The sequence below is a fragment of the Talpa occidentalis genome, unplaced genomic scaffold (assembly GCF_014898055.3).
Source record: "Talpa occidentalis isolate TD23 unplaced genomic scaffold, MPIMG_talOcc4v2.1 talOcc4.8, whole genome shotgun sequence".
Taxonomy (NCBI): domain Eukaryota; kingdom Metazoa; phylum Chordata; class Mammalia; order Eulipotyphla; family Talpidae; genus Talpa; species Talpa occidentalis.
Window position 1 is genome coordinate 102,789,679 of NW_023605194.1, and position 121,896 is coordinate 102,911,574.

General features: G+C 35.5%; 2 protein-coding genes and 2 long non-coding RNA genes across 6 annotated transcripts in view; 2 read left to right on the plus strand and 2 right to left on the minus strand.

Annotated features, from left to right (window-relative positions):
* Positions 1 to 20,939, minus strand: part of GRIA2 (glutamate ionotropic receptor AMPA type subunit 2) — a 99,644-nt gene extending 78,705 nt beyond the window's left edge. Inside the window, exons 1-2 of the mRNA XM_054690185.1 lie at positions 20,843 to 20,939; positions 20,169 to 20,309 (exon numbers count right to left, since the gene is read on the minus strand). Coding sequence (XP_054546160.1) covers positions 20,169 to 20,309; positions 20,843 to 20,930 — 229 coding nt within the window. The 5' untranslated portion in view covers positions 20,931 to 20,939. The remainder of the gene's footprint in view (positions 1 to 20,168; positions 20,310 to 20,842) is intronic.
* Positions 20,940 to 37,757: 16,818 nt separating this feature from the next.
* On the minus strand, positions 37,758 to 103,538 carry GLRB (glycine receptor beta). Of its 3 annotated transcripts, XM_054690187.1 has the most exons (11): positions 103,420 to 103,452; positions 101,707 to 101,857; positions 74,805 to 74,911; positions 73,128 to 73,195; positions 61,190 to 61,419; positions 61,002 to 61,084; positions 59,371 to 59,511; positions 55,211 to 55,363; positions 45,221 to 45,513; positions 41,342 to 41,365; positions 37,758 to 37,912 (listed from the first exon to the last, which is right to left on the minus strand). In XM_054690187.1, exons 2-11 carry the CDS (start codon positions 101,826 to 101,828, stop codon positions 37,865 to 37,867), a joined length of 1,269 nt encoding a protein of 422 aa, XP_054546162.1. In that variant the 5' UTR covers positions 101,829 to 101,857; positions 103,420 to 103,452; the 3' UTR covers positions 37,758 to 37,864. The 3 variants fall into 3 exon arrangements, with proteins under 3 accessions (XP_054546162.1, XP_037352664.1, XP_054546161.1); XM_037496767.2 differs by lacking the exon at positions 37,758 to 37,912 and having other exon boundaries at positions 40,102 to 41,365; positions 103,420 to 103,538; XM_054690186.1 differs by lacking the exons at positions 37,758 to 37,912; positions 55,211 to 55,363 and having other exon boundaries at positions 40,396 to 41,365; positions 103,420 to 103,439.
* On the plus strand, positions 45,681 to 87,192 carry LOC129144972 (uncharacterized). The gene is made up of 5 exons (XR_008549895.1): positions 45,681 to 45,859; positions 78,013 to 78,159; positions 78,955 to 79,111; positions 85,580 to 85,678; positions 87,117 to 87,192. It is a non-coding gene; the product is annotated as an uncharacterized LOC129144972 (long non-coding RNA).
* LOC119234015 (uncharacterized) lies at positions 92,229 to 109,853 on the plus strand. Its single transcript, XR_005122518.2, has 4 exons — positions 92,229 to 92,344; positions 97,789 to 97,947; positions 104,175 to 104,280; positions 109,483 to 109,853. It is a non-coding gene; the product is annotated as an uncharacterized LOC119234015 (long non-coding RNA).
* Positions 109,854 to 121,896: the final 12,043 nt, after the last annotated feature.

Genomic DNA, 121,896 nt, shown 5'->3' on the forward strand with positions numbered 1-121,896 from the left:
GGGATAAAATGACTCCTAAGGCAAAGTTTTACACTGACTATAAGCCAAAGAAAAAGCTTTTTTCTATAAGTGAAGAAATGAGTAAATGAATTAATTGAAAGAAAGGTTCTAAAAAAAGAAAACAAACCAAACACTAGGTATGAGTCCATATTGTTTTTAGTTTCTTTTGCTATGCTCAGAACACTAGTATGATAGCACTTCTCTTAAAATAGTACTTCTCTTATGATAGTACTTCTCTTATAATAAGCCACTCTGTCAGAAAATTTTTAAAGGCTATAAGTACCTTTTGGGATATTGTCGCTGGCTTGGAACTTTTCTCTCATTCTCCATCTCTAGATACCTGCCTTGAACTTGACAGACTCTCCAACTTGTCATGGTATTCTTAGTGGGGGTTTTGGTGGTGGGTGTAGAATAAGGACATGTACCTGAGGAGGTGTGAACCCTATGCCTCTGAATCACATGCAGTGGTGGTAATGGAACTCAATCTAGAAAATTACATTTTAACTATAAAACTTAAAGGTATATCAGATGTTTTGATAGATGCCATAATGCATCAAATCCAGGTAATGGAGGAAATTAAATTTGTATTTCTCTTTGCAAAATTCTACTCAATCACATTCCTCAACAAAAGCAAAAGGAAGAAAGTGAAGAGAGTGGACAAAAAAAAAAAAGCCAACATCACTGGAGGGTGGGAAGCATTTTCCCTTTTGCCTTTTTGGCAACTGCTAATGTCCTAGATTTCCCTAGGATCTTAGTTTTGAAATAAGAAGATTGTGTTATTTTATAGAAGAATATGGAAAGGCATTATCATGATACCTCACAATGATCCTACCCTTTTCACTGTTGTTACTTTTGCTGGGGAATAAGGAGCCCTTCTCAGTTTAATGGTAGGTTTTAATTTGGGAGTGGAGGTGCCCACAGGCACTTGATATTCTTATCTTCTTAGCCTTTGATATAGATCTGGATCTTGTAGACATTCGAAGGCACTGGGCTCCTTGAAATCTTCAAAAGGGGATTTGGTACCATTTTAGTACAGATAAGAGGGTTTCTAGATAGGTATTTAACATAATCATTACCAAGTGAGAAAGACTCCACCTTTTATACTCCAGACCTTGCTTCAGGTCTCACCCCAAGCTGCAGTTATTAACCACCCTGTGCCTCATGAAGGGATAGAGCACACCTTGGGTTCTCTCTCCAAAGTCATTAGTTTCTTGAAATACAATAATTTGCTTTAAATTCAGATGCATATCAACTCAGTACGATTCCTCAGCAAGTAAAACATTGTTAACAAAGGGTTTCATGCTTTTAATTATACTTTCTGTGGAACAATAGCTTTCCTCAAGGAATATAGTTCTGAAGCGGATATAACTGTGTTTTTAACATAAAACTGGAAGCTTTAAATATTAATAAAATGGAGCCATTTTCCTTTGATTTGTGGAATGCAGTGATCCTTGACACTCCCATTAATGTGCGATCACTAATTCCAGTTTAAAGGGGACTGCATCATAGTAGCTAGAAAAATATTTGCAGATCAAAGCAGTCAGTTCTTTGCAACATGAACAATCAGGGCCCAGCTCATGCCCTGGGCTCTACTGCAAGGTGCAGAAACCATAAAAAATACAACATATAAATAAGTATTTACAGTGAAAACAGGTTCTCTTATAAGATTTCTTCTTCCTCCATATGAAGACAATGGGGAAGAGGTTTGTATTAACAATTCATCAGTTAATAGATGCTCAGCTCTCTAGTGCTGTGCCAGGATAATGCAATGCAAGTGTAATGCGATGTGCATGCTAATCTTAAAAGAATTACATCTAGTGCAGAACAAGACTGGTATCTGGTAAATTACAGCCCCATTCATTGAGTATCTTCCGTATCTCAGACACGTGGCAGGCACCTGACTAACTTAACAGTAATTCTTAGGTACAAATCTTGGCTCTTTCTTGTAAGTAGTTATTACCTTTTAATTAAATCACCTCTTTTTCCTGGGATCAATTTTTCCTTATGTTAAAATAATGAAATATAATATATGAAATGTCATCTAGTTCTGATGAGTCTATAATTTAACACAATTTCAAAAATAGTTTAGAAGTTCCAAAAACATTGGGGATGATTAGAATGTTCCAGAAAGCTTTCACAGCACAGGACAACTTCAAGTTTGTGTTGAAGGTTGAATCTAAGCTATTTTTAAAGATAACGTAAAAGAGAAAGAGCATTATCTCCCAGCTTTATTGGGGCATGGTTGAGAAATAAAAAAATACTTTATAGAATTAGGTTCAACTAAGCTTTAAATTTGTCAGAGGAGAATTTGAAGGATTTTCCATTTAGGAAGTGCACAGGGAATTTAAAAGGGCTTTGGAGGTTCATAAATTCCCTCCCTAGATTGTAGTCTCCTGAGGTTGGCTTATTATCCTTTGGCACAGCATCTAGCTTATAGAAGGTACTAGAAATATTTGTGGAAGAAAAGAGGAGAAAGAATACTGACTGGGGAAGTGAGTTTGTTATCCCACAAATACATGAAGTAAAAGGATGACTACAATCTAGGCAGAGTTTATATTTTATAAAATAATAGCAAATGGTTTGCCCATAAGTATGATAGAACAAAGCTCAGGCATCTCTGTATTGTAATGTAGTCAGTCCTAACAGCTTCTTCCAGATCAGAGGTAAGATTACCTGCACAATGTCACCAACACTGCCTGTGCCCGCTTTGCTAACTCTGCTTCAAAACCACCTCCTGTGCAGACCCCTGCCTGTGACACCTTTTTGGTTTGAAACCAAGAATTCCCTTTAAATCAGAACTGTCCTGTGTTTCCGCTTTGATTGGATAGCTCTGATCTCAGCTTCCCCCTCAGTGCTCATAAGAACCACAAATGCTCAGTCAATTGGCCCCACAGCCCACAGTGGAGCCTGGATGTGCTCATCTTCCTGGCCCAGGCCCCAGTGCCAACATCATGTAACAAGTCCTGCTGTGTGGGTATACACGGGCCCATGTGGTCAAAAGTCACCATTCCTTGGACCGTGTCTATACCCTTCACTGAGAACCTTCTGCTCAGGATGTCTTGGGCATCTTACTAATTCAGAGCCACAAATATAGTTTGTTTCTTCTACTCTCACATTTACTCAAAATACAACAATCTTTCCTAGTTTCATCAATCACAATGATCTCTGCATTTTGTAAATCCATGTATTACCTATATTTAGGGACATACAGCTGCATCTCTAAGTCTTTAGTGCGCTCCTAGTATATTTATAATGTGCTGGGAACAGATGACTCTGGGTTTGTTTCCTCAGAGAACTTGGAACAAAGCCACAGGAAATGCACCTGGAAAGTGCTTGCTGACTATGGACAAACACAGTGCACTCAGTTAATGTAATAAAAACTTGCCTGATAAATCCCAAGTAGCAAAGACCTTTAGTTTTACCTAGATGAGGCAGAATAAATGGAAGTGCCAAGAAAATAAATCAAAGTATAATTAATATAATTACAAATTATCATTATAAAATTAATTTCCATGTTTTTCATTAACTATATAATAAGAATACAGAAATCCAAGTCCAAAGTAAAAAATAGAAATTAAAATTTAAACTTTCTATATTTCATATGAGAGTATGAGAATTTTTTCCTAAAACTTTAAAGGAAATTTAAAACTTTAGAGAAGACTAAAATTAAAACTTTAGAGAAGACTAAAAACAATAACTAAAAAATATTTAAAAAAAAAAATCAGCCCCTAGGCTAGGAGTAATATCTTCCACAAAATTAGAAAAAGATAACATATCAACTACAGATAATAAGCCCACATTTCTTTGCCCCTACCCTCTTTCAGCCAATGAAATTTAACTCCTTTTTTCAACCCTGGTCCCCAAAACTTATAGAACCTCATTCCCTTTCTTACTAGAAGAGATACATTTGAGCTTATCTCCTGCTTCCTTGCTATGCAATGTGCAAATACACCTGATGTCTCACCTCAAACACGTGAAGTAATCATCTGATTTAGCACATCAGGTAGGGACCCCCACTACTTGGTAATAAAATGAGGTCATATACGACAAAAACAATAAACCAGAGAAAAGTGCGTGTGTTATGACAAGTCTTATAGTTGAGATCCTTACATAGAAAAAAAATTGGTTTATTTACTTCCTTAAGATATATGAAATATGATCATGATATGGAAACAGATTTTTTTTTTTGTCTCAGGGAATTTGAAGAAAGGATGTTTAAACAGTGTTATAAAATTCAGACAAACTAAGACAAAACTTATTGACAAGAGTTATTTCATAATTGATTTGGCTATCTGGAGCAGTCTTAAAATCTTTCTCCCTACAAAGCATCTTCAAAAGATTGACAATTTTACCTTTGCTATTTAGCATGACATCCATCTTGGGGTCTAAGGTCCAGGTATTTTATCATTGCATTGCATTTTACTCACCTTATCTCTGCTCAAATAATAAAGCTCCTTAAACTTTTAATTTTAGAAAGTTTTTGAGTTTTAACAGTTTCTCCCGAGGAGTCCTTATTCCCAGTACAGTCAGAAAGCACATGTGGGGCCTCCCTGGTGGCACAAGGGATTAAGATGCAACCTATGAAGCTATCCACAGCTGTTGCAGCACCAGTTCGATCCCCGGCCAGGAAGCTACCCACATGGCACAGGAGACCTCTCCTGACTCGCTCACTGCCTCCCTCAGCAGTGTATTTCAGTAAATCTTCCTATTCTGCTCCCCACTATGTCTCTGTTGAATCCTCTCACTTCCCCCACCCACACCCCTCTGGCCTGTACCCCAGTTCTTGCATGCATAAATAAATAAATCTTAAAAAAAAAAAAGCACATGTGACTTAGTGAGACAGACTGAAGGCTAGTCAAGGACCCATTCTTAGGCTGAGCGCGCTTCCTTTGAATGGCATGTAACTCCAAGTGTTATGATTCAGATAAGGAGAAAGGGAAAGCTGGTAGGTTTTCCACAAGGGAAGCACTGTTCATTCCACAGACATAGATTGAATCTGGCACCCTAAATAAACCCTGAATTATATGATGCCACCTTAATTCTTATCTAGGAAAAAAAAAGTTGAACTTGGAGATTACAGGAAGAATCACAGCTTTGCTGAAGGCCCTGGTGTAATCAAGCAGTCACTTAACTCTCTATGCTACCTTTTGTGTATGAAAGTCTCATCTCATTCACAGTGAAGATTAGATGCCTGTTTTGGCCATCAGAGAAATGAGCAGCACAAAATATAAACTTTCAGAAAGCGATAATCCCTCTGGTATTATGTATTATGTTTAAGTAAATATTTTTTTTCAACAAAAGAGATCATGTTTTGGCCACGGCATTGGAACAGTCCAGAAATGGGAAAACTAATTTCACATTTCCCTCCTTGGGGAAATAGCAACTACACCCTCTCTACAGGCACCACACCTCCACTACTAGGGCAGAACAGCCATGATCTCAAGCTCAAAACAAAGGTGTTTTGATGTCAAAGATGAATTGTTCAGAAAATAATTTAAGTACCAAGTAAGGGATAAAGTTTGGAGGTCCCAAATTACAACTTAACTGTAGTATCAGCAGTCTCATTTATATAGGGCAATTCATAACACAATAGATGTCAACTCCCTGCAAGCATTATGAAACAGTTGCCTGAAATTTGTTGCTGGAATTTCGTTCACACTGAACAAGTCTCTACAAGCCCTCTCCCCTCAAAAAGACAAATCCAAATCCATGCAAAGATATTTTGTCATTCTAAAATGATGTCGTATACATGTAAACAGTATTTGTTTCTTCCCATTGAATATTTTCACTGACATTCACTCTGATGAAGCTAAGTAGTTAGAGGAGTAAGATCTTTTTATTGCTTTATTATTTACCTTTCGGTCTGAGGTTGATGTGAACTGTGAATAGGTGTACCTTTAAACATGGGCAGCTTACTATGGCTTAAGAAGAAGTGCCTGCTTTGCCTCCTGCTGATCTCTCTAGCTTCTGTCTCCTCCTCCCTCACTATGCAGCAACCACCCTAATATCCTTCCTGAGAACAATCACACCAAGGCTTTTCTCCCTGAGGTGCTTTGTACTTCCTGTTCTCTCTCTGAGGTGCTCAGATCTTGTCTCCTCCAAGAGCGCACCTAACACAGTGTCAACAACAGTTCCTCCATCACACGTCTCTACTGATTTTCTGTTAGCGCATATCCCAGTCCATATGCTCACTTTCCTGATTGTTGATTAATTATCACTCTCCCTATTCTAATATTGGCTCCACGAGCACATACACCTTTCAAGTGTTCCTCACCAGTCTGCCCTCATGCTTGGAACAATCCTTGACAAAAGACGAAACAATACCTAAATACCGTTAAGCTCCATAAAGTTCATTTCTACCCCAACAGCCAATTGAGGCCCACATGAGGCCCAGGTCCACACAGGGACCAGCTGCACAGCTCGTCTTTCTCTTCTTTGACACTTTGTCCTTCCCACATAGCAACAACATGTGGAAAAAGTCTACAACACAACTCCCAAACATGAAGACTTAAGACACCTCAAAATTGCTTAATAAGCTCCTGGGCTTTCAAACTTTCTAATTTAGAGGCTGTTCATCAAAGAAAGAAACATAAAATAAAATGTTTTGCCCTTCAGTTGTGCCATCATGAACTTGAATTTGTGGGAATAAGCCTTTTCATTTCCTTCCATTCCTTCCTCAGAAGTTTAAAATAATGTCAGTAATGTATCCTTTCATGAAAACCCAAGGCACTTTGTCAGCATAGGTAAGTACAAACATTTCAGAGACAAGGGAAATTCTTTCCATTCTATCAGGTGACAAAAGTAAATAGAAAGCTATTTGAATTGCCAAACTAGTTCAAATCAAATACAGTCAGTTCTCATTATTTGTGAGTTTTGTTTTTGCAAATTTACCTACTCACTTAAATTTACTTTTAACCATGAAATCAATGCTTGCTTCACTTGACAGTCATTCACGAATGCGCAGAACAGTTGCCAGTTACTCACTTTCTCAGCTGAGGTCTAGCAAGACAACACTACCTGCCGGAGTCACCTCTCAACTGTAAGTAAATGCCCTTTGCATTTATTCTGTGCCAAATTTTTTGCATTGTTGTCTTTCTGTTGCTAATTATGTTGCTTAAAATGGTGGTCTCAAGCATAATGCTGAAGGTCTAAGTGCCAGAAGGTTAGAATGTGTTTTGCAGAGAAAATGCATGTTAGATAAACTTGTCAGGCATGAGTACCAGTGCTGTTGATCGTGAGTCCAATGTTAGTATCAGCATTATACATTAACACAGAAAACAAGGTTATGTATTGAAAGTTGATGAAAATGTCAGACTCCAAGGTTCACAAGAACCTAACTATTTTCCCCAGGAGAAGTGATTCAACATTTACTAATTCAGTACTCACAGCAAGTTTATAGGGGATAACTACTATGAATAATGAGAATGAGCTATAGATACTTTCAGGGAAGAAGTATTAAACTCTTCCAAAGAGTTATATGAGACTAGCAATCCCACAACTACCTCTATACTCAGAATGCATATCATAAATAGATACTTGGCTTAAATTTGGCTTTAGAGAGGACTCATAGCTAGTTTTTAAGACAAACTGAGGATGAAACTATATATTAGTTAATAAAACCATGCATATCTATCTAAATTAATTTACCATTATTGCATATGAATTGTAGTTGTTAGTTTTAATATACTATTTGTGAACACATATGGATTGCTACACTAAATTAACTTCAAATTGGAGTCACAGTCATAACCCACTACTTAAACTTTGATACAGGTTAAGAAATGTACAAAGCTAGAAGTCCATTTAAGGGATATTAGTGCTTGACGCAAGCCAAGAAACATGACAAAATCCTTTATTTATCCCTCTGGGCTCAGTTAATGTTCAAAATCTGACATCCTCTTTTATTGACCTGAGACCCAGTGACACAAATGCACAATTTGTAAGAACAGCACTGTTCAGGAAGCAAGTGTCTTGCCTAACTTTACATTCCTTTGCCTATTATAGAAACTTAATTTTGTTTAGTTCATTTTCTGGTAAATCTCCTTGTTTTTAACTCCCTAAGGGATCGTTTACTCAAAAAGAGAATTTAACAGCATTTCAAATCAATGATGAAGAAAATGAATTTTTAAATATATTTTGGATATACTGGATAACCTTACAAAGAAAAATGTAAAACTGGATCCCCTACTTCAGTATTTATACCAAATAAATCCAGATGAATCAAGGATTTACTCAGGTTTCTTTTAGTTGAGATAATTTTGGTATGTAAGACTGTATAGGAGCATAAAGACTCATTCTGAATCCTGAATCAAAAAAAAATATGATGGATATTAGGGGAAAGAACAGGAAAAATTCTCAAATCTTCAAGATCTTTCCAACAGAATAGGAATTGGCAGTGTCTCCCTTATTTATCCTGAGGAAGACACTTGTAAGGAAGATGACAATGGGCCAGCTAACCAGCATAAGATGCAGAGAGCTGAGCCACAGGCAAGACCACACAGCCTTGAACCATGTTTAATGTCACCTGTTCATAGGAAGTATCTACCATCATTTTTATTTTCTGAAGTATATTAATGGTGAAATGGTAAATGGAAAGTGTCAGATATCCACATGTAAAGTTAACCAGAATCTACATTTTTTTAAACTTAGGAATAACATCCACTGTTTACTGTTTATGCATTGAGTTTGGGGAAGCAGATTTGTGAATGAGACAAAAATTACAGTCCCATTTTGAAATTCCTGTAATTGAGCATATCCACCAGTTTTCTGAAACTGATTTAAAAAATCCTACTCTCTGGTATTTAGCTTGAATGCTTGCATTAAAGAAGCTTATTAATTTGAAAATTACATAGAGTTATGTTAGCCCTCCTTAACTACATTTTCTTCCATCCTTCTGAATGCATGGAGCTAAGTATAAGTGACTAATAAGCTCGCAGGGGAATTGAAATCACTGATATTTGCAACATTAATCACTATTATCATTTAAATCTGGCAATTACCTTATGAAGTAGGTATTATAATGACCCCCATTTACAGAGGAAGAAACAAGATTAGTGAGTTGAACTGATTCAGACAAAGTCACATGACTAGTAAATGCTGGAGCCATAATTTCAGACTCTGTTATTGTACTATAGCAGCTCCAAAGCCAACAGACTGGGAAAAGCTCTGGTCAGAGGGCAGCAGACTGGTTTTCTCAAGGAGAGTTCCTCCACAAACTATAGCAGCTTAGAACAACTCACTTAAGCAACTCTCATAAACTAACATATGCATTTATTTTCACATTTAAACTCTCACTTGTACTAGCAGGCGTGATGAGGTAACAGCTTCTTCCTCCAAACAGTATGAAACACGTTTTGTGTCATAAAATGACTTGAGACAATACAACGCTTTGTCTAACTGTGCACTTTATAGAATGCAAATGTTACAGTTAACCTTATTAAATTTTATTTATTTAAATTAAAAACAGTCAAGAGAACACAGGTTTGGAAATCAAGCGAGCAGGGATAAAAGAGCTCCAAATTGTTTGGCATCCTAAATGTAAGACAAGATAAAGGGAAAAATGTAGTAGCACTTGAATTTCAGCATATCAGCTTTCAAGAATCATTCACTAAACATATCTTTAAGTGGCTGGTGTGATTTACTTTGTTGGTCTCTTCTTAGTCACCAAATAGCATGTGTCCTGGTCTATAAATGGTAGAAAGAAATTTCAAGAAACCAGAAGTGCATTTTTCTTTGTGTTCTGCCTCTTTCGTAGCAAGTACTTGTCAAGAGTCTCTAAGATCCTAATACAGGAAATAATAAAAGGCAACTAATTTGTATTCACATAAATGTGTCCACCACAATATAGTGTTGTGTGCTTACTGTGTATCTCCAAAACAATCCTATCATGTACGATTCCTTTTATAAAGGTGGGGAGTGAAATTTAAATACAACAAACAATTTTTCCAATTTAACACGTCTACTAGTAGGACTAGAATTTGGTTCTAACTTCAGACTCTTAACCAATTCTATTTTGTCTCCCAACATATCAGGGCTACAAACTGCCAAGAATCAGTTTTGTTTGTTTTTATTAATTTTCATAGACCAAGACTAGTTTATCATTGAAATGACAACCCTTGATTTTTCTGTGTTCTGGGATATAAAGATAAGGATTTATGGTAATTCCCATCAAAGAACTAAAACTATAAAGCTCCTAGTAAAAACTGGGGGGAAAAGCTATATATTGTGAAATTACTTGGGAATTATAAATCTCAATGTTTTGACTCCATACATAAAGTAAAAACAAGACTAAAGATTTTCAATAACTCACAAACATAAACTAAAACAAGAATAAGAAATCAAAACATAAAATGATACGTATCTTTCAAGAAAAGCAAAACACATATCTTTCTTACAACCCCTAGAAATTTACACTTTCAGAACATTCTTTACCAATGGCATGCAATGTGGAAAGATGCTTTTTTGCTTAAAGCTTTAGGAAGTCCTCTATTCTAGATTGTAGGAGTTTATTTTCATAACAGCTGGACCACTGAAAACAGACAAGTTCCTTAAATACCTGTAATTGAAAATAAGTAACATATAAAGCCCTTGAGGAATATTTTTAAAATGTTCCAAATTAACATCACTGAAATGTATATGAAAATATTTTCAAACATATTAACCAAACTAATTACCATGAACCTTATAATCTTTATTCTTCAGATTAAAAGTACTCATTGAGCTTTGCACTTCAAATAGTCTCTTAATAATTTTGAACAATAAATGACAAAAAAAACTATATATTGCTTAAGACTTATCATGAATTTTGCTAGTCTTCAAAAACAGGCTTATTTCAAATATATCTCAGGTTGTCTAAATATTATATGTGTGTGTGTGTGCATGTGTTAAAGAAATAGACTAGACTATACTACCATGGAATAACATAAACTAAAAGAAAATTTTGTCTGTGTTCTACTGGTGAACCCCATCAGTATTTATCAAGCTACGACATCATGGACCCAAGCAGCAAAGTTTACTATAAATTGCATGCCCCTGGTGAAATTCAAAGTCTAGTAATATAATCCACATTATACATTGTCATCTATAATGTTTTCTAAAACTTTTCAGTCAATATTACCTAGGTTGAATTTTCTTTACCAACCCAGAATGATAAAATCATGACCTTGTTAGTTTTGCCTAAGATGCAAAATTCTCTTTTTTTCTTCTTATCTCCTGGAAGCAATTAGTAGTTCACATTGACAAAAGTAATACAAAAATCCACTGTTATAGCCAATGCTTCCGTAGAATTGTCATAGATGTGCAAACTAAACAAACACCAACTCAAAAAGAAGATCAGACAAAAAGTAAAAGAACAGAATCAGAAAAAAGAAAAAGAAAAAATTATCCCTATTCCAAATGCCTCCTGTCGAGTATAGAACACCAATTATAAGGCCTGTCAGAGTTTTCCCTGCTTCCCCTGGACCCCTTCCCACAGTTCAAAACATCTGGCAATTCCACTATGCAATAAAGGGATATAAATATCCTTTTGGCCCAAAAATATTTATTTCAAAACACCCATTCTATTCTTCTATTCATGCATAAGAAATAAAAATATGCAGTCAAATGCTGACATAGTGTTACTGCAATGGACTGAACACTAATGCTAGAGAAATTGTAAAATAAATGACAACTCTGAAACAGCATAGTAGTGCAAACCTGGATATCAGCTGGAAAAGGTTTATGGATGTAGAAAACCCTCTCTTATGTTAAATTATGAAACCTGAGTTTGAATTAAATGTATGTTGAAGTTAGAAATGATTGACTGAGGCCATAATCTATTATAGGAATGAAGAATGGGGTAATACTTCACTATATCATAATAATAAGCATAGATTATACTCCACTTAAATAAACACATTTCTATCTTTCCATCAGTATGATTGAATATATAGAAAGATTAGATGAAAAATCTTTGCATTTAAGGGGTGGTTCAATGAGATTTTATCCAATGGAAGGTTTCAGAGGACTGTAAAACAAGTGAATACCATAGTATTTTAGTTTGAAATTAATTTTACATAAAGGGTAAATAAGCTTTATAGAAATATGTCCTCTTCAAAGCATTTTAGATAAACTAAATTGTAGACATTTTTAATTCAATCCAATTTATGTGCATAATTTAAGTGCTGAAAAATCAGGAAACAATGTAGGTATTAACATAATATGCCCATAAATAAACTCTATTAAAAAGATAAAGAACATTCTGAGAACAATCCCAAGAATAAACCCATGAAGGGGGTATATATCATTTGCTTGGGAAATGCTAACAGATATGAAAATAAATATGATCTAAGATACATAGTTTATTCATAAATTACCTTCCAATAATGGACTTCAGGTCACCCAAACCTTTATTTTCTGGTGAGGACACTTAAAAATGGTATGAATAAATTTTAAGTCTTTAACCTTAAGGAACAAACTAGTAACACATATTTTGAACGACTGTGTTAACAGTAAGTTAACTAATATATAAAAAGCAGTACACTTTAACAATTTATTTTTGTTTCACTTTTGCTGAAGTTAATTATCAATAGACTGAAAATAGGAGAAATATAAAATTATTGGAAAAGAAATCATATAGATAAGACTACCAGTGTAAAAGACAAAAAAAGCATGCATACAAAAAATCACACACACACACACACACATTAGTACAAATATTATAATAATTGATCCACAAGAAGAAAATACGTTTATAAATTCCTCATTCACAGATATCCCTAAGGAAAATATTTTTTTTTATGATTTGATATTTTAAAAATTTTTTTCACTAAAAGAATTAACACACAGTTATTGTATGTAATATACTGGGTGGGAGGAGGGGCGACTAAGATAAATCTCTGGCCATTCTAAGGATATGCTTAGTCACATTTTGTTACTAAAATCCAAAACTAAAATGGAAGCTGAGCACACCCATAACTGTCAGGGCCCTTATAATGGAATCTTATTTCCTAACCACTTGCAATATGGTTTTTGCATTATCCTCACAGTCAGTTGGCATTTATAAATCTTTAAAATGTGTCTTGTACATGGCCTCCCCTGGTGGCGCAGGCGGTTGAGTGCCATGCTGTGAAGCTGTCTGCAGCCTCTGCAGTGCTGATTCGATACCGGCCAGCCAGGGAGATACCCACATGGCGCAGCAGACCTCTCCTGTTTCGCCCGCTGCTCCCCTCAGCAGTGTATTTCGTCAGTCTGCCTGTTCTGTTCCCAGCTCTATCTCTGGTGAATCCTCTCACCCTCTTGCACATTTGGCCTGTATTTCGGTTGTTGAATAAATAAATCTTTTAAAAAAATGTGTCTTGTACATACCATTATCAAATCATTTTAATATAGTTCAGGGTAGCACTAGGGATAAAGATAATCATGTTGAACGTATCTAATTTTTAGATGAAAATGAAAACATATCACACCACTAATTTAGATATGAGACACATATGTGTGTTTTGAAATCCAAACAGACAGCAAAATCAACAATCTGACTATGAAAAGTATCTTTCAATGACAAGAAGTCTGCTATAAAAGTAAATGCTTTCAATAGATTAAAAATCATTAAGTGCCTCAACATACTGGGGCCAGAACTAAACTTTTATAATTTAAAATGATAAAAATGTTAAAATAGCCTAAACTGAATAGTACTCTCCTAATCAACACCACTCTAAGAACTACATTCTTTTTTTTCAAATTATCAAAATCTGCTTTGAAAAACATTTTGCTGTTTGGAAATTTTTAAATCATGATGATTTTGAAAAAAATTTCTTTAAAGATTTATTTATTTATGCAAGCACTGGGTACAGTCAGAAGAACGGGAGGGTGAGAGAATTCACCAGAGCCAGAGCGGGGAGCAGAACAGGCGGAAGGACCGAAGAACACTGCTGAGGGGAGCAGCGGGCGGCAGGAGAGGTCTGCGATTCATGTGGGACCCTCGCCCTGGGGCCGGGGATTGAACCGGCGCTGCAGAGGCTGCGGGCAGCTTCGCAACCCAGCGCTCAAGTGCTGCGCCACGGGGGAGGCCCTGATTTTGAAATTTTAACTTTGAATTCAACAACTAATTTTCCTATTGAATATTTAAGTCATGTAAGAGATTGGTCAATTTGTTATTGCTATCATGAGAGAAAACCTCAAAAATTTTGACAGAAAATTGCCATAATAAGATTAATATTTTAATAGTATATGGGGAAGCTTCAATGGAATCCAGCTTAAAAAAGGAAAGAAATATAATTTACATTAACAACCTAATTAATGTCTACAGCTATTAATAATATAAGATTTTAGTTCTGTGTAATGTATCTTCTACTCTCTTAAAAGAAAAGATAATTCTCTATTTCAATTTAGATTTTATCTCCTGTAATAGCATTTGTTCCTCAGATTATTGACTTATTTTAAAAGCGCAGAGGAGGAAGGAGAAAGGAAATGGCATCTTTGAAAACTCAATTATACCGCAAAACATGCCAGAATAATTAAGAAATAACTGATCTATTCAAGTCTTTTAAAAAAAAATTTCCAACTCTAGGAAGTTTGTAAAGTGTTGTTGGAAGTGATAATGAGAGATCTGAGATTTGGCGTGAATCAGCATTCTACTGCTGTGATGTCACCATGAAATGACCCTACCACTTTAAAGCCTGGGGAATGAAAGGAAAATACCCTACACCTATTGAGTCAGCCGAATGAAGCTTGCGAAATCCCCAAAATGAAGAGTATGAGACAAAATTCCTATTAATATGAAGCTTCTACACTTTCAAAGTGTAATTTTTATTTAAATACTTAATTTCTCTAGCCCTAAAATGGAGTATTTCAGCCAAAGTCATGCTGTGAGTTCTGTTTAGTACAATAAACCATTTTCTTAAGATTCTCTTGTGTAAGATGAAAGATAGAAGTTTAATTAGAAATAATTTCAATGACAATTTAGTTATTTTTATATATAAAGAGCATTTTCTTCCTTTGTAACCTTTGGCTGAGTGTAACTGAATAAATACACCACAAGGTTGTAGGGATTGTGTTCTAGTACTTGCATTCATGATTTTCTTTATGCCACAAATACTTATCATCAATTAATAGCATCCAAGTTGATAAGGGTTTTATGAAATATTTGCATATATTAAAGTTGGTAACTCCAGATTTTAGTAATTACTTCAAAGAAAGGCAAAACATGATTATCCATCTATAATTATTTAAAATCTATAATTATAAATGTAAATATATATACACACATATACATGTACTGAGAGCTGCATTAATGCAAAGTGTAAGGAAGGTTTAGCAAACATCAAGTAATTTGATGAACACAGATCTACAGTCTCAATAATTCATGACAAAAATTCAATAGGAAATCTGGAGAATCAAGTTAAAAAATGAAAAAAATGTAATTTTAGAATTTCTCTTTTCAAGAGCATTTATAAGCAATCTTTATGGTTCAAATTTACCAGGATACTTAAGATAATCTATTTTTAAAAAATCAAATTTGCTTTTCTTAAAAATCATTGGGAATCACTTTTCAAACACTGCATTTTAAGAGAATTTTTAAAAAGGTGACAATAATGTATTTTTTCAATTTCTCTAAATAAATTTGTTTACCATGTTTCAAAAGGTATTCAGTGTGCGCAACAGTTTTACATAGAACAATATTTTCTCCAACATCTCCATCTGCTGGCTTAGAGAAAAAGTAGATTTTTATCTGCTGTCTCTTTAAATTTAATTTTTATAATTTTATGGAATTGAAATATAAACTATTTTTAAATAGAATAATAACTATTTTTCAAAGTCATTCATGAAAAGAAATTGGAAGATTATGAAGAATAAATTTAATATTTAATATTTTATATTCCAAACCTTATAGGATCAAATACCCTTGTTTATATCCTTTTTCAGACAGGCTTTTTAAAAAAAAAAGTTTTAGTAATGAACAAATTAAAGTATATTAAGTTTTTAGAATGTAAAGTATTTAGTATTGACTAAAAATCTGTCATTGATTTTGTTAACCTCTATACAAACCTATATATATATATATATATATATATATATATAGGTCAATGATAAGTTTTATTATTTTGACAATAATTTTGAGTAATTGCAATAAATTGTTTTTGCATAAGAATCCTGGAATACCTTCAAATCATCATACTGAAGTCCATGGACAAGACCACAAGGATCAGAGCACACTGAAGGCATCAAAGCCCATAAGGTTTTGAAAATTATTGGGAAGGGCATGGAGGAGGCAGGTTAGGATAAAAGTAGTTGCTATGAGAAAAGCATTCATTTATTCTCTGACAACTAGAAGGCACTTAAATGAAGGAGGAAGGAAAAGAGAGGTGTAGGGAGAGAGGGCTGGTTCAAGAAAGGAAGGAAGAAATTCTTGAAGCCCATTACTGGTTTCAACTGTTGAACGCATCAGAGGCTAGCCTTTTTAATTTTTCTGGCGTATGCTTTGTGCCTTCTCATAATGAAGGCTTATAGCTATATATCTTTAGGGGGAACAAAAAAACCCCTTAGTGCTATATCTAAGAAAGGGAAAAGCGGAAAAGAAAGGGTGGAAAAAAAAGAGGAACGCAGAGAAAGAAAGGAATTGGAAGTCTGTCTTTTATTTCCTCAGGTACCCATGGAAACAAATGGGAACAAATAGGTACTTTCATTACCCCACTGTGGCTGTGAAAGAGGAGGATGTGGGAGTTCTGCTAAGCACAGTCCTTTTTTACCTGGTACAGAATATAATGACTTCATTTCATTTGCATAACCTTAACCCTTTCAGTGGATCTCCTTGGAGTCTTAAATCAATGTCAGTGGCAGCATTTCAAATTAAATTCCATCTTAGGGGAGGTGGAAGTTAAATTAGTAAACTAATATCTTTTCTATCAAAATTACATCGTTAAGATATATAATTCAACTTTTTAATATACAAATTTAACCCTTTGGGATTTTTTTAATGGCTTAAGTATGAGGGAGAGCAGCGCAGTTTATGAAGTCTGATGATACATATTTTAATAAGGGAGGTAAGGAGTAGAAGTCTTTAAATTTCTGGAAGAAAGGAAAGGAAGTTGTTTGGGTTGAGCTATCAACATAATTGATACAGCTGCTTCCACTTCATATCGGAAAGAACACTGGACTCCCCTGATGGAAAAATCAGAAAACAAAGACTAAGCATTGGAGCAAACCTTGAGCAGGATTTAAATGATCAAGGCTCAACTTGAAGAATTTGGTCTTAGAAATTTCCATTCATTTTTTGACTGTTGACTTTGTGATAACAGTTTACATAAGCAACTCTCTCTCTGAAAAGAGTTAAACTAATTTTACATTTTCTGTTGTCCTTGGCAAAAAGAGAGAGAGAGAGAGAGAGAGAGAGAGAGAGAGAGGCTGTGTCATTTACAATGCCTAGATTGTGAAATTCCTACAGAAATGAAGAAAATAAACCACAAAAATAAGTGACTGGTCCTGTCAAGGAGTCAACATGGACTCCAGAAAATTCTATCCAATAAGTCTCTCTAGTTCTCACTAGTTCTCTTGAGCAGTCAGTAAGATGACTTACAAATTGGAGTAGCAAATGATTATGAACTGCCAATGCTGGCAATGCGAAAGTATATTTAGTTCTTAGGCATAATTTGTCTTAGTGCCCTAGAATAATAATTCAAGAAGAGAAATTTTGGTATTTGGAGACATGTAAATTTTTATCTCCGCTTCATGTTCTGAGAAAAACAAACAAAAAAAAAAATCTGCAAAGTGAAGATTTGACTTTCCCAGTTTCTTAGAATGGTGGTCAAACAAATTCAATGACGGATTTTTAAAAATGAAATCTTATTACACAGATGGAGCTATATATGTGCTTATATTTACATGCATTCTATTATTACATAGAGCCATGTGTGTTTCACACATACATAAATTTTCTCCCTGGATATCTTATTTCAATAAAACTTATACTAAAAATAGATCTATTAAAATATTGAGACTAAGAACCTAAACTAGTCACCAAATCTAAATTAACCATAATCTTTGATTTCTAGAAAACCCCAACATAGTCACTCAACATTTGTTGGAATCAAGGGATATACATACTGCTCAGTGGATATATCTGTTATTTTTTTCAGTCACGCCCTCTTATTATTTTTGCCAATGACTGAACATCTCAATTAGTGACCATTTTCAAAATACAGTTGTCAATTACTTTTACCTTATTTAAAAAATCTGCATACTTACAATAATGATAGTCTTGCCTCAGGTTCAGTTTTAGAGCATTTTCACATTATACAATTATACACAATTAGATACTTAGCTCAGTTATATGTCAAACTCAAATAAAATAAAACACCCAGAAACTTGATACAGATCCAATGATGAATCTAAATCTGATAAGTAAATAGGTCAAGGATAGGAGACTTCAAAAATTAAACGACAGCAATTTATTTGTATGTATGTATTCATTCAAAGTTTCAAAGATATTCTTAAATGCTTTGAGTAGATTTTGTAAAGCTGCAAATCCACTTTCAGAATTCTCTCTCTCTCTCTCTTTCTCTCTCTCTCTCTCTCCTCTTGCTCCTCACCCCTGCCGCCTCATTTTCATTCGCATGTATTAACATTTGAAGAACACACAGACCATTGAAAACTTAAGTAGGTTCTTTATAAACAATTGGGTTCTACGTATCTGATATGACCTAATAATGCGCCTGTTCTATCCATCAAAGAAAAATAACTTCATTTCTTCATTCGTCTGACAGGAGTTACAAAATGAATCGATGACACTCCTGCTGTTATAAGCAAGCTAGATCATCGAATATATGATTAAAGCTTAATATGGCAAGTGGGATGGCAATCAGTTGTTTGTCTAATGTGGAAGGCTGCGGTTGGGCTTTTTCCGTGGTAATTTTCCAATAGTTCTTTTACAGAGTAGCCAAAGTAGGAGGTGAGCCATCTGCAAATCTCCCCCAACAGCCAAATTGTTCACTATGAAATAAAAAGTGAGCTCCATCAAGGCAGGAAAGAATCACCCCAAGCCAGTCGGCAGGAAATGATGGCAGCTGCTGGGGCGAGGGCAGGAAGGTCCAGTAGCTGCTGCTGCTGCACTGCCCACGCCGGCGCGGGGGTGGGAGCGCCTGGGCAGGGGCCTGGCAGCCTTTCCGTGGATGAACCTTTGAGATAGTTCCTTGGATTCTCTTACTTTGTTTAAAACCCTTGCTTGAGTTACCTCGTCTGCCTGGCAACACTGCGCAGAATGATGGGGCTAATATAAATCAATGCAAAGACTAAAATGGCTGATCAGTGACTTCTTCAGATTTTTAAACCCGGGTCCATCCAACCGTTTTCAGGTCTGTTCCTCTCCCACCTTTGCTGAAGCCCTGCCACCTGAGAACAGAGCGCACGGGACCCGCGAGCTGCCCACCGGCGCCCAGGGCACAACCATAGCTTTCAACTTAGGCTGGAGCTCCACTGAGCTGCAATAAATTGACAGCGCTCCCCCTTGCAACCCCAGCCTGCGCGCGGGCGCTGGGCCTGCGTCACCCCAGCTCCGAGCCGCGCTGCGCCCCTCGGGTGGGCGTTATGTAACAGCCCCGACCCAACTCCACAATAATTTTAACAACTTGTTAAACAACAACCGTTGAGGTTGAGGATATAGGGGTGGCGGGGTGCATTACAAATGAGCTCGATCTAGGGTTGCGGATCTAAATCAGGGGCCACGAGCAAAGGCTGCAGCTGCTTGGGGCAGACCGCTGGACTCCGGCAGTCCCCGGTGGGATCTGTCCAAAAGGCAGACAGCGCGCTCTAGGGAACGGCGTGTTCTGTGTGGGCAGGATGCTGTCAGGCGCGCAAGGTAGGGGGAGGAAGCAAGGAGAAGCTCTCTGCAAGCACTAAATTGAATTGCCAACCCCCTGGACCTAAGGCAGCTACCCCCTAGCTTCTACTCCTACCCCCACCTCCCTAGCGTGCACACTCTTCAATGCCTTTCGCTCCCTCTTAAGCTTCCCACAACCAGCGGGGTCCCTGAGAGAGCAACCACTTTCTTCCTACGCCGTCACACGCACGCGCGTGTGCAGTCACTCACACCCACACACTGCCACACAGAAACACAGCACAGAAATACAGCACCCCGCACACACACTCCCTGACTTTCCGCGTGCGGCACCGGAAAGGCATGAATATTTATTACTTACAAGCATTGGTGACTGCGAAGCTGTTTGCTACCTCCAAATTGTCGATGTGGGGTGTGAGTCTGAACTCCGAAGTGGAAAACTGAACCATCCCTACCCGAAATGCACTGTATTCCTGATCGGCGCCCCTGGGAAATAGCCCCCCTGCAAAGAACAAACATCAAGCAGGAGAACAGTGTCAGTGCCTGGCAGGGAAGGAAGGGTAGCCCGCTAGCTATCGCACATCCCAGGAGCCTCTTATTCACGCTAATAGGCTGAATAAACCATCAACAGATTCGGACAGCGGGGGTCGAACGTCCAAATGGTAGCCAAGGGGTCAAGGCACAGATGTGAGTCTGAGAGCAAAGTAGGTGGTCAGAAACGTTAGGCTTTCCTCCTAACACAAGCTTTACATTCGGATCCCTAGAGCATCTGAGCAAATGGGAAGAAAATGTTAAGGCAGAATTAATAAAATCTGGGGGTCAGCTAGAAGAAGACCTTCCTTCTATTGTATCAAAGGTAGAGTCCTTTTCTTTTGCTTTATCCTAAGAAATACAAGTATATTCTAGACAGTTTAAATCTGGAATGCAGTCAATGTATGACATAAGTCTACATGACAAGAATTAATTTGTCCACTGTGAACAAAGATTACCACCAAATTATGCACAATTCAAAAGCAGAGCACAAAGGGTACCTACCTATCTGTATGCTGTTAGAAGAGACACCAAAAATCAGTCCCCATAAAACAGGAGAAAGGAGGGCAGATATATGCATAATCTTTTGCATTTCCAAGAAAAGTAGAGCATCCACAAAATACCCTTTTTGGTTTTCCTTTTCCTCCTCTTCCTTCTTTGGCCGCTTTTCTCGGCAAATTAGATCCTCTGCATTTTGAGAAAGCAATTTAGCACCACGCTGCTAAAAACCTCAAGTGGAGGCAGAAGACTTCCTATTTCCCAGGTCCTGCTGGTGGCTGCTGATGCCTCGCGACCAGTCCCTTCTGAAGTCCGGAGCACAGGCTGGATGCAGTTTCAGCGGAGCTGCCGCTGTGGTCCCCGTGTCTTGGAATATTCAGCACCCTCCCATGCATTCACACACACTCACCCTCTCTCGCGCTCTCCTCTCCCTCTCTCCCCCTCACTCACACGGGCGCGCGCGCACACACACACATACACACACACAGAACACACACACGCAAGTCCCAGAGCGCGGCAGGCAGTCCTAGGCGCGCGTGCGCGACTCGCGGCAGGCGCGCGCGTCCACCCCTCCCCCACTCCGCACCCCGCACCCCGCACCCCGCACCCCGCACTGCCCTGACAGCGTCGCGTGCGCGGAGGCGCCGGGAAAGAACAGCTCGGAGCTCGGCAGCGGCTCTCGGGTGGGGAGACCTCGGGTCTCGCGAGCTGTCTCGACCCCCCAACCCTTCTGCCTTTCAGCACCGAGGACAGCGCCCCGCTCCCCGGCTGGCGCTACCTTTGTGCGGCTTTGCTGCAGCGGCCGCGATGCTCCAGCCTGAATGTACCAAATGCAGCAAAGTCGATTTCCGGCTGCTGTGCAGAAGCCGAATTGCTAATTGTTGGTGGCGGCGAGGCGTTCTCTTGCCAGGCCTTGCTGTTTGGGGTTAAAAGTAATTTTGGTTTTTAATGTCGGTAGCTGTGAAGAGCCACCCAACAGGATAGAAACGCTGGCATCCGGCTCCTCCGAACCAGTCAAGAAACAAGCATAATGTCCATCAAAGCATGCTCCAAAATTGGGAACTTTATCTAAATGTGAGGTGGCCAGGATCGAGGGGAAAAACAAAATTCTGTCTTTCATAGCTAAAGCTGTAGAGAGGATCAGGATTGAATCTTTGAAATACTTTAGTTGGAAATCTTTTTACAGTGTGTTGCATTGGACTGTGAGGTGAGCCTGCTGAGCCAGACACATGCAGATCTCTCTGGCAGGCTTCACTAAAGACTCCTTCGGAGAGACAGATTCACTTGGCTCCTTCGAAGCCGGTGCCCCTCCCCCCACATCCACCCCACCCCCACCCCTAGTGAGAAGTCTCCGGAGAAAGAAATTAGAAAATGAAAAAAGCCTCGTCTAGAAAGGGCAATGAGTTGCAAAATCTTTCCCAGAAATTCACTGCCCTTAAGAAAATAAGGTAACACCTCATCACACTTAACGCAAGAGATCAAGACTATAGGGAAAGAAACAAAGTGAGGTTGAGGATTAAAAGTTTGTGGAGAGCATGAAAGTCTGGACTTCCCTGTGAAATGTATGCATTTTACCCTACTTGCCAAACCTATACGTTGGAAATACTCTGGCAATTCCCTCTGTTGCCCCAGAAATCCCTCACTAAGTTTTATGAGTTTTGTGGTTTAAACAACAAAAAGTAATAAGAAAGATTGTGTTCAAGGTGCTGTTTCCAGAGGACAGGAGATTGGAGCTGGCAATATTGAAGGAATGACCTGTTAATCTTTCAGAATGCTATGGCACTTAGTCTAGCTTGCTGTTTTGCTGTGCAATGGTTACATTAATGCCATCCCCACAGCCTTCATTTTGACTGAGTTATCTCACACTTGTCCTTATCACTCTGGACCTCATTCCAACCATTTTAAAAGTGAGAAAGGTATAAAATTAGAAAGAGCAAAGTGACTTTTCTATCACTCTCAAATCTTGTACTTTTTCCAAGTTTTCAGCTTTCCCTGGTTTTGCTTTTCAATATGTGTTCCTAAATCAGGAAATAAAAATATCCATAAGCTATTACTAACCTTATTTGCTACAGGTAAAAGTTGCTCCTAATTTTATCACCAATACTTTATTTTAGTCTTTTAATGAACTTTCCACATTATATATAAAAGTAGATCCTGTGAATCAGGCTTTTAAAATTAAATAAGAATAAAAATGAGAGAGTGATAAATAAGTATCTGTACAAATGTTGCAAAGTAAAGAATATTAAATAAATGTATTTGATCACTATTTATGATCTAAGGCACAAAGACAATTTTAAATTGCTCCTTATTTGAAATTTTAAATTGTACATGTACCCGAATGGTAACAGTTAAGAGAAAAAACTTCTTTTCTTTAATTTTCTTTGCTTTCTATTCCATTTTTCCTATCAAAAAAGAAAAACTTCAATGTCATACAAAATGGCTTGGAGTGGAAGAAGAAAGCAAAAAGAGAGAGGAAAAAAAAGAGATACGTTTAAATATGAAGAAACCATGGTTTTAAAATGTGGGTCAATGTAAATTGAATTTTTTTTTCAAAGAACATTCAAAAAACTGTTTCTCTTTATATTTCAAAGTCAAGGGGAAAGATGAACTCAAAATGGACTGAATTACATTTTATAGAAACAAATGATAGAAAATAAGAATTTGCTGATTCATGGAGCATGTTCGTAGTAAATGTGTAAGATCTCTGGGCAAATATTATTGCCTAGTAACCAACTGTAATTCATATATAAACTGGAAATCAAAATTTTGTAGGCATCACGTGTAATTCAACAGTTATTCCATTAATGTGTGTTTCATAAGGTTATGTATGTACTTTTCACCATATAACTGCATACATTTCCTGCAATATTAGCATCATTGTATTAAAATTATCATTCATGGAACTTTTCCAAATTCATATTAATATGTGCCTCAGATTACCTTAGATCACATACTATTTTTTTAGCATTGAACACTGGCTACATATATGTAGTAAATTTTAATCAAATTAAATGCAAGTGAAAATATTGGATTTTACTTTTTGTACTTAAAAATTTCTTGGTTTGAGAATTTATCTCAAATTGATCAGCAGTCAATGTTGAAATTTTCAAAACTACTAGGATTATGTTGAAATAAAATAGTGTGTTGAAAGAGATTTTGTAATTTTCTGCCCTCTGCTGTTCAATATTGGTAATTATCTAGAACTTAAGTATTGTTTCTAAAGTGAGGCTAAGATACAGCAAAAATGGAAGAAAAGCAAATACTAGCCACTCTATCATTTGGGTTTCTATTTTGTGTTGTTGTTTGTTACTGCTGTTTTATTTATATTTAAATATAATTTTCAAGATTGACAAGAATATATGTAACATATAGAATATATGTAAAATTTCAATTCTGTCTTACTCCATCTTTGTTTCAATGTAGAAATAACTTCCTTTTTATTAAAGATTTTTTTTAAGATTTATTTATTTATTTATACAAGCACTGGGTATGGTCAGTAGCGCGGGAGGGTGAGAGAATTCACCAGAGCCAGAGCGGGGAACAGAACAGGCAGACCAATGAAATACACTGCTGAGGGGAGCAGTGGGCATAGCAGGAGAGGTCTGCACATCATGTGGGACCCTCACCCAGCAGCCGGGGATCGAACCAGCGCTGCAGAGGCTGCGGGCAGCTTCGCAGCCCAGTGCTCAACCGCTGCACCACCAGAAATAACTTCCTTAGAAATATGCTTCAAATTGCTCAAGGAGTTCATATATGCAAACCCACTCTGCACAGTTTTAATTTGTATTTCATAGTGCAAATTATTCCTGTAGTGTGGTGGTTATCACATTATAAAAAGCTTTGCATAAATGAAAAGTGTGTGTTGGATGAGGGCATTGGGGGTGAAAAATTTCAAATGACTATCAGAATAAACTTTAGATGATTTCATCATCAAACTTGAATTACAAATGTCAGTACCATATTTCCTAGTGATGGAGTCTAACCACAGCAGAGATCATTGCCTCTTTTCCTTTTGATCCTTGGGAACTGTGAAAATAATGGCTATCTGACAGAACTGGGTGCAACGCAACATTAGAAAGAAAGGAAAATCCAAGCAAAGATAGCAACTTTCCTGCAGAAAAAACTCAGATTCCAAACATGAGACCTTGTTGGCTGAGCTGAAGCAAATTAACAACTAGAAAACATGAAGTAATTAAAGTATTTAGTAACTCAACACTGAGTAACACCCTTGCCAACATTGTCATTTCTTGCTCTTTTTTTTTGAAAATAACTATTCTAATAGGGGTGAAGTATTATCTCATTGCAGTTTTGATTTGCATTTCCCTGACTATTGGTGATGCTGAGTATTTCATGTACCCACAGAGGATCTTGCCTCTGTGTTTGCTATAGTTTTGAGTCTTACGGACATAAGTCTTCTCTGCTTTCAGAACTAGATATTTTGGACTTTGTATTTTAGGTGAGAATCTGAAAAATTAGGAAATTAAATGTAAGTTCCAAACCCTTTTATGCCTCAGGGAGAAGCTAGTAGTTAGGATTTCCCCTCCCAAAAGCATGGCGCTGTGCTAAGAGTGTCTCAGCATTTCCTACCCCTATTGATGTGGAAATTTATTTCCTGATTTGTTCTATGTGTGGGAGACAGGAAACAGTTTTTTTTTTTTTATTTCTTTGAAAGGTATCTGTCCCACATATAGCTGTACATTCAATGCGTCCGTGGGAGAAAGAGTTCAGCAGCTTCTTATATTGCTATCTTGGTTGACTCCCAAAAACACTTCATTTAGATGCAACAATAGCAGTAAAGATTTAGGTGTATGCTCCAGGAATCACAAACAGTAAGGTGTTTCTAGAATGAGTAATCTGAATCAAAGAGTCTTTTAAAAGTACATTTCACTCACTCAATGAGTGACAGCAGGAAATAAGAGAATAAAGCATTCAACCGGTCTCCACTTGTGTTTTTAATATAATGCAAGGGGGGAGGGGTGGTAAAAGAGTGACAAAAAGAAATAAATATCCCAAAACATAGCCACAACACTTTCCAAATCTGCAGATGTTTATAGACTTCAATAGGTAATCACAGCTACTTTCTTCAAACAACCTCTCTTCCTTATCCATATTCCTTTTGTCATCAACTCTGCCAGACAATAATTTACTTGTTGTATGTGACCCAAACCCTCATTTCCACAGGATTTGCGTCCTTGATATTCTCCTCTTTTAAAGTTTCTATAACTTTCTATTGACCAATTACTAGACTAGAGAATAACAGGAGGCGGAGTAGTGAGTAGTGAAGCTGATTACTGGTGATGCTGAGTATTTCATGTACCCACTGAGAATCTTGCCTCTGTGTTTGCTATAGGTTTGAGTCTTATGGACATAAGTCTTCTCTGCTTTCAGATCTGTATATTTTGGACTTTGTCTTTTAGGTGAGAATCTGAAAAATTCCATTACATAGTACCTTTCCCCTCCTCCAGGCCAATATTTATAATTTTTATTTTATAATGACATGCTGCTGTGCATATACAATTTTATGGTTCAATGGACCAGATAATGCCATTTCTTCAGGATGGGACTATCAGGTGATGGGCAGATCACAGTGCCATGTGATAACTCTGGAAGGAAGCTTAGCCTACACCAAAGCCCAGTAGCAAGTGAAACATTACTTTTGAAACGGAGAAGAGTTGCCAGGAATGGAAAGCTAGTTCTTATTTCAAACTCTATACATCTAGGCTGAGAGTTCTTTAGAGGATCTTGCCATGGTCTCTATGTCAGCATCTTCGTCACCCCTCAATACCTCTAATACCATGGGGTCTACGGGGTCTAGAGACTCACATGTAACTTGGCATTGCAGTCAGAAATTGTCATTACAGTTTATTTCTCTGGGTTCAACTGGCAGCCTAATAGGTTAATGCTAATTAATGTGTCAGAGCAGCATGTCCACACGTGATACATACATTATCTCTAAAATCCATAGGATCGCTTATTTTTTGTGGTAGGTGGCAAAATATACAGCTGGACTCAAATCACTGGATGCTTAAAATTTCACTTATTAGGCAGACCTTGTAATTTTAAGGGTTTATGTTCCACATTTACCAAGAGACCTAAGAAGTTTTCTACTTCTTTCTTCCTCAAAAGCTTCCATTATCAGGAAACTGTCTATAAAATATACCAGTTTAGTTTTCTTCTACAGAAGTCATCCAGACCAGCCCCATACCTCACTTGAGAATATGGTAATATATAATTTACTTACCTAAAGAAAATGAGAGATGTTGGTGTGAGCAACAATTGTCTTCATCTCGGGGGGCAAATATGTGATCCACTGATATTAGAAATAATTTTTGCCTCTTAAGAGATGATCCCCTTGCAGACTTGAAAGGTTACCTTCTATTTGCACAGGAATTCTAAGAAATTTGAACTTTCTAGCTGTTAGCCTTGTCCAAGTCTGTAGAAATGTCTTTATTCTGTGCTTAAGACTTCCACTCCTTTTTTACTGGAACCATTGTATTAGAGATTGGTGTAGAGTGTTTAATTGGCATTGGAAAATCTGTTTATTTAAAAGAAGAACTTATGTTTCCCTAAATCATAAATTTGCTGCTACTACAGGAGAGGTGGGACTCATTCAAAATTTCAAGAATATTTTCTGATCTCTATGCGTATTCTAAATTGTATGCTCACAGGTTTGAATTTCTCATATTCCCTGTGTTTCTTCTCTGGGGTCAGAGAAAAGATAGTTCTAACATCACTACACAGACTTATGGTCAAAGTAAGAAAGACTTCCATCTCAAAGCCTCTGTCAGTTTTGAGCAGCAAAAGAGTAGATCTTGGCTTGGTTAATGTTTTATCAATTAGAGTAGTTTCGTAAGTCCTTGGATATGCAAAAGTTGATCTACAGGAAAGTAAAGGCAGAGAGAGCTTAATTATAGTTAGGTTTTAAAAGGGGAGAGAGCTGAATTTCCCAAAGACACCCAATATAAGTGTTCTAAACAGAGAAATAAAGAAATCTAGTACCAACCAGGACCCTACAAAGTAAGTGGTCAGCAATTTCTGGACATGATACTTATTTAACTATGTAGATCCATATATTATAAGTTGTATTTCTAGATGCAGCCTTCTCCTTTGCCCTAACTTTCAGTGAAATCTTGCTGTGGGAGTAAGTTTCATTGTTATATTACATTACAAGGATTTAGGATATTTAAAGGAATATATATATAACTGTTATACATTTTATATTTGTTTTATGAAGTGAGAAAAACATTATATAACAATTGGATACCAATGACTAAAGAAAAATAGAATCAATTATAATATAATGGTAATATTTTTAAGTCATTATATCTGAATGAGGCAGGAAGGAACAAAAGTTTTCCTTTCTAAAATGAGTAAATTGGTTGCTAAGTCCATGAAGTTTTATACAAATAATAACAACAAAAAATACTGATTTTGACTGCTTTAAAATTGAGGTTGTTTTATTGACACATAGAACTATCTTTCCAGAGTTATTGCAGAATTTGGTTGATGCAGTCACTGATTTTCCTTTCACCTACATTTAAAGTTGAGCTGGGGGCCTCCCCGGTGGCGCAGCGGTTGAGCGCTGGGTTGCGAAGCTGCCCGCAGCCTCTGCAGTGCCGTTTGGATCCCTGGCTGCTCCCCGGCCACCGGAGGAGGGTCCCATATGGCGTGCAGACCTCTCCTGCCGCCTGCTGCTCCCCTCAGCAGTGTACTTTGATCCTTCTGCCTGTTCTGCTTCCCGCTCTGGCTCTGGTGAATTCTCTCACCTTCCTGCGCCTCTGACTGTACCCAGAGCTTGTATAAATATATAAATCTTAAAAAAAAAAAAATAGCTACACCCATTAGAAAAAAAATAAAATAAAATAAAGTTGAGGTGGATTCTTAAGGTTAAAGCAATTGCTGTATTCTCCCGCTGGAAAGAAAGCACTTTTTGAGTGCAGCATTCCAGCAATAAGTCCTAAAGTTTATATGAACTGGCTAACTTGGGTCAAATGGCCAATTGCACATGTCCAGGGAGAAGAAAGACAGAGTTTGGATCTGAGTCCTACCACGAAGGAGCTAACTGAATGTGTGGATACTGTAAATAATTGGGAGGAAGGAAGCAGGGAGACAAGCACATCCACTAGAGTAGATATATATGGGGGGAAATAAGACTAATTCTAATAAGGGAGAAATTCTATGACTTTGTGCCCAAAAACATGTTTTCTCTAATCTTAAACTGACTTGATCGTTAGATATAATTAGCTATGAGTATCACGTCCTACTCATTTCAAAGATTGTTCATTGAACATTGTATAAACTCTGGGAACACTACAAACTCATTTGGAAAAACATGTTTTGCTACTGCATATGCAACTTACAAGAAGTACATGGCCGTGAGAGTAGTTTGAGGCCTAAATAACCCTTAACTGTACTGAACACTCCCTCTCTTGTCAGCAGTTTTATAACACCATAAATATTTTTGTGTCTGATACTGCTAATGAGTTCCATAAAGGAATTTTAGCCCCAAAACAACCTTGTTCAGCATTCTCCTTTTGGCAACAGTAATTAGGTATTTTTTTATATAACTGCACTAAAATATATCACGGTTGGGTAGCTATTTTAAAATAAACAAAATTTTATTATCACAACAAAAAAGACAAGATTTTTGTTTTCTCCTGTTGTGCTTTTTGTGTGAGGGCTTGTTTTTTCTACCTCAGTATTACTGACCTACTAGAAAAGACAGATTTTTACCATTCTATATCATATATGGGTGACTATATTAAAGTTTCAACCAAAAAATGTTTTTCACATGTTGATATTAAAGCAAAGATTCTGGTTAGAGTACACTGTATTTCACCCAGGAATCAAAGCTACTATTGAAATATGAAAAAAAAAAAAAAAAAAACTACAATAAATCTCACCAACCACCTAAAGTTTTGAAAAGTTCATTATAAATTTATACCATTTTACAATTCATTAATTTTAGAAAAATACTTCTGTCAGGTTATACACAAAAACCTAATTCAGAGGTGCCATTAACATTCCTTTCCACTGGAATGTATTTCAGAGTGTATCTTAGTGACAAGAAGTCCTGGTACCATTAGTGGCAAGATAATTTATAGTGATAAATAATTTATGGCTTTTTCTTCCTCTTATAGAAGAATCCTAAAGAATGAAAACTATTTTCTTTCTTGCACTCGCCCCTTTTGAAATGTCCTGTTGGGCTCTGAATTGTACAGACAGAAGGATTCATTTGCCTGGGGGTCAGATATAATGGGTTTTGGATTAAATTGTCAAAATGAAGCGTGTGGGTCTGAGTCAGTAGAAAATTAATACTGAAAAATGTCTGTGGGATGAAGGATAGCGCTGCTATACTTTGGTTTTCATTATTTTTCATGAGAGTTTTGGGGGTTGTGGTTGGTCTTCATATGATGTGGGGAAATTTGGAAGAACTGAGAGCTGCAGAAGTCAAACTGGGTGGCTTGTGATATGAAGAGTTAGAGAACCCTAAGAACTATGCATGATCTTGACGTTCGAGCACAGGATTCTGTATTCCATCTTGCATGAAAGAAGAGCTTTCCATGCTTGAATAATTACAGGGCTCAGAATATGATTTGATGCACTGCAGCATACAGTCCTTTCTTCTATTTTGTAGGCATTACTTTATTTTCCCCTTTGTCCTGTTACCCTGGGAAATGAAGGGTCCCTCCAGCTATGACAAAGTTGTGTTTCTCACCACCCTGGTGAAGTGAGGGCATTTAGTCTTATTCATCTAATTTAACACAACATGGATACTGAGAATCTTCCTTATGTTTTCCTTATAATTGTAAGGGAAAATCATATCCTCAACTTGTTATTATACCTTTGGTCAATCCAACTGGCACCAATTATCCAAATTACTTTCAGTTGCAATATTTCCAAATGTTCAGAAGCCTTCTTCAAATTTCAAATTGGGGACAGAAAACAAATTACTACACTAAAATGCTTTCATAAACATTAAAATTCCTTGTATTATAGAACCAAAATAAAATGATAGTAGGATTTATTATATTAGTATGGAAAGAATCACAGAATGCAATGTTTGTGAACCACTTTCTAAAGAAATCTCAGATCTTTTAGAGGAAAATATATCAAAAATTAAGGATGGTCACAAGAAACTGGCAAAATATCTGAAAGGAAATACACAAATCACATTTTTGAAGCCATTTAGTGAATTCTTTGATAAATATTAAGTGACCAGGAACCCAATATATGGGAATAAAGAAATGAGTTAAAAATGAAGTCAAGTTTCTGGACTAAGCTGTCTGAGTACATGCTGAAGCTTCCCTGCCTGAGGTTCAATGTGCAGTCACTCCATAGGAGTCACGTAGGACTCTGGGGGGGGGGGGGTGAGACAGTGCTATTAAAGCCCCAAGTTGAACCTGGGAGTGAGTCAAGATTCCAAGGAAACCAACGCAGGGATGAATCTACACTGGAAATTATGGCTGGATAGATTATTCAGTACCCTCATTGTCTCATCTACATTCATGACTAGGGTAGATATCATATGTGAGTGAGATGCAAGAATGGTCATCACAAGGGAGAAAAATTGTCTGCCTTTGACCCAATTAAAATTGGCAACAGGAAACAGGAACTTCAGAGTTGCCTGAGTTCTACTCAATAGTAAACATCAAGCAAGATAAAATCCATAGGGTAACAAGTTACCAAGGCTCTGATCAAGAAACTGGATGAAATGAGAGTTTTGAGGTAACCTGGGGATCTATTACTTGTGATTGGCATCTGCAGTACTGGGCAGTCTTGTGGGACAGCCCTTAACTCACGGGATCTGATGCTTACAGTATCTTACAGGCAGATACTGTAAGAACTGAGTTGAATTGCTTGCTGGTTTGTGAAGTCACCCACAAGCCCCCATAACACATGTTGGAACTGGGCCCAGGAACTCAACTCAATTTATGAAACTGGTATAATATTGATGCACTAATAGTATATGAAGAACAACAGAAAATTATATTACTGATGAATCTCACTTATAAATATAGATATAGCAATTTTACCTAATTCTTAAAAGACTATATTACATATAAAAGAATGTGCTAAAATCAACACAAAAGAAAACATTTATCCCAGGAAACAGATATCATTTCAAGTTAGAAAAGCTAACACAATAACAACATAGTAAGTTTATTGGAGAAAAACAATATAATCACTTCAATAGTTGCAAATTGTTAACAATGCATAGTCATCATTTTTAACTTGGAAAAAATTGGAAATGTTAATTCTGACCATATCACTTGAATGGAAATGGGAATTAAGTTCTCTAGTACAGACTTTGGAGGGAATATAAATTGAAACAATTACTATAGAAAAAAAAATTTAAATTAGTATTTTATTTCCTCAGAGGTTCTACCTCTATTTAAATACTAACCAGAATTATTCTCACATAACTTTTAGGATATACACACAAAAATATTTCTTTCAGTATTGTCTGAAATAATGAAAAATTTGCAACAACCTAATATTCTTAAATAAAATATGATTAACACATACAAGGGAATAATCTCAGTGTCTGTATGAGCAGCGCTCAAAAAAAACTAAGTCTGTAAGCCATGCATATAGTTTGATATAATTTATGAAAATTTAAAACATATATTATAAAATAATTAAAATATTTTTGAAAAATAAAAATACAAACCAACTGATAAATCAAGGTTATCTCCAGGTATAACTGCAGAGGATCAAGGTACAGAATTGGAGGAAATGATTATTTCTAGTTTATATTTAAATTTCTATTTTTTTAAATAAGACAAAGCATTCATATATTCATAATGAACAAGTGATTAAAAACAAAATTGAAATGGAATATGCCAGAAAGTTAATTGAATTCTCAGTGTTAGGATATAGCTAATTATCATATTTTCTTAATATTTTTTCCACTCCCACTCATATCTGTCTTTCACAATCTCTTTGTCTCACTTTCACACACATACATTTAAATGCATAATATAGGATGATAATTGAATCTTCAAAAGGAAAGAGTTTTTCATGGTGCATGTTGAGAATATTTTTCTTCCCCAAATTTGTATGTTGAAACCATAAACCCAACATGATAGTATTTGGAAGTGGAGTCTGTGTGACATAATATTCATAATTCTTTATGAATGGGATTAATGCTTTTATAAAGAGAGGTCAGAGAACTAACTAGCTCTTCTTTAGCCATGCAAGGGTATTGAAAGAAGATGGCCTTTTTGCGGCAGCCTCTGCCGCTGAACACCAGTGAACTTACTGGAAAGAGGGAGGCTTTCACTCAGACACATCAGAGTGAGTAAAAGGGGGTCTTACTCACTCTGATGTGTCTGAGTAAAAGCCTCCCTCTTTCCAGTAAGTTCACTGGTGTTCAGCGGCAGAGGCTGCCGCACCTTTTGCAGATTAGGAAGAGCGCACCCACCAAGAACCCAACCATGCTGGCACCCTGATCTCTGACCACCAGCTTCTAGAATTGTGAATAAATGTTGATCCAGTCTCTGGTCATTTGCTATAGCAGTTGGAACAAAGACGCATAGATAATCTGGGAGCATTATCAGGGAGCAAAGAAAATGCTAATTCAAATCTCATGTCCAATACATAGTGAGAAAAAAATAAATAGGGGCCACTAAGGGTGGATTCTCATGTGAGAGGGAGAAGGAGTAGACAAGAGGAGTCAAGATTTGGACGATGATCAAGGATGAAGGTTCTTGAACAGATACCGAGACAGGCTCTCCCAACAAGACAGGGCATTCTGCAAGTGTCAAACTCCCTGGAAATATGTATGAATACAAGAGAATTCAACCGAGAGAGGAGAGAGGCAACTGGGTGTTTCCTTCCATATTCATTTGGCCTGTAGAAAGTAGTAGTTCTTGACATACAGAATGATGGGTTGGGGGGGTGAGGTAGTTCATTTTATGAGGTGGGGCAGAATGAATCTGGGGTAGACACAAAAATGAGTGTTTTTCAATGACTAAGCATACAATTAAGTAAATGGAACAATCTGTTGATACTAATTTTTCTCTGTGGGCCATCTGGTTCATATCAATTAGCACATACTTATTTTATTTGATCTTTAAATAGGCATTCTTTCAAAGAGTTCCTAATGTAACCTTAATGTGAAACTGTTCCATATATAAATAAGTACTCTGTAGGATTTCCAAAATGGCAAAAATATAGTATGTCCTAGTTGCAAATTAAATACCAATTAATATACTATATATATGTGTGTGTGTGCATATTACATGTATAAGTATGGATGAAGATATATGTGTATATGAATATATGTATGTGTATATATATTCAGCTACATCTAAACACACAAATATTCATATATATGTGTGTATACATATTTGTATTAGTTTTATTATCTTGCCAGCATTATATTTGTGGCATGTCAAGAATTAAAAAAAAATGTTTCTTTAATAAGTGAGTAAATACAAGGGCTATCCTATATGATACATAGCCTTTTAAAGAGACTTAAATATTTTATTGCTTATTGGTTGACCTCATATATTTTTAATATGAGTTCAGAATGCAACACATTGCTATTTATACAGAATTGGATTAATTGGTACTTTGATTAATTAGGAATAAACATGTTCAGTAGTTGGGTTACTAATATTCAAAGAATTAGAATACAATAAAACACATAGCATTCCAATTCTACTAAACATAATTTAGCATTCTATGTTTCAGAAAGAATTTCAAAATCATGAAATTTTCCAAGATAATTATTATAAGCATTAATTATCTTTTAATAGTACCATAATACATGAGTTATAAGAGATTGACATCAATTTGCATAGCATGTTTAATATATCTAGATAATTCTTCTCTTTATTCTTAAAAAACTCTGTATTCTCAGTTATTCATTCTTTTTATAGGATAAATGCAGACTATAACACTGTAAATCTGTGGAGTCTGAATTTTGGCATTATATTGTATTACACATGACCTAATTTTAAAATAATGGACCTTCTAATAAATATTCCAAAGATTCATTTGCTCATTCTAATAATATTTTAATATGCAATTTCTTGCTTTATTCCCATCTTCATTTTATATTCTAAATTTATCTCTATGATTAGGGATGCTAAGATATCTGAAAAACATAAATAATAGGCATCTATTGTCAAAATAACTATCCCAATTTTAGCCTAACACCTATTATTTTAGTAAAATAATTTTGAAAAACTGAAACATTACTAGAAGTAGCTTTAGAGCAAGAAATAGTAGAGCAGTAGCAATAGGAAGAGGTAAAATGAGATAATAACCAAAATTTATTTCACCCTTGCTCTGTACCGGGAACTTTACATATAACAACACATTAAATCCTCATAACAATGTTAGGAGGCTGCCATAACCCACATTTTATAAATGAGAAAACTGAGGCTCAGTGATGCAAATTTAATTTGCCACGATTCACACTAATAAGTGGGACGCTTGTCTAAACTGTTGCCCAGTTCTTGCTTACAACCACTTGGAAAGACACTTGCATTGGAATAAGTAATTCTTAACATTATTTTTATTCTCTTTAAAAATAAGACAACTGAGAAAAAGATTATTTAACAAGGTTTGCAGGTTTATAAATGACAAACCCAGAGCCATCACCAGCTACTATTCCTTCATTTCCCATTCTTTCCACAACCTTCTCCTGCGTCCCTACATCTGATACCTCCCTATATCTGGTTTAGTTGTGACTCTAAAATTATTTTAATACAATGCATAGTCCACATATATTCATTAGGAAATTTCACATTTTATTTGTGTCTAAATTTATTCATTAAGAAATCTGCAAGTTTCAAAGATGCTGTTGGACTGATTAGAAACTAGTGATTTTTGAATGAAAGGCCTTTTGAGTACACAACTTGAATGAACCAGAAGAGTGCAGCTGTGTTTAGAAAGAGGCTTTATAATAGTCCCAGGCAGAATTTATTAGGTATTCCCTCTTAATGATTTCCATATAGTATTCTCTCAGTTAATATGTTAAAGATCATCTCTGTTGTTGACAAACCTGAGCATTCTTAGATTTATAAAAAATGCTTGTTTGTTAATAAAGCCAACATCTCTGACTCTTCCATTGTGTGCCAATCAGATCCTAAGAAGTTTCCTTAAAGCTTACAGCATGAGGTTGTAGTCCTAAGAGAAGCAAACGGGTGTTTACTGTATTAAATGCCTTTCTCCTCCTGCTACATATCCCAATCTAATAAACACTTAAAAGAACATCCCATGGGAACATACTATAAACTGAGCTGAGCTTTTCAAAAGCTAAAATCGTTTGCCTCTTCATCTTGTTTACCATTTCACAAAATGGGGTTTCTGTTATGTGTCATCCGTGGCATAGGGAGAGGCAATGTTAATTGGCTAATAAAATTCCTATTTGATGAGGTAATTGGTGAAGGACCTGTGGAGGGACTGCTTGCTATTCCCGCTTGCCCTTGGAGGCTTCTGCCTCTTTTTTGGTCCCCAAACAGTGAATTGATATTAATTGAACTGCAATTGCCTGAGGCTGCACATTGGGATTTACTGAAAATTGTTTCAAGTTCAAGGATTAAGATCAGATGGGAGTTTTTGTTAAAAAACAAACATTAGGGAAAGTGCATTACATCATCAGTTAAGAAAAATTTGCTTTATTGCTCATTATTTCCTCGGCACTGTTAACTAGGAAATAAATTCAAATAGCACTTTAACATTTTTATTGCAATGTTCTGCACTTTACAATTCACTATTTTTCTTTTAGTTAATGTTTAGCTTCAAAATTCTATGATCTCTAGTAAAATGGGCTTTAGTTAGCTGTATTAATTTATTTATTTTGAAGACATCTGTTCTTTTAGACAAATGATTGATTTTGTTATTTCTTCTTAAGCTTTTTAATAATATGTGTGATTTGTATATTTAGCATATCTTTCCTTCTCACACTATTGATAATCATTTAAGAGTGGAACCCATGTTTTATTAATCTTTACAGTTTTTGGCTAACACAAGACCATTAACATGTTAAGTATCCAACAAGCGTGTACTGAATTACAAATTTTTTATTAGTATTCTACTCTGAGAGGTTAGAAAGAACTGTTTTGGGTATGATATATGGGATTAGAGAAATTTAAAAATACTTGTGGGAGTTAACATGCTCTTATTATTTGGAGTACAGAAATTCTAACTAGAACAAAACTCAGGAATTTTCCCTTTTTTCTTGCTGATTAAGAACAAAATAAAATTTATATGCATGAGCACACACATCTAAGACACATATATATTGTGTGATTGTACGCATATGGTATATACGTAGAGAGAATAAAAATGTATTAAAATATGAAATATGAAGTGTATCCATGTATGTATATGTATACAGAAAGTATCACCAAACTTGAGTGTGACATTCATCCTATGCATTAATTTTAATCAATAGGAAAGTCTATAAAGTATTTTTACTCCATTTGTGTGTGATGCTTTCAAGGAACTTGACCCTAACCTCTTTAAAGTTTGACTAGCTTCATTTCAAACAAGAGGGGGTTGTTAGTAAATGCTAAATTATTGATATATTTGTAAACACAGCAGTTATTTGAAAATATAATTAGAATAAATTTGTGGTTCTATAGCAAGATTAGAATAGTCTATCATGAAAACCTTTATTAAAGGTTATAAAAATAATTCTGAACTATTCCTCATCTTAGACTTGGTACCTAAGATTTTTTCACGCAACTATTGATGTAAATAAAAATTTTCAGTAATACAGATGATGAGAAATTGAATTGTTTTTAGAGCAGCTTAATGTAAACATTGCATATCTAATGGAAAAAATTTTAACCCATGTAATTCAGTAGAGATAAAACCAGTGACTAAAACACATTTAATATTGAATTAGAACATACTAGTTAAAAATGTGTATTTGAAGGTACAACCTCTAAGGCTGGTCCACTTAAAACAAGTGAGACATGAAATTAATCACTTACCTAAAAGGAAAGGGACATGGCTGAATTTAGTGCTCCAATCAGTGCTAAATGTGATAAATAAAGTTCAAAATCAATTTGGTTGGTGTGTAGGACATGAGCAGAGGTGATAGTATAACTCCTGCAAAGATAAGTTAAAGATAAATGTTAAAGTGAAAGAAAATTTTATGTAAGTAAAGGATTTTTTTTACTTAGTTCATTGGACAATATAAGGTACTAATAATCTTTAAACAGAATGCCATGGGCACAGCTTTATTTTGAAAGAAACTAATGTCATGATAATTAAATGAAAAATGTGAGACTGGACAGATATGAACCACCTACCACTCCAATGAACCACCCCAATGAAGTTATATATACTATTTATTATATATGTATCATTTATAAATATACGTGTTTATGATTTATATTATTATACATATATACGTTTATACATGGTGTTAGTGGGAAAATTGACAAATTAGAATAAGGCCTCTAAATTATATTTTATCAATGCTAACTCCTTATATGGGTACTTTGTCCTACTAGGGTTTTTTTTTTTTCTTGTTGTTTGTTTTTTGTGGGACCCTCGCTGGCGGGCGGGGAACAAGCCGGCGCTGCAGAGGCTGCCGGCAACCTCGCAACCCAGTGTTCAACCGCTGCGCCACCAGGGGAGGCCCCGTTCTACTAGGGTTTTGGATGCCCTTGTTTGGAAATCTTGGATGAATGGTACACAGAAAATTTTTGTAATATTCTTGCAACTTTTTTAAAAGTCTGAATCAAATTAAAAAAAAAAATAAGTTAGTGTCACAAAATAGGTTAAGAGAGAACTAGCTTGTCGACATGAAAATCTGTATTAGCAGCTTTTTAAGAGAAAACCTACTAGGTTTTAAAATTCAATTTTGCAAATCCTTTTCTGGTACTTTCCTCTTGGAAATATACACATATGTTCACAGAGATACTTATTGCAATGCTATTTTGTATTAGAAAATAAAAATAACTAAAATTTCTGTTTTAACACACCTAACTGAAGGTAGTGTCAGCAGATATAGAAAGGAAGGGGTAAGTGTAAAAAAGCAGACTCTATTGGACTTAGGACATAAAAGGATACAGAATTTTAGAAAGGAAGATTTAATATGAGTGACTAGAATAATGACTTTAGCAGAAATAGAAAATAAGAGAACCTATTGATTTGTGAGAAGATAGTTTTTATTTTGGAGACACTGAATTTGAGATACTGATATTTAGGTAGATATATTGCAAGTCCCCTAGCAATACATAATATTTAAGTACACAGATCAAAACTACCATGGAGTTATGTGACTAAATCTTTGAGATAACAATTTTAAAGCAACTGTTAGTGAACACTGATTGTAGTTTTTTGTTATGATTATCTGATGTTCCATTTGTTGCTATATACATCTATAAACTTAACCCTGCAATAGCTATTTATATATATTTGGGTATTAAAATTGAAGAGGCTACAATATTATAGAAGTAACTCATTCACATTATTGTCAACAGATAAATTCCTATATGATGAAACCTGTCTTCCACTTGGTACATTTCACACTTAAACCTCTGTATCTAAATCAAAATTCTCAAGGTGAATGAAATTTACAAGAATAAAGAAACAGATTATAAACAAATAAAATTACTATAAATAAAAAAATTAAATGATTTAAGTCCTGTTCAAAACATCTTAGTCCTACTCTATTCCATTAAAATCTCCTGGCTTGGGGTCCTACCAGGAGAATATCATTTTAAGGCCATGAATATCATTTTAAGTTCATGAATATCATTTTAAGGCCATTCAGATGGCTAAGCTTTTGTAACTAGAGGGTGCAGAAGGACATGGAGGATCAGATCACATCTCGTTTGTTTAAATTTAGTAATGTGTGAAAATATTTTAACAAACTTCAAAAATAGCATTGGATTATACATGGCCACTTGCATAAATAATATTTAAATACATTGATTATTTAACTTGACCATACAAATTCTCAGTTGCAATAAAACTCTATATGAACAGAAATATACTTATTCGGTCTTGTGTTTATAAAATGTGAATTATTGATAGGTCTAATTTCCGCTATGGCTGAAAAAAAAAGGTACATTGGCTGTGATATTATTAGGAAAATGGCATCTAATACACCAGTAAGTGCCTATTTTCTGGTTGGAACAAAATCAAAATATGTAAATGTACATAGTCTAGACTTTTAGTAAAATACATGTAAATATGAGGCCTAACATTAAAAAAAGGTATTTTTTACTTAGTCTCAGAATGTTTTGTAACAAATTCAAGAAATATTGAAATGAGAAAAAAAATTAAATTTACCTAAAAACAGGTAAACATAAGAAAACAAGGAATTGAGAATCCTTTAATGATTACAGATTTTTTTTCCAACTCATTGCTTATAGTAATAGTGTACTTTCCTCTGGGTTTGTTGAAAAAATGATAGAAATCACATCTATTCTTTTTTCAATTTTAAATATTTATGATTCTTTTTAAGGCACAATGATGTTGTATACTCTTAAAACAAAATCAAATTATATTTAAGCTTTAAGTGAATTAAATAGAATTTCTTTTATTAGAAATATTTAGTTAATATATCTATTCTTTATTTTTTCATCTGAATCTAGATTCCAGGATGAACTTATGTAAATCCAGTTTCCCTTTGTTTCAAAAATGCTTACTATGTTTTATTACCTGGCATCCTCGCTACTGGGGCACACTTCAAAATAAGCTGATTTTACAAATTTGTAATTTTTTGAACTTTATTTCTCCATAGAGTCCACAGATTTATAACTGATATATTTCTACTTACAAAGATTAAATAATATGTAATATAATTTTGCTTAATCTGTGATAATACCATCTAAAATCATACAAGAATATGATGGCTTTCTCTGAAAATTACCAGGAAGGAAATTTGAAATACTACATACATTAGAATGGTGATCAAAACAGGTTTCAGCGTGCACATAATCACCAGAGTTATCCAAAGTATTTGCAATTTACACTAACTGAAGAGAACGGATTGGGTTTATATTATGCATATATTATCTGTCATTTAACCCTAAAGCAACATGTTGGCTATACATATATACATCATTATTAGAGCACAGGGTCATGCTGCCATTCAAAATTAAGGTGCCACAATTTTATTACAGTAGAACAGCATTCAAGATGCAATAGAATGCTATGAAAGTGCAAAAATTTTTCACAGATTGCATTTATGAATGAGTTTGGTCACAATGAAATGGGATTTTATTTTATACAAATGGAAAAGATTTATCATAAATATATAGACCAGTATATAACATTGAAGAACAAGAAGCAAAAGGGAAACAAGGCTCTTGCATAAAGATCAATTCGCTTTGCTGCAGTTGGAATAACGGGTTTGGCAGGGGGTGGCTTCTTGTTGTTCTTTGCCTGGGATTTCCCAAGTCCATTGTTGACTTCAATAGGTTTTCCATAGCAATCATAATTTGATAATTCAAAATCTCTTGGTAAACTTCCAACAATGCTGAAGTCATTAGATCTCAGATCAGACTTAGAAGTACAAACCTTTTTGCATCTGGTCTCACCAACCTGAGAATAAAAATTAAAGGCAGAGTGTATTTAGAATTTTTGTTTTTATCTGAGATTTAATTTGATCAGTTGACTATTACCAATGATAATTAAACCTTTAGTTTGCCTGGACATTTAGACTCTAAAATGTTGCTTATATTCATGAAAAAAACTTTTAATAGGTTATTCTATGTTAAGGCATCAAAGTGAAAACCTACACTTTAGTGCTCCCGGGCTTGCTAGTTCTCAGTTCAAAGCCCAATAAATATAAGTTCAATATTTAACCATGGAACAGACCATATTACTACAATATATGGAGTAAGGAAATCTTCTGGTATTTCTAACCTTCAACTGCCGCTGTATCCTATTTTCAAATAGGATGATTTGTAAATGACTGAGGGATCTGTCACTCCAAAGAAATAGACTTTCTCTAAACCACACTCACCTATAAGAACTAAAAGATGGCTATAAAAATGTTGGCTAAAGTTGAATTAACCAGCACACACAGAGAATCCAAAAAAAATTGTGTACATTCAGCCAGATCATATGCTACAGATATTACTCAGTTGATAATTACTGAAATACTCTCAGAAAGAATAGAAGTATAGGCTAATCCTAATGGCTTAAGATAGCACTTGATGTTATGTATGGTCAAAGAAGGGTGAATTCTTTACTCTGCTGTGTAATTTTCCACTGTGATTCAACTTTGGAATCGTCACTACTGACATAGTTATTGAGTTTTTTGGTGAAATAGAACACCCTATCAATGTATGCTGTTAGCATACTATAGTTACTCTAGTTTTTGCTTAATTAATATAATACATTGACTAGTTATGCAGATTTCATTTACATTTAGTAGATTTTTGGCTGGGAGCAAACTATGCTTAATATAACAAAATATTCTCCAGAAGCAGGATACTATCATTTATTTGAACAAAGACTTAAGCATCTTTCCTGAAGAACCAAACAGCTGTGTTCAAAGGCGGATAGCAAAGATAACCAAGATACAGTGAGTGGCGGAAAAAAGTTAAAATGTACTTGTGTTTTTTTTTAGCTGATATTCTTTGTTGACTTTATTATAAAATTGATCTCACATAGATATTTGCACTTCTTACCAATTAGGTAAGAAGTTTTTAAAAAGATGTTTATGCAAATATAATTATACAAAATACACCAAAATATGTTGACAGTAGGAATGAAGAGTGAGGAGTAAGAAGTTCACCCTACTGAATATTTCACACTCTTAAAAAAAAAGATGTGACTTACCAATATATTAGCCTATATAGAGAATGTTTGTTATAATACAGCATAATGGAAACATAATTGTATCCTGGTTCAGTGGGACATTGTTTTAGCTGATGGAGACCAATCTGAAGAAAGAGATTCTCCATCTCCATTTTCAAAAATGTACCGTTATAATTTATCAATTGGGAGAGCTCATTTGAATTAAAAAGAATGATTATATCTTGATGAGGTGACTATTGATAGAGTCTGCATAGGTCTAGGGTCTAGTCCACATCAATTCATACTCTTTGTCTAGGAAAATGTCTGGAAAAATTAAAACCAGGGACTCATCAAAATAATGAGAGCAAGAACAAAGGTAGTAACTAAAAATAAATTATCTTGGGAAATCATTCATATATATGAATCATTCGTGTACATCTAAAATTTATTTCCAGTCCTTCCACTTAGATTTCCCAATTTGAAATTTTAAAAAGCCATTTGCAGCAATCAGTCTGTCTCCAAGCTCCACCACCACACACAAAAATACTTGCACATTCGCATTCACACACCTTCCCTATGAGTGTTCCAGACAGATCACATTTAAAGTTCTATTTTTCCAGTGTTGTTTGAGGAATGTGTAAGTCTCAACATCTATCAGTGAACTTTTGCAAAAACTAAAGCATTGCCTTGATTGGAACAAAAATTAAGAAAGATCCTACACATTAAATCTCTGCATTATCTTCAGACTTATAGTACAATCTTCTAAATCTGGACTCTGGGTATTCTAGTCTCTCTTTCTCCCTTAAGAATCATCCACTCCAAATATTTAAAATATACAGGGTCTCCCCGGTGGCGCAGCGGTTGTGCGCTGGGTTGCGAAGCTGCCCGCAGTCTCTGCAGCGCTTGTTCGATCCCTGGCTGCTCCCCGGCCACCGGAGGAGGGTCCCACATGGCGCGCAGACCTCTCCTGCCGCCCGCTGCTCCCCTCAGCAGTGTACTTTGGTCCTTCTCCCTGCTCTGCTCCCCGCTCTGACTCTGGTGAATTCTCTCACCCTCCCGCGCTTCTGACTGTACCCAGTGCTTGTATAAATAAATAAAATAAATAAATAAAAATAAATCTATAAAAAAAAATAAAATATACAAATTGTGCTTTGGAATTCACTTTGCTGAACAAAGAAATACTCTGACTTCTTTTTTTTTTTTTTAGAAGTACTCTGACTTCTACAATAAACTTAGGAAGTATGATTTCTTACTTATATATGCATTTATAACACATCATATTTTATGTATGACTAGGTATGGCTTTAGTATCTGTAAATAGCTGAATAACTGAATAAGTAGCCAAAGTTACATGATATTATAAATCTAAATCACACACAAATACTTCAAAATTCCTAATCTATTTTATTTATATTTTCTTAGATTCTGCCAGAAATATTGATAATTTTAGAAATTTATCCACACAGTGTATTCAAAATTAGACTGTTATATTTATTTCTATAAATTATTTAAATATATCAACATGTGAGTAAAAGAATACTTTTTCTATGTTAAAGTAATAACATGAAAGGTCACTAATAGTAAAATCTTCAATTCGGTTATACTAAACTTTTAATCATTTAAAATTACAACCTCTTCCAGAGATGTATTTGAAGATCCTTATATTTGAAATGATTAGAGAAGTGTGTGTATATGTGTGTTGGTTGAAAGAACCTCTATGAAAGAAGTAATTTTTAATGATGTGACACAAATGAAAGAGAGATAAGATTAGATTGGTTGGTTCCAACTTCTCCCATTCATCAGAGATTTTATACAAACATAACTTCTCTTTTAATACTCCTTGCACATAATTATCATATCTGTGCATTAAAGTAGAAAAGAGTTTATAATATAAATACTATTTTAAACAATCATAATATCACAAGAAAAGGGATTAAAATTGCTTATAAATAAAACACATACTTAACACATTCTTAAAGTGATTGTGGTTATACTAATCTCTAATTTATAATTTTTTTAAATATTCCTCATATAAATGTGTCTCATTTTCTTTCATCATAAAAACTTGTCACTTCTGAAAATTACTGGGAGCAAAAATGAGGTAGTATGATAATGAAATTGTCAAAATTAAAAATGATGCATATAAAAACTTCCTAATGCTTCTATTTTTGACTCTAAATTTTTTTGTGATTTTTTTTTTTTTTAGCTTGAGTCTGCACATATTTAAAACAAAATCAACTCATATAATATTTCCTGATTTAAAAAGCTAGGTGTGATATCATGGTGAACATAATTTCTTCTATAGATGATAAAGATAACTGCAGATGATAAAAATATGCACAGAAGCAAAAAAATATCTGTATATTTCACCAAATTTAAAGCAATTCCTGTTTTTGAAAACATATTTCCATAAATAAGCAACCTCATTTATGGACCAACAACACATTTTATTTTTTAATGTATTCAAATCGGCAGGCATGAATACTATTTGCATTTCATTCCCACACCTTTGTTGTTTACAGTGCACGGTGCATATAAGGATGATAGATGGACAGACAGCAGTCAGGGAAAAAACAAGGTAAATCAAGCAGCTCTCTCCTGACATGGTAGAAAGAATAGGGGAAATCATTTTGTTGGAAATGTCATTCTTACCTGCAAAGTACTAATGTGAACAGGAGTCCCTGTGCCGTTTACAGTATTCTTTTTAGCTGCATTGCCACCTTTGCCATCTGCTTGCTCAGCCTTAGCAATTCTGGCCTTTTCTGCTTCAACTCGTTTGGGATTATTCAACATCACCTGGACAACAGCATACTCCACCAGCGAAGCAAACCCAAACAGAAGACAAGCAATAAGCCAGACATCCAGGGCCTTCACATAAGACACTTTGGGAAGTTCAGCGGCAAGGGTTGTGCACTCCGAGGCCAAGCTGAGTACAGAGAAGATACCTGCAGAAACAGAAATTATAATTAAAGTTTTGTATCCCCCCCTTTTTTCCCCTATGGAAATGTTCTACCACCATTACCCTTGGCCTAAATCCCTTCCCAGTTCCTTCCAATGTTAACAGTGTGATGTCATAGAAAGGGGAGGTTCCAGGTTCCCTGCCTCACCCAAAAAAGGGTGGAACTGAATAGAGATGAAAAACTGAAGCATCAGGAAGAGACAGAAGAAGTTCTGGAGGAGACACACGAAGCAGAGAGACATGAGAAGAAGATGTGCTTGCTTCTAGGCCTTGTTTTTGTACCAGTGACTTGAGGTCATGGAAGGAAACACTTGAAAGAGACAGAGACATGTGTAAGAGACTCCATGGGGGGACTGATGAGCAGCCTTTATCTTGATTTTGCTCTTTTCTTTCCAGACTTGCCTGGCCCCTTCTGCTCCTGTGCTGTGGGTTCCCACCAAAAGGTGCCTTAGGCTTTTGGCAGCCTTTCTGGTTTCAGTGGCCCTGCTATGGCCAACCCTGTCTGGCTGAGCACTTACCCTGTAGGGGATGGGTAACTTTGGGTGCTTAACTGGAAACTATTTTGAACTATATACTTTATTTTCTCTCTATTGCACTCTAATTGTATTAAAGTTCTTTTCCATTGAAGGTCTCATGCACTAATGTAAGTTTTGTTTTTAGACACATTTTAGAACGTGCAGGTTTGGGGGTCTGAGGTACCCCTCACCCTGATCTGTAACATATTTGTCCATGATCAATTCATTAGGTCCCCTGAAAGCCCCAAGAGTAGAACAAAATATTGTGCGCATACTTTTTATGTCAGGATTCTTGATTGTGGTTGGGGATGATTGCAAATATTTAGCTTTAAAAAAAATAACCAACATAAGCATCATCTCTCTCTCAGCACTGGTTTTTTGCTCCATATTAGTGATGGGTTGTCAGCATGGATGAGATGACAATAGCATGATGGGCAGTGTCTGGTTTATTTCTGCATCTCCCCTCTTCTGACAAACACCCTCCACCCTCATTCCTTACTCAATAAACATTTGACACCATACACACACACACACACACACATACACCAAACCCCCCCCAAAACTAGGGTGTAATAACACGATATGGATATTTGGATTTGGTTTAGCTACTAGAGATGCCTAAAACTATTCTATAATCTCTCTAAGGAAGCCATAAAGGTTTCTGATTAGACAAGTTTATTTTAATTTTAGCTTTATTTTATAAAGATTGCAGCTACAGAGCTTAATTTTACACCAATAAAACAACTACATCAGAATAAAAATATAATACATAACTTTCTGATAAGGTTGAAAATTTTTAAAATCTAATATAAAAGACAAAGTAGAAAATGTTTCTTCTTATTTCAGGGGAAATATTGTTCCAACCTTTAAAGGAAAGAATAAAATTCTGCATTAAGTAATATTAACTATGTAACTAGTTATATATCAGTTTAAGTGAAATAACTGTAAAATCCCAATGGACAATGTCATAATTTATCTCTTCCCCTTTCCACTTGTCACACTCCCATTTTCCTTCCTTTGTCTCTTACTCCCTTTCTTCATATTACAGAAGAGTGGTGGGCAGTAAGACCTATTGGCACAGATCACCCACAATGAACTAGCTCAGAAAGAAGCTCACAGGGTGACAAGGCAGTTTCACTTCAAATCAAGGAGGAAACTGTTTTGCCTCAGCTCTGCCAGTCTGTTTCACTTCTGGGGCCAAGTGCATGTTTTCAACTTAGATTTCACCATCTCTGAGAATTAATGTTATGTTAGCCTAATGATTAAATATGTACTTGGTTTTCTTTTCCCTTCCCTTGAAAGGAAATATTGTCAGATTATAGAAGGTCTTGGAGGTCCAGTGGATTTTTTTAATTTATTTGATAGATAATATTAAGAAACTTTAAATTGGTAGAAGAGAAACTATATTCTTAAAAGAATCTTTAAGTAGGGCCTCCCTGGTGTCACAAGGGGTTAAGCACCGCACTATGAAGCAATCCGCAGCCTCTGCAGCACGAGTTCAATCCCTGTCCCGCAGGGAGCAACCCACATGGCGCAGCAGACCTCTCCTGTCTTGCCCGCTGCTCCCCTCAGCAGGTATTTCAGTAGATCCACCTGTCCTGTTCCCCACTCTGTCTCTGGTGAATCCTCTCACCCCTGGCAACTCTGGCCTGTACCCCAGCTCTTGTATGCATAAATAAATAAATCTTTAAAAAAAAAAAAAAGAATCTTTAACATTACTCTGGTAGGGATATACAAAACAGACTGAGAAAGGGAAAAAATAGTAGTTGCAGAAACAAAGTATATAGAAATGAAGAATAGGATCCATGCAAAAGGATTTTGGAGAAAACATTTAAAAGACTTGGTTACCAACTGAAGGAAGAAGGAAAAGATTGAGACAAAGTTCTTAACAGACTAACTCAAAAAATATCCATTAAAAATGGGAAGAGAGGATTGCAGAATAGATGATGATTTTGGAATGAAAATACTGAGGAAGGCTAAAGGTCAAAAAAAAAGAACCAATATGGGCCTCCCTGGTGGCGCAGCAGTTGAGCGCTGGGTTGTGAAGCTGCCCGCAGCCTCTGCGGTGCCGGTTCGATCCCTGGCCCCGGCCACTGGAGGAGGGTCCCACATGGCCGCAGACCTCTCCTGCCGCCCGCTGCTCCCCTCAGCAGTGTACTTCGGTCTTTCTGCCTGCTCTGCTCCCCGCTCTGGCTCTGGTGAATTCTCTCACCCTCTCGCGCTTCTGACTGTACCCAGTGCTTGTATAAATAAATCTTTAAAAAAACAAAAAACAGAACCGATAACCAGGACACAGCATAGCACACTTAACTATTTGAAAAGGACAGATTAGCCAATATTCAGACAGAGATCATGTTGAAAAGGCAGAAGACTTCATGAAGCCAAAATGCTCTGGTGTCTGAGAAAAGGAGCAGAGCAAGGGGGAGGGATAGGACATTAGTACATCTGGGGAGGGAAAGGAGAGATAATTATAATTCTACTCATTAGGTTAGAAACAATGGTGCTCAGTTCTATTAATATTTTCATTATTTCAAAGAAACAGAGATAAGTTAAGAAGATAATATGAACATGACTACATACATACTATTAAGTCAGGAAATCATTTTCAAACAGAAAATATCAATTTGTTTATTTTATCCTAAAATAAGAAGACAATTATATTTCTGGACAAATATTATCTCATATTTCCATAAAAGCATCATCTTAATATAGATTTCAAGTGGAATTAGTTCATTGTTAAATAATGTGTTGTAAAATTGTCTGAACTTTTATTATTCAGCTCATTAATATGCAGTGAGAATTTTATAGTGATACGTTTTATAGCAGCCACTACATGTCATAGTCTGTTACATCTTCACCTAGCAGACATTTCAGAAATGTTCCACACCCAGCTCCTACTCTGCCTGTCTTTTCAAACCTTTACATGAAGCTTTTCCATCTCAGTGAATGGCAATTTCTTTTTTCTGGTTGTTCAGCCAAAAATACTTGGAAATCAGCCTTGATTCTACTTTCTTAAATCCTGCATATAACACATCTATACATCTTTTTTTTTATCTGTGCCGTATCCATTCTCCATTTTTGAGAATCACTACTACTATCTCCTGGCCCACACTATGATTCCTTCATCTGGCTAGTTCAAGCATCTGGGTAATCCAAATGCATTCCTTGCTTCCAGCCTGACCTCCTTGCAGTTTTGTTCTAAAAACAAGTAGCTAAAGACAACCTGTTAAAATGTAAATCAAATCATTCCCAAAATGCCCCAGGGGCATTGCCTTTCACTCTGAATAAAGGTCAGAATCTTCAGAATGGTTAAGAGGAGTTTCAAGACCCACCCTCCCATCATTATATTTCTGATCTTATCTTTTAATCCTTTTCTCATTCTGATCCAGCCATGAAACTTTCCTGTTGCTTCTAAAATGCTCAAAGTTTGTTCCTACCTCCCAAATACTTCAAATATGCTACTGCCTTGGTATTGCTGCCCTTGATGATCACTACCCAGCCCACTCTCTCCTAGGTACCCAGAAAGATTCATTCCTTTACCCCCTGTAATTCCTTATCCAACATCACTTCTCCTTGGCACTATTTTTTTTTTTAAAGATTTTATTTTATTTATGCTGACAAGAACTGGGGTACAGGCGGGAGGGGGTGAATGTGTGTGTGAGAGAGGATTCACCAGAAACAGAGTAGGGAGCAGAACAGACAGATCTACTGAAATACACTGCTGAGGGGAGCAGCGGTTGAGACGGGAGAGGTCTGCTGCGCCATGTGGGTCACCTCCCTGGCCAGGGATCAAGCTTGTGCTACAATGGCTGCAGATTGCTTCATAGTGCTGCATCTTAACTCCTGCACCATCAGGGAGGCCCCAGCACTATTCTTGACTATCAGGCTGCCGCTCCTGAGCTCATGTATTTCTGTATCTAGTGTTATACAGTATATATTAAATTTGCTAGGAGTATTGTTAGGGGGAAAGGATGTCCTGAGATAATCTCATACAGGCTTTGTGGACTCCACCCCCACTCCAGACTAAAGCCATCAGGACATTGGGAAAGACAAATCCCATCACCACTAAGGGGAGGGTGGCTGGGACCTGAGGGTGGAGTTGGGCAGCCAAGTTGGATATAAAAACCAAACACGTGGGCCTTGCTCGCTCTCTGGCTCGCGATCGCTCGCCTCCTGGCTTCACCGCTCCTGGCTGGCGGCCAACTCTGAGAGCGCCATTTTGGGATTCCTGATCGGCGGATCGGGTAGGACTCATTTAAAACTTTGTCTCCCACTTTTCTCCCAGAGCTGTACATTTCCTCATTTCCCCTTCCCTTGTAAATAAACCTTTTATTAACCTTTCACGTGTGCCTGCAGTAGAGCATTGATAAGTCCTTTTAAGCACGCGGGTGAGGACCCACAGTCAGGCACCCCGTTTTGTATCGGGGTTGCTCTACAACAGTATGAGAATATAAACTCATTGAGGCTAAAAGATTTTCTTTTATATTAAATCTATTTTATGAATTATTTATTACTTTGTTACCTATGGACTTCGTTGTCTATATTCCCTTCTTTCTGAACAATACTTTGTGCATAGTACACAATAAACATTGTTGAATGAATCAAAATGCATAAAAATGCTTCATAATCTATAAAGTAACACATAACTGGGCATAGGATTAAATTCTGAGTGTAAATATGGATTTGACATTCATTTTTTTCCCCTGTTCTCCAAGTGTTCCATTGAATATTCTTTTATCCCAGTTGACATTTCAACAGAATGTGGGCCTGTTGTCCAAGTTGTCAGAACTAGTAATCACAGAGCTGGAATTCAAGCCCAGAATTGACTCTAGAGATTACTTTCAACCATCAAGCACTTCTGCTCCCTACAACAGGTCTACAGGATGCTAAGTGACAGCTCAGGGACCTCAGAAGTCCTACAGTGGACAGGAATTTGCAGAGAAAAATCTTTCAAGGATATGTCAGGAATTGGGATGTCTCCAAAGTACCCCTGGAAGCCTGGCATTTCAATTCTTATCACTGCATGAAAGCTAGATATTTCTACTAAACAAACAAAAGACTACTTGGGGGAAACACATGGGATTTTTAAAAAATCTAAGTATTAAATCTAGTTTGGTGAGGGGTTTATTTTTAGTACATTATACTACACAATTAGCATCCTTTAAAGGAATCTATCAGTCGAGACACATAACACTAATGGTAATTCTCACATTTCTGATTATAAGGATACATATAGTCTTTGTGGTTTTTATCAGAGGTAAACCATCAGATTTATTATTCAGATAAAATTGTCATCTTCACTGCTTCTTTCCTGGTTTCCTACTCTTTAAAATCTGCATTTCATTTAATCCCTCTAATATGTCAGGAAGGAGATTTGAACAAGGCCTTCCCAATGAAAGAAAACACTGCTGTAACCAATCACTCACAAAGAGGTCAGATATATCACAGCCTTACCTACTATATAAGTTCCAGGTGATATTTAGAACACGCAAGTGCACACACACATAGGTACACACACACACACATACCACAGAGTAATGAAAGATTTTAGAACACTCCAATCAAAATTTGTTGACACAAAGTTCTTTCTTTGAAAATATTTTATCCACAAGAAAAGTTCTTTCTTTTTATTTCTAAATCTATTTATTTATTTATTTTCTCACATATTTGTTAATTTTGGGACAGTATTTGATTTCTCCCCTCAGGTGTAGCCCCTTAATTCTCCCACCACCATAGCACCCGTGGCCCATCACCACAGTCCCTTATGCTCCCTCCCCTGTTTTGACCTCTCCTCTTGGATGCCACAATTTCATGGTCATTTTGCAAGTTTTGTCATTTTTCCTGGACTTGTTTGCCTTCTCTGCATTCCACATGTAAGTGAAACCATCCAATATTTACCCTCTGAAAGGAAATCTGCACTCTTACATTTATTGTAGCACTATTACAATATTCAAGTATGAAAACAGCCTTAATGTCCCAAAACAGATGAATGGATCAAGAATATGTGTCACATGTACACAATGGAATACTACACAGCGATCAAAATAAAATAAATTCAGGCCATTTGCAACAACATGAATGGAGCTGGAAGGGATTACGCTAAACAAGAAAAGTTCTTGATTATTTTCCTGCACATTTCCCTTTGTGAGTCTGGCTAACAGTGTTTCAATGTCACAGAGAATTAAAAATAAAATCTTGATTTTTTTTGTTTCAATAACAAAAGGGATGGTTTTTTTGATTTCTTCTTCTTCAGATTTATTGTTTGTGTATAGGAAGGCTACTGACTTTTGCGTGTTGATTTTGTATCCTGCCACTTTACTGAACTGATTGATGAGTTGAATTAGCTTTTCTGTGGAGTTTTTGGGGTTCTCTATGTATAATATCATATCGTCTGCAAATAGTGATAGTTTGACTTCTTCTTTTCCTATTTGGATTCCTTGGATGTCTTTCTCTTGTCTTATTGCCCTGGCTAGGACTTCCAGTATTATATTGAAAAGCAGTGGTGAGAGTGGACATCCTTGTCTTGTTCCAGATCTTAATGGAATTGCTTTCAGCTTTTCACCATTGAGAATGATACTGGCTGTTGGCTTGTCATAGATGGCCTTTATGATGTTGAGGTATGTTCCTTGTATCCCAAGAATTTCAAGGGCTTTTATCATGAATGGGTGTTGTACTTTGTCGAAAGCTTTCTCAGCATCTATTGATATTATCATATGGTTTTTATATTTCTTTTTGTTGATGTGTTGGATAACGTTGATTGATTTTTGGATGTTAAACCATCCTTGTGCCCCTGGAATGAATCCTACTTGGTCGTGGTGAATTATCTTATGGATACATTGTTGGATTCTGATGGCTAAAATTTTATTGAGGATTTTTGCATCAGTGTTCATTAGGGAGATTGGCCTGTAGTTTTCCTTTTTTGGGAATAAATATTTGGGAATAAATCTAACAAAAGAGGTAAAGGACCTATACAAAGAAAACTATAAAACACTGTTAAAAGAAATAGAAGAAGACACAAAGAAATGGAGAGACATCCCCGGCTCGTGGATTGGAAGAATAAACATTATTAAAATGGCCATTCTTCCAAAAGCAATATACAGATTCAATGCTATTCCAATCAAAATTTCAATGTCATTCTTCAAAGAAATAGAACAATTATTGATGAAATTCATATGGAATCACAAAAAACCCCGAATAGCCAAAGCTCTCCTGAAAAAAAAAGAAGGGAATGGAGGCATTACACTCCCAGACTTCAAACTATACTACAAAGCCATAATCATCAAAACTGCATGGTATTGGAACAAGAACAGACATACAGACCAATGGAATCGAATAGAAAATCCAGAAATAAACCCACAGATTTATGGTCAACTAATCTTTGACAAAGGAGCAAAGACTATGCATTGGAGCAAAGAAAGTTTGTTCAATAAATGGTGCTGGGAAAACTGGGTCGCTACATGCAAAAGAATGAAGCTTGACCACTACCTCACACCATACACAAAAATCAACTCAAAATGGATTAAAGAACTAGACATAAGACCTGAAACCATAAAATATATAGAAGGAAATATAGGCGAAACACTACGTGATTTGCACATCAAAGACATCTTTACAGACACATCACCCAAAGCAGTGATAGTGAAGGCAAAGATAAACAGCTGGGACTACATCAAATTAAAGAGCTTCTGCACAGCAAAAGAGACAATAACAAAAACAAAGAGAAACCCCACCAACTGGGAGAACATTTTTGCACCCAACACTAATGATAAAGGACTGATCACAAAAATCTGCAAAGAGCTGATGAGACTCAACAACAACAAAGAAAATAATCCAGTCAAAAAATGGGCAGAAGAGCTAAAAAGAAACTTCTCTGAAGAGGAAATGCAAATGGACAACAGGCATATGATAAAATGTTCAACATCACTTGCCATCAGGGAAATGCAAATCAAAACTACCATGAGATACCATCTTACACCAGTGAGAATGGCACATATTAAAAAAACTAGCAACAACAAATGCTGGCGAGGGTGTGGAGAAAAAGGAACTCTTCTGCACTGTTGGTGGGAGTGCAAACTGGTCCAACCACTGTGGAAAGCTGTGTGGAGATTTCTGGACCTACTAAACATAGAGCTTCCATATGATCCAGCAATTCCACTCCTAGGTATTTACCCAAAGGACACAGAAACATCAATTCCAAAGAGCACCTGCACCCCTATGTTTATAGCAGCACTGTTTACAATAGCTAAGCTTTGGAAACAACCCAAATGCCCAAAAATAGATGACTGGATCAAGAAGATGTGGTACATATATACCATGGAATATTACTCAGCATTCAAAAAAGATAAACACATGCAATTTGCAGCAACATGGATGGCGCTGGAAGGGATCATGCTCAGCGAAATAAGCCAAAAAGAAAAAGAAAAATACCGGATGGTCTCACTCATAGCAGGAATCTAGAAAACTTAAATAAGGGACCAGGAAAATGAATAACTATAAGAAAGTGAAAATCAAAATCAACAAAAAACTATGAACCAGAGACACTTTTTTGGGGGCGGGGGCGGGAGGGGAGGGATTGGGGTCAGAATGGGGGGGCTGCAATTGTATGGGGAATATAACAAAATTTATTATTAAAAAAAAAATAAAATAAAATCTTGGAGAACCTGGCCTACAAGTCCTTACTTCTAGCTGCTACTGCTGATACAGCACACAATAACTGATGTTTAGGAAAATGATGTCATTTTTAACAAGATAAATTATATTACACATTCCCTGCTTAATAGTATTAGATAGTATATAGTATTTTCAAGAAAGATTTCTACCCAAATAGTTATTTAAGTTTGGCATTACTGGTGATTTTAGACTCTAGTTCTCTGAGAAAAATCACTTGTTAATAATTATTTCATAACAAAACAGGACAGGTTAACATTTAAAAGGCAGGAAAAGAAATGTTCAGTTTAATTATAAGGTGCATAAATTATAAAGTACATAAATCTTGAGATAATCTAGTTCAAAACTTCAAGTTTTGAAGTAAATCTAAAAATAAGAGAAAGGTTGTCATCAATTTCAAAACTCATTATTTCTAAATAGTTGATTGAATATTAGTAAATAACAGGTATAGAAAGCAGCACATCCCTGGCATCAGAAAGAGAGAGGCAAGGAACAGATTACCTAGGGGCACTCTGGCAGCGCTAGCATCCGGGTTGATCCAGAAGGACAGCCAGGAGAGAACCACAATCAGCAGGGTGGGGGCATAGACGCCCATCATGTAAAACCCCACCTGTCTCCTCAGGGTGAAGATCACCTCCACGCATGTATAGTAGCCTTTCAGAAACAGACACATTAAAGGTGTGAAGCTCTTCCCCACATACAACTGCAGAAATCAATAATGCATCTCCTGTAAAGTATGTCACTTCTATCTGAAGCAATTTCACAAAGTAAACTCCCTGCAAAAAAGTTTTTCTTCAAATATCTATAATTGATGGTCTCTAAGAGGATGACATTATGGGACCTGCTTCATCTGACCTTTCACAACTTCATTATGACATTGAGAAATAGATCCCACATGCTGCTCCACTATGTCAGTGTCTCAGCTTTTAAGTCTTTGTTCAGAGAATTTGCAATGGACTTCAACTTTTCATTACCCACGGGTACTCTCAGAGCGAGTGATCTGAAGGAGTCATACAGAGAGCAATAAATCAAAGCAGAACAAGTATAAAAAGAAACATTCTATACTACGCATTGTCAGGAAAGTTTTCAGCCACACCTACTATTTCTTGCCTAGAAAGGACAGAAATTTACAAAAGCTCAGATGGATATTTAAACCTTACGCGTTAAGACAGTATTGGAAGTAAATATTAACAAGGATAAGAAATAAGTGTTTTAATCTAGGTGGATAAGATTGCAAACTGCCAATAGCTGACATTCCTCTCCATTCTCTCCTACCCTCCACTCCTGGCCCTGAAATGTACTCTACTTCAGGGACAGACCTTTCATTTTCACAAGCTGAGACACTTGCAAAAATTGCCTTCCAACAAAATCCTAGAGCCGCCATGACATCAACTACTTTTCCAAATTAATCTACAAATTATGGGCAGTCTCATATCAGGCTTTATTAACGTGAAAAATAAATTAAGTGACACAAATACTTTCCTATCACGGGAACAGAAGAGATATTTCTAGATGTTTGAGATGATACTTTGTTAGCAATTTAAATACATTTCTTTAATGCTTAAAGCGCATAACTTAGATACAAATATAATTTATCCAATAAAAGTAAGGTTATAAAGCTATGCATCAGTGCTAAAAAGTTCAAATATTGATAACTTCAATTGTGTTCAGCTTAAACTGTACCGAATTACTTGAAAATGTTGAAATAAATGAATAAATGGTAAATAAGTAAAACAATCCTGGAAAAAAGGGTAAAAAGTGTTTTTATAATTTTTAGTTTAAAAGTAGCATTTATTTTCCCTCATTGGAAACACTATATGTATTGTTGATACTAGAATAACCTTCATATTTACTCATTATTAGTATTTCGGGCAGTGTTTGAACAAAATAGGGCTTCAACGAACACTGAATAAAAGAATGGCTATTCTCAATCTTTCTCAAATAAATTATAAATCTGTTCTTTCTTCCAATGTGAATGATAATCATTATTACCTGAGTGAGTACAAAGATAGTGCTAATACACAAGAAAAACAAATAGTATATTTGATCTGACAAGTAAATTCTAATTATGCTAAATTTTCTATATAATATATACAAATGCAGTGTCTTCATAAAGTTTTCATTTCATTAAAACTAGGCAATTTATTTAAATCATGCATAGGATTTAAAACAACGCAAAAAATAAAACAATGAAAAATGTCCTTCCCTCTTCTCTGCTCACCACTTACCTTAATTTCCTACTTCAACAAACAAGAACTTTGTGTTTCTAATAATTACATGCAAAAATTCCAATATATAATATTTCATGAATCTAATTTGCTGCAATTAAGGGGCTTACCATATTTCTTAAAATTAGTTCTGAAGTTGCTTGCTTTGCCATAGCATCACTAAGTTAATTTGACATTCACTTAGTGCATGTAAAATGGAGAACAATTTATATGTGGTTAGCATGTTTTTTCAGATTATAAGTTATCACAAATATTATAGTGATTTATTATAAAGTTGCTCACTTTAAAGGGAATTCTTGTAGTCTACTACACCATGTGACAGCCTAAAAACCTTGAGTCTTATATTTTGAAGCCTTTTACCGCCATGTCCCTATATTCAGACACCACTCAGGGAGTGTCACAAGACTTGGATGCATGCAGCAGTAAAATACATGCTTGGATATTATAGTGATTTACTCCATAAACTCTTAAGAATAACATTTCTTGATCTTTTCCTGGTACTGTTACATTTATGAGAAGCAGGTGGGCAGCTAATTGATATAAATGTTCATTGGCAAATTCAATTTAGCTTTCTATTCCCTGTGAAGTTTTTTTTTAATTTATTTATTTATGCATACAAGAACTGGGGTACAGGCCAGCGGTGTAGGGGGTGAGAGGATTCGCCAGAGACAGAGTGGGGAGCAGAACAGGCAGACTGAAATACACTGCTGAGGGGAGCAGCAGGCAAGGCGAGAGGTCTGCTGTGCCATGTGCGTTGCTCCGTGGCAGGGGATGGAACTCGTGCTACAAAGGCTGCTGACAACTTCATAGATTGCGTCTTAACCCTTTGTGCCACCAGGGAGAACCCTATTTCCTGTGAAGTTTTATCTTAGTTTTATCTTCTTCTTATTCACTCAGGCTTACAATTTAAGTATTTTTGTATACCTGCTTTCCCATATATTTTGCCCAGCTATAGCCCATTAGTTTATATACACTATGCTCTCTATCTTCTACTATTTTACATTGTTAAGCATTTACTTTATTTTGAATATTATATTTCAGATATATTTTAAAATGTCCAATAATGAAAACATGTTTTGCTTGTATTCATTTGTTGATTCTTCTGAATGCTGAAAAGCATGTTTGCTAAACATAGTAAGTATTAATAATTGTTAGCCAGTTTTTTGGTTGTTATTTTCTGAAATCTTCACTGAATACTTGGGTGGTCATAGTATTTAGAACTCTTAGTTGTTCCTTTGAAAAAATATTGGTAATTCTTTTAGTAGTGTATCTGCTTACTATCTCTCTTATACTAATATACTATGTGCTTTGTAATAGAAGAGACCATTTATATGCATGCTATATAATCTTCCAATTAATTTGAAGGTCAACAACAGATGCTTAAATTATTTCTCCAAGTTGCATAGTATTGCATTTACTGTAACATTATAAATATGAAATTATTCACTCTGCCCTTTATTTCAATATCAATAGGACTGTTTTAAATTATATTTGACCTCAATGATGTCATGATGACACCATTTTAGTTCAAACATCTAATCTCTCTAAATACTGTACCATTACACTATACATTCTTATTCAGCATCTGCTTTAACTAAATGAATTCCTGAATCTTTGTTATGCTTTACTTCCTGACACAGGATTACAGTTTTGTGATAATTCATAAGCTGACCTGATTATTAGTGTTAGTGTAATGATGAAAATTTAATCATCTTTTTGCTTACATTGCTAAGTGAAATAACACTGTGTTGATTCTAAAGCCCTCAAAAACCCAGAGCTACCAGTGGAGGTGCAAAGGTTGACTATTAACCATATTATTAAAGTATTGAGCAGTGAGTACTGACTGTATTTTCATTTCTGCAAAATACTTGATGTAATTTGACTAATGAAACCAATTATGTGCATTTATAATGGTCGGTTCTATAACTTAGGTCAAAAATATTATACAAGGAATATTTGCTGATGACCATTTTTTCTCATATTCATTTCTTCCTACACAGCATAAAGCTTAACACTTTTTAATATTGAGGATATGGGTCAACCACATCTAAAAACTATCCAAAAAGCAACACACAAGTATATACAGATTATACTGTCCCTATTCTCATTGGCTCCAAGTGGAATTTTGCTGGAAGTAGAATTTCTTGACAACATTCAAGAAAACCACTGCTTGGCAAAGTTCGTGTTACCAAAAGATAAAAGTGAAAATTTTATTTTACCCAGAGTTACACAGAGAAAAGCAAAACTATCTAGTAATTAAAAAAAATTACAAGAACGTTGGCAAATGTAAACTTATGAAATATTTACATACATGAATGTAAAGATAAAAAAAATGCTTACTAGTTTTGTTGCAGTCTGCATTTAGCATATATTAATATTAAAATGAAACTTTAAAATAGGACAGTTTTGTTTATTTTAAAGAATATTACTTACCGGTGCCTTTATAGTATTTTGTACAGTTACCATATTCAATATCCTCCTTTTTAATATCAAACTGAGGCAAGGCAATTTTTTCTAACTGAACAGGATCCCCTGACTGCCAGATAAATCTTAAATCATCAGTTGTGTAACCAACTACAAACAAAATAAACAAATAAAAATGTTAGTTTGAAATATAATTACTAATGCCTTTAAAAATTTTAATAACCCAAATATATAATGTAGAAAGTATAAGGAAATAGGGTCTCCTTATATGAATTGTTAAAAACATAAAGAGGTAAAATCTATGGCCACTAATGAAATTAGTAAAACAAAAATTACAGATCATTGGCTTCCAGAAAGAACAAGTTAAAATAGTCAGCATACTGCAAGTAGTTAAAATCGTAGGGTGTCATGTACAGTAGTCATTCTGCTATATCAGAATTCTGAACTGTCATCATTGAGAAAATAATAGTTTTCTAATGTGTGCATTTACACTCATGCAATACACTATCTGAAAATTATTAAGGAAACTCATGAACCAAAAGTCATTTAATTGAAGAAATAACTATAAATTTCTCTAAAGGAACTTCATAACTAATAAAAATCCCTCAAAGGGACATCATTGCAAAATCCTGAAACACCTATGTTGGGCTTCAGTAAAATGGCTACAATTCCAGAATTCTATGGGGTTGTAAAGCATGGAGTAGTCTATCATAGAACTCTAAAGTGCACGTATATTTTAAAGCAGTACTGAAGTGTATTTGGTAGTAGAATTAAATGTAAATGCATGGTTGGGATTACTCACACATGTCTACAATATATACACAACATGTATACTTATAAGCTTACTGCCACAAAATGTCATGTTGTAATTAAAAGCAATAAATATCATTCACATTTAGGATCCAGTTTTAGTAAATTAAAATTAAAAAAGCAAATAACTACTACGTAACTTTAAAATGTAACATTTCACAGACATATGTAAGACATTTGAAAGGTTTATTATTCTTTACTCTGCAGAAGTAAGTCACAGTGTATAGGTATGCAGGTTAATGATTCCTTATCTCAGTGACAATATTTCAGGTTTTATTTCCAACTTTTATTTTTTAAATATAAATATGGTAGTAAATTAAGTAACATGTTTTATAATCATTTCTAGTGTATATCTAGACTGAAAAATTATGATTATAGAAATATAGAAATGTTATTATATGAAAAATACATTTTATACATCCTTAGATAATGAATGCACAGTAGGATTTAGAGACCATTTTTCAATGTCTTTGAAATTTTCTGCTATGAAAATGTAGTTTTAACATCAGAAAAGTTTTATAAGTTAGGACATTTCTCTTATACCTTGCCTGTATTATAAATTCAAATGTGGTTGACAAGTGGAATAACTTAGACATATACACCTACATGAATTGAACTGAAATTAGGAACTAGTACAAAAAAAGGATTCATCTATACTACAAATTAATATAACAGAAGAACTATAATTTACCTAAATCATATATTCTAATGGTTACTTGTAATCCAAATAGCTAATGTTAAAAATGTTATCTAAGATATTAGACAAATGTATGCCTGTATATTTGAAGCATTTTTATTCACTTAAGTCACTTAGGGGCACATTTACATACAGCTCTCCAGTTGCATCTTGCAACGTTGTGTGTCCATTGGAAACAAGGTCAAGTCCAAAGGGCATGAAAGAGTAATAGATAACCTGAAAGTAGAGACAAGAGTCTTAGAAATCACTGAATACATTTATCTGTGTTCTACAGATTTTGAAAGGAAAATATAAATGTACAAATGTTGAAGCTAAGAGTACCTCATGCTGACAAGGACATCTCCATCCCGAAAAATAAACAGAAGAATATTTTCCTGGGTTACATCATGAAAATTGGCACTTTTTTCATTTGCGAAAAATAAGTCAGGTTTCCATAGACACTTGTACATTGTAGGATCCACGGTCAGTGCATCTGAGCCCCGAAAATCACTAGGAAGTTTCAGTCTGGGATCATTCCATTTCTGTCTCAGGAAGATGTTAACCCTGTAGTCCTGGAAAAGATGTGTGTAGAGGTATGATTTTTGTCATTTTTAAGAATATATTCAGCACTAGAATAAAGAGGGTTTCAATGATCAGCAGCAGATATTTTTGTTCTTCTAATATCAACCAGGACCACAGCAGATCAGTCTCTAAGTTAGAGCTCCATCAACAGTAATGCACGCATACACAAGATCCTTGTGGTTATCCATTTACTTTCTAAGGCTATTTCTACTTTACCAATAATTGCCTTATATTTATAGAAACACCAATTGTAACAGTTGGTCAGGTACTGTTATCAAAAAGCCTGAGAAGTGGTAAAATATTACCATTACTCTTCCCAGAAAAGTAGAATACAATTTAGTTTGAAAAGATTAAGAGATAAAATAGGTAAGAAGCAAAGGAGAAATATTTCTATTTGTCCCTTACTAAGTAGCAAACTACAAAAATAATAGATAGTTACATATATATGTGTGTATATATAACACACATATTTTTAAAATAATATCTATTCTTAAAATGGAAAAAGAAAAGTTATCCAAGTTATCCTTGGCTATTCATATCTGTGAATGATTATGAGTTTGTGATAATTCAATTTTAGAGCGAACTGAATGAGTCAATCCAATGAGATTTGGACTATGCAAAACAGATAAAAGTAGATGAAAATTTATAAATGCTATGTTTAACTATAGTTCATTTTATTTTATTTTTTTTAAGGATTTACTCATTTATTTATACAAGCACTGGGTACAGTCAGAAGCGCGGGAGGGTGAGAGAATTCACCAGAGCCAGAGCGGGGAGCAGAACAGGCAGACAGACGAAGTACACTGCTGAGGGGAGCAGCGGGCGGCAGGAGAGGTCTGGGCGCCATGTGGGACCCTCACCCGGTGGCCAGGGATCGAACCGGCGCTGCAGAGTCTGCGGGCAGCTTCGCAACCCAGCGCTCAACCGCTGCACCGCTGGGGAGACTCTATAGTTCATTTTAAACTACAGTAAAAAATGTCTGAAATATGCCCTTTAGCAAATTTTGCATTTTACCTATTTCTAAAAATTATTTTAAACTTTGTAAAAATTAAATTATATCAAAACAGATTTTAAGAAATACATGAAGTTGAGGACATATTTAATATCTTAATACATTATGTATTTGCCAGTGAAATGAGGTTCTCAATTGGGTTTTTATTACATTCAGTCAAACTCAGCATTGAGCTCAGGTCTTTTGATTTTCATTTTCTATAGTGAATTCACAAGATGCACAAAAGTGCTCAGATTATATTGGTATTCAACATCTTTATTTTCAATAATTAAAAATTCACAAAACACTGTAGCCTTTCACAAGATCAAACTGAATTAGACCACAAACTTCAAATTAAAATCCAAATAAATAAAAAGAAAGACCTTTAGTAAAGGTCTTTACTAAAGACCTTTCTCATTTTTAATATAAATGTACTATAATATAACATAAATGCACATGCTATATAGATGTATAAAATTAAAATAATGCTTAAGGAATAAGCACTGACACTAGAAAAACTTGGGGGGATTTATTTTCTCTATCATGTGATTTTGTTTGTATATACAGACTCCTCATAGTAATTGGAGAAAGGAAAGGCATATAGTAACAATATGCATTTACTGAAGTATGGATGGTGCATTAAGATGAAATCTATCTACATCTTACAGCTTCCCTAAATTTGATGTTTATTAAAAACTTCAACATATAATAGAACTGATTCTTTAAAATCATATACAGATGGTTTTAGCATGTAAAAGTGAAAAAAATTAAAGGTTATATAAGTTGACCTTGAACATATTCTGGACCAGTGGAAAAAGCAGATAACATTTTTTACATCAAATGAACATGATTCAAAGAGAGAGTAAAAGGAATACTATAACCCCAGAAAAATGAAGGGCTGAATTACACGGTTATATGAACTTTTTCAACATATATGTCTATCTTAAAATTAACAACCAGATCAATAAAGTGATTATTTCATATCTGACTGTGATTATGACAATTTTGACACGTCCAAATAAAAGGCCATCTTCTTCAAATGATGAGGCCCCAGCCAATTGTGTGCCAAAACATTGCTTCTTTGCAAAAGTTTTCATCTATTCCATTCAATCATGCATGACCCTCTGTTTATGAAGGAATTCACCTTAAGATCAATCACTTTCAAATAAAACATTATGCTACCTTACTTAAAGCACAGAGTTGAGATCCACGTGACATTACTTGGAGCACAGGACCCAATTTCAAATTATTGTCTAAAAGTCTTCCTTGAAATGATCTGCCCAAATCATCAGTATTTTAAAACTATATACACTAAAAACTATTCCATTCCCTTCTGTCTATACTGTGTATTATCATAGTAAATCATCAAAAACTACATCTTTAAACTGCTTCTTTTAAAATACACATTCATAATATTATGATAAAATACTGTGTGCTTACCTTGTCATCAAAAATCAATGTGAAAAATAACCAGGTAAGATTGCCAATCTATCTTTATAAGCTTGTTATTAAAACCTTGGCTCCTTCTTTTGGGAATGACCATTACATTGAAATACGCAAGATGAATTCTTTATGTATTTAATTTTTTTTCATTTACTTATACATATATTACCACAATATTATTATATAGCTCTTTACTATGTCCTAGATCTATTTAATCTAAGTATGTTACAAAAATACATCTATTCCTCAAAGTTTATTCTATGAAAATGCTCTTTCTATGATTTAATATGCTCTTTATTACTGGATAGTAACACTTAAGTGCCCCATCATGCTTTCTATCTGGCAGGTAGGAATGAATCTTGGTATGACTATCATTGCATGGCTGTTGTACATTTAGTCCCACTTCAATTATTTCTTTATATTTTTTGTTATGTTAGTAAAAATCATACAAATTTTGGAGATCAGACTAAAAGGTTATTATTTTCCCTTTAAATATCATGCGAAAGCATTCTCTAACAAGTCCACCTAAGGAATGTATAATTGCCTACAAAAATATAACTTTGCCTGAGTTGCCATTTTCTATTAATTCTCAAGCTCTATAAAATTGGGTAATTTAGAAAAGACTAATAAATTACAAATTATTTTCTTATCTGGTAGAGATGCAAATGATTCCTGTCAGGTAGAAAGATATTCCCAAAGATTATGCCTTCATTGCCTTGTGGAACACTGACAAGTTTGTATTTAATTTAGCAATCTAATTCCAGCATTCTTTCTTTCACTTCAGTTTCCTGAATTCTCCATTGAATCAGCTTCACTATCTGGCTGGCTGCAATAATGAGTAAAATAAATCACTGACATGTCCTCACTCTATGCATGTTTTTAACTTTTCAAAAATTGTACTTTGTCCTAAAGCATTAAACAGGATTGCCATATGATCTCACAGTTTCACTGCTAGGAATGGACCCCAAAGAATCAAAAAAAGAGAAACTAATACAGATATTTGCAGACCCATATTCACAGCAGCATAATTCACAATAGCCAAAAGATGGAAACAATCCATGTGTCCATCAACAGAAGAAAGAATAACCAGATGTGGTATTTTCAAGTACACAATATGGAATATTAGTCAGCTATGAAAAAGAATGAAATTCTGATATATGTTATAATATAAATGAATCTTGGAAACATTACATAAAATAATCAAGGCTGAGGAAGAATTTGTTCAATTACTACTTGGAATAAGAAAATGCAAGCAAAAAATAACCCTGGGGAAGATAAGTATCTAAACAGCTGGATTACATAAAGTGCCCAACATATTTCTATTAAATACAGAACTGAAGAAACGTTTTTTGGGACACATTGACAGTTAGGACATTTGCCTAGCATTATTCATTGAATTAACTTAGATTTTTTTTTTAAATAAGTTGATAAAAATGACAAATTACAGGAAGAAAAAAATAAAACATGGAAATTTCCCATCCTATCTATTGCTTAATACAATACTCTCATGATGCTTAATTACCAATAATTCTGAATAAAATACCTAGAAGGAAAGAAGATAAAGAGGAAAATATTCATGATAAATTATTCTTCATTTTAAGGTAGATACAAAAAAGTGACTTCAGCAAAGAGACAAAGATAGCATATTTTAACTACTAAAAACAGATTTTCCTTCAAATCTTTGTCTTAGTATTTCATTATGAAAGAGTTTCAAAGATGTTTCTCTATTAGTTATGTAGCTACTTATTATGATGATTCAAGTCAAGTCACAGCAAGCCTCTATATCTTTTAAGAATGTTTTAAAACTTTACAATTTAAATTAATAGTTTGAATTCAACAGTCATTATCAGATAAAAGCTCATTAGTAAGTATGCTTTGTTTAATGTTTTATGAGCATTTCTAAGTAATTGCTAGTTATTGGCATTTCAAATGCTCTATATTAAGATAGCTATCTTTGAAACCTATTTATTTTCATTTTCAATTATTCAATCACAATAATTATAGCTCTATCGTTTATTTTGCAATGAACAAATTCCCATCAGAAACAGACTTCTTTTATCAGTGGGAAATTACTTAATTGTTTTTAAAGAACGTGGTGACAAATTCTATTCATTGTTCATTCCAAATAGCACACTATTAGTCATTATCTGGAAAATGAATGTTCGCCAAAATTTTCAGTACCAATTAACATCCAAATTAAACTATTTCTTCAAGGCAATAAAACATTTCACAACAATACATTAAAACTGGTTAAGTTTCATTAATGCTATTTTAATATTAAAAACTGTTTATTTATATTTGACATTGTTGTTAGGATAGTTCTTCTAGTGACTTGTCATTTGTACCTCATTCCCAATATGCAAAATGTAACTCATTTGAAAAAAGAATAGCATTGAAGGTAATAAGGGAGATCAGCTCTCATAGCATCTGGCAGCAGTGTAATTAAAGTTCTGTCAACAGAGCTATTATAAGTCTGTTTTAAAAGGATTTGAAATCAGCATTAGTGAAGTTAGAAGTTTCATGTAAGAACTGCTAGTTAATAACATGCCAATAAAAATTCTTAGTTTGCATTTTAGCTATTTTTCTCAGTAAGTCTTTTTTTTCTAAGTTTTTAGTTAAATATTGTTTAATAACACCTTATTAAAGCTTTTCTAAGCCTATGCCAATATTCCATTTTTATTAGGGTGCCTGCTAGGGGGTGCAGTGGTGCTACATTAATCTATAAAATCCCTAAGATTAGCAGTCTGCTGGACTGGACATATAGAAAGTGCCCAATACACTTCTATTAAATATAACAGTGAAGAAATGAATCCTGGGACATTTGATAGGGTTAGGATATTTGCTTAGCATTATTCATGCCATTAACTTAAATTTATCCTAATCAATTGATTAAAAATGACAAATTATGAGAAGTAGAAAATAAAACCTGGACATTTCTCATCCTATCCATTGCTTAATACAATACTCTATGATGCTTCATCACCAATGCTTCTGAATAAAATAATCTAGAAGGAAAAAGGTAAAGAGAAAAGTATTCATGCTAAATGATTCATTTTAAGATAGATTCAAAAAAGTGATTTTAACAAAGCAGAGATATATATAGTATATACTAAAAGCAGCTTCTTTTTTAAATAATGTCCTTATTATGCTTAAATTTGGTGAGAATTTTTAGCTATCACTAAATAAAAAACAACTAATTATTCTGGTATTTCCAAATACATACAAGGGTATACATAGAATCAGACAATCTTCCAGTAGAATTTGGGAAAAAGCTTTATGTAATCAGATAATCCTTCAATAGATTATAAACACATACATCATTTCCTATTGCTGTTGCCACAAAATTACCAAAAACTCAGTGGCTTAACAGACCATCAATTATTATCTCACAGTTTTGAAACTGAGAACATCAAAATTGGTTTCACTGGGCCGAAGACCTGGTCTGCAGGCTTCCTCCTTCTGGGGGCTCTGAGGAGCTGTGGAAACCACGAGCATTCCTTGGCTGGTGGCTTCTTCCTTCCATCATCCAACTTCATTGCAATGCTGCCAGCTCTATCCTCTTCCCTCCCTTTCAAAGGACCCTTGTGATGATCTAGGGCCCAGGATAAACATCCCCATCTCTAGATCCTTAATACCATAACACACATGGTCTCTTTTTTTTTTTTTTTTTTTTTTTTTACTGCGCAAGCTCATCCCTCTCCCTAGGACACCCGTTACCTCTTTATTTTTATTTTTTTTTTTTTTAAATATTAAATTTTATTTTTATATTCCCCCATACAATTGCAAACGCCCCATTCTGACCCCAATCCTTCCCCTCCCGCCCCCCACCCCCCACACATGGTCTCTTTTACTTTATGAAACAATAGAATTACAGGCTTCAGATATTAGGGCACGGATATCTTTGGGGGATCATAATTTATCCTACCACAGGGCACAAACCCTAAAGATGAATAATATGAGGGCAAAAAATGAATATAAAACCATTTTAAGGTTTGTTTAAGATGTAAAACACTAGAGCATGTATGTCTAGTGTTACTTGTTCTATAATAAATTAAATCATGTTCTGAAGTATACAACAAAAGCAACAAATACAAAGATAGGAAAGTAAAATAAGGTTTAAGGGAAGGATTTAAATCTATGAAGGGAGATATACAAAATTGTTTTTAAAACAACAAAGGTTAGCAATTGTTAAGAACTAGGACTAAACACCTTGAGCTGACCCCAAATGTGTTATTTTTTTCTCGACAGGAACAATTTTGTTGCTGAGTTGAAGACTATTATTAAACAAGAAATCAAAAAAGCAGAAAGGCAAAGAATGTCAGGCAGGATCATGAATTGTAGTGCAATAATAATTCAATAAATTACAAAGCATGCCTAAACCAAGGAAAGTAAATGGATTGTATTAACAGGCTTTTATTTCTCTAAAGGAACTCTTAGGTGTTCTGATGAGGCAAAGGGCCTCTGCTCAGATTATTACAGTAAACCATGATATTAAATGTTTCCATCACAAATGCAATAGTTCACATTTTCAATTAAGAAAATCCCAGTGCTCTAAGTTGAAGGTAAGTCCGGAATGGAAAAAACAACAAGTATTATAAGCATAACTGTATAGCAGATGCTGTCTAGACTCTAACAAACCACTCTTCTTATTGGTTTGCATGTCTCATTTTAGTTGTAAAAAGCAGCAGCATCTAAACTGATAAAATTAGAAGTGACTGCTCTAGCAACTTCAAATTAGGATGATTCCATTTACTTGATAATTTTGGTGATGCTACTATTAATGTCAGTAATACCACTTATAGTATTAAAATGATACCCTCCCAAAAATGTAAGGAAGCAGAAAGCAAATGAACACACAGATTTGAGAAATAGGAATTAGAAAGCTATAAAATGAGACCATAAAACAAGCTGAAGGAACATGTAACTGTGGAGGTGTGGAAGGGCTTAAGGAATATTTATATGGCTGTAATTTTTCCTCTACCACATAATTATGGTTTGCAAATAAATGTGAGATTACTTTTAGGTTAGTCAGAAATATTTAGCATCTGAATTAAAAATCAGACATGAATAAGCAGGAAAGAATGTTTTTCAAATAGAGTTGGTTAAAACTCCCTAAGAACAACAATGTTAAAATCTATCACCTTGATTGCGCCTTTGTTTGATAATCAACTTTATACACTCAGGAGTGGGTTGCCCTCTCTCCGCAGAAGTTGCCCTACATCTGTCTGCCACCTGACTTGCAGCTATTTATAGTACATCCTCCCCCAAGCTCTGTGTTCTGCCTTGTGCTTTCTGGAATAAGTAACTGCCGGTAGAGGAAGAAAGGTTTGACTGAGGAGTAAAGTACAATACAGTATTGAAGCTTCTCAAATTTTAGGACTTCTTTTTTTCAGCTGGTCTTTGTCAGAGAAAGTTTCTAGAGGATTATCAGTAAATAAAACACTGCTGTACAAAGGAGCTACTAATAAACATATAAATGTTTTGGATTCTTTAGGGTGAGATTCTACTGTGAAATGTTATATTAATTTGTATATGCATGGTAATCAGTCACCATCAGGCAGAGCTGTTATGCCAGGAGATATATGGTTGCTTTATTTTTGTAATTTTTCACTCTTTTAGATAACACCTCAAATATACCATAAGCCCAAGTTTGAGTGATGCCACAACATAATATCCATGGCTATGTTTCTATGAATATGTATTCCAGCTTCTAGACAATTCTAATACTCTCTGCTTTGCCAGCTCCCCACTTCTAGTTTTATTTTTAAGAAACAACCTCTCTGGCTATTATCAAAAAGAGAAGAGATAACAAATGTTGGCAAGGATGTGGAAAAAAGTGAAGCCTTGCCAGCTATTGTTGGGAATGTAAATTGGTGTAACTGCTATGAAAAACAGTATGAGAAAGTTTTCTGAGGAAATTAAAATAGAATGGCCATATGATCCAGCAATCTTACTTTTGTGTATTTATCTCCAAGGGATACCTGTACTCCCATGTTCACTGAAAAATTATTTACAGTAGCTACGGAAAAGAAAGAACCAAAGTGTGTGTCAATGAATGAAGGGTTTGGGAAATCAATGGATTTCTATGTAGCCTTAAAAAAAAAAAAAGATAATCTTGTCATCTGCAACAACGTGGATGAAACTGAAGGGCATTTTAATGCATAAAATAAACCAGACAGAAAAAGAAAAATACTTCATGGTATCATTTATATGTGAATTCTTAAAAAAAAAAAATACATGGAAACAGAGTAGAAAAATAGCTGTCAGGGACTTGGGAAGTAGGGTAAATTAAAAAAGGTTGGTAAAAGGGTACAAACTTTCAGTTATCATAAATTTTGTGGATCTAATGTATAAAATGGTGGCTATGCTGCTAACAGTATATTGTATAATTGAAACTTGTTAAGAGAGTAGTACTTAAATGTTCTCAAAAATAAAAAGTAAAGAAGGTAAAGAAGTGAGATGATGGTGGAAGTGGCAGTTAATTTTACTAGGAGGATTTTTTTCACAATATGTATGTACATCAAATTATCATATACACTTTAAATATCTTATAATTTTATTTCTCAATTATACCTCAGTAAAACTGAAAAAATTAAAGTACATCTATGCCAGGTGATTGGAAGAAATGAAAAAAGAAATAGCCCCTATTAATGTGACTCCCATCCACATATGTATATTCTTCTAATTTCCCTCCTGAGTTATCACTATCATTTCTGAACAGTGTTTGTAACAGGTATTTAACCAGTTTTGTCTAGATCATTGATTTTCTTTAGATGAGTTCTTAAAGTTATCTATAAATCTTAATAGCTTGTGCCTTTCCTAACTATTAAGCAATAAGGTATTAGGGCATGTGTTTTTGAAAAAAAAAAAAAACTAAACCAATCTATAAAATATGACAAACTCAATTGACACATCTATAAAACTTTTTATAGGGATTATGAAAGAAACATTGCTGAAAGCAAAAAATAATAATAAGGATTAAGAAGAATATTTAAGTCTATTTGATGAGTTTGGTTCTGATTCTGAATATTTAGGTTGTGTTTGCACAACACAAAGTGAAAGACAGATTGGTTTTTATCCAGCTTAATTTAATAAAATAAATAGCAAATATAAATAATTTGGTTTCCCTGGATAGAGTCTCTAAAATTTTCAAAATTACTACTTGACTTTAACTCACTTTGTCAGATAAATAGCAGATTTCAGTCTCTTAATCAATATTAACTAATGTAAGAAATTATATGTTCACTATTTGTTGAGTGCATATTCTGTATTTCATAGAAAATGGAGTAGAATACATTATTCCTGAAATAAGAAAATTACAGTACATCAGAAAACTAAAGGAATCTCACAAAAATAGCTGAATTTCAGTAAAGTTACAAGATTTAAAAAACTAATGAAGGAGATGAAAGACCTGGATTGAAAAGAGGGTATAAAGTGAGTCAGCCTAGTTATAAAAGGCTCTGAACAGAACACAAGAGATTAAGATCAGAAATAAATAGTAGGGCAGAGAACCCAGGATGAGAACTGGTTGATTCTGTTCCCAGAAATACTTTGGGCTAGCTACTGTGATGAATCTGTGCAGGAGAACCATAGGAGATATGTTAGAAAATATGAAATATTTTACTATGATCCTCAAACATTCTACAAGAGTTCTCCCTTTTCTAACACCTCTTTCTCCCGGGTATCTTCAAATAGATAGAATCAATACTGATGGGACCTAAAAAAGTGTAGGTAATCGGTATTTGGAAGACACCCAATACTCTCTGGAGAACAGATACATTAATGATACCTACCCTGCTATGACACATTGCAGCTTTATGCAAATAAGAAAAAAAATATCCTTGCTTAGCTGCCCCAAAAGAGAAGATGTTTCCAACAGGTTGTAACATCTTGACAGTGTAGTTTTAGGATTAGTTACAGTGGTATCATGAAAGATAAAACAGGGTACAGAGAAGAGAATAGGGACCAAATAAATCTCCCTTAATGTTTCTCTTACTTTGGCAAATTGAAATGATTTCTTGATTAGATGAACCCCATTCTCAATTAATGTTTTCTGCACTTGTCTGTTAATTGATACATGGAGGTATATACCTTATTTCAGAGCTGTGGTCACCAAGGATGTGAGCCAGGGTCACTGGAAGTGTATTTTGGACTTGATTCCCAAATCCTCTTTTTAATAATTCCCTAAACATATATATATATCTACACACTGTCTACGAAACTCAATTATTCAGGGGTTAAATATATGCTTCTATAAACAATTAATAGATGGTAACATTTTCATCACAATTGATCTAAAAATCGGTGTCATCAACTTAACACACTTTACAACTGCCTTTATAACAGACTATCTTGCTACAGGAATAAATAACTAAATATGTAAATCATTTTTTCTCTAGTCTGAGATAGTCTCTAAAAAGTTATATTGTGCTCTTTGTATTACAAAGTATATCAAAAGAATGGAAAAATCTGGGACCTTCTTTCTCCCATAGGAAGTATTATTTTAGCATGTGTTTTTTTTTTTTTTTAAAGAGCACATTTTCTAATCAACTAATATTCTAAAACACCAAAAAGCAAGTAGTCTTTATTGAATATATTTTGAGGAGCTAACAGGCAACACCATCACTCAGGAAATCCCCACTGAAACTCTGTACATGTATTTATCCCTGATATGCAGCTCATCCTGGGGAGCAGCCATGGCCTATACCGCTTGCTTTTCTGTTCAAGATAAGAGCCTGCCTGTCACCCCCTCCTACTCTTCATTAGTCTTTTTCCTCATTATATAATCTTTTCAAGGAACTCCCCTGCTGTCTTTATGAAAATCAATTTTCTTCTTTGCTTTCTTACAATTCTCTACCCCTAAGATCACAAAATCAGCACAATGGAGGAAAAAAAACCTGTGAACACTTTAATGTTTTTGAATTCCATACATATCAACATATTAGAGAAAAAAAATTGTTCCAGAATATAAATTGCATTAGTCCTTTTTCCAAGTGATATCCCACTAGTTGCTGAGAATGATTTTATTAATTCTTCCAAGTTTTTAAGTTTTAATGAAGTATTATTAGAATTTAATTTGATTTGCAAAATTACATAGGTATTGAAATCACTGATTTCGTGAAATCTTGAAATTTGTATATTTTCTACTAGGAGAAAACATGCACTTTTTTCCTCAAAGTTTTTCCTTACTTTTTAATTATAATGTTAATTTTACTAACCTCTAGTTAACATTTTGATAATTAAAAATATTAATTGTAATCTTACCATTGTTGTCTCTTGAATGGATCCAAAACTGTTGATAAAAATGTTGACTACTACATCAACAGGAATGCCTATGAATAAAACATTAAAGATATATTTAGTAGTTGTAAAAAACTTGGTCAGACTTTTCATATTTTTATGACTTATGCATTTGAATTTTATGTTTTTTCCAATCCACATGGGATGTAAAATTATAAAAGTGTAGTCTCAATATAACAGGTTCACAAGTGATATTAACTTACTTTTCTAAATAGGGATCATAATGCAAATAAAAATGAGTTAAAATATATATAAATATATAAATATTATTTATTCAAAAATAATTATGTCTTAAATTTAGATAATCTGAGAAAACCCTTGTCTAAAAATTTTAAATTAAATTGATATTTTTATCTTAACAAAATAAAAATTTTTCTTAAAACATAGTAAAATATGGTTTAATTTTTTACATTTTTATAATTATATAAAATACCTATTTTAATTTGTAAAGCAGTATTCAATACATTTTGCTTATAATTACCACATTTTGATTTTTGATTCATGAAAATGCTAAGTTAATCAGACCTATAACAGAGCCATTATAAATATTTTTGCCTGATCTTTTGGGGTAATTTGAAGGTTCATAGAGTGAGACTAAGGTATAATGTTCCAAATTTCTTTCTTTCTTTCTCTTTATTTTTTTTTCTTTTTGTGGGCTGCCGGTGGGGCTAACAAAGGGAAAATGTGAACTTAGCCTTTTAGCCACAAAACCACTGACTGATGAAAAACAGGTGGTGAATCAATATATGGTAGACAAGTGACGACCCAGACCAGGGCTGCTGTTGAAAGTAACTGAATAGGTTCTGGTAATGAATAAACCCCCCTGTTTTTACAACATAGTTGTATAACTTCAGTGACTAGAAGCAGCTGCAGACTTGGTTTTTGTCTGTAAAGAGAAAAAACATCAAGCTTTATAATATTAATCTGATCTACATTAATACCTGTCCATAACAAGCAAAAGGGTTACAGTTTTGCAGAGGAGATTTATTTCCCCTATGACTTTTCCAACTTATCAAGAGGACAACATAAAGGGAAAGAAAAAAAAAAAAAAACCACAACTATATAATCTTCTCATGACTTTTATTGCAAGTATTGTTCTTTTATTGCAAGTATGGTATTATTTTGTTGGGTTAAAAACAATTTATGCTGTAGAAGACATAGTCTCTTTTATTCACAAAGTTAACATGTTTTTAAAAAACTATATGGGCATCTTTTTTAGCAAAAGGGTAGCGGGTAGTTTTGTTACCAATGTGAACACCAGAACCATTGACTTTCCCTAAATGAGTGTATGAGCATTCTCTTACAAATTATAATTTACAATATGTAAACCAGGTCTGCATCCAGAACCTAAATTTTAAATCACTAATATTAAGAAAGCTATAGTTACAGAGATGTGTCTATTAATTCACAATATACCTTTTTTTTTGGTAATATTTTTAACCAGGGACCATATAATTCTGCTAGAATTTATATTTGCCTTGAATATTTTTGGCATTAAATTGCTCTGACTCTAAGCACAATACAAGATAATTACGTGTCTATCTGAATTCTTGCTTTGAATAGTACAAATAAATGAATGCATACAGATAAAATTAATTTTTAAAATGCAGAGACTGTAGTATCTCTTAGGGAAGAACTAACCTTTGAAATTTGGTCTTATTCTGGGATCATAGCTGACCAATAACCTATTCAATATATTACTGGTTGAGTTGGCAGGTACTCGGGCAAGGTCCTCTGCTGACTGCTGGCTAAAGAGAAAAAAAAAAAAAAGACAAACTTCAATAAGTATTTAAAAATAGGAAGAAAGGAAATGGGTCATTTTCAGTTGAGAAAAACTGCTTTTTTGAGACAAGTGCATAACAAAACATGGCTCTACCAACCAGGAGGGAATAAAAAGTAGTACACATTGTCAGAAGTTCAAGAGAGTTGTCATTGAAAATAAGAAAAAAAAAAAATTAGCACTCAATTTTACCAGATGCATAAAACATTTTATTTCATTTAAATAAAATTAAGCAGGAATTTCACTTGTCTATCATAATCTAGACAAGCATATAGAGAGTGAAGACGATTTAACAGCAAAATAAATCAGCAAAAAATAGTTTTTGAATAATATATAACATTAACCTTCTGCCTAAGTACAGAAAGTATGTGACTACTGTAGGATGATTTAACTAAGGATGATAGACTAAGTATTCGTAACATTACACTGATATTTATAAAACAATATTGTCCAAGAATACACAATGAATGTTCTCCTTATTAAGTGAAATGTTATCCCAGGGAGGAAATGATAAAAGAATTTTCTCTATGGCAATATCAACTAAATAAGGAAGATACTCTTCAGTTATAAGATGTAACTATCTCTTTCATATAGATAAACATATATCCATTTATATAAGTATATAACATATATTAATTAATTCAAAAAATATATTTAAAAGTATATATATATACATATATATATTCTTGATTCAAAACTGGGAATCACACAATCCTACTTGAATTAATATTTTGTTTTGAATATTTTTAATATTAAATTGTTCTGAATACCTATTTATAATCTATCTACCTATATTTGTTGTCATTATTGTTGTTGAATCTTGACCAAATTGGTAGTTGTTTAAGATCACTTAAAAAAGATGCATTTCCTTGGAAATACATCAAAATTTTTTTAATTTATATATCTATATAGAGAGCACATCATTGTTCATTTTTGTACATGTATGCTTGTTTGCTTTCTCCTTACAAATGAAAAATGTTTTGTTACTTATTTGTTTCATTTAATTTGTTTCACTACCCATAATCTTCCTACATAATCATATTCCCAAGCTTAAAAAAGTCCAGGCCAATCACAAGGAAAGGAAACGAAAATTAGAACTATACTTGAAGCATCCAACACTGTGGTAAAAGTGCCAATTTCGTAAATCATAGTAATTTATGTGAATCACTCTTATATTAATGGACTAGGCTTTGTTTTGAAATCTCAACTCTTACCTGTCGGGAAATTCTGTTTCAAGTTAATTATATAATCTGCTGAGAAGAGACAACAACTACTTTTGGATTTGACAAAAAAAAGAAATCTAAAAATACTATGAATTGATACAAATACTACTTTCAAGTTGATGTCTGATATTAAAAAAACGAGAATATCAATTAAATATCATAAATGTGTTAGGAAAATATATAGATTTTTAAAAATGCTTCTTATGGCCTTAGTGGCTCTAATATCACAGTTGACTGGTAATGAGATTTTTCAAAGCCTTGCAGGTGAAATTGTAATCGGTAGAATCAATTGTCATCCCTTATCAAAAGACAGAAGAGTCTAAAGAGAATGAGGTTATGTGGGGAAATTGTATATTAGGATGCAAATTAGTGTTCAAACCCATATGCACATTTTCTTATTCACAGGAGGAAAATAGAATTGATTGATTACAAAACACACTTGTATTGGATCAATTAAGTGCTGTTATTATTGTGACTCTTAATTTAAAATCCTTTACAAGTACATTCCTTCTAAGCAATAAAATGACCAGACAACTTAAGACAATTAGCACTAAATTTCGTAGTCGAGAACATTCCAGCCTGATTTTTTCCTTCTTCCAGCTGTGTAAGGTGACTGAATGTGACAGTCTACAATATGACTTCTTGGCATGCAGGGAGAGGCTTTCTCTTAACTCCTCTAATCTGCGTAGAAGCAAGATCTTAAGCAAGCAATTCTATTGTTATAAATCCCCTTCCTGAGAGTTTCCTTGACCAGAGAAGAGGGGAACCTTCTCAGAAATGGACCTCACACCCCAACAAACTTGTCACAAATGATCACCTCCCACTTTTTCTTCTAAGGACCTACCGATCTTCCCTTAAAATCACTGATTCTCCCATTAGTGGTCTCTGTTATTCTTCTCCTTCCCCTGTTAAGATAGTATGAGTGTATATAAGATCTTAAATCTGCTTGTATAAATAAATAAATAAATCTTTAAAAAAAAATCACTCTTTTGAATACTGTTTTCTATTTCTGCTTTGACCTCGCCCCATGCATGTCAAATTAAACATTAATAAACTTACATAATTTTTCTCCTGTTAACACCTATTGCCAATTTATTTCATAGATCAGTTATTAAGTATAAGGCAAAAAAACTCCCTTAATGTCAAACTCATTTTCTAAATAAATGCATGACTTCCAGAATGCTCAAAACAATTTATATATAGCATATTTTCCTATGTCTGTGTTTACTACATGCAATCTTATAATTTGGAATTTGAATACTATTATTTATACAAAATAAGGAGTAAGAAGAATGAAATGGTTTTAATTAGGTCACACACTTAATGCCTGTTTCATTAAGTCTTCATACTCTAAATCTCAGTCCAATATTTTATCCATCTGAATATGCCATTTTCTCACATTTCAACAAATCAATCAATAATTCTGATATATTATAAAACAGGATTTATTTCATGGAAATATGATATTAATTTAAGAAAACAATTACTGTACACAGTGATCAAATGACTGCAGAAAATAATGTTTTATATCAAAAATCTTTTTTACAACTAGTTCTCTATTGTTCACATGCCTAACCTTAAACCAATGTCATGACTAATAAGTAAGTCATGCAAGGAATGTATCAGGCTGTATGGCTTAATGATGTAATGTTTTCCAGTGCTAAAGGAAAAATCCAGAACTTTCTTTCCAAAGGGGAGGATCAGTTTTCCATCAACTGTTGAAAGTTCTTATTTCACATAACCCTTTAGTGACCACACTGCACAGTTCCATTTTAAAATGTGTGTAAAAGAGAAATGTCTAAACCAGGATGCTGAGTCCAAAGAAAATGGTTTTGTTTTTCTACAGAGTTATAAATGCAGCAATGATGGTCAAAGATCTTCTCAGACTTGAATGTAGTGTTGTATTTGGAGCGCAAGCAATATATGAGTATGTGAGCTACAGAGTTTGCTGGACATGAACAGAAGCAAGCACACAGCAGCAAGGAAATGCAAGGTGTGTGAAATGTGTAGGTTGTATTATTTCTCCCATTTACCGTAGCACAGTGATTTTTAACATTTTTTTAGGTTACAGATACCACTGAGAATGTAAAAAAAGCTATGTTCTTCCCTAAAAAAGGGAAGGCGGAGAATTCCTGGAGCTTTGGACCTCGGGTTAAGAACCCTCCTTCATGAATCAAATGATATTCTCCTCCTCTAAAGGGAGATGAGAAGGGGGGAAAAAGAGTGAGTAAGTACCGTGTAGTGACAGAAAGTTAAAAAAAAAAAAAAAAAGCGGGGATGTGTCAAAGGGACACAGGTACCAACTGTGAGAGTTTCCAGTGCTGAATTCCAGAATAATTTGAACAAAAAATAAAGTGAAAGTGGGTTAAAATCCAAAGTATAAAGTCATACTGCACTGTAATCTAAAGTGTAAAATAAAAATCCATGGGTTCAGACATCTGGATATATAAATAGATGATTGATTGCATAAATATATACGTGACAGACAATAGACAAATCTTCCACACAAAACTGCAAGTAATTAGTTTAGAGTCTCTGTTCTCAAATCGATGCAGCATAATTCACCATTCCTAGTGTGAGCTAGGACAGTGAATTCATTCTAAATAGCACAGTAGGGAAAGAGTAAAAAAAGCAATTTTCATAGTGGGAAGCCTGACAATGATCACCTCAGCCAGGTAGTTAACATTAACCTCTATAGTGATAAATCATGTTGCTTCTATATTGCTTTAGTATAATAGGATGAGAAAAGCATTTTTATACCTGTGGTCTTTCTCCCCCAAATATACAGCCTCAGTCTATTCATGAAAAGGAGTATCAGACAGACCCCAATGGAGTGCACTTGAAAAGTACCTGACCTGCACCCCTCAACACGTACAATCATGAAAAGCAGAAGTATGAGAAATCATCACAGTGAAGAGGCGCCTAAGGAGACACAACAACTCTGGGTAATGTACCATGTTGATTACGCTCTTGTAACAGAGAAAGAACATTAAGTAAAAGCAAAGGAAACTTTAATAAAGTAGGGACATCAATTAATAATAATGTATCAATATTAAATCTTTAATTATAAAAATATGTACCATATTAGATGTTAATAATAGAGGAAACTAGGTGCAGATTATTGGGAACGTTGTAGTTTTTTGGCAACTTTTCAATAAACCTACAACTTCTAAAATAAAACATTTATTTGAGGAAAAAATTGAGGCCCAAAGACTGTAATAGTTATATGGATGGGAAATAAAAAATATGAACAGATATTGTATATAGATATATCATCAGGGAAATGTAAATTAAAATAAATGAGATACTACTGCAGACCTATTCGAAGGGCCAAAATGCAGAAAACTGACACCATAAATGCCAAGACGATTTGGAATAAAAGGAACATTCATTTGTTGTTGATGAGAATTCAAAATGGCACAGTCACTTGAGAAAACAGTTTGGTGATTCCTTACCAAATGAAACACATTCTTATTATATAATCCAGCAATTGTGCTTCTGGATTTTTAGCCAAAAGAAACAATGTTTATAGTAGCTTTATTCATAACTGCCAAATACTGGAAGCAACCAAGTTGTCCTTCAGTAGATGAATGGATAAATATATTGAGGTACATCTAGACAATGGAGTGTTGCTCATTGCTAAAAACAAATAAGCTGCCAAGCCATGAAAAATCATGGAGAAAACTGAAATGCATATTCGTGAGTGCAAGAAGCCAATCTGAAAAGTCTATATACTATACAGTTCCAACTAAATGACCTTCTGGGAAAGGCAAAACTATGGAGACAGAAACATTAAGACCAGTGGTTGCCAGGGATTAGAGGTGGAGGGAAGAGATTAATAGTTGGAGCACAAAGAAATATTAGGGCAGTAAAAATAATCTGTGTGATATGATAATGATGGATACAAATCATTTTTCATTTGTCTAACTAAATCTGTAGTGCTCAAAACCAGGAAGAATCCTAAAGCAAATTATGGATTTTTGATGAATAAGATGTTTCACTGTAGACCTATCAGTTGTATCAAGTGTACCACATGGTGGGGAGTGTTGATAATGAGAAAGATTGTGCCATTGTGGAGGCTGAGAATATATGGGAAATCTCTGTTCCTTTCCCTTAGAATTTTGAGAATCTAAAACGTCTCTAAAATTTTTTAGTAATACAAAAAGAAGAAAAAAGAGGACTAGAAAGAAGCCGAAAGATTCAGAAGAAAGATTCTTCTATTTAAAAGTCCACAACCTTACCAGAGGCAAACTCATATAAATGATCATAATAAATGATCGTACAGAACTATCATCTTGATCATATGCTTGGGTTTATGAAAAACACAGCTACAAGTCTACACATGTCAGTTTACAATAAGATCAGTGTTCCATTTTCATCTATATGGAAGAATCTTTAGTTCAAGAGATAATCCAACAGATAGAGATAAAGTACAAATATCTCCCACAATTATTAATCTAGATAATTGTAAAGTAATTATAGTATACTCTTGTTTTGTATTTGCCTAACTATGACTTATTATTACCTCTCTTGACAGCTGTTGTATTTATTTTCCATTCTGTTTTCACAGATTAATCTGTGAAAATAAGGTTTATGAATACAAGTGACTGATACCTTTATGTGATTAGTTGAGTTTAATTAGTTTATATTTATTTGAAAAGATGTGTTTATGGGTGTACATGAATGTGTGTGGTCAAGTTTGCTTTGTTATAATGGGCCAAGAAACATAATTAAGAATAATATCTCTTCAACTGAGCTTTTGGAACCCTTGGAAACATTTTCAAATTTTGTCTATCTTTAATTATGCAATTATATCACCCATGGCTCAAAGAAAAATATTTTTCAGAAAGTGGAAACATCTCTTTGAAGAAATCTAGGATTTAAACACCAAGAATTTTCAAAACAGATCAAGCTATGGTCTCTTTTCACTTGGTATCACATGCGAGATTATTTATTCTATAAATACTATAAATTTTTTCTATTTATATGGTGTATTTCTCAAATAGTGTAAAACATTATATATCTCTCTACTTCTAATGGGCTTACTAATTTATTAAAATCTCATAACATTAGAAATTAAACTGAAACCTCAATCCAAGCAAAATGATTAGTGTGCAATTACTTTCCATACTATGTAGAAATAATATTATACACTGCCCTAGAGAATAAGAATCCACAGCAACCACTCTTCTACCAATTGCAACTGCAATAGTACTTACCTTTTCCCAATTCTCCATTCATAGCAAAAATGTTTCCCTTCTGACATAACAGAAATAACAATACGATAAACTACACAATTACATATAATAAAATTGAGCAAAGTGTGGGCATAATTGAAGAAGCACTTGTCTAAGAGTTAAGAGACTTGTGTTCTAGCCCCAAAGAGACCCACATGGCCAAGTCATGTACCTCTTTCAGCCTTAATATACTCACCTTTAAATGAAAGGTTTATGTGGGGTGATGCCAAAGATCCCACTCAGTCGATAATTGGTTCTATAAGTAGTGGGTGCCTGGAGCTACATCCCTGGGATGGCAAGTTTAGAACAGAGGCTGGCAGTTAAGACTCTAAGCTGGGTCTCTTCTGGAGTAGACTTCAGCTAAGGAAGGAGTTTTGCCCTGGAGGCAAGCCATGTCCAAAGACTTTGATATGGTGATACTAAAGTACAGGCATCCCTTTCTGCTAATTGTGACAACACTAAAGTGCCATGCAGTCTCAGCATGTTACAGCAATGGCTGCACCAGCTGCAACAGCATTGTTCCAAGTTTGAACCCTCCTTCTTCACCCCCCAAACCTGTAGTTTAAAGCAATCCCTTTCTGAGCCTCCCTGGTGGCGCAAGGGGTTAAGATGCAACCTATGAAGCAATCCGCAGCCTCTGCAATAAGAGTTCAATCCTCAGCCCAGCCGGCCAGGGAGCTACCCACATGGTGCAGCAGACCCCTCCTGTCTCGCCCGCTGCTCCCCTCAGCAGTGTATTTCAGTAGATTCGCCTGTTCTGCTCCCCACTCTGTCTCTGGTGAATCCTTTCACTCTCCCCCCCACACCTCTGGCCTGTACCCCAGTTCTTATATGCATAAATGAATAAATCTTTTTTAAAAAAATTTAAAAAAAAAAGCAATCCCTTTCTGCCTGTAAACCTTTATCTTGGAATCTGTCTGGAAGAGTTACCTACAATATGAACTAAATAATAAGATTCCACAAGGAACATCAAAGTTTAACCAATCACACAACTACCAACATGGTAAATTTCTCTTTAGTCATTCTCAAATTCATTTAACAACGTTCTTTAGGATTGTTTACTGTGTATCACATGTAATGGCATGTGTTGGTTATAGATTTAAGAATCAAACTCAAATATTGAACATTCTGATATAAAAGTGGTTAAAGCTAGAGGTTCATATGAATCTGTCTAGTGATTCTGAGCATTGGTGTGTATTAGATTCACCTAAGGAGCTTTGCAAACTACTGATGCCTATCTCACCACCCCTGCCTTGAGATTTAATTAGTTTGGGATGAGGTCCAAGCATCAGGAATTTAAACGTTCCTCAGATGATTCTAATGACCAGATGAATCACTTGTTAGAAAAGAGCATTAACAGTAGAAAGGGACATGGAATTGAAACATGAGGAACTCCAACATCTAATGAGCAGATGGAGGAAGATAAGTCGGCAATTAAGACAAAGAATAAACCGCCCAAGAGGAAGAAGGAAACCCAGAAGTGTGTGGTGTCAACACAACTCAAGGAAAAGGAATATTTCATGGAAGGGGGGTTGGTTAACAGGACCAAATGTTCCTAAGAGGTTGAGATGAAGACTGAAAACTTTGTATGGGATTTAGCAAAGGAGAAAGGTGGTTTTCAGCTAAGATACAGAATCCAAACATATAGGAATAGGAAAGGAAATGGAATGAAGGAAAACACCTCTGAAAAGTTTGACTGGGAGTGACTTCAACAAGATGGAATAGTAAGTTCTGGGGCCTCCTTCCCCCACATGGACATACAGACTCTATAGTAATATATGGATCAATTACCATTGTGAAAAAGCCAGAACCGGACACTAGCTGAGAGACTTCCATACCCAATGCAGCTGCAATGAAACCAGCAGGAAAGCAGAAATACGCTCCCCCCACAACCCCACCTCTGGAACAGCACACTGAGACACCTCCTCAGGAGACTCTGAGGAGGAACAGAATAGATCATGAATATAACATCTGGCTTTTCCCTACTTCCCTACTGACTGCCTTTTATCTCACCTGTCTCAAAGAATGATGGACCGGGCATATGCCAATCCCCTTCGTTCCACCAGAAAAAGAAGCTGCTAGAACTCACACCACAGCTCCTCTCCACCCCCTCAGCACACAGTGACTGGGCTATCAAACCTGCTCCTCCCTGCACCTGCACTCCCCTGGTCAATGCAGCACTATTCTCAATGGCCACGATGTGGAAGCAACCTAAGTGCACATTCACAGGTGAATGGATAAAAGTCTGTGGTGTACATATACCAAAGAATACTATTCAGCCTTTAAAAAAAAGAGAATACTATTTAGCCTTAAAAAAAAGAAGGAAATCAGCCACATGCAACATGTATGAACCTGGAGGGCTATATTAAGTGAAGTATACCTGTCAGAAGAGGACAAATACTGCATGATGCCACTTACATGAGGTACCTAAAACAAACTTACAGAATAAAATGGTGGCTGGCTAAAGTGAGGGAGAAATGAGGAGTTGCTGTACAATAAGTATAAAGTTCTAGTTATGCCATATAAGTAAGTTCTAGGGGTCTGTTGCATAACATCAACAATATATCAACAATACTTCATTAGACACTTAAGATTTTGTTAAGAGTATAGTTCTCATGCTAGGTGTTCCTACAATAAAATTTAAAAAACAAAAAACAATTTTCAGATTTTCAGTGACAACTACCTCAAAGAAAATCTATACAGTACATTTTAGCTAAGTTATTGCTCTTTAATGTAGAAACAAAGTCAAAATTAGTTTTGTTTTTTTTTTAACTGAGCCCAATGGTTGATTATCTGAACTGTCTGCATAGCTGTTATTTGGAAACATAGTTTAATTTCTTGACTTTCTTCTAAGATGACTCCAGCACATGGAGAAATAAAAAGTAAACACCAGCAAAATGGAACCTCTTTGCATATATTTCTTGAATTCTTCCATTTCGAAAATTCTTGAAACAAATCCATTTTTTATCCCCTTCCTCTCAAAAAGAAAATTCTACCATTGAACTCTGGAAAAGGAGACTGTCGAGAAAAATGTGGGATTCAAGGACATTTTGGCATTTTCTTTACATTACCTATAATGTAAAACCTGAGTATGTTATAAAGATCCAGTTGAGGGCCTCCCCCGTGGCCCAGCGGTTGAGCGCTGGGTTGCAAAGCTGCCCGCAGCCTCTGCAGCGCCGGTTCAATCCCCGGCTGCTCCCCGGCCACCAGAGGAGGGTCCCACATGGCGCACAGACCTCTCCTGCCGCCCGCTGCTTCCCTCAGCAGTATACTTCGGTCCTTCTGCCTGCTCTGCTCCCCGCTCTGGCTCTGGTGAATTCTCTCATCCTCCCGTGCTTCTGACTGTACCCAGTGCTTGTATAAATAAATAAAAATAAATCTTTAAAAAATAAAAATTAAAAAAGATCCATTTGAGTGGAAAATTTTGAGAAAGCTAATCATAATTTTAATCGACACCCCACAGCCTCTCCCCACATCCCCACACCCCTGTAAATGTAAGTCAATGAGATTTTAATCATAGAGGAAGGAAGGAAGCAGCCAAGGATTGGAGAGGAGAGCTCCTTCCTTGAAGAAGGAAAAGGAAGAGAGAAGTGACAGAGTAGGCAAGACTGTGTGCCTGGTAGTAGAAAACTGAGCCAGTCAGACTTAGTGCAAGCCTTAAAAATTTCAAGCTAACAATCCAGAACAATTTTCTTATGTTCCTGCCAAAATAGAGTTCTTACATGAGCCCCTTGCAAATAAAAAATGAAATGAAATGAAATGAAATATACTGCACTGTATTTTAATCAACTCAAAACTTTAAAGGTGACCAAAAATTCATCAGTGTGAGTGATTTTGAAATTTGTTTTATAGGTATTGTGATACAATATCCAGGACTGTTGTCAAATGAGTAATGACACAATTAATATCATCTATCACCTGTAATTTTCTGTTTTGGGGGTGGGTGGGATATGTTCCTTAAGTATAAATTTTCAAGTTCAAACTACTTCTCCCTCACACCTCTCATCCGTAAACAGAAACACATATTCTGAATATTTGACAAATAGTTAGTGAGCGCCAACTCCACCCAGGCATTTTCCTAGGTCCAAAAAATACAGAAACACCTACCCTTGTGAAATCACCCCTGATTTATGAATAATTGGCTATCAGGTTTTTCCCCAATTCCCTTTCTTACAGAATTCTATTTAGATCCATGATTTGTGTTTGATGTGGTTTCAAATAATCATCACTGCGGTCCAGCCACATTTATGAAAAGGTGGTTATTCCAATGCCAAGGTAAATATCTTCACTCCCAATTAGATTGTTTGCTTTGTCTCTTTTCCCATGTGCAATTTTTTTGGGTTACTTTTTTATTTAATGTTTAAACACAAAATAGAATCAAAATTATCCATGCTAAATCAGTGAAAATTCCAGAATTTTGAGTCTATATATGTGAAAATGGAAAAAGTGATTCTTAAATTTACATGGAAATGCAAAGGACTTATATTAGCCAAGGAAATACTGAAAAAGAACTCAGCTACAGGACATACAGGAGTCCTACAGTAATAAGAAATTTGTGTAAGGAGCACAAGAGTAAGAAGGAATAAACCGATCGGACAGAAAAGAGAAGGAATGGTAACAACTGCATTTTAGCAAAAGATAACCTTTTAAATAAATGTGCTGCATTAACTGATTGTCAATTTTAAAACTGAGTATTAACATTACCCCACATCATACAGAGAGAATAAATTAACATTAATTACAAGAACTAAATGTGAAACATAAAACAATAACACTTTGGGGAGAAAATAGACTATTTTCATGACCTTGGAATAGGAAAGATTTCTTAAATAAAGTGCAAAAGGATTAAAATAAAAGCTTAATAAATCAGAATTTAAGAATATTCTAGTTCGTCAAGAGCCATCAGTAAGAAAATTGTGTAACAAAGAGTGGAGAAGTGGTTTGTAGTACATATATCAGACTGTCAATTAACACATTTGTAAACAGGCATTTCTTCATAGAAGACCTGTTTCCAGAATTAAATTGAGTCATTTTCGTAAATAATTTGGAACAATACCTAATGTTTTGTCTTATCTACCAATACACAGTAACCTAACACCTGTCTTAGGCAGGAAGAAAATCCATGTTACAAAGGTAGTGAGACAACCAGTGAGAAAAATATCTGTCCAAATCAGCTGAGTTATCAATGTGTGGTTTTAAACAAATACACAGAATAGCCTCATTTCATACATACATATACACATACACACACACACACCTATATGTATATATACTACAAATTTATGTGCCTTATTTTCCAAATCAAAAGTCAAATTCTACTGGTCTCTGGAAACTTACACTTATGAGCTGGTAAAATGGAATGTTTTCCTTAATGCCACAAACCAAAACTTGAAAACAAGATAATAAGTTAATAAAGTCCAAAGCAGAAATTTGGAACTGAAACAGCAATTTAAGTTTCATAGCCCTTTGGGATAAATCACACCGAAGGGCACTGTAGAGACTTTGAAAAATAGGGTCTTCGCTAAGGTCCAGGAGCCTAAGGAACTGAGTGAAGATGCCTCAAAGGCAATCACTGTAAGAAACCTGCTTTGGTTTTAACCACTTCTTTACAGCTTCCCTCTGTAGTATGTTTTATGTATGTATAACATTATTTGTAATAAAGAGACAAGAAAGCTCTCTCTTTGGAATTACATCTCCATTAAAATATCTACAGGGAAACATGAGTTAACTATGAGACATATATTGGACAAAAATCCCACTGAAAGATTCGGATGCAACAAGAGATGAATTGCTTTCTTGAAAAATGAATATGGTGGCATCTGGGTAAGGAAAGATAAGCCTTTCGTGCTCCGATCACTGTTAGGAAACCAGTGTAACTAGTTATTCAATGAGCTAGATTCTAGAGGACTCAATCATGCAATAATTCTGTTCCCCCCCCAACCCCCTCCCCCCCACACACCCACACACCATCCAAACCTGCTCTGTGAGCTGGTACCTGCACTGTCTGTAAAGAAATTTCCTGCCAGTTTCATACATTTTCTGTCACTGGCAGATAATTAAAAGACGCCCCTTCCCCTCCAGTGCCCCAGTACTTTCAGTCCCTCTAACATTGTCACTTCCATAATTATGATCCCCAGTCCTTGGTAGTAATCAAAAGGTTGAGCTTAATTAAAAAAATGAAACCTCCTCTCCCCAGCCAGGTCCTTCTGGGACAGGGAAGCCATAAAAGGGGGTGCGGGCAAGACTAGCTTTTGCTCTATTCTGCCTCATTAGTTTGCAGCTTCTTGGTGGCCTTCTCAAAATCTCTTCTTTGAGAATCTAAGTACCTTGGAACGGCCATGCTTCTTGCCAACTGCCTGCTCCTGATTCCAATGTCAGTCCCAGGCATTCTGCAGCCCCACCTCACAGACACTGTAGGGGCTCTGACACCCCTCTATGCACTTTTGGGCAAAGCTCCTTTGTTTTGAACTTCAAGCCAGCTGCGTGTTCTCGCTCCCTCTTGTTCCCAACTGTCCTTTCTCCTGTTCATGCTCCTTCTCCTATGGCCCACATCTGAGCTATAATAAATGCCCAAGCATTCTTTTTCCTGACAAATGGAATATGAATATTCACCTCCCAGCCACCCTCTTCTCCAAGTTCTGCTTCCTCTTGACAATAGTTACAGCCAAGACTTCTGGAAAGGGGGTCAGTAGCAGTTCGCTATGCTGGTCCCCACACACAGGGACAATGATTCTGTTTTCTCTCGAGGTTTGAGAATCAGGAAAGGCATTTTCCTCCAGTCTCTGTGGCAGGCAGGAAGGGAAATACCACAGCACCTGCACAACTTCCTTCCAAGTTTCCTCGCTTGGTGTCTTCGGCCTTAACCCTTTCAGGTCATGAGGTAGATGTGAGCTTAAGGTTAGGAAATAAGTTTTCGGTCACATTTTCATACACAACTCGCTTGAGGTATGTTTCCCAACTTTGTTACGTTCTTGGTACCCAATTTTTAGTCTTTGGGGCTTCAGTCAAAACTAAGATTGAAAAAATCCTACTTCAGCTTCCTGATATACTAAGCTACCTTTTAACTGCCCTTAGTGATCATTCCTAACAGAAAATATAATTATACATTATTTAAGTAATATAAGTACATGTTAATATTGACTTAAAAATTAAAAATAAGTATTTCAAATATTCCTTAATATCAAATAATCAATTATTTCTATATTGTGAATTCTGGCACATAAATACAAAAACTTTCAAATACAGAAAGTGATTATAAATTAATAGAGATAGGGAGACTCATTAAGAAGAAATTTAAGAATTTTCACAAGAGCTAAGATTGAAGCATTATGGACATTATCAACTAGAATTTTATCAACTAGAATTTTAGTAATTTTTGTTTTAAGTAACTAAGTTACTTGTCTAGGATAATTAGTGACATATATAAAGAACTCAAAAAAAAACTATCTTAAGAATTATTTTCATTTCATTTCTGATATGAAGAGTTTAGGATAACAAGTAAATGAGAGTAGCTGTTCATGTCTTTTGAATTCTCTATTCCTAACTCTGCTTGTTAGGCCACTGTAAGAACTTTATTTGTTATCCATAAGGAAGCCTTAGTATTCCTGTTGAGGGCTTCTCTGGTGGGGCAGGAGTTAAGGACAACGCTATGAAGCTATCGCCAGCCACTGCAGCACGGGTTAGATCCCCAGGCCTGTCAGGGAGCAACCCACATGGCGCAGCAGACCTTTCCTGCCCACCCCCCACTGTTCCCCTTAGCAGTGTGTTTCAGCAGATCTGCCTGTTCTGCTCCCCACTCTCTCTGGTGAATCCTCTCACCGCCCTCCTCCTCTGGCTTACACCCCAGTTCTTGTATGCATAAATAAATAAATCTTTAAAAAATATATTCCTGTTTAGGAGAATTTTACCTTAAAATTTCACACACCACTGAAAGGTAATTAGTGCAATACAGTTTAATACTTAACATTCCAAAGACAGACAAATACATGGAAAGTAAACGTGCTGGAACTGTGTAAACTAATCTGGAATCCAAGGAGACAAAGGGAAGAAATATGTGACCAGTTACCAGTGTATGGTACAGGGTATCGGTCCATCAAAATCTGCACAGGATTTACAGATCATGTGTGCTTATATAGTATTATGGAGATTTAGGAGAAATACAGTTGAAGTTCTGTTATCGGCTTTGATTCTTAAAACTTTCTAACTGAGGTATTGTACTCTGAATCTGTGCATCTTAGTGCAGAATAAATGGCAAGGTTAGAAGAGCGATAAACTGATACCTGATGATATCCCTCTTTGTGGTTCCCAACTTAATATGATTTTGAAGAAAACTTGTGCTTATCTAATTTTCCTCTATCTATCATTGCCAGCCATAGATAAGCTGGAAATAGAGATGAAAATGTAACTCAAAGTTACTTGTTCCTCCTGTCTGCAAATTTCTGCTATTATGGGATCACTTCAGCCGTTGTTTTGTCTCTCTTGCATCACCAGCTTTCTCTATTATAATCCTTCCACCAGTTTATGCTTCATTATTTCTTTCCTAACCTTGTCCTCTACAACAATAACCTATTTCTCTGCTGCCTTTTACATCAAAATTCTTCAGGAAGACTCTAAAATTTTCATTTACCATTTCTTCTTTTTAATGTCTTTTAAATCCATTCTAGCAGGATTTCTGTAAATGGCATCTATATAAACAAGTTTTGTAAATATCAACAATGCTGTGAAACTTAATGATAGTTCCTCAACCCTCATCTCCCTTACCTACCAGGAATAAAACAATAGTGATCTCTATACTTTCTTAAAATTTGCTTAGCTTCACCTGAGTTCCAAAAAAAATGATTTTCTGTTTGCTTTAAGTTAGAAACCTGCCTGTTTTGTGAAATCCCAGAACATTATATTATAAATACACTCAAAATACTAATGATTATTCCTTTTATTTACAGATAACAATAGGACTATTCCCATTCCATTGATAATCCAGAACTGACTATATACCAGTATTGTGCATCTTCTTGATAAGCAAGAAAATGCACAGTATTTCCAAAAATAACTTAAAGGAATCCATCATTATCGTGGACATTTTAAATACAGATTAAGGTCAAATCTCAATTTCAACTTTTTTCCAAATGATTCTTATTTTAGTCAACTCAAGAAATATTATTACCACCAAACTAAGTTTCCCAGCCCATGGAATGCTAAATGCTATTTCAGTTTTTTTAAAAAAATTTGATTCCTCATTAACACTTCATGTGTTCCATCTTTTCTCATTATAGCCATTCTGATAGATATGTAATTATGATTTTAATTTGCATTAATGTGGTGATTACTGAAATTGATCATTTTTATATGCTGATTGGCCTTTTGGCTCTACAAAGTCTTTTGGTCATTATCAATCAGGTTGTCTGCCTTTTTCTTAATGATTTCTAAGTTATTCATAGATTCTTGATAAGAGCTAATAATAGGATGTGTATATGTATGTGTGTGTATTTGGAAACAACCCAAATGTCTATGAACAGTGGAATAGAAAAATAAAGTATAATGACTGCTGTAATGGATCCTATATAGCAATGACAGTGAATGGATTATTGCCCTCTTTAACACTGTAGTTGAATCTTACTGTACAACGGACTAAATAAGCTAGTTATAGAAGACATTTAGAAAATTTCTCCTTATATGGAGTTCAAAAATAAGCAAATTTAATATACCATATGTTAATCTTCAAAAAGGCAGTAATTGGAAGAGGAAATGAAGTGGCTTCTAAGGTGTTGGTAATGTTGTATGCCCAGAACTGGGTGCTGATTACCATTACATGTGAACACTTACTAATCCAGATGCTTAAGACTAGTACAGTTTTTTGTGCATATTTACTTCAAAAATGCTTACAATGCATACAAAATAACTGTTGTGTTTATATTTATAGGTGTAAATACCCATATAGATAGACATAAGCACCTGCATAAATGCATATCTACATTGAGAAAAAGAGACTGTACAAAATGAATAAAAGATGATATTGGAAATATTGACTAGTTGAACCTAAAAGTTTATTTAATATTCTATATGAAAAGTTAAATGAATATGTCCAGATGTGTTTAGTCATCAACAGATAATTTCTACTTTTTTCTCTAAAAAATTTGGCTCTTGTTTATCTCATGAAAGCAGAGCCAAAGGGAACCGCATGTTTTATACCTCATTTCCTTTGTGGGATGCCTTTGTAAATCTTATTGTCTGAGGACATGCAGTATGAAGAGGGGATGAATCATACACTGTTTCCCAAAGATAGTATCTCAGAATTGGTTCATACTTAGAAAACTCCATTGGTAACTGACGCACAAACTGAATACCATCCGTCAAATGAATGGCTAGTTTTTATATGATAGAACATACATCTATGAGCAGATAGATTGGAAGACTGTGGCCTCAGAAAGTGATAATCTGTTATCTCCAAAGAACAGCAATGAATTTTAAATCTCAGTAAAAGTCCACAAGCAAATAAAATATGTTGCTTTAAAAAATATGCAAAGGTTAAGTAAGATCAGGATAAAGAAAAAAAAGATAAAGAAGTATAAACATAGCAACAGAGAAGCTAATAAAAACACATGGACTAGGATTCAGAATTTCACTGCAGAGCATAGTCAGTGATGAATCCTTAGAAAAGTCACTTTACCTCTTGGGAACTGTTTTCTTCTTTACCGAATAAGTGGAGTAGGTGATGACCTGCACTGTATGACCAAAAAGTTAGTCTAAAATACCACCTAGATTGGATAACTAAATACTACTGACCTTAAGAAAACTACTTAAATACTCTCCACAACACATTCTCTCCATAGATAATGGTTGGATGATGCCACCTGCTGTATCAGGTCATTGTGAGGATGAAACGGGGCAGCCACATATCCAGCATATGGCACCGACTCCCCTGAACACAGGAGGCTGTCACAGGTATTGTACCCCTTACCCCTATACACACACATAATAGTCCAAGTCTGTGATGAAGCTATGAATAATAAGGTGACTGAAATATACTCCCCATAATTAGACATCCTATTGTAAAAATTATCATAAGTAATGCAGAAGAATTTAAATCTGTAGCCCAGAATTTAAATCTGTAGCCCCTTAAAAGAAACTAATATCACAAACATAGGTAACCTACTTTGTAGAAATTTTAGAGTTCAGTAAATATTATATTATACAATTTCAATTGTACCATTGAAAAACCACTATGAATGATGTAGAGATTATAGTTTCCACTTTATGGATCAAAAACAGGATTAGACAGGCAAAAATGATTCCTCATTTAATGTCACAAAGCAGTAAGTGTTCTGTTCCAGAAAAGTTTCTGACAAAGACAATACTGTCTCCATGTATTATAATTCCAGAATAAGAAATTTCCCCCAATTTAATGAGAAATTCATTATTCATATTGAAATTCTTTCACTTCATAGATCAGAATATGAAAGTTCCAAGTGACTTATCAAATTACAAACAATGCTCAGTAACAGAGTAAACTAAAACCAACTTTTCTCCAGAACTTTCAATCTGTTTCTCCTCTGTATTCAGTTAACTTCATGTTAAAGTTATCCAGTGAGTTTTAATGCAACAGAAAACACAATGTTCACTAATCTAATTTTAGAATTTTAACATCACAAATCACCTTTAAAGAACTATGATTTGTTAAATATTCACAATTATGAAAACTATATTAAAATGCTCTTTCAAATATATGTATGCACAAAGTCATTCTCCACATACTTCAATCAAAACAATATATCACAATAAAATGAATGCAGAAAAAGATGCCAGAATTCAACTACTTTCCATTAAACCAGTCATTAAGGAAATATGAACAATGTAAAACAATGCAGTTAATTTTCACAAAAATAAGTTATTCATGCAATAACAGTGATTTTTAAAATATTTTTGTTTCCATTTGAATAAGACAGTATCAACAGATATAATCAAAAAAGCTGAAAGTTCTTTGTATCCTAAAAAATGTTTCAGATTGTAAAGGGACTTTCTGAGAGCAACAATTTTAGTTTCACTCCCCTAGAATATGTAGTAAAGTGGGCAAGACAGGATAAAGTTCAGGAGTCTAGATAATAACAGGGTCAAGGTGAAACAACTAGAGCCTGACAAATAGTTGAGATGAGGAGAAACAGATGCAAGAGTCATTTCAGAGCAAGATCAACAGCAGCACCTTATGAGATTATCAAGGTGGAAAGATGAAAAATCATTAAAGCTGTTTCTCCAGTTTCTCATGAAAGGCTGGGTACAGAGTGGGAGGATGCACTTATTTTTGCAATAAGTACATCGGATGTGTTAACTTTGAGGTCTTATAGAAATTTTAAAATAATGCAGATCCCAAAAGAGCAGTTGCATTCAGAGATAAAGATGTGTGAACAAACACAGACACAAACAGACATGACTCAGGGCAAAACTGATGAGTACGAAGCTCAGAGAACCAAGGATGGATTATCTGGTAAAACCTAACATTTGAATATATGGTAAAATGCAGTATTTTAGGAATAGCTGTGAAAGGTGGTTAATCAGTTACAGCCAGGAGCAAAGGGAAAGAGAAAGGATGAGGTTCAAGCAGCTTTGGAGTTCAGACAGAGAGATGTTGGGAGGTGGGTTCCTGATCAAAGACTTTTATTTTCCTTTAAGGAAAAGCTAGGATTGGATGCTAAGATGTAGAATGGAATAGGATTAAGGACTGAAACCATTACTAGAGAGAGAGAAGCAGAGGCACTAAGAGGGCCATTGAAATTTGTTCTGTGGAACCAGACGAAGGCCCAGTCAATACCAGGTCCATACACAAAATAATTTGATTATTGATTTCAATGGATATATGAAATAACTAGAGATATTTACAATTGCAGAATTTTTTTAAAAAAATCATAGATGTTCCACTCAAATGAATATATAACTCATAGATGACATTGAAGAGATTTTCAGTAAAACCTTTGGATTAGCTTTTCAGCTATGTCCATGGGGTAACTGAGAGCTACACACTGTTGTAAAAATAGTCCACACTCACTTATCAGTAGGTGGGGCATTCCTACAAGGTTATTCTCAGGATGCTGAGAGTGGTAAATTTCCCTGAATAATCATGAATTCCAACTATTGTTTTCTCACATAAGACTAATACAGGTCAGATGTTTCAAGTTATTCAACACATTCTTAGAGTGATTTAATCAGTGTTTTGCTGTTATTACAATGAGAGCTCTAGAAGTTCTATTTCATATATACATCATTTCTCAGAGGAGCTATTTGTATGTACATAAATTTGAATAATTTGCTTCACGAATTCTAAGTGTAAATTTCCATATAATGTCTATGGAAAGGAATTCATTTGTAAAGGCTGGGCTCTGGAACACTGAAGGGATATGCCTCTTTGTAAACAAGGAGAATATACAAGATTTCTGCAAATATACTCTATTTTATACAGTATTGCATAAATTATAGACCTAAAAGAGAAAAAATAAACAGGATACATTTGGAAGTCAAATTCCTTAATTTTTGAAAAAATGGCAGGCTAAAAATACATCATTCTAGTTTGGAATACAGGTGAATACCTACCTTTTTCTAAGTTCTGATATTTAATCCCTTATTAAAATTAACTTGGTTAAAAATAATTTTTTCCATTGATAAGGTGTAAGTGGTTCTAAATTTGTTCTAAAACCAAAACTGATGACAAAACAATAAAAAGTATCAAAACAATCAAATAAAACTTGACCAAATCAGGTAAAGATATAGCTGTCATGAATGAATGGGTGAAATGAGACAAACTTTTCATTTTAAAAGTGAGAGAAGACCCACATAAAGTGACTTATTCAAAGTCATGAAGCCTAATTGAGATAGAGCAGTGTTCTAGAAAGAAACAATATTATAATATCTGGTCCATCATGATTTAGCAGACACACAGAGGGAACTTTAAATGTTTAGAGGGAAGACCTTTAAATATGGTACTAGTGAACCACTGACACATAAAAAGATTAATGTATGATTTCTCTTATATAATCACTCCCATATGATCCCATTTCATTTAGTAAGCAAAAATGACATTCCTATGCAAAGAGTTTCAAGTAGGCAGAATATGAATGTATGTGTAGATATATGTACATGTGTATACATGTACATATTCTTTAATATATATGAAGGTATATGTGTACGTGTGTGTGCATAATTTTATATTCTGGCTCCCTCAAAATTCTTTGTATGAAAGCTTTATTCAAACTTATTAAATGAAAGTACATATATATTTAATGTATATGTACACTTTCATCTCATCTAAAGTATTTTACAATTTAGTTATAGAGTTGACAGTATTGATGGTTCAATTTGAAAATAAAAGACACTATATAAAGAGTGTTAGAATTAAATCTAATGAAGTGTCAAAACATACTGTATAGGCACAGAATATTCTAAGAGATCGAATGAGGGAATTTAACATTACTTCTAATCATAGGCTCATGAAACCTTAGCTATGAAAAGAACTTTTAAACTCTGTAGTTTCCCAGTGATGCAGTTCAGACAGTGTCCCTACCAAAGCTACGCTTAATCACTCTGGAGACCTCACATTCCTTAAAATTGAACTTGTCTTCCTCTATGTTCCGCTCATTTGTCTTGGTTCTATAACTTGGGGTCATACAAAAGAAATCTAGCTCATCTTAAATGATATCCCTTCAGATGATTATTTTTCTGTTCTTTGAAGAAAACCATCCACAGCACAGTTGTTCAAATAAGAGATTTCCCTGCAAATCCTAACCATGAGTTTCTGAACAAAGGCCCATGTAATTCTAATCCTCATAAATAATGGCGACCAGAATTTAACACAATGCTCCAGGTATGATATACTATCATAAAATGAACACCTTTTTTCTAACCTCTGTTATTTCTATCAATGTTCAAGACTTCAAAGTATTAAACAGCCATACCATACTATTCATTTATATTAATTTTACTCTCAACCAAAACTTCTAATCACTTAAAAATTTTCATAAAGTAGAATCTGAGATGAATCTTGAAAGACTAGTAAAATTACCACAGATGTAGTAGGAAGTTCCCATTCTAAACATAAACATACTTTATAAGTTTATATATATGTTATATATTTATAAGCATATAAACATGTTTATATGTTACATAATACAAGACCAAAATATACTATTTAATGTAGTAAAACTTTCCAAGACAATGCACCAATAATAAAGGCAAATCTGTTTAAATCTGGATCAATATAAAAAAATTTAAATGATTCTATCATTCTGCTATTGAATAATCATTAGGCTGTAATCAAAAATAGTATACTAGATTCCAAGAATCTTATAAACCTCACAAATCGAAATGAAAAATATCACCATCTTCCCTAACCACCTATTCAATGCTTAAGTGTTTTATAATATATGTCTTGACAAGCAATTTTCTCTTCTGCCTAAGCACTGCTAGTTGCAATAAAACTCCATTGCCTCCCTTCCCAGTCAATTATATCTAGACAGAACTCTATTAGAACGTTCTTCCTAATTTGAAGCCAAAAATATCCTCCTTGTAGTTTCTACTCATTAGTCCTGGTTTTAACTATTGGTGCCAAGCAGCAAAGTCTACTCTCATCCACATTACAGTTGCCTGAAAAGCTGAAGAAACTTTTCAAATACTTCATCAATTCCTACTAAGACATTTTTCTAATTGTTTTAACTCTTGTTATTTCTTTCAATGAAAATAATGACTAGTACAGTGTGAAAACTACCACGCCTGCCTTGAATAATATTCTAATAAATGAAAAAAATACACAATTAGTTAAATAAAACACTATTCCTTTCATAACTACATAGGTACTCATTTGTGAGCTACAGATGTACACACATACATATATATTCATGTATATGATGATTACAATACTATCTAATATTTTTTCTAAAGATGCTTCTACCAAGCTATGTTTTCTTCATTGTATATTTGAACAATCCACAGATAAATTCTAGAGCAAAGTATAATTTGTACTTTGATCTTTTTTGGATTCAGCCCATTACTTTAGCTCTTAAAGATCATAGTGGATACTATTGCTAAGTTCAAAGTCACATATTCATTATATTTCTCAATCTCGATTATCCTAAGTGTGGATGACTGTTTCCTCTGCATCATCCTACTCTACTCATTGATAAAATTCTGTCCAGAAAGTCAGTATTTGACCAGGAATCATTATCCAGCCTGAAAATATCCACTATTTGCCTAGTTGACTCACCCAGTTTTCTCTAAATTGGAGATCATATTTCTAGATATTATTTGTAGAGGTAATAAAAAGTTAAAGTATCTTAGTAAAATCCAGATATAATGATTTCCAAGAGCCAGTGATCTTTAGAGCTTTATTCACTCTTTATTGTGTGTAGCGCTTGTGTCTAGGCACTATTTTGATCTCTGGTGACTGAGTAAGAGAGTACTGTCAAGACACTACTGATCCAGTGGGGTAAGAGAACACTGATGAGTACCACACATGACAAGCTATAGGGAACGACTGACTGCAGAATATCTTGCCAGAAATAATGAAGGTGAGTAAGTATGTATGAGATGATCCACGTGTGGCTGGGAAGGGGTAGAAGCTGGTATGGAAACACCCTAGAGCTATCAAAGGGCAGTTCACAGTGGACTACAGTGGAGGACTATGGTGTTGGGTAGGAAACAGCTGAAAAGGTGAGGTCCTGCATTTGTGAATTATATACAATGTTGTAAACCAATGTTACCTTTATTTAAAAAATATATTAAAAATGAATAAAAAATAAAACTCTTCCAAACAACAGCAAAATAACAAAGACCAGCTCAGCAACAGCTTTGCTGTGTGGAGCCAAAAAATCAGAGTCTTCTTCAGAAAGCTGTGAAGTACCTAAAAAGACTGTAAGCACCGAAATGCTGAATTGATTAGATTGAAGATTTAGAAAACATACCCTACTATTAGTATGGAATTGGTGGAGGAAGAAGCAGGGAGACTAATGAAGAGTTTACAAAAAGGTAGGGAAGGAGTAAAGCAGTGCCCTCATGGGAATGAGAGGACACTGGAAGAACATAATCCAGAGATAGCAAAAACTCTGAACCAAGAAGTCCTGGTGACTACTAAATGAGAAGCTAAGGTAGAGGGAGGACATCTATTTTTTAAAAAATATTTATTTATTTATGCATATAAGATCTGGGGTATAGGCCAGAGGTGTGGGGGGATGAGAGGATTCACCAGAGACAGAGTGGGGAATAGAACAAGCAGACTAATCGAAATACAGTGCTGAGGAGAGCAGCAGGCAAGACAGGAAAGGTCTGCTTCACCATGTGGGTTGCTCCCTGGCCAGCCACGGATGGAACTCTTGCTGCAGAGGCCTCAGATTGCCTCACACTGCCGTGCTTAACCCCCTGCGCCACCAGGGAGACCCGAGGGAAGACATAAAAAGTGAACCCCTGGATTTTAATTTGGATGAGAAAGGAAGTAGTGGCATCATTTTGTGGCAAAAGGATATACTGTTAGGTGTGGTAGGAATGGGATTATTTTTCCAAGTTTCATCATTTTAAACTAAGTGTGAGGTCAAGATGGGCTAGCCAGGCCAAAATGCTGGATGTATAGAAGTTGCATTCTTCAGAGAGGGCTAGGTTCCACATAGGCACTTGGGAGCTGATAGTGGCACTGAAGTCACAGGCATTGATTTGAATAAAATCACTCAGCCAGAACATATACAAAATCAGAGGAATTAATTTAGGTTTAGGAAATAGATTTAGATCAATGTCAAATTCAGGCTGTAAAATAAAAAGCTGTATCTAAGGGTTTCATCTGAAATATGGTTTACTAATTTAAAGCTTATTTCTTATTTATAAATATTGATGCTATATTAAATTTCTACAAATGTTGAAAGAAATCTATCAAGCAGTTTGTCCATGTGGTACTGCTACTTCACTTATAAATCAAAAACCAATGAAAATAACCACATGGATGTGATTTTAGAGCATCTCAAAACAATGTGAATTAAAAAAAAAGTAGCAAAGATAGGAAAAGTCTATGCATTGCAAACACAACATCAAGATTATACCTTTGAAGGCTAAGAGTCGCATCCTTTATTTCTTCTACAGTTTCAAACTTTTTTTCCTCTTATGTACACTATTTTGGAGGGAAATGTCATTGTAACAGTGAAATGGGAGGTTTTTGCTCATATTTGCTACATTACACAACACATTAACTGCCTGTGTTTAACAACTCCACTGCCTCATTAACTACTCAATAAAAAATAAGTACAAATAAATCAAGGTATCACTGGGCAAAAATTTCACTATTGTGATAGTTGTAACTTCTGGATTTTGTAATCTCAAATATTACTCTTACTCAAAATGTTTTATATTTAATCAGCTTATACAGAATGTTCAAAGTGGATCATCCCAAAGATACAAATTTGCTTATTCATTCGCAGCACATTACTATAGCTGGGACTCTTACCATGATGTTCAAATAAATTTAATATAATGGGTTCATTCAAAGTCAGAGAAAACTCTAGTTTTCTGAAGGTCACAATTCAGTGATTAAAAGAATAAAAATTCTTAATAAAATAAGCAAACAAATAATATACACATCTAATTCTCCGACTTCTAGTAAGTCGGATTTTAGCACCATCACTGTGGTAGCTGTTCGCAAAGCTTCATCTAATCTCATAATTATAAAATATAAGCAAAATAATTTAAAAAATAGTAGAAAATGTCAAAGATAAAGTTTCGACTACTTCAAGTACTCATCATATATAAAACACTGTGATCCAGCCTTACAGATAGACACGTTGTATTTCTAGCGGAAGATTTTAATATTCTCCAAAAGAAAACCTTTATTGCCTCATTCTTTATCAACTAAACTTAACTTTGCAAATCTGTCTTAAACAACTGTTTACACTATTAGTACATCCATAGTTTGAATTTAAGATGATTTAATAGTGTAGTTTCAAAAAGAGATAAAAGGACACTTTTAAAAGTGTCAAAAGGACACTTATAAGGTACAGGGCAGTTGGAAAGCTTCCTGAATCCACCTTCAGAACTCTCTGATTCATGATATTTAATGGGGGAATGGGAATAGAGGACAAGAGCCCTATAAGTGTCCTCATATAGCTCATCCAAAATGACCTCATGCCACATTTAAAATTACCATGACAAGTCACACCCATTATCTGTGTCAATTGTTGACATTCAGCCAATTTGACAATACATTCTTTCATGGGTAGAATAAGACCTAATAATATCCCTAAAATTCTAATCTCCTGGTTGTGGCACAAAAACTCTAACAGTGAAGGTGGCGGCTAGTCTGTATCTGCCCCCATCACATACTTCATATCAAGTGGACAGAGAGCCCAGGGGGTGACATGAATAGCTCAGGGCCATCCAATCACAGACTCAAAATTCTGGTGCCAACATCAGATGACTGTGCAGCACTGGACTATTGAAGCAGGACTATTGAAACTCAAATTCAGGAGATATTTCTTAATAAGGCACTTTATTTAATGCTAGACTTGATTGGAGCACTATACTATCTCCAGACTTCTAGTCTCACATACAAGTATCCAAGACACCAATCTTTTCTTTACAAAGTATTCTTTCCAAGATGTGCCTTAATGCCTTTTATAGAACACCTGTAAAACTATAATCTACTTTTAAAGATGATGCTGGAATAATGCTATTCATAATCAATATGGCATTTAATAAATCTTAATAAAAAATGACCTATAATGGGAAATTAATCTTCATTCCAGATCACTGCATGAGTTCCATTATTATCTAAAATTGCTTTATATTTTGTGAAAGTTATTCATTTCTATGCTGTTCAATTGTTCTACATATTGGATATTATTTATTGTGCATCAATATAAACTAGATACTTTAAAACTGTAGCTTAGCTATTTGTTTTTTTAATGAATTTTCATTATTTAGGAGTGTTTTATATGTCAACTTTTTGAAATTGTATTTGCACAAAACGTGGAATTTCAGTGATCAATTAAAGTTGCACATTTAGGATAGGAAAGAAATAGTAACTTCCTTTTCCTCACTTATAATAAAAAGTTATAAAAATATATATAAGCCCAGTGCAAAAACAAAACTTTGTAAATTTAACTTTAAACTGAGAATTGGTTATCACAATCTAAGCTTCTTTTCACCCTATCACTTTCTACCTATGACACAAGCCAGTGCACATTCTGATATGAAACATTTTGCTGATATATTTCAATAAATAACCTTAATTTGATTTTTTAAAAATGCAACAATATTTCTCCATATAAAAATATAAGACATTTAGGACATACGATGGACATAGATATTGCTTCTTTTTCCCCTTCCCTTTCTTTGAAGACTTCTCTTTAGAATAGGCTTCTTCAATACACAAAGAAATTAAAATAAAAAAGGCAATGGCCAGTAGAAACTTCATCTTGAAAAGTTAAATGTCAGGAGATGGATCTACAAGAAAGAATAAGAAAATATTTACATTTATGAAGCAAATGACTATATGACTTTTAGGAGTATGACCATTACTGCTCAATCCTATGTGGTTACATTTCACTATATACTTTGTGATGGTTTAGTAGTAAAAGTTATTTTAAATAATCATTTACAGAAAATAAGACCCCTATGAGGTATAAAAAGTAAGTATACAAAATTTCTGATTCTATGATTGCATAAAATTGCAAATTGAGTTGCATATTGAATTGTGCAATATGTTAAATACTTAGAAAGCTAATTGGATGGATGTAAAGAGGGTTAAAATGGTTGTCTTGTGCTAGTACATTTGAATTTTTTGTTTACTTTCATCATTTCTATATTGCTGGATTTTGCCTATATTTTCAAAAATACCAAAACTATTGCATAGGAAAAGAGAAATTTAAGAATTGACATATAAAAGAAAAAAAATTAGTTTCAAAGAGTTTCACACTCTAAATTCATTGTTTTTATTGATACACACTGTGTGTTCATTTAAGTTCATTTATCGGGCCTTTTCCCCTCAGTGCTCCATGTATCACCAAGAGATGGTTTCTGACTCTGGACATTCTAAGTGTCATTTTATATGAAATGAAAAAGCGAGTGTGGCCAGACTTTTTCAAAATAATTCTCTTAGTCATATTTTAATAACATTTTGCAAACAATTCAGAATTAAATTCTTGCCTGTCTGCTGCATCAAAAATAAATAAATAACAAAATAAGCCAAAAACTTAAGGTTCTTATACCAAAAAAATAGTTATTCCTGTCCTGCGTCCTTCGTTTCCAAATCATAAATCTTTCTCCTTTACTGTTTTCTGCAGAGTAAAAGCCCTGTCACATTCCTCAACATTAAATTAATTCCCATCTCATCCCTACACCCAGGCTTCTCCTAGGTGATGTGTCCATCTCCCTCTCTCCCAGGAATTCCCATTTCCTCACATTCATCCTCCGCAGTCCCTAAAGCAAGACACAGGGTCTTTGCCATGGTCCTTTCGTACTGAAGGCAACAGAGGGGCTTGTCAAAACCCAAAAAGCAAGGCCAGAAGGCTCTCGTCCACTGGCAGCACTGGGAGCGCCCTCCCCCTGCCTACTGTGGCATCTGCTTGCAGACACCTCTGCCCGCAGCAGCAGGTACTTCTCCCACCTTCACACCCTGCCCTGGACAACCGGAGGCCGTGCGCCCGGCGCGCAGGGGCGCGAGGCTTTCGACTCTCTGCTCCCTCGCCCAGCTCCCACCTGTCCAAGGGCAGGGAGGCCAAGACCCCCCTCACGCCCGACACCCCGCCAGGAGCCCCGGATCGCCTAATCCTCCCCGTCCCTCTGCCCGCCTCCCTCCCGATGGCCGCAGCGGCGACCCGGCTGCAGCAGCGCGCGCCCCGCGCCGGCCAGCGCTCCCCCTGCACGCCGCAGTGCCCCGCGCCCCCGCCGGCCGGGGCTCCCCGCTTTCCGCAGAGGCATTTATTTCTCCGCGGCCGCAGCCTCCCCAGAGCCCCTAGCCCGTCCGCCCGCGCCCCTCCCGGCCCAGCGCAGCCCCCCGCACTTACCCCAGGCGCCCCGCCCGCCGCCGCCCGACCAGGAAGCCGCGGCTCGGGCCCAGACGGCCGGGACTGCGGGGCGCGCGGCGGGCGCAGAGCGGGGGCCGCTGCGTCCCCGCCGCCCGCGCCACCGCCGAGCTGGGCTGACGCGCCTGCTCCGGCCGCGGAGCCTGCGCCGTGGCGCGCCGCCGGCCCCGACGCTGCGGGGACCCCCGGAGGCGCGGCGGGGACCCCGGGCGGCGGGACCCCGTAGGGGGATGCCCCGACCCCGCGTGGAAGGACATCATGGCACCTTCCTCTCCAGGCCATGGAGAGGTTTCCTAGTAAAAATGCACTACCCCCTTTTAGGGGACCAAGAAGAATAGGGGGGCTGAGGGTCACTAAGGACAGTGGGGGGGGGGATTGCAAGGAGCTGGAACTGCTTAGGGACAACTTTTGGCCACTGGTAACAGCCACCACAAATGACCTTCTTGGACCAAAACAGAACACGGTTTTTGTGCTTTTATCATTTGCATAGAATCCTGGCATCTAACTTCATCAGAATCGTACTTCCATATTTTAAAATGCCCGACTTTTCTAAGCAAATTTAAGTTGGGCAGAACCACGAAGGCCATGCAAACATGCCAGAAATAGCCATGTAGCATCTGCGACATAATGAGCATTTGTGCTGAACTTGACCATTTCTAAACCTGCTCTGTGGTCGCATTTGGTCCTCACGGCTTTCATCTGTGGGTAATATTTGTGTCTTCTTTCCTATTTTGCAGATAAGGAAAGTGAAGCTCAACTATCTTAAGGAATTTATTGAGTGTTTCGTGTCCTAAGTGGAATTTACTAAAGACTCAAAGTTGAATGTCTGCATTTCCAAGTCAGGTTGGAGTTCATGCCACCTTTTCTAGCAAGAGTGTTGGTTGTCTTTATTTATAAAGTAGCTCTTCATTTGGCTCTGCAGGGCTTGGATAAGAGACAAAGCTTTCCTATTACCTCCAGACTCTATGCCTAGTTGAGTTTTTATTAAGAAAACATTGTCTTAAGTGAATATCATTAGCATTGGACTGTGGTAATGGATTTCTCAACCCAGGTAGTATTGGGTGATGGCCGGGTGAAAACATTTCTATTAAGGGACCATGTTCTATGAGTTCACAAGATTTTCTGCTACCTAAGATTAGCATTTGATCATCATGTAAAGAACTGTCCTTTTTGAAGTCTCTAAATTAGGTCAGGCTATAACTTTGGGCTTTAAAAAGTATATAAAAGAAAGCTGTGTTGATCTTATAAATGTTACAAGATGTAAGTTTTGGGAAATAAGTCATAAAAAAGAAGGCTAAAAGGCAACCAAGGGAGTTTAGATGTTAAAGAAAACCTTAAACCTTATTTTCATATACTCTAGGTATTATTAAGAATTTGGAATAATGGGATGTTCAGATTCTTATAATGACATAGATTTAACTTTCACTTAAACCTTAGGGACACATTTGGAAGAACTAAAATTGATTTGTTTACTTTTCCTAGTATTATCTCTATGCCACCTAGGGATATTCTATTAGAAAACTGAGTTTATTCATAAGAGAATCATATCCAGTTGTTACGATTGTTTGTATTTGTTTTTGTTATTTACCCAGAGGTTAGAGAATACAGTTGATGACCTACACACACCTCTTTCTGGCCTGGGAAGTTGTGAGGTTTTGAATTTGGAATATTTTCTATGAAGGTGATCTGCTCACCCTTACATAGGTGTTATATTGTCAAAGGGGGAGCATCCAGGGGGCTTCCCTGGTGGTCTACGGGCTAAGTCTCAGTGCTATCCCCCTACAGATTGTATTCCATCCTAGGCCAGGGAGTTAACCTAACCCACAAATGGTGCAGTGACCTCTCCTGTCTCGTCCGCTGCTCTCCTTGGCAGTGTACTTCAGTAAATCCACCTGTTTTTGTTCTCTACTCTGGCTCTGGTCAAACCTCTCGCACACTCCTTCACAACCCCCCCCCCACCCACACACCTCTGTCCTACAACCCAGTCGTTCCACGCCCAAAAAAAAAAAAAAAAAATTACAAAGGGAAGTTTCAAAAAACCCCAAAACATGGTTGAATAGTCAATTTACCAAATCTTATCAAGTGTTAGTCCACTTTCTCTGTTTTTCTTCCGTCTCCATTTATGCCCTTAGTAATTTCTTGTAGTCACATGGTCTTATTATTGATGACACCCAAATTAATTTTTGCAAACTACATCTCTCTCCGAAACTCTAGACTCTCTAGACTCGTAAATCCACTCCCTTCTCAGCATCTCAGCTTGCATGTTTAAGGAACATTTCAAAGTCAACATGTCCAAAACTGAACTTCCCCAATTCAGCTCCATACTCACTCTTCTCAGTTGGTGGCAGCCCTTCCTCCTAGTTGTTCAGTGCAAATATCTTTCAGTTGCTCTTCATCCTCTCTTTTTCCCTCCACTGCAAATGTGTGAAGAGACCCTGTTGATGCTCAAATTAGATCCATGACCCAGTCACTTCTCAATATTTTTACTGCAACCAGCTTGGAGTGAGCCACCATATCTCTAAGTTGGGTCATTGTAGTGGCTTCTCAGCACTCTCTTGCTTCTGTCAGTGCCCTTCCCCACTCCTAGGTGTCTCAACACAGCAGCCAGAAACTTGCAGCCTGGCACATGCCTGATTGTGCCACTCCACAGTCCCCCACCCAGTCATGACTCCTCATTACACTCAGATTCATTTTTCCCAAAGATTTATTTATTTATTCATACAAGAACTGGGATACAGGCCAGAGGTGTGGGGGGTGAGAGAATTCACCAGAGACAGAGTGGAGAGCCGAATAGGCAGATTGAGGGAAATACACTGCTGAGGGGAGCAGTGGGTGGGCCAGGAGAGGTCTGCTGCACCATGTGGGCTGCTCCCTGGCCAGGGATCAAACTCATGCTCCAGTGGCTGTGGACAGCCTCATAGGTTGTGTCTTAACCCCTTGTGCCACCAGGGTGGCCCTACACTCAGATTCTAAGCTACACAGCCCATGATGGTATAGAAGGTCCACGTTGTTTGTGCCCTCCAACATAACTGTATTTTCCTCACACCCTTCCCTTCACCCTCTGATCTTGCTGTTTCTCCAACATGGCACCGCCAGGCAAGGACTCTGTAGGTTATTGATTCTATGTCTTGCCTCTGCCTAGCTTGCCTTCCCCACAGAGAACTGTGTGTCTAGCTCCCTAATTTCTTCAAGTTAATTTTTTAGATGTTACAGATCTCAAAGATTTTCTTGAATATTAAAGGTGCAACCTCCCTCTTCCACCCAATGATTTCAGATCTCCTTTTACCAGCTTTCTTTCTCTTTATTATAGTCCATATTAACTTCTAGTGTACTTTACCGCTTATTTTTTAATATATTTGTTGCCTCTCTTTCCTTGAGGGAAGAATTTTTGTTTATTTTTGCCCATTGATATTGCTAGCACTGAGAATAGTGTTAAATAAATAAGTAAATCTTGGACTAATTAAGTCTATAAATTTCATGTATCCTTATCCAAAAAAAAGGAAAATGAAAAGGAAGGATTGTCACCACATATTCAAGTAGCCTTGATAATACTAAATAATCGAATGGATTATCATTTGTTCTAAGAACTGGAAGATTGTTCTAAGAACTGAACAGAATAAAACCTGGTCATTTGAAAATGTGCCATAAACAATTATCTCTCTTCTTTTTGCTTTCTTTTTCCTACTTGTTTAATGGAATGATACAATTTTAATTAATATGTCTAGTTTTTACTGATTTTTTGTTCCTTTACTCATTCCAGCTAAAATGTTTTTGAGACCAATCACCAAACACTCAATAGAAACCCATTTCATATGCATCCAGCTTCACATGGTCTATAATATATAAATTTCATTTTACTTGTTCATGAAACTTAAATACTGTCCTAAATATCTTGTGTTAGATTAAAAAATCAAGTGTTTGAAAAAAGATTATTCTCACCAGATGATTTGTTAATATAAGCACTGACCTAGATAGCCACAAAACATTAGTTGTTAATATATACATTTATTTCCTTATTTTTCTATATATGAATCATATTTATTCTTTAATGATAGCTTGAATTATAAGTTATTCATGGTATTTTTCATCAAAACTTCAGTCCATGTGCCTCCCTGGTGGTGCAAGGGGTTAAGACGCAACCTCTGAATCTATCTGCAGCCACTGCAGCACGATTTCCATCCCCAGCCAGGGAGCTACCCACATGGCGAAGCAGACCTCTCCTGACTCGCCCGCTGCTCCCATCAGCAGTGTATTTCAATCAGTCTGCCTGTTCTGTTCCCCACTCTGTCTCTGGTGAATCCTCTCACCCCCACACCTCTGGCCTATACCTCAGTTCTTGTATCCATAAATAAATCTTTTAAAAAATAAAAAATAAATATATCTTAAAAAAAAAAAAAAACTTCAGTCCATGTGCCATTATAGCCATCAGGTATTTTCAAGAAAAGCAAGCATGTCCAACTTTAAAATGCATTTTCTCAAATTATCATCTTTAAAACTTTCTCAAAATGAATAATGGAAGTATAAATATAAATAGCGATTACAACAGAAGTTGATTAGAATCATGTGTCAGTTATTTAGCATCTGTTCAGTACTATTTATGAATCTTAAAAGGCAGCAAAACTTGTACTAAAAAATACTGATGAGTAGTCAGTCTTAATATATTAGCATAATGCAAATAATATTTGATAACCCAAGATACCTTTCGTATGCTTTTCTGACACAGCATATAATCCTTAAAAGAGTCCCCAATCTCCTACTTTTCAAACTGACTTTTCAACAATAAAAGTCACAGCTTTTATTGATTACTAATTGCAAGAAATATCATTCATGTTATACTTTCAGAACTTCAGGCTATCTTAGCAAATTATTTTATACCCAAAATTTTGATGAGAAACCAGAGGCTCAGAAAGAGAAAATGACTTATCCAGGATAAGAGAGTTGGAAGGGGAAAAAGTGGGATTATTTCATCTTCAGTGTCCTATCACAACATCAAGACTCTGAGTCTGGTTACACATAAGTGAGTGTAAGTAGCTTTGTTTTAGACACAGACATGACTCATGCACAATTCTGGCTGGAGATATGGAAACTGAAGTCAAATAGGCTGTTCTGGTACTAGGTACAGGCTTTTACTTCGAACTCCAGTTTAGCCCTAAAGGATTAATTAATTTGTAAATAATTTTCACTTAAATTTTGTCTGTTCAAAATAATAATAGTAACAGTGATTATCATTATCGATGAAGGGTACACTATTTGCCAGATACTATGCAAAGTATGCAAAGTATGTTAAACTTTGTTAACATACTTTGTGGGGTCAGTACTATTCTTATTACAATTTATAGATGAAGATCCAGAGCCATCATCTAACTTTTCCAAACTCAGTTTGTTAATAATTAATTGAGAGAGTTATGTACCTAAATAAGTCTCATTCTGGAAATTCACCCCATAAAATAGTTTGTGTGTGAATTTAAATTTTATATTCAATTATATCTCATGACACCAGAACAATGTTAATATCCAACCTGAACACCTTCTTAACCATAATATAATTTTGAGACAGTAAAAAAGAACCTGAATAAGACCTGCCTATTAATGAACTTGAGCACCAACCTCTGTTTCATCTAACTGGGGGGATAGTTCAGAAGAATCAAGGACCAGCTATTACATCCGCCAGTTCAGCATCGGTCACTCACATGAACTTAAAATAGATGTCAACAAGTTAAGATTTTGTCACAGTATCCACTGAAAAAGCTCCTAGGATACAGCTTTCAGAGAAATTAGATATATGTCCTAATTCCTTAGCAAAATTAAAGAAAAAAATACTCATCCTCTATGTAAATCATTTGATGCTATTACTGTGCTTCAAGAATGAGCTTTAGGGAAAAAGCAAATAAACCTGTTGATTATTTAGGGTTGTCAATGCTAGTCCAACATCAGTTATATAAAAGTTAGTAATTTTAGCCAAAATTTTCACATCAGGATAGATATTACTAAGCCAGTGCCATCCACAGATCAGTTACATAAGTTATTTATTCATTTATTTTATAGCTATCATGTGATCGCTGGCTCAGTCAGGACTTCAAAGCCACGTATTTCTCTGAAGTAATAATAACAGTTCCTGTGGCAGAAGCAGATCACTAATTACAGAGGCCCACGGATCTTCCAAAAGCATTTGCAACTTTTACCAAGTCTGAGCAAAGTCAGTCGCCTCTTTTAACAAGCTTTGAACCTGCCCATAGGTGTTGCTGCAACCTGGGAGGTGCTTTCTCTTCTCTACCAGCCAGGTTAACAAGACCTAAATGTCCCTGACAAGGTGCTCTCTTCCTTGCTATCCTAGGCAGATTCTCGACCCCCCCTTTGAAGAGCAATCCCAGAATCTGTCTTCTCAAAACCTGTCAACAATGTCAGTCTTTATTTTATTATCTACCCTTTATTTTTTATTATCTTTCTTTTAAGACTACATAAACACTGTTTGGGATGTGTCTATGGACAATATTAAGAATTTATTCCTCTAGGTTTTCTAATGATGTAAATCAACTGAAAATTCCCAACCTGAAGATTAAGGATTTGAAATCTCTGTCTCTGTGGGAAATGTTTTATTTATCACATTAGTAAAACTTTGTTTATAATTTATGTGTAGGGCATGAAAGATAATAAGAAACAGCATTCTACTTTTGCAGCTTTTATTTTAGAATAAGCAAGTGGGTGGATAATGGGCCTATCAATATTAAAAGTTATAAAAAAACCATGGTATTTATCAAATTATTATGGTTTTAAAATTAGACTTTCAAATCAGACGCAACAAACAAATTAGGTTCATTATGTGATCATTAAGAAACTATGCAACTTGCTGTGGATGTTAAAGTTTGTATTTTTCTCATTTACTTTTTAAAGCTGACTTTATCAGTAGAATGTATGTATTTTATTGGTGCCACTGGGGAAGAACATCTGTTTTAAGGTAGTATCATCAAGATCAACGAGGTTGATGGGGACAGCAGGGAGGGGGATGAGGTCAGACAGATGTGGATACTAGCTCTGAGGTGGCTGGGCTGGGGAAGAACAGCCAAGAAAAAAGTCAATGAAACATTGGATTGAGAAAAAAAAAATGGAACCAGAATAAAATGTTTGAATGAAATTTTCTAGGTTAACGTTTCTTAAAGCATGTTCAATGTAGCATTAGCTGTCAATAGGCTTTATGGGGAAAAAAGAGTCAAAGACTGAAAAAAACTTGAACAATTTTGTCTATAATATCTTTCTAAGATTCATAAAGTGTTTTAACATACAGTGCCTTCCAGTACCCAAGGGGGATGCCTGTGCATAGTGCCAAACCTCCTATAGGCATCCTATACATACATACCTATGATCAAATTTAATTTATCAAATAAATATGCAAGAGCTTAACAACAATAGTACTAATAAAATAGGATGATTATAATAATAGGCTGTAGTTAAAGTTATGTGAATATGGTTTCTCTCTTTCTCTCCAAATATTTTATTGGGCATAATATTTTCAGACTGTGGTTGACCACAGGTAACTGAAGCCACAGAAAGGGAAACCACAGATAGAAGGAACTACTGTATTAAATGTTTTGTTATGATATAAATGAAGAAAGAAGTCAACAATATTTAACCCAGTATCTCCAAAACATATTTGACCAGGAAATTATTTTGTGCAGCATTCCAATAGTCCATAGACTGGGGGTCCCAAGAAATATAATTCAGCAGAAGCTGTTGTGAGTAAAAACATAACATAACATAAGGTAAGAACTCCATTAACAAAGACCCTGGAAGTAAGTAGAAATCACCAAGTCTTATAGAAATTCTGATGAGATGACTGACAACTCTTCAATTACAAGTATCTATTCAATTACAATAGATAGAACAAGAAAGCATAAAAAGTGATAATTTTCCTTAATGAGCTTGAAGTTGATAGAGATAGCAAACAATAGAGAAATAGCAAACAATAGATATGAAAAACTGCATACTAGGAGAGGGTTTAAAGTTTAGTATTATATCTTGAGAGTACTACTAGTAAAGTGAGTGAAAAGCAATCGGAATTAGCAAGAAAAACTTTGGCCAAGTATGGGTCTTTTGCCTTAAATAATTTTCCAAGAGGGCCTCCTCTGGTGGCACAATGGTTGAGCACTTGGCTGTGAAGCTGCCCACAGCCTCTGCAGTGCCGGTTCCATCCCTGGCAGCCGGCGAGGGTCCCACATGGCAGGACAGACCTCTCCTGCTGCGCCCGCTGCTCCCCTCAGCAGTGTATTTCGTCAGTCTGCCTGTTCTGTTCCCTACTCTGGCTCTGGTGAATTCTCTCACCCTCCCGCCTTCTGACTGTACCTAGTGCTTGTATAAATAAATAAATAAATATTTAAATAATAATAATAATAATTTTCCAAGAATAAGAGTAGAGGGCAGCAGCTAGCAAAGAGAAAAACGAGGGCTTAGGGAGAGATAGAGGGGAAGGAAAATGTCATAATTATTCCAAGACTTGACCCTTAAAGACAGAAAATTAGTGATTTCACTAACAAGGAACAGGAAGGGATAATGGTCCCTGGGGGGCTTACAGGTCAGTGTCATAACCGTCATTCATCCTAATGTGAGTCAAACAAGATACCACCCCCTCTTTTAAGCACTTCATTCTCTACTAGGGTACATTAAAGTATGATTACAATAAAAAAGGATCATGACTTTCTGAAGACTGAGTTATAAACTGACTTGGAGCAGAGGTTATGGTGGGGGGAGAGAAGAGATTGGGGAAGAATTGCCATTTTTCATTAAAATGATACCTAATTTGTGCTTTATAAAATTAATATGCTAGATTGACCAAAAGGAAAGAGGAATTCTTGACAGTTGACCAAACCTGAGTAGAAACATATAGAATACATGGTATGTTCATATTTTTGTAAAGTGATAGTATGAAATGGCCAACGCCACAGGAACGACAAGGGTGGCTATAGGGGGCTTATTTTATTTATTTCAATTCAATGACTAAGAAGGGGATATACATTGTGCTTAGGAAGTCTCACCAATAGCAGTCTTACAAATATCTAGAATGACCTGCCTCATAGTCCTGCTACATACACTCTTTAACAAAACTCCAATCTGTGTGCTTTCTCTGCTTTCTCCAAAATTGTCAATGGATTAATTACTTAGTAGAATAGCTTGATATTTACAATAGACGAGACCCACATATGCTCTGTAATCTTATTTTGCTTACTCTCGTTTTCTGTGATTATTTTGTACATTCTGCATTCTCCTCAAACTCCAGACACCCTTCTTCCTACTCCCCCTCAACAGATGAGGAAATGGAAACCATGAGAATGGAAATTTTTAGAAGTTCATTCAACAAGCCTACTTGTGATAAGAACATTTGTTTTCTCCTTCTATTCGGTTAAAATAAAATATTTCTTTCCTTCTTCTCTTGTCCAAGATTAATTCCTTCACCTATGCTTTGAGTCTTATTCCCCACTCATGTACTCAACAACTGCAAAATATCAATTATCCTCTCCCTTTCCTTTATTAACTTTATCTTCACCCTTCCTATTGACTCCCTCATTGAATATATCAGTTTCCCAACATTTCAAAATAAAAAGCTTCTGCTCCAACCTCATATTTAGCTTCCACTCCTGTTCCTCACAGTCATGTGTTTTGACTCTGTCTTCATTTTATTCAAAATGCTTTTTTACTAGTTCTTCCCACAGATGGAATATTCTTACTCTTCACTAGGAATGGTATCTCAGCATTTCCTGATCCCCTAACTAAATTAGCATCATATGTCATTTTCTATTTTATTTATATGCTCAGTCTCTTCATAACACTTATTACCACCTACAATTATCTTGCTTGTTTATTTTCTTGTTTGTCTCCATCACCAAAATGAAAGCTCTCTCAGGGTAGAGATTATGCCTCTTCTATCATTATGTTCTTTCTCTGTATTTAATTCTGTTCCTGCCATAAGAAAGAAACTTAAGCAATATTTATTTAATAAGATGTTTGGATATTCTCCTAGGCTGCATTTCAGAAGGCTGAGAAGGTAACCCAGGAAAGGGTAATCAAAAACTACAAATGGATGCATCTAGAGAGTTGATAATCTTGAATGATGAATAAGTCACTGGAATATTGTACAGTGAATCCTTTACTAATATATATATTTTTAATGAAGATTTATTTATTTATTTTATACAAGAACCGGTGTACAGGCCAGATGCGTGGGAGGGTGAGAGGATTCACCAGAGGTAGAGCAGGGAACAGAATAGGCAGACTGATGAAATACACTGCTGAGGGGAGCAGTGGGCATGATCTGAGAGGTCTGCTGCGCCATGTGGGACCCTCGCCGGCGGCCAGGGATCGAACCGGTGCTGCAGAGGCTATGGACAGCTTCACAGCACTGTGTTCAACCACCTGCACCACCAGGGGAGGCCCAAATAGTATATTTGTAAAAATAAATCAAATGAATAGAAGAATATCAAGAGAGACTACATGTCCAGATTTAATTTTAGAAGTATTATTGGCAAAAGAAAACAATTGATTTTCATTGTTTCAAAAAATGAAAGTGTTCTATTAAAATACTTTAAACAAACAATGTAATAAATTTACATGAGAATAAATCACTTTCCAAGTGACCTATTGTGATTTCAAAAGAACACACCATTGTTACATCAATTTTGTGCTATATGAATTCCTTTTTGGTATTTTTATTAAAGTAACTGTAAAAATGATTCAAAGGTTTGTGTAATTAAAAAAATAATTCTCTCCATTAATGAATTCTATATAGAATTTGAGTGTCAATTGATCTATATCCTCAATTGACAACTGGCTCTATGCAGTGTTGTTTATTAAATAATTTTGTGCCTTAAATAAATAATAAAAAATGATATTGACAAAAATGGATACTTTAACACAAATCATTGTCATTCAAGAGCCTTCTACCTCTGCTGCCATAACTATGATTGGGATCGTTGAGCCACTGAAAGCTTGATCCCAAAATAAGAGGCAAGTACATACACGGAATAGGCTGACCTTTATTGGGAACATTTAAAGAGGAGAAGAGAGATATTTATATTTCAGACTGAGGATTTGGAGCATCCTTAAGGAATTTTCCACTAGATTTATGAATTCAGTATTTCATCTACCTCATTTTTCAAGATACCTATATCACAATAAGGTTAGAATTATCTGCCCAGCAATTTTAGAAAATTTCCAGATCAATCATGTATTTGAATGTCTTAATAATATAAAATTTAATGATACATAGTTAGGAAAGTAAATGCCTAAAAATAAATATAATATTTGAGATGTGTCTATGCCTCCTAAAAAATTAAGTTTTTTTGTTTGTGTTTATGTTTTAGTGTATTGTCAGAGAAAATAAGAATTTGCAGGAATCATTTATCTCCATTTCACTTAAGTTAGTATAATTTTTATGGAAAATATGTGATTTTGATTGAGTTAATTGTTTCCATTTGAAAACCAAGACAGCAGACGTCTCTACCAGATGCCAAGTCAGGTACAGTGTCACTGATGGAAAAACTAAAAGCAGTAAGAGGTTGTATTAGGTTAGTAAAAGAATACATTTTAAAATTTATTTTAAAAAAATGACATAGTGCATTTTCACTGATTTCATTATGAACACTTAAATGCTGCCTTTAACAAATTTGCAGCTCCAAATGGGAATTGATCTGGAATAAGATGAGAAGAGCCAAGAAGGAGGATATATGCCAGAATTCAAGTTTAAAAAAAGCTGGACTGCTAACATGTGAACAAAACTCAGTAAATCTAATATCCCCCTTTTCTCTGAAGCAGTGCATTGTATTATCTCCAAATTGACAAGTATATGAAAATGCATTTCAATAAACAGGCCTCTTAATTTCCACACTTTATCAGGATAATATTATTTTGAATAAATGTGGCATTAATAACTAGAGAGCTTAGTTTTACCAGATGCAAAATAATGGTTAAAGAGTTTACCATATACATTAATAAAGATATATTTCTTTAGCTAATTCAAATGTGACGATTTCTTTTGCAAAGGACAAAATATATTAAATAAAAAACTTCCGTCTTCTTCAGGATGGCATTGTTATCTTAAAAAAAAGCCTCATTATAAAACTTACTTTTTTGGGGGGGGGGAAGCTCGCTGGTGGCACAGGGGGTTGGGACACAACCTATGAAGCAACCCGCAGCCTCTGCAGCATGAGTTCGATCCCCGGCCGGCCAGGGAGCAACCCACATGGCGCAGCAGACCTCTCCTGACTCAACCGCTGCTCCCCTCGGCAGTGTATTTCAGTCAATCTGCCTGTTCTATTCCCCACTCTGTCTCTGGTGAGTCCTCTCACCACCCCCCTCCATGCCTCTGGCTTGTACCCCAGCTCTTGTATGCATAAATAAATACACCTTTAAAAAATCTTTCTGGATTTTCTATTCAATTCCATTGGTCTGTATGTCTGTTCTTGTTCCAATACCATGCAGTTTTGATGATTATGGCTTTGTAGTATAGTTTGAAGTCTGGGAGTGTGATGCCTCCATTTCCTTCTTTTTTTTCAGTAGAGCTTTGGCTATTCGGGGTTTTTGGTGATTCCATATGAATTTCATCAATAATTGTTCTATTTCTTTGAAGAATGCCATTGAGATTTTGATTGGAATAGCATTGAATCTGTATATTGCTTTTGGTAGGATGGCCATTTTAATAATGTTTATTCTTCCAATCCATGAGCAGGGGATGTCTTTCCATTTCTTTGTGTCTTCTTCTATTTCTTTTAACAGTGTTTTATAGTTTTCTTTGTATAGGTCCTTTACCTCTTTTGTTAGATTTATTCCCAAATATTTGATTTTTTTTGTTTCAATAACAAAAGGGATGGTTTTTTTGATTTCTTCTTCTTCAGATTTATTGTTTGTGTATAGGAAGGCTACTGACTTTTGCGTGTTGATTTTGTATCCTGCCACGTTACTGAACTGACTGATGAGTTGAATTAGTTTTTCTGTGGAGATTTTGGGGTTCTCTATGTATATTATCATATCATCTGCAAATAGTGATAGTTTGACTTCTTCTTTTCCTATTTGGATTCCTTGGATGTCTTTCTCTTGTCTTATTGCTCTGGCTAGGACTTCCAGTATTATATTGAAAAGCAGTGGTGAGAGTGGACATCCTTGTCTTGTTCCAGATCTTAATGGAATTGCTTTCAGCTTTTCACCATTGAGAATGATACTGGCTGTTGGCTTGTCATAGATGGCCTTTATGATGTTGAGGTATGTTCCTTGTATCCCAAGAATTTCAAGGGCTTTTATCATGAATGGGTGTTGCACTTTGTCGAAAGCTTTCTCAGCATCTATTGATATTATCATATGGTTTTTATATTTCTTTTTGTTGATGTGTTGGATAACGTTGATTGATTTTCGGATGTTAAACCATCCTTGTGTCCCTGGAATGAATCCAACTTGGTCATGGTGAATTATCTTATGGATACATTGTTGGATTCTGATAGCTAAAATTTTATTGAGGATTTTTGCATCAGTGTTCATTAGGGAGATTGGCCTATAGTTTTCCTTTTTTGTGTTGTCCTTATTCGGTTTTGGTATTAGTGTAATATTGGCTTCATAGAACGTGTTTGGTATTGTCCCTTCCTTCTCAATTTTTTGGAAGAGTTTGTGGTCAACTAATCTTTGACAAAGGAGCAAAGACTATGCATTGGAGCAAAGAAAGTTTGTTCAATAAATGGTGCTGGGAAAACTGGGTCGCTACATGCAAAAGAATGAAACTTGACCACTACCTCACACCATACACAAAAATCAACTCAAAATGGATTAAAGAACTAGACATAAGACCTGAAACCATAAAATACATAGAAGGAAATATAGGCGAAACACTACGGGATTTGCACATCAAAGACATCTTTACAGACACATCACCCAAAGCAGTGATAGTGAAGGCAAAGATAAACAGCTGGGACTACATCAAATTAAAGAGCTTCTGCACAGCAAAAGAGACAATAACAAAAACAAAGAGAAACCCCACCAACTGGGAGAACATTTTTGCACCCAACACTAATGATAAAGGACTGATCACAAAAATCTGCAAAGAGCTGATGAGACTCAGCAACAACAAAGAAAATAATCCAGTCAAAAAATGGGCAGAAGAGCTAAAAAGAAACTTCTCTGAAGAGGAAATGCAAATGGCCAACAGACATATGAAAAAATGTTCAACATCACTTGTAATCAGGGAAATGCAAATCAAAACTACCATGAGATACCATCTCACACCAGTGAGAATGGCACATATTAAAAAAACTAGCAACAACAAATGTTGGCGAGGGTGTGGAGAAAAAGGAACTCTTCTGCACTGTTGGTGGGAGTGCAAACTGGTCCAACCACTATGGAGAGCTGTGTGGAGATTTCTGGACCTACTAAACATAGAGCTTCCATATGATCCAGCAATTCCACTCCTAGGTATTTACCCAAAGGACACAGAAACATCAATTCCAAAGAGCACCTGCACCCCTATGTTTATAGCAGCACTGTTTACAATAGCTAAGCTTTGGAAACAACCCAAATGCCCAAAAGTAGATGACTGGATCAAGAAGATGTGGTACATATATACCATGGAATATTACTCAGCATTCAAAAAAGATAAACACATGCAATTTGCAGCAACATGGATGGCGCTGGAAGGGATCATGCTCAGTGAAATAAGCCAAAAAGAAAAAGAAAAATACCGGATGGTCTCACTCATAGCAGGAATCTAGAAAACTTAAATAAGGGACCAGGAAAACGAATAACTATAAGAAAGTGAAAATCAAAATCAACAAAAAACTATGAACCAGAGACACTTTTTGGGGGTGGGGGGTGGGAGGGGAAGGATTGGGGTCAGAATGGGGCGTTTGCAATTGTATGGGGGAATATAAAAATAAAATTTATTATTTAAAAAAAAAAGAAAAAAGAAAAAAGAAAAAAACTTTCTTATTTTTTCTAATTTTTGTTTGGGAATGTGCAAAAACTAATAATCACCAATGGGAGATTCTATCAAGATGGTTTTCAATACTAAAGAATCCTTTTTTGTATTAATTACTGTGTGTGTGTGTGCATGTGCTTTTTGAGGATTTGGGTTGAGGGGTTGAGGCCAAGATAAAAGGATTAGGGAGAAGCAGGGGCCTCCCACAATCTTATAAGAAGTTCTCTTTTATAAAGGAATTTGGCAAGGAGCAGCCTCTATCATGTAAGACCAGGCAGTCTGAAAAGAGAACCTATATAAGGAAATTGGGGTGATAACACTCAGGCCGTGGCTTTTGTGGAAGAGATGTCATTATTTGCTTTGTGGTCACAGTGCAGGGAAAAGCTTGGTCTCTTCTCTATTGAGTCCAGAAAAGACAGCACTTCTCCCAGGGAATGGAAAGCAGAAGAAAGAATCTTGCAGCTCCCGTCATGAGGAGCTTACCAAGCTGGAGGTCACTAAATCTGTCGTCACAGTCTGGCAGGCCATTGACTCCCAGCCAACTGGTGACAGAATTCGTTTTCATCCTGTCACCTCCTGGTAAGAGATTCACCAGATATGAACAAGGACATAAGAAAATGAATCTTTAAGGTTATATAAGAAGACATTTCAAAGAAATTAGCAGAGAACAAAAGATATGCTTGAAATTTTAAAAACAGTATAATTTTGCACAAATAGTAGGCTGGTAAAGGAAATTAAAAAAACAGATTGCTAAAACAAATCATCAGTTTGGAAAATCAAATGGCAGAATCATCACAAAACAATGACAGTAATGAGTTGAATGATAAATGCCAGGATGGATTAATAAACAAATCCAACATTGTGCTTTCTACAAGGAACTAAAGAAAAATAAAATTACATAGAAAAGCTACCAATAATAAAATGACTCAGGGTATTTTAAGAAATGGTAATTTAAAAACTAAAAGTGTTGCAATCCAATAAATTTGAAATTAACAGTGAAAGATGAGCAGACACACAGACATACCCTCTTCTTTTACAAGATGGAAAAAACACAGTTCCAAATAAAGCTTAAGTGAAAAAGGAAATCAATACTGAAGTATAAAACTAAAAACATAAATCCCTAGGTTTCAAAAGAAATGAATTTAGGCAAAGAAGAAAATTTGTAACTATAAATGCAGTATTCGAACACATGAGTATTTTACTTCATTTTTAAGAATATTTTAAATAAAATAGTAATCATGAAAATAATAAAAGAACAGGGTAATTTTCTTTTGACAACAGAAGAAACCAATTAAATACAAAGCAAAAATATGAATTAAAATAAATAACAAATAAAGTATGCCAGTGTAGGCATACTTTTTCCAGGCTTTATTTTGTAGAATTTGAAAAAAAAAAAAAGCATACAGAAACAAATTATTAGTTCTGATAATAGAGGTGTGAAAGAACAAAACAATAAGATGTACATTTAGATTCAATAGATGTCATTTTAAGAGAAAAAGAAATGACCAAAATTAAGTCAAGAAGACACAGAAACCATAAATAGTCTGATGCCCATAGAATATATTGAAAGACATATTGGATTCTCTATCATAGAGCTGACAAACCTTTTTTTAATCTGAAACCAGTGATGGGTATTTGAGTCTTTGCTAACAATACTCTCAGTCACAAATACTCAACTTTGTCACTGAAGCTTGAAACATCCCTAATACAATTCCTGCGTGTGGCGGTGTTCCAGAAAAGCAGGTGGCCAAATGGAATTGTACCACGGGCCCCTGATAGCCCACCCTGCCTAATGTCAATTCAGATCATTGTCACTCTTTTCTGAGGTCTCCGCTGGACTGCAGAGGAGAAGCCTGGAATTACATTTTCCACAATGCAGCGACCAGCATCGTTCAGGACAGAGTCTGCCAATGAGAGAAACTCCCATGAGATAAAAGGCAGTAGCAGCATAGGAGAAAGCCAACAATTGTAGGTGGTCTCTCAGTGCTGTAACTAGGTGGGCTAGAGTCCCTTGTCTTTTCACACAAAGTTGGTAACTGGGTAACCTTTCCAAGGCTATGCTCATTGGAAAGATTTGCCCTCGCATACCCAAACTGATATATCATGGTATCAAGCTTGACTTTTTCTGAAACTCACACAAGAATCCTTCCTTTTTAGTGGTACAAAATGCAATGATTTATCCTTTAGTTGGAGAATAAAGGATCCCTGGGCCCTTAAAATTAGATTAATGTGATGGGAGCCTAAATCTTTCTGATTTTATTTTCCACCCTTGGCTGGTCATAGGGATCTGCTATTTGACCATAAATGTGAGCAGAGAAGACGTACTTGCACTAACTCCTCACCGCCTCTCCTTACTGATGAAAAAGACACCATTGGGTCTGTCAAGTTTATTACCATAATCTGCTTAAAAACTACATATCTGGAGCCTCCCTGGTGGCACAAAAGGTTGAATCTCATCACTATGAAGCTATCTCCAGCCACTGCAGAACAAGTTCGATCCCTGGCCCCGGAGATAACCCACATGGCACATCAGACCTCTCCTGTCTCCCCCACTGCTCCCCTCAGTAGTGTATTTCAGTAGATTTGCCTGATCTGCTCCCCACTCTGTCTCTGGTAAATCCACTCACCCCTCCCACATCTCTGCCCTGTACCCCAGTTCTTGTATGCTCAAATAAATAAAATAAATCTTTTTTTTTTTAAAAAAAAAAGAAAGAAATTACGTATCTGCTGCAGAGCCTTGTTCTTCACCTGACTCTACTCTAAGTCAGCAAATTCTTGTGTAATTTGGTATCAAAGTTCAGAGCACTGTTCCCAGATATGGCACATGATGCTTCCGTCCACACATTGTCCTTTCTTAGAGGTACAAAATGCAACAAGCTATCCTTTCCTTTAGAGGGTAAAGGACCACTGGACCCCTAAACATTTCTGATATGATGGGTACCTGATCTTTGTAGGTTTTCTATTCCATCCCTTGGAGCACAGAGAATTACCAAGGCTCCAATCCACTAACCATTTCTGATTCACCCAATCCCATCAGCACAGTGACATCACTGGGACATCCAGCAGGTGCAGATCTCCTTGGGCGTTCTCATGACACAGTGCAAGAGAGTAAACACTGTCCCGGCACAAATGTCTTCTCTATTCCAAGTAAATGTGAACAATTTATGATCCTCTTTTCTGATGAGTAGAAAAAGAAAACATAAACTAATGGCTATATACCATGCCCCTGTTATTCTATTTGAGCAAAGATAATCACATCTGGCCCAGCAGCTGTAACTGGGACTACTACTCGGTTGACTTAGCAGTAGCCCGCTGTCATCCTCAGCCAGGCAGCAGATGATCCAGCTCTGAAATTGCATATTAGCATCTGCTTTTTTGAACATTCCTGGCACTAACTGCTGCAATTTGGCTCCCCTGTGAAGCAGACTCTGAAATGAAGATTAACTTGCCAGACATTTGTTAAGGAGCCCTCTTGGGAACTCACCAGTGTAAAAGGGATGGAAAGGAAACAGCATTGG

Bases quoted from the DNA above. Each gene is read 5' to 3' on its own strand.
- GLRB (XM_037496767.2), bottom strand. From the start codon at position 101,828: ATGAAGTTTCTACTGGCCATTGCCTTTTTTATTTTAATTTCTTTGTGT. The intron at 74,912-101,706 runs GTATGTCCTAAA...TTTTCTCTTTAG, and splicing joins AAGCAATATCTATGTCCATC to CCAGCAGTCAGCAGAGGACC. The intron at 73,196-74,804 runs GTTAGTTCTTCC...TTTTATTCATAG, and splicing joins AATAAGACCAAATTTCAAAG to GCATTCCTGTTGATGTAGTA.